General features: G+C 40.8%; 7 protein-coding genes and 4 long non-coding RNA genes across 13 annotated transcripts; 4 read left to right on the top strand and 7 right to left on the bottom strand.

Annotated features, from left to right (window-relative positions):
* Positions 1–4510: 4510 nt before the first annotated feature.
* Positions 4511–5731, bottom strand: LOC145446586 (uncharacterized). Its single transcript, XR_013917317.1, has 2 exons — positions 4604–5731; positions 4511–4563 (listed from the first exon to the last, which is right to left on the bottom strand). It is a non-coding gene; the product is annotated as an uncharacterized LOC145446586 (long non-coding RNA).
* Positions 5732–9766: 4035 nt separating this feature from the next.
* On the top strand, positions 9767–13186 carry LOC145446799 (uncharacterized). The gene is made up of 11 exons (XM_080325165.1): positions 9767–10082; positions 10149–10741; positions 10820–11026; positions 11097–11273; positions 11333–11562; positions 11618–11746; positions 11808–11948; positions 12092–12191; positions 12248–12374; positions 12456–12576; positions 12628–13186. Exons 1-11 carry the CDS (start codon positions 9933–9935, stop codon positions 13104–13106), a joined length of 2454 nt encoding a protein of 817 aa, XP_080181291.1. The 5' UTR covers positions 9767–9932; the 3' UTR covers positions 13107–13186.
* On the bottom strand, positions 13052–14273 carry LOC145446800 (uncharacterized). The gene is made up of 2 exons (XM_080325166.1): positions 14066–14273; positions 13052–14004 (listed from the first exon to the last, which is right to left on the bottom strand). The coding sequence occupies exons 1-2, from the start codon at positions 14105–14107 to the stop codon at positions 13195–13197; spliced, it is 852 nt and encodes a 283-aa protein (XP_080181292.1). The 5' UTR covers positions 14108–14273; the 3' UTR covers positions 13052–13194.
* On the top strand, positions 14274–14896 carry LOC145446801 (uncharacterized). Its single transcript, XM_080325167.1, has 3 exons — positions 14274–14299; positions 14378–14521; positions 14582–14896. Exons 2-3 carry the CDS (start codon positions 14404–14406, stop codon positions 14764–14766), a joined length of 303 nt encoding a protein of 100 aa, XP_080181293.1. The 5' UTR covers positions 14274–14299; positions 14378–14403; the 3' UTR covers positions 14767–14896.
* A 3550-nt stretch (positions 14897–18446) lies between these two features.
* Positions 18447–76458, bottom strand: LOC145447283 (sperm-associated antigen 17-like). Of its 2 annotated transcripts, none has more exons than XM_080325707.1 (45): positions 76339–76458; positions 74169–74309; positions 73776–73998; positions 72889–73023; positions 68563–68757; positions 67175–67362; positions 66300–66489; positions 65546–65721; positions 64937–65074; positions 63998–64194; positions 63285–63379; positions 61916–62041; positions 61221–61274; positions 61041–61144; positions 56454–56608; positions 55697–55893; positions 52945–53190; positions 52026–52173; positions 51177–51280; positions 50598–50771; positions 49613–49762; positions 46968–47188; positions 46663–46801; positions 41707–41888; positions 41007–41172; positions 35502–35791; positions 34818–34968; positions 34208–34359; positions 33413–33527; positions 32483–32610; positions 32256–32380; positions 30856–30995; positions 30169–30289; positions 28962–29116; positions 28178–28341; positions 27277–27488; positions 25951–26204; positions 25345–25467; positions 24042–24173; positions 23341–23522; positions 21763–21870; positions 21104–21244; positions 19007–19148; positions 18611–18755; positions 18447–18555 (listed from the first exon to the last, which is right to left on the bottom strand). In XM_080325707.1, the coding sequence occupies exons 1-44, from the start codon at positions 76426–76428 to the stop codon at positions 18616–18618; spliced, it is 6909 nt and encodes a 2302-aa protein (XP_080181833.1). In that variant the 5' UTR covers positions 76429–76458; the 3' UTR covers positions 18447–18555; positions 18611–18615. The 2 variants fall into 2 exon arrangements, with proteins under 2 accessions (XP_080181833.1, XP_080181834.1); XM_080325708.1 differs by having other exon boundaries at positions 23341–23519.
* LOC145447285 (oligodendrocyte-myelin glycoprotein-like) lies at positions 42767–46546 on the top strand. The gene is made up of 4 exons (XM_080325709.1): positions 42767–42949; positions 43459–43586; positions 43651–43831; positions 44342–46546. Exons 1-4 carry the CDS (start codon positions 42818–42820, stop codon positions 44933–44935), a joined length of 1035 nt encoding a protein of 344 aa, XP_080181835.1. The 5' UTR covers positions 42767–42817; the 3' UTR covers positions 44936–46546.
* A 3315-nt stretch (positions 76459–79773) lies between the features above and the next one.
* LOC145446987 (uncharacterized) lies at positions 79774–83933 on the bottom strand. 2 transcript variants are annotated; one of them, XR_013917412.1, is made up of 5 exons: positions 83168–83933; positions 82831–83105; positions 82609–82771; positions 81525–82547; positions 79774–80684 (listed from the first exon to the last, which is right to left on the bottom strand). XR_013917412.1 is itself a non-coding variant. In XM_080325396.1 (4 exons), the coding sequence occupies exons 1-4, from the start codon at positions 83712–83714 to the stop codon at positions 82351–82353; spliced, it is 1182 nt and encodes a 393-aa protein (XP_080181522.1). In that variant the 5' UTR covers positions 83715–83933; the 3' UTR covers positions 79774–82350. The 2 variants fall into 2 exon arrangements, 1 of the variants encoding a protein (XP_080181522.1); XM_080325396.1 differs by having other exon boundaries at positions 79774–82547.
* Positions 83934–85555: 1622 nt separating this feature from the next.
* LOC145446587 (uncharacterized) lies at positions 85556–86790 on the top strand. Its single transcript, XR_013917318.1, has 2 exons — positions 85556–86326; positions 86360–86790. It is a non-coding gene; the product is annotated as an uncharacterized LOC145446587 (long non-coding RNA).
* On the bottom strand, positions 86722–88474 carry LOC145446585 (uncharacterized). The gene is made up of 2 exons (XR_013917316.1): positions 87847–88474; positions 86722–86984 (listed from the first exon to the last, which is right to left on the bottom strand). It is a non-coding gene; the product is annotated as an uncharacterized LOC145446585 (long non-coding RNA).
* A 2510-nt stretch (positions 88475–90984) lies between these two features.
* On the bottom strand, positions 90985–92011 carry LOC145446645 (uncharacterized). The gene is made up of 2 exons (XR_013917323.1): positions 91876–92011; positions 90985–91819 (listed from the first exon to the last, which is right to left on the bottom strand). It is a non-coding gene; the product is annotated as an uncharacterized LOC145446645 (long non-coding RNA).
* A 1031-nt stretch (positions 92012–93042) lies between these two features.
* Positions 93043–96186, bottom strand: LOC145446647 (uncharacterized). Its single transcript, XM_080324998.1, has one exon. It carries the CDS (start codon positions 96184–96186, stop codon positions 93043–93045), a length of 3144 nt encoding a protein of 1047 aa, XP_080181124.1.
* Positions 96187–111279: the final 15093 nt, after the last annotated feature.

Below are 111279 nucleotides of genomic sequence, written 5' to 3'. Positions count from 1 at the left end.
TGAATTTAACAGATTGATAATAGAGACTGATCTGATATCAAAACATTTTTAAGTTGAGCATTGTAATTCCAATCCAATATCCAGGTATACCTCTGATAAGTAGGCTATTACTCTCATGGCCAAATATCTTCACAAATATAGGAGCAGAAAAAAATATAAATATAATATAAAAATATTAATGAATGTGTCCTAGTGATTGAAATGTCGGAACGCCAAACGGCCCATTGTTGTTACATCCAGGGCTTCGGAGCCGGAGCCGGAGCCCGGAGCCGGAGCCGTGCATTTTTACCGGAGCTGGAGCCGGAGCTCTACATAAAATTCAGCCGGAGCCGGAGCTGGAGCCAGTTATTTGAGGGGTAGCTCCGGCTCCGACGTATTTCATAAGATGCTATTATATATGCAACAACCATATCTGATGAGGTCACATAATTCAACAGCAGGCCTTCGCGAAATTAAGAATCTTTTCCTCTTTGGCGCTTATTTTTCCGACTATCCATGTTCCTGGGGATTTAACAGCAGAGCAGTCATATGTTCAATTTTCTTACATGAGTGCCGAACCTCGGTATGCGAAATATGCCTATGAATATTGTGGGTGTTCGGCATACCCGCAATTTCATCATCAGCATAACCTTGTTGGTATACGGTTCGAGAATAATAATCAGTATGTATTACGGGAAATGAGAGAGGGGATAAAACGTGATTTCGTTGCACATGTCGATATGACGAGCACGAGCCGAGAAATTCTATCTCATCGTTGCTACGAATCGGATGAGCAAATACTCGTTCTTTCGTGATAGTTCTTCAATCGCGACGCGAAATTGGTCAGTGTTATTTAGTATGCAATTATGCATGCTAATTGGAATTCATTACTGCGCATGATCGTCATTCACTCCAGTAAGGATTTTCGAGCGTAAATAGGGGATGGCAGAAGAGTAGCCCAAAACCCCATGGTATTTTATGTTGGAGACAAATTACTGATTTCATACGCGATTTCCATTTGTAATCATCTGTTTCGTAAATTCATTCTTGATGTCTGCTTGATACTCTAGTATTCCCGGATTATCGCGCACTGTGACTTGTAAATGTGCAATGTGCGCAGAGCATAGTTTAATTCGTTATGGGCATGGCGCAATGTGCATGCCACAGTGTTTAATTCGATTATTCGATTCGTTTCAACGGGAAAATATTATATTCCGACAAACTTGATCGACACCGGATGGACTGGTAACGAGTGCACCAATATCGAACGCCAAACCATTGGACATTTGGTACAAATCGAATTTCTATTGATGACGTCGTTATATCCGCCCATATATTGCTCTTACTACAGTTACAGTTGAATAATAATCGCACATTTGAAGATTGAATTGAGCTGTATGGCTTAATGTTAACGAGTACAGTGCCAGTGCCAGAACGCCGCATCAGAATTTGAATGCTGTACACAGCAATGGCATGGAGTTAAGTGCGTTCTAGTGCAACTACGATGTTATCGACAATTGACAAGTATTCATTATGTCGTCACAGGCCGGCACGGCGGCACTTATGTCTTTATGCATCCAATGTTACTGACGGCTGACAGACTATAGATTACTATAGATAACTAACCTACGTGATAATTAGTAGTCTATATGGACCAGGTCTGGCCAGCCTTTTCGGCTAATGGGCCACATGAAATTGACGAACGAGTGCGCTGCCCACTAGCCGCGCCAGACGCGTAAAATTTTTAAAGTCAATATTATCATTGCGGGTCGACTGTATACCGCCCGCTGGGCTCAGTTTGCAAGAACAGGACTATTCGGCATCTGGAAATATCGATATCGAAGATTTCCGCTAATAAACGACAATCATTCTGTGCCTACATTTCATCGTCGACGATCTTTCTGCGAGCGCAAACGCGAAAAGACTTTCTCTCGTAATTGCGAATATAGTTAGATTCAATCGGCTAAATCAGGCGTTTTTTCATTTTCAGGTGGGGGTAGGCTACAAAGAAAAAAATCGTGTGACTAGACAATTAAACACGCGATGCGTGAAGAAAAATTTTACTACTTTAGTTTATTGTAATGTACGACGATTTACTAAAAATGGGACTGGACCCTGGATCTGCCTATGCGTCGGGACTTATATTTTAGTCATCAACATCCCAAATGTCGCGGCCAGACTAATCATATTTTTGGTTGACCTTGCAAATTCACAATCTAAGCAATTCAATTTCGATAATACAACAGTGAATTTCGATTATATAATGGGAAATTAGCTCGCGGGCTACTCAAAACCTTCTCGCGGGCCCATATGGCCCGTAAGCCGCGGGTTGCCTGCCTCTGATATAGACAGACGCCTTCGATAGTTTTCAGAACCGGAGCCGGAGCTGGAGCCGGAGCAGTGATAATAATGCGGCTCCGGAGCTGGAGCTGGAGCTACTGTATGATAGAAGAAAGCTCCGGAGCCGGAGCTGGAGCAATGCAAATTTACGGCTGCTCCAAAGCCCTGGTTACATCGGTGGAGCGTACCACTGCGGTACTCGGTACCTTTGAGTGGCCTTAATAACATGGTTTAGTGACCAAAGATGTAACTATCAGATTGCCAATGGTTGCCATAACTACTTGCATAGTTAGCGAAATACCAAACTGTGATCTTCTGATCTATTACTATTGCCCTGATACGCGATTAGTTTGTTGCGTCCATGGCTTTAACAAATTCACAGCATTCCGAGTCACTCCGAGAGTCCGAGTCCACTCGAGTCCTTTTCATTTTGCCATCGAGTTAGCCCGAGTCTGAGTAATTCTAAGAAAGGTCGCGTCCAAGTCCGACTCACAAATGCCAGTCACGAATCGTCTAAGGGTCAGGTTTTGTCATCATGAACTGGAAATGCGGCGAAATAGTGAATCTTCCACTGCATGGTAGCGTTTGCAATTGATGCGATAGTGAAGTTTGATGAATGGTTTCAGGTTTTCGGGGAAATTTAAGAGGGAATTTTTACTTTATAACCAGAAAAGATGTATGCGACTCTTACATATTGCCAAATTAGTAAAAAATCTAAAATGTCGTCGCGGGCCGCACAAAATGCTCTGGCGGGCCGCGTTTGAGACCTCTGTTCTATAGGTTCACGTTCGCGCGTTCTGCGTGCGAACCTTAGAAATTTAGAGGTTCACGTTCACAAACGAACCTTGGTAGGCTCTGCACACTGCAGTCTCCACTGTGAACCTTTTTTATATAGGAAGTGTCTACTCGTCCGGACCCGGACGAATAAAGTTCCTCAGGCTATTCGTCCGGTGTAAGCATGCCGCAACTGCAGAATGGGTGCCGGCGATTTCCGGAACTGTGGGCCGTAACTGCGGCATGGATTCCGAGAGTAGGTTCGCCTCTTATGAAGACTTAAAAAGTGCTTTGGAGAAATACCAGAAAGAAAATTACGTCCAGCTCTACAAGAGAGATTCACGTACGCTCGATGCAGTAAGAAAGCGAACCACTCGGCGAAATTTCAATGATGCGCTCAAGTATGGCCAGATATCTTTTCACTGCATCCACGGCGGCCGTAGATTTCAGAGCTTATCTAAGGGTCTACGACCTAACCAACGGTAAGTAAGCGTTACGTATGATACGGAATTTCCACCGGGTCCACAACCACATGAACATGAAGAAGCAATGTTCCCCATGATCATTTTGTAGTCTTGGTATCGTGAAATTAGGGTTAAATTAGCCTCAGCCTAAACCCCAACCCATTCCTATGACACCCCACCACCTCATCTTACGACACCCTAATCCTAACCCACACGTGCTGACACCCCAATCCCTAACCCCACACATGCAACCGCAACCCCTATCCTAACCCCGCACACGCAACTGCAACCACACCCCCACCCTAATCCTAACCCCACACATGCAACCTCATCTTACGACACCCTTCTAACCCCACACATGCAACCGCAACCCTGCCACCCCTATCCTAACCCCGCATACGCAACCCAACACATGCAAACCCCACACATGCAACTGTAACCCCACCACCTCATTTTACGCATACGCAACCCCGCACACCCCACCACCTCATCTTACGACACCCTAATCCTAACCCACACGTGCTGACACCCCAATCCCTAACCCCACACATGCAACCGCTATCCTAACCCCGCACACGCAACTGCAACCACACCCCCACCCTAATCCTAACCCCATCTACGACACCCTTCTAACCCCACACATGCAACCGCAACCCTGCCACCCCTATCCTAACCCCGCATACGCAACCCCACACATGCAACTGTAACCCCACCACCTCATTTTACGCATACGCAACCCCGCACACGCAACTGCAACCACAGTTTGTCGTATGTGTTCGATGACTTTTTCATACCTGCTTAAGTTGTTCACTCCCTTAATACAGGACCCTCACCGAAGGGAAATATCTACTTGGGCCCATTTAATAGTTACCTAACCAAGAGATCTATCGACTGACCGATCATTTTGAATGGATTACCATCTGTGAACTGCTGTATGGCAGATTATAAAAAAAATTACCTCATTACCTCTTGTCACCGTAATAACACTCTTGCCATACCTAATTACCTCTGATAGTCCTATTAACACTCTTGACCTACCTGATTACCTCTGATAGTCGTATTAACACTGTTGCCCTACTTTGCCCAGACATTGCTTCATTCATTCATTCATTTGCTATCATTTAATTTTTCTTCATCTTTTCAGCTACAATTCGTTACAGACGGATGATGCAGAGACAATGTAGGCATATACTCGTTTCATGGGGTTTTTATCAGACCACTTGACTTCCAAGGCTGTATCGATCTCTCCTATCCGACACAAAATACTGGTATTTTTCTCCTATTAACACTGTTGCCCTACTTCGCCCAGACATTGCTTCATTCATTCATTTGCTATCATTTAATTTTTCTTCATCTTTTCAACTACGATTTGTTACAGTCAGATCATGCAGAGACAATGTAGGCATACTTGTTTCATGCGGGTTTTATCAGACCACTTGACTTCCATGGCTGTATCGATCTCTTCTATCCGACATCAAATACTGTGCATGCACATGTTTTCTGTATGATCATTGCTGCTGTCCATTTGTTCTGTATTTCTGTTGTATGAAAATAAAGACGCACAGTCTCTCTCAGTTGGTATTCCAATCATTACTGCACAGCAACATCAAGTATGAGTACTCGTAGTACAGCAGAGGTGACAATTCCGTCTTAGCTGTGCAAGTTCACGTACAATTGGTTAGGTCAATGGCGCTTGCATGAGTTCAGAAATAGGTGGAGACAGCAAGAATTTCAGCGAATCGTTCGTGTTCTGACTGCATCCGGTTATTTAACGATAGCACTTTGGAGCTCTTCGTATGGCGCAAACATTCCCTCGGAGCTCCAATTATGAGCTTACAAATCACTATCCTACTTGTTCTCACTACATTAAGCGTAGGTAAACATCTCTTGTAAAGGTAAAGGTGGGCGTCAAGTTCTGGTACTTTCAACACAGCTATTTGCAATTATTAGTATGGCGTAAACTTTCCCTCGGAGCTATAATTATGAGCATACAAATCAGTAACAGTAACCATTGAAATCAGTAACCAGAAGGGCGAATAAATAATGTACAAAACCGAAGCCTGTCAAAAACGCATACAGTCTCCATAGTAACGGGCCTACGTCACACGGTGCCGGACGAATAGCCTGAGAAAATTATTCGTCCGGGTCCGGACGAGTAGCCACTGCCTTTTATATATTACAATTTTGACTTCAGTATAACATCTAGGCATTTTCCCAGATGCACTGAAAACTGCCAGAGTAATGCCAGTGTTTAAGAAAGGCTGTAAAAAGCTAATTTCTAACTACCGACCAATATCTGTTTTGCCAAATCTTGCCACGGTTTTTGAGAAACTGATTGACTGCCGACTTAAAAACTTTTTTGAATTGAATGCAGTACTGTCTCCGACTCAGCATGGATTCAGATCCAACCACAACACCAACCATGCAACACTATCAAATGTAACGGACTATTACAAAACCATCAAGCAAAAAGAAAGTGGCTGCAGCATTTTTATCGATCTCCGCAAAGCTTTCGACACAGTTAACCACAGAATCTTAAGATACAAGCTAGAACACTATGGAATCAGGGGTGTTGCAGCAACTCTACTTGAAAGCTACCTGGCAAACCGCAAACAATTTGTTAAACTGGGGATATTAAGAACGACTACCAGAGATATAACTTGTGGAGTGCCACAAGGCTCAGTCCTTGGACCGACTTTTTTCCTCATTTATATTAACGACATTGTCAATGCATCTTTATTCCGCACAACGCTATTTGCTGATGATACTCACCTCTTCATAACCTCCAACACTGTCGATGATTTGCATGCATCTGTGAATAGGGAACTCCCGAAAGTATCGAGATGGCTGCAAGCAAACAAACTAAGTTTGAATGCAGATAAGACCGAGATGCTCCTTTTAAATAATGCCAGTCATAATTTCACTGTGAACATCAATCATAAACAAATCTCAATATGTGACTCAGCAAAATATCTCGGCGTCACCATTGATTCCAAATTGTCTTGGAAGCAGCATATTGAATGCACAATATCAAAACTAGCTCGGTGTGTGGGAATAATGACCCGTCTCCAATCTTTGGTTTCCAGATCAGTACACGAACCATCTACTTCTCTCTTTTCCACTCGCATCTGCAATATGGAATCGTAGTATGGGGAAATGCATGTACAACATTTTTGTGCAGAATTCGAACCCTGCAAAACCATGCGATACGGCTGATCTCATCTGTACCTTTACGTACCAATTTATCGCCTTACTACCGTAAGCATCGAATTTTGCGAGTTGATGAACTGTATCGCTTCGAAGTATCAAAAGTTGTTCACAAATATTTTTCCAATAGTCTGCCTCCTGTGTTTGATGACTTTTTCATACCTGCTAAACATGTCCATTCCCATTACACGAGATCTTCGTCTAAAGCAGTGGTTCCCAACGTGGGCGATATCGCCCCCCAGGGGGCGATTTGGCGATCTAGGGGGGCGAAAATGACGAAGGGGGCGACAGGGGGGCGAAAATGGACAAAGGGGGCGACGGGGGGCGAAAATAGCGAAGGGGGCGATAGGGGGGCGATGACGCGTAAAAACGGCTGACCTTTTTTTTTTTTTTTTTTTTTTTTTTTTAGTCATCCACCTAGCAATGCGGAGCGAAAAAACGTTATTTTCAGCTCTGAGCGGAGAAAGATGACCTTTTTTTTTTTTTTTTCAGTCAACCCGCCGGTGATTACAGTCTGTATGCCCAATTATCGGTGCACAAAATTTGGGGGGCGATGATCGGTGTTGACCTTGAAAAGGGGGCGATGGGTCGAAAAAGGTTGGGAACCACTGGTCTAAAGGAAACGTCTACTTACCCCAACCCAATAGCAACCTAACTAAGAGATCTATCGACTACTCGGGACCTATCATCTGGAATGCATTACCATCACATATCCGTGAATTGCCTTATAATAGATTCAAAAAAGCCCTACTTGATCACCTCTTGTCGTTACACTAACACTGTTGCCCTACCTCGCCCAGACATTGCTTCATTGATCATTTGCTACCATTGTTTAATTTTTTTTTCTATTTTCCTTTCCTAACTAAACATTTGTTGCTAAACCTGTTTGATGCTGGTGTGATCAGACTAGATGACCTTCACGGTCTTATCGATCATTCCTATCTAATACCGAACAGAGTTGGATCAATTGTAATTTGTAATTGTAATTGAATGTAATTAATTACATTTTTCAATGTAATTGTAATGTAATTGTAATTGAAGCATTTTTATTTTGTGTAATTGTAATTGTAATTTGACAAAAATTTTGCTCAATTACAATTTCAATTACATTAAATTGCTATTGAGACCTGACAAGCACAACATAAAACAATTGACTTATAATGCATTCTCTTTAAATGTCGACAAGGAATTTGGTGGATCCATTCGCGGGAGCCGTTGACTGCGCCCTTGCGGGCGAAGTTTTTTTTATTTTTACCACTATGCTGGCCTCGGCTGCCATTGTATACAATTTTTAGATTACTAACCAACGGATGGATTCGCAACACGTGACTCACGATTGAATACGCCGAGAAGCGAACTGCTGAGCCGGCTAAAAGCAGCAGAATTGATATTCCCATAGCTGGCGATCCAAGCGTCGAAATTTGATATGTGTGGTCCTAATCGAAAGCTAGTGTCGCACTGATTCCGCAATAAAAGTATATTTCCAGGCAATGGTACCATCCCAAAATAGTCGTGAAAGTCTGGCAATCGGCATTGTTCTGAACAATCGCTTGGCGTAATTGGTAATTGTTGTGGTCATGCTGCTGCAGCGCTCTCGCTTTTCAGAACAGTCGGCCTTAAACGGCTATTTTGGGGCAGCTACATTGCCCTGACGAGATTTTATTTTGTATTTTCGGAATAAGTACATCAAGAGCTTACGATGAAGACCAGATGCATCAAATTTGGACGCATGGATCGCCAGCTCAAGGACTACAAAGTTTGCTGCTTTTAGCCGGCTCTGCAGTATATTTGTCGGTGCATTCATCCGTGACTCACGCTTATAATACGCAACAATGACATCTCACATAACATTAGCATACTATGTACGGCGTACGCACATAAACGCATTTATTACTACACAATCTGAACTAGACTTGAATTGTTGTTAAATACGACGCTACGGTTGTTAAAGGTCAACTGCATCTAAAAAATGACTTCGTCTTATTTCGTACGTTATGTGGTTAGGAATATGAATATAATAATAAAAATTCAAATTACATGATAGTTTTCAAATAATTTAAATTATAAATCGAAAAGCTGAAAAACGGATATGAAATCATTCAGCTATGAAATGACGTCATGTGAGTGACACGACAAAAGTCCTGGTATAGCGCAGTGTGGTAAACAGATAGTTATTCGTGTTGGGATTGATTTTGATACTGGATTAGATTGTGAATATGGAAGGTATGAAGAAGATGAGGCACGGAGGTACATCTTGTGTCGCGTATGGTCGCTCGAATACGCGATATTCGGTACCCAAAGCGTCTTTTCATCGCTGTCCAAACCCTATTGCTGGAGAGGATTATGAAGACTGTGAAAGTGATATCCAATCCCTGTCAAAGATAGCTTTCACCCAACAGAGTTAGATGGCGAGTCAGAGTGAGTACTTGAACAGTGTAATCATATTTCTACCAAGTCTTCACCAAGATATTGATTTGCAGGCATTCAGATTCAGAGGAATGTCTGGAGAATATCAAGATCCAGTTTGTGATTGTGGACAGAAATAAAGCTGATGAGCATTTTCAACATTGTCCAATGTGTCAATCAGAGTCGGACGTGCAAAAGTCTGGTTTAGGTAGCACATTGAGAATCAAGCAAGACTGCAAAAACTGCTCATACTCCAGATTTTGATTTACGGGTAGTGTAGATGCCGTTACATCCTTTAAAGATGAAATAGCCTACTTCACTGTATCAAAAAGAAACAAACTGCTCCATTCAGCATATATACATGATACATATAGGCCTAAATTTAAGTTACACTGAATAGCATCTTTGATTCTGTTGTTTACCGTTATGATAATCAATTTTCAGATTCATTGGCATATGACAGGATTTGCGATGTTCTCTACTCAACGCGAATGAAAAATGACATATGCCATCTATCGCCGAATGGAAACACTGCTGGAAGTGAATCATTCAATGCCCTCCTCAATCATTTCTGCCCAAAGTTATATCACTACAACCATAGTCGTTTACAGCACTAGTCTGGACACTGCGTACGTTTTCCCGTTCACTGGTCTTTACTGCAGCGACACCAAGCGGTACGTGGGTTGTTGTTGTTGTCGTCGTTCGAGAACTGGGCTCTTGTTGTTAAATTGCACATATTATCGAGTTGCTGGTTATTAAGCAATGGCTGCTGTGAAAAGAAATGGTGCTTACTGTTGCATACCTGGTTGCACGAACTGCTTTGGAACAGGTCATAAGTTATATTTAGTTCCATCCGGCCACAAAAAGCGATTCGGCGTAAAAACTGAAGAATGGGCTTCACAATTCCATCAGGTGGGTCAGCACTTTACAGTTCCTCGCAAACGACATAATTTATAGTTGTATGTTTCTTGTATCAAGGTGCTCTTTCGATATCGCTATTCATCTGAATTTAAAAGTAAAGTACAATCTGGCAAAGTCCACATATGTGAGAGTCATTTCACCAAGGAAAATATTGCATCAACTAACAAGAAGACCTGGTTGAAGTATGGAGTAATGCCAACGCTAAATCTGCCTGCAAAATCTCATGAACGTTCATCCCTGCCTCGGAAAAGTCCCTATAACAGAATTGTGCCAGATCATACTAAAGTCAATGATGGCCCAAAATATGAGTCAATATCACATGTGGAACAAGCTTTATCAAATTCTGCTATGCTCGTCTGGCGCAAACATAAAATCAATGATTCGAAGATCCAGTTCATGCTTTACCATGATGAAGATAACCACGCAATTCCTTCGGTCAGTTTTTTACTCAATCATGTTGACGGTGAATTCATTGCCAGTGTAGCAATTGATGGCATTTATGCGCCTGATATTTCTCAAAATATCAGCATTATGGAACATTCAATCAACCATCATTTGAATGTTTTGTCTAATGTCATACCTTGTCCTGGCTATGATCAAGTGTTGGATGATGGACCTTGGTGCAAAAGATGGCAGAAAACGAAGTTCTGGTAAGAAAAATTCTTTGAAGCTTAACAAAAGTGTCTGCAACTATCCATTAATTAATGAGCATTGTCACTGAATTTCAGGTTTTACAGCAAAGACTGTGCTGCAGCATCTTCAACTGGGTCTCCTTGTCATCAATGTATGAAGGTCAAAGTGAAGCAAGAAGACTCACAAATTCGTAAATTACGTAGATTGGAAAAATTGGAAGGCAGCAAGTTGAGTTCTCAGGCAGTAGTCACAACTGTTTCAAAAGAGAGGCTTCAAGCTGCAGTTATTGGATATAGAAAAAAGTAAGAATATAGCAGTGTGGCTGGAAACCACTTATGTATATATTACTCAATCTTGATTTAATGAATATAGGATGCCTGATTTGGTCAATGAATTGAAAGAATCAGGGCTTCAAGTGTCACACGAAATGGAGCGACTGATTCAGAATTGCTCCAATGATGATGAATACTTAAAACAATGGTTGACAACTCAACAAGCCCTCCCTGAGTGCTCAAAATTTGGAAGAAGATATCCACCTTCAGTCATTAGGTGCCTTTTTGAAATGCACATTTTAATCTTGTCGTTTGAGTATTGTTTGTGCTTTACAGATACTGTCTTGTGCTGTATGCCAAGTCAGCCTCTGCGTACAGGCACCTCCAGCGCATAATGGTATTGCCTTCATCTCGAACACTGAGAAGACATAAAATGGAAGGATATGGAAGAGCTAACTGTGGCTTTCAAGCAAGTGTTGCTGAACGACTTCGGATGGCGATATCTAAATCTGAGAAGGAATGTGATAAAATGGTGGTGGTAGCTGTGGATGAAATGTCCATCCGAAGTAAGAGCTGTCAATCTTACAAATTTATTTCACACAATTTATATATTATTTGCAGAGGATATTGCATTTCGTTCGTCTACTGGAGATATTGCGGGATATGTCGATTTTGATGATGAATGCTACAACACCATGTCAAAGTCGTCATCACAGATTGCAACTCAGATGCTTACGTTTTTTGTAAGAGGTATGAATGTTTCCTATTTCTTGACCATGAAAATCTCCGGAGTCTGGATGACTCTATACAGGTATCACAAATAGAGATTTGGATGGAGTTATCGCTTTCTACCCAACTGCAGGAATTGACAGCAATGAGCTATTCTTCCTGCTTATGGACTTGCTGGTCGAGATACAGGCAGAAAGTAAATGTGTTGTTGCAGGAGTCGTGTGTGAGTTGAATTTAAATGTGCCAAAGGTTTTTCAGCTTAGTAGTGGTATATGAAAAGTCGCTTAGACTGTTTTACAAGAATATAGAATTATATAGTAATGTTACTTAGTAGGCCTGATATAACCATATGTTTACTTTTTGAAGTTGATGGATTAGCAGCAAACAGAGCAGCAGTAAACCATTTTTTGTCAGCTGATGAAGATGAGATACCTCATAGAATGGTCAATCCGTTGATTCCATCCAGGTATTCAGTATCGATAATTAGAGCTTCAGATGAATTGGTTTCACTTCTATTTACAGATTTATCTTTTTCCTGCCCGATCCACCGCATTTGTTGAAGACGTGCAGGAATAATTTACTGAGTTCAACTCGCAGCATGTGGAATGACGGAGACATTTACATGGAACCCATTAAATATTTGATTCGGGTATGAGAAACTATAGCCAAAACTCTAGTAAATAATGTGGCAATATTTTTCTTTGGTGCACTTGGATTGAATTGACAACAGGATGACATGAAACTTGGGGATTTGAGATATTTCTCCCATCTCAATGAGTGTCATGCCTCTCCAAGTCCATGGGAAAAAATGAGTGTTCCCATCGCTGCAAGGACTCTTTCCTTCAGAGTTGGTAAGTGTGATCTGAATTGAAAATATTCTAGTGGATGATTTTGTGTTTCAGGAAAAGCTCTACAAGAAAAAGGTTTTATCGCACTTTCAAATTTCATCTTAAATATTGATGAGTGGTTTGATTGTGTGAATGCCGGCTACCAGCATGGGAACCCGAAGCCATCCCGTCAGCCTTATTACACCGCAGATGACAGTAGATTAGGTTGGTTGGAGAATGACTTTTTAGGATATTTAGACAAGTGGGAGGAAAATGCGCAGAAAAGGCCTCTAATGGGATCCGTGAACCGCGAAAAAATGCTGCTTTCAAAGCCTACCAGAAGTGGACTACGGATGGCGACCAAGTCTATGGTAGCAATAATCCGTGAGACACTTGCTGCAGGCGCAAGGTTCGTACTGCCGAGAAGGATAAATCAAGATCCCTTGGAATCCTACTTTGGAGATCAACGTCAGAGGGGTCATAGAGCAGGCAACCCTACCATTTCTATGTTCTCTGCTAATGCGCGGTCTTTGGATCTGTTCCACCGTAAATAAAACACAGCAGTAGTTCTAAAATAATTCAACTGTTTTTTTATATGCAGCAATAAAGTGAAATGAAAACAATACGGTAACAATGCTTGCATCATTTACTAAGAATTTTTAGGGATTTCCGCAAACTGCAGGACTGTGGCTGTTTGTTTTTAGGGGTGGAGATCAACTTTTCACGGCAATGAATATGCAACCGAAGGTTAATGTATCTTTTTAGTAACATTTGTAGTAGGATGGGATCTGCCTCAGGAAAGAATTTAGAAGGATTTACTGACGAGATTATCTGTGCGTAGCAAATATGCCTGTGACCCAGATATTTTGAAACTACTACTTCGGTGCGCAAAATCATAGCAGTGTAGCCGTTATGTGGTTTAACAAGGCTACCTCTGTTGCGACCTTCGAATAGAGGATGTAGGTCGACAGAGCGATCTATCTGACTTCGGCACCAAGCATTACGCTCCCCTTTTAGTTTCCTGATACCCCATTTCAATAAGCTGCCCGCCAAGTACTGAACTACTCCAGTCTGAATTTCATGCTGTTGGCATGAACTATCTGAAGATTCTGACGAATTAGGGAAGCTAGCATCAATGATCTGTGGTATGACACTCTTCATAATTCGCTTGGCAGTAACTTCTGGTAGTTCAGGCGTTCCAAACTTCCTGGTCATAATACTGACATACTGTCTCATCATGGCAGTCTTGCTAGAAAGAGCAGTCAAATCCGTTAGTTCTCGCAGAATTTCTTTCTGATGGCCGTGTTGCAGTGTAACACCCAAGTGATTGAGAGTACTTTGCAGAATATTCAAACAGTCGACTTCATAATCGACAGTAACAACCATTATTTCATTTCTTGGCTCAGTAGCTTCCTTCAGTGCGTCGTCGCTGGCATCGTCCACATCATCAACCTTTAATTAAATGCATAACATGACATATAAAGTCCTGAAGTGAGATGTATTGCATACTTACATCGTCAAATATTCTCATCAATTCTTCTTCAGTCAAGTCCATTTTGAAATAAGCCCACGATCACAACAATAACAACGTAAGTTACCTAAACGGCAGTTGACCGAACGATAGTGTAGCTGCAAAAGACCCATGTACCACCAGGTGTCGCACCAAACAACAGCTTGCCATACGACTGTCCAGACTAGTGCTGTAAACGACTATGCTACAACCATATTTCAGTCAAAAAAAAGCCAGGTAGGTACCTTGCAGTTTCTCGCCTATTAAAAACAACCTATATAAGATTTTGGCATAATTACTATGCATTTTTTGTAGGATGCAGTTGGCAATCCTTCATTTCAATGAAAATTGCTCCAAAACTCAGAAAATGTCGAAAGAAGGAGCACCGCGGTCAAATACCCGAAACGTACAAAAATTGGGAATGTTCGGTCCACAAGATACTTGAAAATTCAACATTTGGTAACTGCCGTTGATCTGACTGCATCATAAGATTTCGTCATATTGTTATGCATGTTCTAGATTACTGCAATGAGCTTGTCGAAGAAGTTCAAGCACTCATCAGAACTGGACCAGAAACTGTTGAGTTGAGCAACTGTGCTGAGACCGTTTCACCTCCTCTGACTAGCAGCATAATCAAAATTAGAGAGGAAGCGAAGCTATTGCCCGACATAAAACCCGATATGCTTTTCTGCCTGACACAGTAGCTATTTTGGTCGATTAGTTGTATGCGTTTATTGTTTGGAATACAACTGTACAGTGTACATTCACAATGTGGCGTTACTGAACTGGAATCCTTTGTAAGAATTTGACGTAAATTTTGTTCGGACAGCAGTAACAATTTTCCGCTGGTTTTTGCCACAGAATGTCCATACCCAGCGAACACAATTTCTGTAGGCAGTATGTTTCAACTTCCTGAAAAGTAAAAACAGGTGTATTAGTGCGAGAAAAGTATTTGGTAACCGAATCAGAGACTCATCCCATATTCATGCATCGAACTCGATGTTATTATTCTGCGGCCATATTCCAGTCGATAGGCCTATCCATAGTAGGACATCTCCAATACGTCAACGTCCAGACACACTGAATTGAATCCTGGCAATTCTGTGATACACTTTAATTCTGTCAGTAACTCTCAGAACCTCCTTACAGCACAAACTTATCAAGATGTCAGATATTAAGATTAGAGCCCGACCGATATTGGATTTCTGAGCCGATACCGATAAGACCGATATCCAGTACCTCCACCGATAACCCCGATATATTCAGCCGATATTCAAAAGATATGGAATCTAGCTCAAGGCCCATATTTAACACCTCAGAGCATTTCTTTAAACAACTTTACAGCCATTGATATGCTTGAACATGAAATAAATGGTCAAGGAACTATAAAAATGTATCAAAAGCACAAATCCAGCAGTTGCAGATTACAGTTCACGAAGCACAATTTCTCGGCCCTTTCTCCAAGGAGTGAGCTTCTGCGGTCTTCCATAGATGATGAATATAGTACTAAACACAGTGAGCAGTCTTTCACTTGGTAGCATAGTTAGTGGCACAGCAGGAAATCTTTCTTCATTCCGGTTCCACCGCTCCCTTGCAGGGGATCTTTCCTTCAATGGTTTAACCAAATATTGATATTGATATTCTTCTGACAATGCACCTGGAGCCTTCGGCACATCATTAACAAATAGCTGATGAGAATGTGCAAAACAACTCAAATTGTCCACGTCTGCAACTGCTCCACCCATCCCCCATGGGCCTTTGACCAGCATTTCAACAATCAATTGATCAATATTTTACACTCTTTTGTCAGAATTGGCTAATGTCATCATGGAATCAAAAATTTTCGTATCAATTACTGGCTTTATTCCACGTTTGCTTGATTTTCTTGCCCTCTCTGCTCGCATATTTCCTATCATGGTGGCCCTGCAGCCGCAGGCCTCAGTCAGACGACTTCATACATTACTGGTATAATTAGCTCTGTTGGTACCGAACCGGGAAATGTTTCGACGCGACGCTTTTCTCTATCATTACGAGGGCCAGTCCAGCATGATTGAAGTTCTCATTTCTCTTACTGATTGAAATCTTCTGCAGACAACTATCCATCCAGCTGCTCTCTGTCTTTGGTGATCGATTACTGCAGGGGGATTCCCACGAAGTCAGTGGGGCATAACGGTGGTTAGTTATCTATAATATTCAGGTAGACACGCCTACTGCCCTGTATGCAGTATGCACTATATGCAGCTTGGCCATTTATTTTTATAATTGACCGTCCTCACGTCTTTCACCGACTTCTCTTGACTCCCTGCCACCACGTTCTGACGTCACGAAAATGGCCGATATTTTTTTACCTTCAATGGCCGATACCGATATTTCTCTCCAAGCGTGATATCGACTCGATATTATCGGCGAGCCGATAATCGGTCGGGCTCTAATTCAAGATACATGACTGAAACGAGCTATTACACTACAGACTATATATAAAACTGTATTTCATGTAGTCTCGACGAGCGGCTTGCGCTGAGCAAGCTTATAGGCTGATCATGACCCATCATCATGAGGCTGCAAGGGGTTCCACTGACGTGGGATCGAGCGCATCAACACCTGAACCAATCCGACATTTAAACGGTAATTTTGAAAGTATGTGAAAAAATGATACTTACATTCACCATCCGAGTACTCGGACTCAGTCTCAATATCACTTGGCAAATCCGTTACAATGGAAACCTCGGCCATAACTGACTAGAATAAAAACTGCGAGAACACAAACAGCTGCTGTGACCGGTGTTGATAATATGTGTCACTCACTTGACGTCACAATGCACATTCTGCTTTTTCTGTAAACATGCCAATATTGGAACTTTCAGTCAAAATTACGGATATTTCCGATTGAGTTGAAACACGGAAAGTCGGTAATTTCGTTATGAAAAAAAATTCTGAACATGATTCCGAAAAGTTGTTATGAAGATGCAGTTGACCTTTAAGGAGCACGGTTGAATCTATGATTATTAAATTACATGTTCAACAGCAGCAATTGTAATTGTAATTGTAATGTAATTGAAGCATGCAAGGAGTAATTGTAATTGTAATTTGATATTTTTAGCATGGAGTAATTGTAATTGTAATGTAATTGAAACATTCATGAAAGGAATTGTAATTGTAATTGAACTGAAATAATGTAATTGATCCAACTCTGATACCGAATACTGTGCACGCATATTTTCTGTACCACCATCACTGCCGTTTGTTATGTATTTTGGTTCGATGAAAATAAAGACTCTCTCTCTCTCTCTCTTTGGTTGAAATTTATTGCATTTCAACTGCAGGCCACTACATGCATGGTGCTGGCAACATAAAAAATCAACACTAAACGAGCATGCATCTTGACAATCCAAAAATTTTTACTTGCTTTGTCACAAAAGTTTGTTCGAATATTGAGTGACTCTCTGCTCTGACCTTGACCCGCAATCACACAACATCAAGAGCGAAATACACGACATGTAGGCCAGCGAATGATGCTTATTCAACCAATCAATGACATTGATATAGGCTAAAGAATTCATCGTTGTCTGTTAAATATCAACGTAGCAATTCTCAGACATGGAATATATTGTAATCTCTGGTCTGGACCGATAAGGCGAAAGCTTATATTCCCTTGCAAGTCGTCGTCGAAATTGTTGGCAAAGCGACCGAAGATACTGATTTTATGTAGGGTTACGATACGTTTTTTCAAAAAACTTTTCTGAAAGTGTCCTCGGAGGACGCCCAAATGTCCTCTTTTTTGACTATTTTGGTCAAGAATAGGACAAAATTCGACTGAGATACAGTAAATCAGCAATAAACTAACGCTCCCGCGGCTATTTCGGGAGCTCGACCATTTTTCTAGTGAACCAACGTGAAATGTTAATGAAAAACTGTATTTCTGGATCTGAGCCATAAAGATTGCAACAACCAGATATGCAGCTGCACATGCATTACTCCCTGTGGAGTATGTAAAAGACTTATCCATGCAAAATTGCAGTCACGATGATGTTGAGTCTGAAGAAGGCATAGGCAATGCTGGGGTTTCCCACAAGTGTTGCACTTCAATATTTTACCACATGTTACTACATACCTCAACAAACATATTGGTGAAGAAATTTATTGTTAACAATATAGTTCACAGATTTTCATAAGTTTCCCTTACTATAAGGGGCCCCGGACCAACGTTTTTTGGGGGAAGCAGTTGACAAGTTCTGCTTCAACCCTGCTCGGCAGATTCGCTTTTACACAAAGGCACTTTGCATACATGTTAGAGGCGGCACCGTGCCTAACCTGACTAACAGTCATGTCAACTATCGAGAAAAACCATCCACGGCCATCCTTAAATACGCGTACCACACATATATAATACTGTGATGTCTTCTTCGAGAAAACAACGATATTTAGATATCATCTATTCACAAAATATATAAAAACACAAAAACATGCTTCGCCGCACGGTTCTTGAACTGAATCTGGAAAATATTGGAATTCACAAGGTAATTTCAATAACACTATCGTATTTAATACCCTATCTATGAGGCGATTTTCATCGGTCTTGTTATGCGGTCTCTTGAAGGAGGCCTGGTCGAGAGTAGTTTGACACCGGGCGCTTTCCCTCCAGGCGGCATCATCTCGGTGCGGTTATCGTAGTCATGGCTAGTCAGGACCAGTGATTATATTTGGTTAAGGACAACATGACAGCATCTGGTGTTTCTTACACAGCAGTAAACAATTGCCTATCAATCAAATTGAACCGCTGATTGTGATTAATATTGTGATATTAAATTAGATTTTTAAGATGAGAAATTAATCCAAATCGATTCTGTAAGTCGCGTTTTGGATATGGCTTTTCAATCACAATAATCGGCTTATTTGTGGAACGAAATTGATGGATTTCAGGTCATTGTTTCAAAAGGATATGTGCTGATATCGGTAGACACAGGGTTTCCGTTTCTGTAACGATTTCGAGCTGGTGGTTGATTGTTCCCACTCCAGAGTCGCCTTCCACTCCAACAGCTATCGCGTAGCATTCGATATGAAGGAGTGTGTCCATACCCGCAGCAACCTGATGAGAGAAATTCATTGATAATATCACGGCACTGGATCTGTGTGTGGGTCAGTATCAGTGTTGCCACTCCAGGTTTCCGGAAAAACACAAGATTATGTCCTGAAAAAACACTAGATTGGCGAAAATAACACTAGATTAGTAAATTGCTGGAAAAATTCGCCCTTGCCAAGTAATCATGATGACCAAGGTAGGTACAAATCCACAGAAAAGAAGTGTTCCACACATGAATTTGATATATATGCATGATATACTGCATGATTATTCAATGAAAATTAATGAAACAAATTCAACAGCGCAAAAAAATCAAATTTGTCGCTCTCGAATTGTGCGGCATCATAAAAATTATCTTTCGATTTGTACACCATCCATCAAACATAAGTATCTTTTGTGGGGCATCTGGCTCACTACCGTACATCTTCAACCAAACAATGGGGTGGTTTCCATATGCAGCGTAGCTAGGCTTACCATATTTTGGAAATCAAAAAAGAGGACACTTTTTCAGAAATTTGCAACTTGCAAAACCGGAGTGAAATTCTAAATTCTCAAAAACCGGTTAATGTTTCCCGCTTTGTGATTGGTTGACTAAAAAAAAGGTCACCACTTCTACTCGGAGCTCAAAATAACGTTTTTTTCTCCACATTGCCAGGTGGATGACTAAAAAAATGGTAAGCCTAAGCATAGCCTACTTCAATTCCACGAATGCAGTGGAATGTGGCAATGCCGAGAGATTCGTCATGAGCTTCCCCAGTAAATGGAATTTTGATTCAACGAATCCATTGTGCACAGATTTCAATTTTCGCAAAACTTCTGTTGGAGGGCACTGACTGATAAACTGCAGCTCATTTTGCAATCTTGCCAAAGTTCAAGTTCATCAAATAATATCACAGAGGAAAATTGCACAGCTAGAGGAATGATTGATTTTACTATTCTTCGGCCTGCTTACATTTTTCAATATTTATTGATGACGCGAGACTCGAATTGAGCAATGCTTGATTAGCACTCCATCAATGCAGCTGGCGGGATGATCCGCAGGAATCCCGAAGGATCGTATCGCTGCAGCATGAATTATATTTTTATTGCAATTTTGTTCAATAAAACTGTCTGTCTGTCTGTCTGTCTGGGCAAATGAAAATCTTGCCCGAATCTGCAGACTGAGTTCAACAAGAAACGACAGAGCATCAGAGCGAAATCGCTCTTCATTTTTTCAGAGACTTTCGCTCATGAGTACGGATTCACAGCGCACCCTGTTACGTGATAATTGCGTGTTACTGCACCACCACATAGAATTGTTGAAAACAAACACAGCCAGAGACACCAAATCGCCTCATTAGCAATAAATTTAGCGTATAATTAAGTCGTCTAACGTTAGAATATTCATTATTCGCATAATTGCAGAAAAACACTAGATTAGCAAAATTTAGCAAAAGAAAACACTAGAACACTAGGACGACCGAAAAAACACTAGATCTAGTGTTAAAACACTAGGAGTGGCACCACTGGTCAGTATAAACCCAAATATTTTAGCCTGACACTCATCATGGTTATTCGTCAGCAACTAGCAGAGAATTGAATTGAAAAGAATTTTACTGGCGACCCAATGAAATTGTTGGGTTGTCTAGAAGAACGCTGTACTTAAAATTGAGCTCAATTCCAACCAGTAGAAGAAAAGTTATTGCAGTAGAAAATTTGGGATTAACAGTTGCTAATTCTATAATAAATAAAAAAGAGATTAGGATGTATTTTATTTTTATTAATCCAAAACTTTCTTCTTATAGCATCGCTTCTACAGGTTAGAATTCAGCCAGATTTGGTGCGCAGCATTTTTTTAGGCAATGAAACAATTTTATCATGTAGCCAGTAAAATTTGAAAAGACGTCATTTTTGAACAGGCCTATTGAGACAGATATGTGAAACATTTCGGAACTAAGGTCTGTTGAAAAAGGCGATGTTACCGGTCCGGGGGCATAGTGTACTCGCAGTCCTGTCCCAGGTGGTGGTTGTTTGATCTTAAACCGGCATGTGTCTATTCCGGTGTTCTTCAGACGGGCGACATAGCTGTAAGTGTCGCCTTCCTTGAGAACGCCAAATACGATCTGAAGATAAAGAACATCATGGCGGTCACTGGGTTAACTCAATTACTATGGGGGGCAGAGCCAAGGGACAAACGGGACACCCAAATCTCATTCTAACCAGGCCCATGCTTCCTAAAGTCCACAATTGCTTCGAATAAGAAGAAAAGATTTTAACACAACTGGCCAGAATTCTCTAATATTGCTGTTGTAGGCCCTGACAACACCAAGAAAGTTGAATAATGTATTTCTATTGAAATAAACCTAAATATTTTCAGCTGACATTCATGAGGCGTAATCGTCTGCAAGTAGTAGAGAATTTAGAAGAACATTGTACATCAGCAATCGTATCATGTCACGGGAAAGGAGATTTGAGTAATCCCGACGAACAGATGTTCTTTCCAATTCTCTACTAGTAGTTGACGATTAGCCCTGTTGAGTGCCAGCCAAAAATATTCGGGATTGCATCAATATGAATACATTATTCGATTGTGTACTGAAGCCTGATCAAGAAAGTGTATCGACAGGATTCAAAATTTTACCTCGGGAGGTAGAAGCTCAAACCCACGCTTGGCGATTCCCTTGTTGACTGCATTAGCCACCGATGAGGTTTTCACTTTCCTGCGAACTGGCTCTTCCACTTCGGCAAACTGTAGAGCAAAGAGTCACATAGTCATTAGTAAGCATGGCCAAAATCTAGTAGCTCAGTGATTTGATTCCAAAATGGGTACTAGACTCCCAGACGACGATGACGTCGTAACCGTACGCTTGATTTTGAAGGTTCAAATTTGCAACTTTTAGCAACAATAAAGAAAGTAATCTCAGTCATACACCCCGTTAACAATAATTTGATATTTTTTCGAAAGGGTCAGACTGCGTGTTTATGGTGAGAAACTCTGCAATGTTGTGATAGTATCGATCGAATTAGTTGAGCCAAAGTGGTCACTCATGGCTTGTTTGAAAGAAGAGACCTCTGTTGCAGTGAATAGCACGTACTTATTCACACTAGGTTTACGTTGCGGTCTCAATATGGAAATAACACAAACTACTCTACTTTTACTAGGTTATCTCGTTTTTTTGATTAAATACTCTGCTTAAATTGCCCTGCTCTCGTCTAGCGTCGTGGCGTAGTTGCTTAGGCATTGTAATTCGGATTCCAATGGTATATTACTTGTCGGTTACGCATCCCATTAAGGTTGTGTTTTACAGTTTTGAAAAGTGAAGCAAACTTTTTCAGAAAAACCAGCCGGTGGTAGCCGGTTAAGTATGCTTTGTGAGAATGTCACGATTGATCACAAATTCAATCAGATTCACCAATGTACGTTACTTTGTGAAATATCTTACATTATGCTGTGTCGGTTTAGGTTTCAAGGCTTCCACGGACGGAAAAATAGTGTCGCCATTAAAATTCTCATGGATGATATACTTAGGTCTGGGCGAAAGCGAGTACCTGAGTGATTTGATTAAAGTCGAGTCACAACAATATGAAAAATATTAAATAACATGTACTTTTTATGCAGCCACAAAGAATATTGCCAATTCTTTATCGCGTTCCAGGTTATTTGGTATTTCTTCACCATACCTATTTCATTGCGCTTTGTGATGATACGGTATATTGATCCCGACTTCACAGATCAGTTAATTCCACTAACGTGCATACCTATGTAGTACATGTTTCGTATGTTGCGATATGACAATTCGAGCATTATAGCGTGCTACAGAGGAAAATAGCATTGAAATTATGATTCTTGTTGATGTATTAACTGTTATTGGCAAGGAGCGTATAATTTTAGTACAAAAACTATTTTCTCAGTAGTCGACTGGAATCTTTACGTAATTTTTAGTCGATTAGGATTCGAGTACTCGAGTCATCGAGTCCAGTTCTAGTCACTGGAAGCTTCAAATTATACAAAAATCACTGAATCAGGTTTGATCTGTAAGCGCTTGAAGGCGCTCACATTAGATCAAAACAAGGTGAAATTACCATCTCTGTTACATTCACATATTGCTTTCAGTAATAAAGTATGTTATTTTAAGGATTATGATGCTTACTTGCATATGCATCAGTGTGTCTGGACCATATCTAACGATATTTACCAAGACTTAAATAAAAAAAGTACCTGCTTGTTCGGTATGGCGGCTGGTTTATCACTCAATATCGAAGCGGGCAATCGGACTTTTTCCCTGCGTGGCTCGCCGTTGACGTCATACAGTAAACTGCGCGTGAGAACCAAGTCTGCGGGACCGCTGGTGTCTAAGGTGACCATCGTGCCAGAACTGGGTACATCTTCGATAGTGCCTGCTGAAAGGACAAAGTGAAATTATACAATTGAACAATTGATATTCATAATGGAATGAGCGCGAATATGTTTGGCTGACACTTGTCAGTGGGAATCGTCAGCAACTAGTAGAGATTTCCACAGAGCTTTGTATATCAACAATCGTATCATCTTATATAACCTCATTAGCATAAAAAATTAAAATGATAGAGGCGAACAGATGGCTAAGGTTGAATGCATTATTTTTGGATTATCCACAAACTCTTTTCGTTGGCCAGCGACGTCATATTTGGTGATACGACTGTGACTGTTGATACACAGATTTCTTTCAAATTCTCTATTAGTTGCTGACGATTACCCCTGACGAGTGTAAGTCGAAAATATTCAGGTATATACTGTCAACATGAATATGCTATTCCATTTTATATTGAAGTTCTGTACGTCCAAGATGCTCTTCACGCTGGAATTACTAACATTACGTCTATGACTTTCGCGTTTAAGACCCCTGATCTCTACCGTACTCAATAAACGATGAATCAGACCTTCTCTACGTTGTGCAGAAGTTGGATTTTCCGGAATGGGAGTGGGCGGCATTTGACCCAGCCCTTGATCTGGTAGACTTTGTCTTGTCGCATTGCTGCCCTCTGTGGATGCGTGGCTAGGTGTTGGATTGCCTGGAAAACAACGGAAAATTGAAGAACTGTCCCATTTTTAGATTACAAGTTGGGCTGAACACAATGATTTGAATAGGTTCCTTGTGGTACAGAATTTAAATATTACAACGAACAACACATTCATATTCGCAATTTATTCACTATAAGCTTTTCAACTGACCCTCGTCGGTAGTGGCCGTCAATTTAATACGAAGATTGCAATTCGAAATATAAAGATGAAATAGGTAGTGTGACGTAAGAATGGTATAATAACAACAACGAGAGAATTCACAAAACCGAGAGCGTTAAGCAAAAATGCAATAAGTGCAATACAAATTGGCTATAACGCAACACTAATGAAATACACGGAGAGAATAGAGTCGGTCCTTTTGCCGACAAAGAATCGGTTGCTCGAGTTTTATTATAGTTGATTCGAGAACCTTTAAATGGAACAGACTACGTCCACGAGCAAGAATTGAAAATCTGTTATCGTTATACGATTTTGCACACTCTGGATGCGTAAGAAGGCGCCGACCTATTGCAGAGTTGCATGCCATGGTCTGGTCATAGTCGCGCAAGAAAGGGTTACTGGTCTGCGATTGACTGTCTGAAATAGCATCGACGTCAGGTTTCCTAATCTGCTTGGGCACATGTTGGTTGATTCTTTGCTGCAAACGAAGTGAAGTACGACCCACATACCGACTGTACTCAAATCTGAATCGAGCATTACTTCTAATGATTCAAATCGAGTAGTGGGAAAAGAATTTTGGAATACTGAAAGTAGACGCTCCTTGACACTGATACTCAATCTATCAAGTAAAATTATAGTTTCAAAACTTTTTTTCTGCTGCCAGGGCTGTAAATCTCTATTGGCCGTATTGCAGCATAGGAAACACGTAGTACGAAGCTACGCAGTTTATTGCAAATGATCTTTCTGTGAAGGCGTGATCAACCCACAGTATTGCCGCAAATTGTAATGGAAAAGGTATGGTGCAAAGAACACAAAAACATTTTTAATGTGTTACAGAACTAGCATTATATTCTTTCTAGTTGCATAATAATAGATAGTTATTTGAACTTTCCAACCCATTCATACTGTTCTGACGTCATGAGTGATAAATAATAATCGGATACTTCACTTGAAGTACATCATATTCGGTACAGCCCCAATTACGAGCAAATCTAGTCTTACTTGGTCGGATAGTCTTGGACTGAGCAGCAGCCAACGGCGTCGGGTTATCTGGTCGTACTTTTGTCGGAGTTAATTTACCGGTCGCGTGTGCAGGCGTTGGGTTCGTGGGTCGTGTTTTCGACACTGTAAGATAATACGATATTTAAAGAGCACCATACTGTTTACAGTGTGGTAAGTGGAGAAATGTATCGTCTAAAGACTACGCCCAGTGGTGTAACAGGAACGGGTTAGTACTAGGGATGGGCACAATGATTTAAGTATTCGAATCTGACTCGGATGTTAATTTTAATGATTTAAGTCGTGTGTAGTGAGAGAGGATTTTTTTGAGTACAGAAATTATATTGACGATGACAATTATAGTTTGGATGCTCTTTTCCAACAAATCAATCCACATTTTTGAAGCGCCAAGTCAAGACAAGTCATTTTTGCAAAGTGACTCGACTCAAGTCGAGTCATCTGAAAAAGTTGACCCTAGTCATCCCAACACTGTTAGTTACTGACACTTACCCCTGATCAGTGTCAGCCTAAGAGATTTGGGTTTACTTCAACATCAATAGTCTACATCATTCAACTGTAATAATATATTAATTAACCATGCACACTCACCGTTATCCGAAGGCCTTGATTGTTCCGGCGAGCTTCCAGCAGCTTGAGACGTTTCTCTCTCTTTCTCATTATATTTCACCATCCTTGCCTCGGTACCGTCACGACGCGGGTCTGGAACCATTTGCCGGGACAAAGCTTCCAGGTCCGGCGCTTGCGTCATGAGCCAAGCTCGACCTTCAGTGCTCGCAAAGTACGGCGGGACATCGCGACGCTTCAACGATACGCGGCCACTCTTTTCTTCTTCGAGGGAGCGGCTGAAATCATTTTCCATTTTCACAAGGGTAAAATATGAAAAGCTGACAAGAAGTTATTTTCCATCGTGGGTGATTCAGAGTAGTCTGCACGTTTATGAGGCAGGACTGTGATATTGGCCTATATTAATGTACAAACAAATATTGTGTGTGCGCAGAATTTGGCATTTGATTTCAAAATTGTAAATGTTTGTTGGACACTAGCGTCATGATTGGTGTGGTCTCGACTGAAAGGAAAATTGAAGACACACGGAAATTAATCTGGTCGGTGTTACTGTTATTGGAATCTGGTATGTATATACAGTTTAAAGTGGAAGAAATATTAGGGTTGGGAAAACTGGAGTACCGGAACACGATTGATTTGATTCGGAACCAAGTGGTATTAGTTTTCGATTCAAGTTGAGTTGACTATCAATCACTATGACGTCATAAAAGTACTCATGATGGAGAGGGTTCAAATATTTTATTGAGTCACGAAGAAAATATTGCCGGTTCAACACCTCATTAAGGTAAGGTAGGCTACCCCTCGAAGACGAAAACCTGAAAAAATCATCTTTTTGTTCATATTTGTTCTATTAGAATTCATGAATCATTCATCTAGATCTTCTAATAATTGGATAAGTGTGAGAAATTTGACATAATTTCGAACCGGTAGTTATTGGTCTTTACAATTTTGGATTTAAAATAATAGTTCTTCAATTATTCATTATCAATTATAGAACTACCCACCATAAATACTGTTATTTCAAAGCCAAAATTTTGAACACCAATAACTTCGATTTTAACAGTTGAAGTGAGTCAAATTTACTATGCATCATTTTTGTAGACAACACATGAATTTCATAAGGTAATCTGTTATATATTTTTTTGAACTTTGAATTATGGTAATTCTAATAGCTTCGCTTCTACAGGTTGAAATTGCGTGAAGTTTGGTGTTCAGAGTTTTTTTTTAGCCAACCTTACACTTTATCGAACAGCCGGTAAAATTTGAAAAAAAAAATCATTTTTGAACAACCCTTATCTACAATGAATTTTGAAATCAGAATGAGTCCACAAAATTGCACTCATTACTAACTGTAATCGGTCCCAATCGTCTTTCGTCAGCTTGTTCCTGGGCGGTTCCGGTTTGGGAATCGGCGGCGGGGTGACGGCCTGCTCGTAGATCTGCCTGATGATGTTCGGGGTTTGGTGCTCTTGCACTGCGGCCGCCTTGGTCACCTTTTGAAATTGACCACCGCTCCCAGTGAGGCCCTGCTGCGCCGGCGTAACTGGCGACTTTGGAGACGGCTGGATGAATAAAAAAGTGATAGATGTTAAAGTGTGATGATGATCTTTTAATTAATGTGTAATATTCATGCTAGAGGGCTGTGATGACTCGAGTCATGGCTTAACTCGACTCGAGTCTGACTCGAATCACATTACCTTGATGACTGGAGTCAGTTTTTAAAATATGAGAAACGACTCAATTTGAGCCAATTTTTGTATTGACTCAAACTCATACTCGAGTCATTGTGCATGACTCAAGATTCGGACGACCAAGACAGGCAATCAAATGAATTGGAAACACAAGGACTAAAGATAAAATATTTTATGGATATTTGACAAATCAGGGTGCCAGTGCTCTTGTTCCAAAAAAATTGGCTTATACCCTTACAATAACTTAACAACCACTTGTCTATGTCATAATACCGGCAAAGGTATTTGAGAGAGTAGAAAATAGGTATCAGCACATGCAAGTACCATGTACGTTTTAACTGAATAATATAATCATATTGGAATAAATCCGATTATTTTCGGCTGACACTCATCAGTGGTAAAAAATCTTTTGAATGCTAGTTGCTGACGATGACCCCTGACGAGTATCAGCCGTAAATACTCGGCTTTACTTCAATATGAACAGGTTATTCAATGGTATATTGCAGCTCTGTACCATAAGTTTCAATTGTCGGAATATATGCTAGACATTATTATTTTACCTGACTCTCATCAAACTCCAGCACAAGAGACAAGATGTCGTTTGCTCGAACTTTTTCGTCGTACGATCGTGGATCACGGACGCTGTCCGCCTCCCTCTGTTTCTGACGTTCTCGGATTTGCTTTCCCACTTCTAGGAGATTCTTCTTCAGTTTCTTACGGACATCTTTCAGAAACAAAATAGGAAACGACAATTGGTCACTCTTTTCTCCGCTAAAAGGTACCATCAAAAGAGTTACGTTGGGGTAGTGATCATATTTTTCAATGGCCTCACCATGAGATACTACTGGGTCTGTGTTATAGCATTCAGTAAATCAATATCTTGCCTTTGCCTACAAATATGGTAACAAAAATGCAAAAGCGTATTAAAAGAGGCGTGCACAGTTTGTACACTCAACAAGAAATATCCTTCAGAATCACCGAAATATGGAGACAATGAAGAGAGACGTTTCAGCGTCATGTTTTTTCAAGATACGCATTGAGTTATATTGAACATACATTCTGATCAGTTGTGCTTGCTCTGTTAAGATCCGTCCATGACGGAACACAATAAACAATCGTATGGAATCTATGGTTGGTATTTTCATTTAATGAAGTAACATATGTAGGCCTAATATTGATCACAAATGTCCATAAGATATAGCAGACGGAGCTCTATAAGACCAGGTTTTTAATATCTTGTACGGGACATTCAATCTGTGTATCAACACTATGGTAATATAAAACAAAAATATTTACCAGACAAGAAGTAACATTTTACAGTTGCGATTTTACAATCCGACTTACCACTCATCACGGGTTGGTGTTGTACCAGTTGCCGGAGTTCCAGTACAGCCGGGCACGGTGGCACAGGAAGCGGTTGTGGCATGCTGCTCGTATTCCCGACGATCAGTCCCTTCCCGGTATTTGTACCAAAGGGCGGTCCGGTTGTCTTTTCAACCCTTACAAATTCAGAAAAATTACCTCAGATGAAAGCAGAAAACAATCAAAAATGACAGTTTTTTCTTGTCCAAAACACGTCAAGTAGTTTAATTTGCATAACTGATACCAAAGTAATTGACTAGCTATGAAGTCATCTAAATGCAGGCAACAGTACAGTCATATTTTAAATTAGCAGTATGTATCAGCTGCTAAACAAAGATTAGCAGAATTAGGGTGAGAGATGGCCGTTTGCTTAGCAAAGTCAGAAAATTGATGGAAATTTATAAGTGTTACTTTCCAAAGGAAACCAAATAAACTGAAAAATATTTGAATTTATGGAGACTTTACAAATATATGATTAAATAAATCAAAAGTTCAATATAATTACATCGTCTGCTGCTGTAAGCTGTGCTGATCTTGCTTATCATTCATGTACCCTAAGGCAATTTAGGGTTGTGACCAAGTCACAAGTTTCCGAGTCACAATTCAACCTCACTTTTATAGTTTTGACTCGAGTCAAGTCGAGTCATTTTCAATTCATCAACGTGTCATAGTGTTGTTACTGGAGTCCGAGTCCAAGACATTGTGTTCACTGATCAGTTTTGAGTTCAATCTGGTTCAACCTTTTTTTCAACTCTGCTCGTGTGGAATGGCTCGCATTCATAATATAGTAATTTTCTTTAACGTTCCAACAGTTTCTGGCCCTATTTTCCAAGTATCAGGACTGATAGACGAACTACTAATGATGTGGTCACTTTACTATTCTTCGAAGTTACAATAAAATGTCTCTCTTGAGTCTCAAGTCATATGACTTGGTTTGAGTCATGTACAATGACTCAAGTACAAGTCGAATCAATACACAAATTGACTCGAGTTGAGTCAAGTCAAGTCATTTTACGCATTTAAAAAAATGTCTCGAGTCATCACAACCCTGACAATTTCTACTCGACTATTGAAGTTGTAATGTGAGCAAGCCAGATACTGGAATACAAGTGCTTCAATATGCCAACCTCTTCTAGTTGCAAGTTATGCTAATACAATTTCTGTTCAATATATAGCATCACAAGCTTACCTGTGTTGAATTAGCTTCAAATCCTTTGTTCGGATGTTCTCCGGTACGATATTGTCGACCATTTTTTGAGCAATCCATGCTTCGCTACTGTTTCCGAACGAAGGTCTCATTATTGTGACGCCTGATGAAAAAGTTGCATCATGTAACTACCTATAGATACTGATTTTGATACAACAACGCATGCACAGTGGCAATGCCTCAAACGCAATACCAAACTGGCATGTTATCCTTTGTAAAAATGTTGGCTGCTAATTCAGCACAGCCACCAGTTAATTTAGCATCAGAATTAATAGTTGGATAGGTGCAATAAGTTCATATTAGCTCCCTACAATGTAAAAGTGGCAAATGCAATTCTGATATTATCAGTGATTTGTAACATCATTTTTCAAATCCCATCACAGTGACGTTATGCATATGGATGGGCATTTAGTTCACTGACAAGAAATTGCATCATATTTTTATTAGACCTGCTTGTCAAAAGAGCTGCCCAAATTCACAATATTGCAGATCAACAGTTGGCGCACAATTGTACTCATGTTCCAAGCGTGAAGTTTAACATGAGTGAAAATTTCGCAACCAGAAAATACGCTATTTTAACGAAATATGTTAGCTCTGTGAGGAAAACTTTCCAACTCTGACAAAACGACTATTCGTCAAACCACAAATTTAAAAAAGTTTAAAAGTTACCAATAACTCCGGGAGTATCAAGAAGAGGTTCTTTTATCACAGCAGACGTCGGGTCCATTTCGGCGTCTGAAACATATTCTTGAACGTCTTTTATTCGAAGCAGTTCCGTGCCGCTTCCATTTTCGTGAATGATGAAGAATCTGGATTGCGAGGGCACGTTTACAGTCGGATGCATCATACTTAATATTACTACTGACGTCATATTTGGTGATACGATTGTTGTTAGACAGAGTTCTCTCTAATTCTCTTCTAGTTGCTGACAATTACCCCTGACGAGAACCAGCCGAAAATATCCGGGTTTATGTTAATATGAATATATTAATCAAGTACTATTCAGTGTTATTGATTTCGTGGTCTCTCTCTCTCTCTCTCTTTCTCTTATCTGCACAAAAATATTCAAATTTTAGCATCAGGTCAAAATTGTGGGGAAACTTATTTAGTGGAGTACAGTCTGATGTTCCAATAAAACTGTACCGGTATACAATTATTATATTATGACTGTTGAATTGCATTCGAATGAAGAATGCAAAGGATCAACCTAGTTTGAATCTTAAGTTTCATAAGTTCTGCAAAATTTCTTTCTACTTGTAACATGGTATTGCGACATCATTGGATTCAGTCGGAACAATCCGATCACGCCGATTAATGATATCGATTGATAAAAACCCATTCCGCAATTGATATTTCATGTTAAAAATTTGAAATCTTTCAAGAATAGATTGAGAAATATCCTATTGACCGACACAATCCACCTTACATGATGCTACTGCAAGGATTTCCAATCTTTTTTACGCCGTGGCCTCCTTTGAAAGTTTGAAAAATCATTGATCATGATCATCTATTATTTTCACGTTTTTGAAAACATTAGGACCTGCTATTTCAATTAGAAACTGGTGTACAGTATATAGTTACCTGTAGCTAGAATGATAAAATAAGACATACACAACATATGACAGTAGTATAAATAATAGTACTTGTGCATTTATTAGTTACATTATTACACATTTAGTTAATGTGCTTGATGAGCTTGTTTTTGCTTTGACATTGTCCTAATTGCAGGTGGAAAGAGCAGCTGCATGTCATATTGCATATCCAAGACACTGTGCTACTTTGTTTTCAGAAGTAATGGCATGGCAACTTCATTAAGCGTGGGCTAAGCCTTCTTTAGTGTTGCCCAAAATATGGTCAAACTCTCTCTTCCGAAGCTCAATCAGGTTGCAGTCTCTTGTTCAGCTTATTTATTTCAATTCAACAGTTTGGTAATTCGAGATATATATCCTAATTCAGTAGGATATATATCTCGAGTTAGTAAAAAGAGCACATGTTTTAGTGCTTTGAAAAGTAACTTTGCTCGCGCTAGGTCGATATACTCTGCAGTAGATGATCAGTACAATATTTACCGCGGGGGATGGTGATCCAATGGGTCCGAAGACACAGAAGGTTGCGCTACGTTGGAGCCTGTTTCTGCAGCCGAGCCAATATCGTTGCCAGAGTTCATCACATTGATCGATCCAAATTTCCTAACCTGGAACATAATATTTGAAAATATAAACTCATAGAAATAATGGACTGAATAGCAACATGGGAAAATTATCTGATGCAATATGCAAATAGTGAAAACTGTTACCTGGAACACGTTACCCTCGTAATCGAATGCTTCACAACAGAGATCCGCATTGTGCCTCATCACATAGGAGCCGAGTGTAGTGAGCTGTGGTTCGAAGGCAACCTCCTCACGGTTTGCGGGGTTGGTGCCTTCAAAAAATACCACAAATATATTCCGTCATCAAACGTATCAGTTAAGGCAGATCTCTAAACGCGATGTTATATCAGAATACTAGAAGGACGGCGACTGGAATACAATCAAATGATCACTTTTTGTGAATCGCAAATACTCAAACCAACTGCAAGTGATTTCACATTAAATGCGTATGTGTTAAAAATAGTGATTTTTGGCATGAAAATTTTACCGAGCTTCGAATCGCTTTTGAACGACAAAATGTTCTCCAAATCCATAACTTGAGCAGGTCATTGTTTGCACCATTTGTGTAACATATAAAGAGCAATGAAAGAAATGCAGCATCACCGAAAATTGGTCTAATTCCACATAAAAATCAGCCCGAGAAACATGTATTTACTAACTTCTCCCCACACATGATATACAACAGTTTCTTATGCAGCTGTAGTTAGTTATGTCGGCAATCAGTAGAGACAGCTATAGACAGAAGGCCTGTCATCAAATGCCATTTGCAACATTCTGGTACAAGACTTCATGTTATTTTTCAGGTAGAGAACTTCAATATACAATCGAATGTTATATTGATATTTAAATAAACACTATTATTGGCTGACACTCGTCAGGGGTAATCGTCAACAACTAGTTGAGAATTGGAAAGAACATATGTATCAATTCTCTCAATTCTCTACTAGTTGCTGAAGATTACCGACGATGAGTGTCAGCCGAAGATATTCGAATTTAATTCAATGCGAGTATATTATTCAATTATGTCAAACTGCATGTAGAAAGATTCATAAGATAACACTTTGTTATATTTACCTTCCTCTGTTTCTCCTTCTGCAGGAACAGTCGCGAGTAAATCATTGTCAGGCCTAGGAGTGTACGTCACAACACCTTCTTCAATATCAATCTTTCCACCGTGCCAATGACTCATCTGCCAAGAATAGACATGAATTCATTGACATAACAGAAGCAGTTAATTCTTCGCCAATCGTGATAAAACATCAGTATGCTGTTCTCGCATAGTACACAACTGCCCTGCTGGACCATAAAAGCCTTAGAGCTGGGCTTCTTGAGCTTTATTCGAAGAATAGTAAAGTCACCACATTATTGGATTTTGTCTATCAGTCCTGATACTTGGAAAATAAGGCCAGAAACTGTTAAGAGTGACGAAAATTACGATATTACGAATGTGAGCCATTCTATGGCACTCGAGCAGAGTGGAAAAAGTGGGTTGAACCAGAATGAACTGAAAACTGAACAGTGAACATATAATGACTTGGACTCGCACTCGAGTCAGAACACTATGACTTGGACTCGGCCCTGTACTCACTGACTTGGACTTGACTCGGGGGTGAATTGAAAATGACTCGATTTGACTTGAGTCAAAACTATAAAAGTGAGATTGACTTGTGACTCGGAACGTTGTGACTTGATTAGAACCCTGCACTCAAGCACTGGATCCCCCGTCCCCAATTCCAGAGACATGTGGCACGCAGTGCAGTGAAAACAAATTAGCGGTACGCAAATCGTTAGGTTTTAAAAACACTGCCAGAGATCGACAACTATCGTTTTTGAGTAGGCAATGTCTTAAATTGAACTTTTTCCACAAACCTGATAAGTGGATTCGGGGGTGGTCAGTAAATTGGTCCCGCTGCCAAATACGGTCAGACAAGATCCCTCGTCGCAGTTGAAAGAAACAGTCGCGAAACCCGGACATTCGACCCTGACGTGGCGGACGGTGTTGACGGCAGGGGGTGCCAATTCTGAAAGAAAAATACGCTGCAGTCTCAAATTTCGCTGTAAATAAAAGTACAAAAATAACTAAACAATGACAACTATTTGTGATCATTAGCACTGGGAAAAATGATTCAAGTAGATTCAAGAGATCGTTTGAAGTCAATGTACTATTTTCGAATGGTATACAATCTGCCTCTATTACTCGAATTTCTATGCCAGTTCCTCTCCCTCACACTTCCATATGTGTGCCTTGTAGTTGACTTTTATCAAAATAAGCCAACCTTGTTTTTGCCGACAATGGTCACTGCAATTTGTATTTTACAGGAAACGTTTTTCTGTATGCAATCTGCATTTTGAACAGGATATGTATGGATATTGACAACAGTTATCCATACAAAATAAATTTCACAGCCTATGACCACCTAGAACGCAAGATAATTTGGATTACGGAATGTGCGTATGTGAATAAGTAGAATCAATATACCCCATGCACCATCTTCGCCTTCTGCTTCGTAAACATGCTTTTCGATGTCTCTCGTATATTGAGTGATCCTGGTTCCGTCGGAATGGTCGCAAATGACGGTTCCGTCGGGATGTTGGACGCGGACAACGTGATCTTCTCGCGACATCAATATCTAAGTAATACGTAAGTTTACAAATGTTACCAGAATACCCAGTCTACGTGGCACTAATATTACACCATAGTGTCCAATATGGTGTGGATACAAGCATATCTCACGGCTCAGTGAAAATGGTCTACGTCACACTTCCCATTTGGTCAATAGCAATTTGCCGGTACCATTTAACCGGCTTAACGAGCATTAAATTTGACAAAACGGATATCAATCGAAAGCTACCGCTGTACTGATTGCGGAAATATAAATTTCATTGTGCTCATGGTCCTGGAACCCCCCAAAATCAGCCTCGAATGTTTGATTGTAACGGAGTTACTGCGAATTCTGTTATTCTAATTCTATTCTAATATGGAAAAACTATATATCTATGGCTCTGAATCTAATCGTTTTTGGAAAAGCTGAATATTTTCCATTTGTCCAATTCTAATTTATAGCTAGGAATTAACAGAACTAAATCAAAATGCGCTGACAGGTAAAAATATGACCAAATCAATAGCACAATTGAGGAAATATTTAACCACAATCCTACTAACCTCGCCAGTCACAGGATCAGTCGCAGTATAGCACAACAGATGATCTTTCTGAAATCTCTGTCCGCTCGGCGTCTCCACATAACTCTCGCCCTCCATAGTGGTGGTATGCCAAGAAGATGCCCGTTCGAAATCGGCCTCTGCCGAAGCCCCGGCGTCGGCTTCCAGTCCGGCAGCTGCCGTTAAACTTCCACCGGCGCCGCCACCCGCTTCTGTGCCTGCCACGGACGGATCGGTGGCTGTTGTGTTGGTGTTGGGATTGGTTTTTCCGCTGGATTTTCTTCCCTTCGATCCTGTTTGAGGTAAAATATGCATGAGTTCATTGCATCTGCTACATATTGCAGTAGGTTAAAGAATCTTGTATCTGAAATGAAGCCTACAATATCACGTGCTACATATCGTACCATATTGTGGTAATTGTACGCAATGGATTGGCTCACACCATTCTCTTGTATGACTGACTATAAAACTGACGAGTCAGTATCGATTGGAGTACGGAATCATTTGAAGCCACTATGTGAACGTATGTAGGCTATCCAAATATCTCTGAGTTGAGAGTTGAGTTCCAGGACAATGCAAGTTAGTTATCAACAGACATGGGGTGATTACTTCATGAATGTAATTGATTGCGATTACGATTACTTATGAATCACGCGATTACGATTACGATTACAGCAAAATCCGCGAGTAGTCGATTGCGATTATGATTACTTATGAATCACGCGATTACGATTACGATTACGATTACAGCAAAATCCGCGAGTAGTCGATTACGATTACGATTACTTTGGAAAAGTAATCACGATTACTCACGATTACATTCATTTTGCTTCTGAGAAGTTATCTTTGGAAGACAACAATGCGATGAAAAGGCCTCATGAGAGAAGGTCTTTATTTTTAAATGAGATATAATGACGTCATTTCCTGTGTATGACATAATATACCATTGCATGATTCACACAGAAATAGGCATTTCGGTGCCAGCCAATACCGCGCCGCAACACAACGAGACATGCTACATTAGGCTTACCATACGTCCTCTTTTAAGAGGATTTGTCCTCTTTTTTGACTTTTTTGAAAGTGTCCTCGGAGGACGCCCTTTTGTCCTCTTTTATGAGATTTTGTCCTCTTTTTTGAAAATTGAGGTCAGATTTAGAGCAAAATGCGAGTGATATGCCGCAAATTAGCACAGTAGTGACGCTCCGGCGGGTATTTCGGAGTGAAAAACGGTGAATTTAGCTCTGAGCGAAAAGATGACTTTTTTTTTTAGTCATCCACCTGGCAATGTGGAGAGAAAAACGGTATTTTGAGATCTGAGCGGAAATATGACCATTTTTTTTTTTAGTCAACCGATCACAAAGTGGGAAAAATTCACCGGTGTTTGAGAATTCTTCTCCGGTTTTGCAAGTCTGAAATTTCTGAAAAAGTGTCCTCTTTTTATATTTCCAAAATATGGTAAGCCTATGCTACATTGGGCGAAACATTGTGTATTTGTCCATTGTCCATAGCCGCGCTGGCTGCTCGCGAAGAATAGTCTTCTCAATCTCAGCCCCACAATACAAATGCTACCGGGGGCACTCACTGAGGAAAATGATGAACCACGTGCATAAATGACAATTTATGATGCGTCTCACAAAAGTTTTTCGTTTAGTTTTCTTTTCGTCCGCTACGTTTGGGCAACTCCAATATCTGCTGACTATATAGCAGACAGGAGGTCACGAGTTAACAACATACAATAAAGTTGTAGTCGTAAATTATGTGCCTAAATATTCGCGCCTGGCGCGACTTGACAGCAAATTCACAGCGGATCCATCGCATCAAATCGTGTTTTCCAGTTCTTGTGAAAAGCCCGGCCTTCAAGGGGGTTCTGGGGGACTTCGCCCGCCACAAGCTTTATTGATCGCCTTTTGGGGATCACAAGATCACCATTTGTGAGAATGGCGGTGGCGAAGTGCTGTTTCGGTACTGATTCTAGCTGAAATCCACACTAACATGATGTGTAAGCGGATGGCTAGTGGCATATCCGAATGATGAGTATAAAATTGCGAAAGAACAATTGTTGCCCGTTTTAAGTAGGGCCATATGAGAATATGATAAGGTAAACATCAACTTCTGACTGCGATCCACTTAATACATATATTTCGATCTGCCGTTATACGAGTAACGGAAAATAACGGCTCGGTTATGATTTTTTTCTCAGCAGCCTGGTTTTTAATGCTTCGATGTAGAAATTGTCATGTTTAATTTGACGGGTACAAAATTTCAAATCGTTGTCCATTGCATACGCAAATAGGCCTACTGCTCGCCAATCAGCTACGGTCAGATTGCGTTTACCTAAGCATAACAAAACATCTATACATTGTACAATGTACAATTTGTACATATACGTTCCTATTCGAAACTAGGCCGTGTGGTGATTATTATCCTGCTGCGAGGTAGTGGCGTGTGCAGTGTAATGATCAGTGCAGTGACATAATCCACAGCGGGTTTTCTTACAATCGCAGTACTACATTATTTACATCGAATATATATTTAGTACGTGCGGATAATTCGTTACCCAATCAAGAACCAAGCTAATACTTGTGATGCAATAATGAGTATAGAGGCGTTTGAAAATCCGACATTTCTGCTATCCAAATCATGCTTTAAATCACACTCTTCGTTGCTCATGAATGTTCATAGTTCAGTTTATGTCATGGGCATTGCACAAATGAAAAGTAATCGTTCTTTCACAAAGAAATCGATTAAATATGTGAAGTAGTCGATTACGATTACGATTACTTCGGATTTTTTTCGAATGTAATCGATTGCGATTACGATTACTTGGAAATGCTGTAATCGTCGTAATCGATTACGATTACTAATCACGATTACCCCATGTCTGGTTATCAATGTAGCATAACCTAATGAATTGTTTAGCTACTTCAACTACAGGAACAGAAGTCCCTAATCAACATCAATACATTGAAAGGCATCGGTTGCGAAGCTGTGGCAGGGATCGCAATTTTATTTCATGGAAACAGGTCCCTGCCGACCCTTGAGAACAGTTTAGACTAGCAAGTTGTCACCGGTTCGCAATCCCGTGCTGTTCATAACAGTCAGCAAAATATATGCCAATTCCATACATCTCAATTGCAAAAAGCAAATAGTTGAACACATTAGTGAAATGAAACATCAAATTTTAAACGAATTTAGGAATTTGAAAAGAAGTTTTCTGCATCGTATCGTAAGATGGAGTTGATGGTGTGCTTTCAACTTAGCATACGTCAGAATGCTGCAATTATTCTACAAAATGCTTTGTGCAGCCAACAACTCGTTTAAAACCAGTCATACGTGATTGCTAAGAGAACTTTTCAAACAAAATTCATCAAATTTTGATGTACAGTTTAGCAACATTTTAAGTGTCATAGAGGGTAAAAAGGCCCAAAGTTCACTTCCTTTAAAAATAAACCGACACACAAAATCAGATTAGTCGTTTTCAAAAGTACTTTGCCTTGCAGAAACTTCAATAGAACCACATACAACACGTCAAATAGCGAAAAGGCAGCGGTAAATTTCTCACTGGTTAACTTTGGACACTACAAAGCGATGTAGGATACTGTGAGTACAAGAGTATTCTGATGTATTCCTAAATGATCACACATAATGACTGATATGTGAATGCCGTAACTGCCGAATGTACCGCAATAATTCAGTCTGTGTTAGTTATCAAACAAAGATGCATCGGACATGTTGGAAAGTGGTCCGTACAAAGTTGGTACTAAGTACAAGCTGTTTTGGAACATATCTTATTAACCCTTTGTAACCGGCCGGCCTACTGACCAAAATTTTACTGCATCCACATAAAAAACAATAAAATGTCATCCATATGGCTTAAATCGACGCCCAATATATTGCCGTAAACCTGAAGTAGCCGCCTAGCGGTCTGAGACACTCTCACGGCTCAGACGCCAGAGGGAATAGTGTTATGCGAGAAAATGTTCTCGATTTCTTGAAAATAAAATACAATTTTGTTCTTCTATATCTCCTGACGTCATACCTTGGCCCTCTCTTAGTATATGACCACCTAATTGCATTCCGCATGAATCTCTACTTTTCAACGAGACATTACATGCTACTATAGCGCTTCATAGCCCAGCGCTACGATCTTGGAAAGGTACAGATGATAAGCACAATCACGCGGCCGCCGCCGATGAGTAATCGATTACGTAATCTCGTATTCTCGCTGAAGGCAACGCGCGTCCAGTTCTACATAACATAGTAACTGCCTTGGCAATTTTGCCGTTAGTATACATCTCCATGCTATTGAAGTGTTATCAACCCCAGTTGCTTGTTATATGTAACTTGCAACTGCAAGGGATCCGTAAGTATACACATATTGCCTTATTCGACACTGCCCAGTGCCCATATACGCTCGGGAAGTCATTTCACGTGATACATTGCTTTATTTCACATCAATTTGAACTGTATTCTACACGGCTAATGTTCTATGTATGGTCAACAGTAGTCATAGATATAGAAGCCAACAGTAACTTCGTGTGCCATCTAAAACAGATATATAACTGCCTCTATATGATGTTGTTATCACAGGCTCGGGTACAAAAATAGGCTAACTCGCACGCTTATTTGTGCGTTGTTAGGGCTGGTGTCGGCTTTCTTATACAAAACTAAGCTCCATGATAGGGATATTGATGGATATGCTAGGATAATGGCTAACCATATGTATAATTTGCTATTGCCTGAAGCAATTGTACATCTGTTTGAAACCGCAACGAGTCAGGTCATCTTACGCAGTCATGATTTTCATGTAATAAGGTATGCTTCTTTCACGTCAATTTGAAACATCTTCTACGTGCTGATCTTCGATATAAGGACATTCATAGAATAGTATGACCAACAACAAGTCATGGAAGATAACTGTAATCGGTTATATGACGTCTAGAATGGAAGATACAATGGTTTATATTTCAGGCGGTCACTCACGCAAACATCATTACAAATTCAATTTTGCGGGAAACATTTTTGCGTGTTCAATCTGCATTTCAAGCAAGATATACATTGCAACATTAGGTTATACATGGTCTGATGCATTCGTATTTATAAGAGCTATACATACAAACCGATTGCAATCGTTTATGACCAATACAGGTCTAGCTATCTTGGATTAAATATCGACTCCTCTGCGTTAAGCAGTCGCGGTCTAGTATACTAGACCGCCGGTCGCAAAGGGTTAATCACTGCAGCATTCTACTTTCTACTCTAATTTCCTTGAATAGAACTTCAGAAAGCACTTTTATCTAAAGTAATATCAATTTCAATGTTGAAAGTTGTTGTCGATGTCACAATGAAAATGTGACTTCATGCCCGTTATATTAAATTGGATTCAACAGTAGGCCTAGGCCTAAATGTTTGATCGGCATCTGTGGTCTTTTCTACGCCTTCAGAATAGTAACCTTACTGTTGCGAATAGCAAATCATGTCTTACGCAATACACTCCTATAGATTCACCTTTTTTGCTTCCCGGTGACGCAGTGTTCCTTGCCTCTTCGGCCGAAGATTGCATTTGTTCCGTCACTGCAGACGGCATGCTGTGCGGCGTTACTGGTATCTTTCTTTCTTGAACCAATGGTCCCGAGCCTTGGTTGAAGCACGTGGTACCATCAGCAAACAGTATCTATGACCAAGCAAAGAGTAACGATACAATGTAAAAGCATAAAATTGACAGTTTTGTAACGTGTGGTAAGCTACATGATACAGAAGCTTTTAATATGTATAGGAAATCACACAATATTCCAATTTCAAGTTGTATCAACAACCGGTACTGGTAAATAAGACTTCTAGTGGTAATAAATATGAGTGTTGCAAATGGCCAGTGCATGGCTGCATGCAACGTGTTAATAATGTCATAGATTCCAATTTTATGAAAAACATTCACTTCAATCTCTAGTGCAGTCAACATATTCACGTTAGCAAAAGGTTATTTCTTATCAACGTGAACTTGTTTTGTCTAGTATCAACCTACATTTGGGATTATGTCATCTCATAACCTCGATCTAAAAACAAAGTGTCGATTCCTACAGGATATTTTCGGCATAAATACCAGCTCATCTGCTAATTAGAACACGTTAATATCAGGATTTTCTCAATCGATATCCAGTCAATCTTAAACAGGCACGCATGTTACAGAAGAGTTAAGTGCTAATCAAACCTTGGTCGATCCATCGTTCATAATTTTCACGACTGTTCCGTCGGATCTGATGCATCGTGACATTTCTTCCATCGCTGGTTTTGCTCGCAGGCTTTCCGTTTTCTGTTTCCCCAGAGTTTTGCACGGATACGACTGACGCACCATGAGCTTATACTGCATCTCACCGGTCGTGTAGTTTTCACCTGAAATTCAATATATGTATTTGAAGATTTTTCGGTCCGTTCAAACCCAGACACCGTAGCTCGGTGCTCTTAAACTGCTATTTTGCAGGAGTTTGATTCAAACTGGCTATTATTCAATTTACCCAATCTCAGTTTATGAGACTATTTTATCATTGTGGATGGAATCAAAGTAACGTAGCTTATGTCCATTTTACATATTTTGAGAAAATAAACTTAATGTAAAGTCTTGGCAATATGTTGGCCATGGTTAGACTTTGAAACAATGTGATAAACATAAGCCTGGCCCAGATATGGCACAAAAAAATGAAAATTTTAGAAAAACTAGATTTTCTACCAATTTCACAAATAGATCTAAAAATTTTAAAAGATTGACATAAGTTACTTTGATTCCAGCACGATGATTGATATTATGAAAGCTATATGGCCTGAAATTATATAAAATCAATCTAGAATAGGAACAATTCAAAGCAATATCATCACTTGTACAAATCACCAGTAAAATATGTACATTTGTCACAGTTTAAGCTGATAAGATGAGTGCAAGTCTTTTTAAGGAAAACTTTCCAGCATCTGCCTGAAAGTGTAATTTTTGGCAGCTTGAGCAAATACCAGGCCAACCACGAGTGTTTGCTTTGCCAATGAATATCAATTAGAATACCCTTTCCAGTGGTGTTAGTTTGTGAAATCACATTCAAACCCTCAATCGCAGATGACTAGTCGAGAACTATCCACAGTAACGGAGAAGGCATTGTCTCAACATCTCAAGTGGGATTTCAAGACACTCTGCCAAATAAAATTACATCAAGTGAATGTGTCGGCCGCTGTTTAAACAACACTTTTTTCTATACGAGGATAAACCTATTCACTGTACATATATACAAGTCTTCCAATCACACTGAGAATTTATCTTTAGGAAGAACTAGTTAAGGATGGTTGGATCATGTCAACGTCTGGTAGCGCTTAGGTCAATTATACTATTTATTTCATTATCATTTGTCTTTGGAGACTGTACAGATAGTTGTGTAAATCATGACTGTCCTTGTGAGTGCTATCATAAAGAGGTAAGCATGTTCATGATATTTTAGTAGTATCAAAAACGATATCGTTTAAAATAATGGTTATAATTTCAACAAAATATACAAGGTAAATTCTAATTTTGGCTGGACTACGAGAATTGACTGAATAGTCAGAACGCAGTCAGTCTCAATTATCATTTTAATAGAACCAGTAAATTTAAGTTAAGTCATACTAATTTATCTTACTTGAAAAGTTTATGGGCTCTGCGTGAATTAATCTTGAGTTTATGACAATTATAATGGGATTTCAAAAGTACAAATAAAAATTGAATGAAATTGCCTAAAACTTTTCTGGTGATCGCAACATGAAAGACCATTTTATCAAATTTTACCTAATCAAAAATCCTTTAATAATAATATTAAGTTACGATAAAAACTACTAGTAAAAAGAATTTAGAGTTCGAGCTCTCACATAGAATCTATTTCAGAGAATGTAACACAAAGGATGTAGGATTCATATGCCAATCTGATAAAAATGATAATTCATGTTTCAGGTTCAATGTTCCAATAGAAGCGTGACATCCGTTCCCAACTACCCACAACATTTGAATATCCAAAGATTGGATCTACATAACAACTACATAGCAAATATCAAAGGCCAACCCTTTAGCCAAAGATGCCTGTAAGTCACGAGCTTTTCAGGAAAAAATAAACTTCCATGACACCAAAGGGATATTTCTTTGCAGAAAGAGCCTTATTACGCTGAGGTTATCATCCAACAACATCAAGACGATACCAGCTAATGCTTTCAAAGGCCTTCTCAAAGTCGAAAGGCTGTTCCTAAACCATAATTACATTTCAAAAATCAAGAAAGATGGCTTTGCCGGCTTAAAAGGATTGAGAAGACTGTACCTTAACAACAACCGGGTGAGATTGTGGAATAGATGTTATTCAAAGTGAAAATGGAGCAATGCAAAATACACTTGGGCAATGGAAACTTTGAAATGTTATGTGTGCATGCACGTCCTAAAATAGGAGCATTTTCAGTCTGTTTGCATCATTCATGTGTAATTATGTAGGAAATTTGAAGAGGCTGTTAGAGACACAGGACTTTGACACACAATTGAAGAGTATATAATTATTATTGAAATAAACCTGAAATTTTCGACTGAGAATCGTCAGCAGCTATTAGAGAATTGAAAGTAACATTGTCGTTGATATAGAATTTTCTATATCAAATTCTCCACTAGTTGCTGACAATTACCTCTGACGAGTTTCAGCCGAAAATATTTAGGCATATTTTATCATGAATATACAATACAATAGTAGCCTATATTTAATATATTGTAACAAACTAAGTTTTATTGGGTATGGATGAAAATATCTTCAGAACATCAATATTGCAATCAACACTAATTCTTGCATAAAATTTTGCAGCTCAACAAACTACATTCGAACACATTTACACCTCTGAAAATATCTCTACGGCTACTCTATCTACACGGCAACAAAATCGAGCACATTCCCGCAAAGCTACTAGAAAATTTCGGAAATCTGAAGACGCTGGACTTGAGCGGAAACCGAATCACAAAAATGGACGGAAGATATTTTTCAACATTGCCGATGCTGGAATACGTCATGTTAAGCAATAACCCTTGGAGCTGCGACGAAGCTACGATATGTTCAACTTTTGGCACGTTTTCAAAGATGCAAGAACAAAGACATCTCGACAGAGTCACCACGCTTCACCAGGCCGCTTTTGCGAAATCTCCGAGAACGTTGTCAGTGTATGGCGGTATGGCGTGCTCAAGTCCGCAAAAACGTTTGGGGTTGTCGGGCGTAACGCTGTTTCAAAGTATGAGGTGTCAAGACGTGAATTTAACCTCATATTTTGGTGACATTGTTACGTTCGGGAAGCATGACGCACACACTACCAAGGTCAACGGCACAGACAATAATGCGGAAATTGCTATTCAGTCCGCTACTGTATTTTTATTTTGCCTTCTATCATTCATAATTATATGTTATTGATTTATTGCTAGTTTTCATCAAGCTTACTAAACATCTTTCATAAAAGAACGCTGCATATGCCTTTTGCAGACTGCGAAGATTTCAAATTGTTCCTGTTAAAATCTGTTTACTACTATGCTTGCCATCAGTCGCATTATGGGTGGAAATACCGAGTGATTGACAATCCAGATCTAAATTACGAGAGCTTGTAGGACGTGCTGAACTTCAATATCGAATGGAATAATATATTGATATTGACATAAGTCAGAGTCTTTTCAGCTGACACTCATCAGGGGTAATCATCAGCAACTAGTAGAGAATTCAAAAAAACTTCGAACTTTGATACTATTTTTAATTTAGAAAGCTCTCATGAATTCTCGTCAAGTTGCTGACGATTACCCCTGCCGAGTGCCAGCAGAAAATATTCGGGTTTGTTTCAATATGAATATAGGCCTATTATTAGGATATGGATAATATGTTCTAAATTGTGCTTCACAGCTAAGGGTCATAGCTGTGTGCAAGATGTCTTCATCAAGGGAATTCCACCATTAATGCGCAGTGTGCCCACTGCCGCCTGATAATTATCATCATGGAAGCTCCGTTCCAGTAATCAGGCCGAAAAAATACAAGAGTGGCGATTTTCATGGGTTTACACTACCTCCGTATAAATGTTCAAGGAAAAATGACTAGGAAAAAATTACTTTCTGTTGTAACACAGTATGTCAAATGTGTATTTATTAATAATAGTAATTTCCTGGACTAGTTTTGTATAATTGTAAATAATACCTACTACTATTCTTATGATTTTCACAATGTTTGCCGCCAGTTAAGTATGGTTGGCCTTTACAGCAGATTATAGAGATTATAGAAAGGTAGAGTGGTTTTAGCATTACGAAAAGACGAATGCGATTTGGTTATGAATAATATAGTGGTATGTTATTTCACAAACACACACATCATTTAGTAAGTTACATGTAGTCTTCCACCTATCAACTACCGGAACAATAAAATAGTTATAATTAAATGTATGATTTGGGCACTATTCAAAATAAATCGACATTGCAGTTTGACACCTATAAGTTTTGTCTGTTCATTGGCTTGAGCACAGCATTTGAGTCCAAATTACCATGTCAGATGGGATAAAATTGTTTGTTTTCATTTGTTCAATAGTATATTTCTTCACACATATATTCTGATGTAATCTGCGATGGTTCACTTCACACATATTGTGACATTATCTTAGACTTCGCCAGCAAATTGGTTCTCAACAAGTAACATTATTAGCCAACTAACAGCATGATGGTGATTTTTTAGTTTTTTTGTCTCGGACAGCAGATTATGTGGTCATCCTACGTTGCCACAGGCCACAATAAGGCCAAATACCGGGCAAGCTAGCAGTTGCTTTGGGATTTTTCAAAAGCGGAAAATTTCAATCCACAAGGCGAGTGTCGCACTATCACAAGCGCTTCATTTTCATAACTATTGCGATTGTACATATGAAATTCATTGTCATCCATTTTTCGCGACAATTTTGTTACTCTTACGAATAAGGCAGACAAGGCTCTACACTGTCAACGTATGTAGTGTAAATACATTGATTTGTAATAAATTGTAAATATTTGCAAATGACAATGCTCTTTCTGTACTGTTGGATCTTGTCAATTTAGTTTGCAATGCTGGAATTTGAAATGCCAATGTTTCTCAGCTAAGTAGCTAACAGTTCAGTAAAGGTAATCAATTCTCCTTACCGGCTAATCTAGGATCCAATTGGTATCGCACTGTGAGTCCGTCAGGAGTGGAGACATAAAGGGGTTGAAACGGAGGGAGATTTAATCTTCTCCTTTCCTCTTCCTCCTTGGCTTCTTGCAGCTTCCTTTCTAACTCAGCCTGTTTGTGTAACTCACGATCAATTTTACGAAGTACAGTACCATAATTTCATGTTGTCCTCACTGGATAGACAACATTGAGCATTTTACAATAAATGCATGTCTCTTTATCAACAGGGCTATTAAAAGTAATGGCCGCCTCATTAACGCAGTCCAACATGGCGTACCTGAGCTCTCTCTTCCTCTGCCTTGGCGGCTTCCGCCTCTTTGTCCGCTTCACCTTTTCTTTTACCTTTCGGGCTTTTACCCCTCGGGGACCGACCCCTCGGAGACTTTCCCCGGCTCTTGCCCTTTTTACCCGGGGTTTCCATTCCAGGTGGTACCGGAGACGGGCTGGTCGCCGGCGGTATTTCGCCGAGAAGTCTATTCAGTTGCGCGTCGGCTCTGCCTAAACAAGATGGAGAAACTTGAATACAAGTCATGATTTTAGATGAGTTAAAAAGCAGTACATTGTGAACCGCAACCATATCTTCAATATCAATATCTTACCAGTGGTCAATCACAAAATTAAACAAGTGGGTTACCAGGTGTGATACTTCCATAATAGGTATTAATATGGTTTCAGTTATTAACATCAGACCTACAAGTAGCATTGTCACAAAACACTACGAAATAGGTGTAATCAAGAAACGCAAAATTATGATGAGTCATAACTAGCGTTGGGACCCTGGGAAATCCCGATCCCGGGATCCCGGGATTTGAAGAAATCCCGATCTCGGGATTAATCCCAATGAAATCCCGGGAGTTGTTAACAGCATTTACCCAGGCTTACGTAGCGCCATAACTCTTATTTTTGTACTAAAGCAGTGTCAAAACTCGGCTAATTGTATAAAAAATTCACAATTATGTGATAATAAAACCAACTATGGCACAACAATGAGCTAGATAATCACTTCCGTCTAGTCTACGGATGGTAACAGTGTGACTGTTAGAAATACGGTGCTGTGAAGGTGAAATACAGGTCGGGATGATTGCGAATTTCGAAGATGTCAGTGCAAAGAGAAAATCAGATGTGTGGCAAAACTTTTAGTTTTGTAAATCTACTAAAAAAAGCCAAATGCAACTTGTGTCAAGACGTTTTGAAAGCTTCAGAGTATAGCACCAGGGCGGGCAACATACGACCCGCGGGCCGGATCCGGTCGCGACGGGATTTTGAGCGCCCCGCAGGGAGTTTCTAATCCGAAAGTAAAATTCTAATCTGAAAGTATTGACAAATTTTATGCGTCACAGCATGATTCCAAGTTTGCCAAGCTGAGAAATATGGTCATGAAACTACTTGAGTTCGGTTTTGTTGAGTTGAGTTCGGGTCCATACATGTACATTTGCGAGCAAACATTTTCGACTATGAACAATAACAAGACAAGGCTGCGTTACCAATCTAACTGATGTTCGCGTGCATTCTTTACTACGGGTTTCTACATACGACATGCAACTAGAGGTAAAAAGAACTTGTTGACAAATTTGGTTGACCGCAGATATTTGATTGACTTCAACAACTATTGAAGTACACGAGGTTAATAAATTAAATACTGGTTTTGGTCTCCTATGCTTTAAAGCTAAAATTTGCATTTAATACGATTTATTCCTTGTATATAGCTGGATAAATACGCAATTAATGTATCCATTCTGCAATCCGGCCTGCCAATTACTTGATTTTCACATAGCAGGCCCGCCGACCGAATAAGTTGCACGCCCCTGGTCTAGCAAAAAGGGACTGATAACGAATTTAAGGTCCGTACACAGCATGACTCCATCGGACACTTTGAAGAAAAATTCCCCAAAATGAAGATGAGGAAGATCGAATCCCTATATAAATCGCATAAGTCTCGCCTCGATGAAATTCATAGCCAGTTAACTGCTGTGGACGCGCAAACATTTATTAAAATTGCCCAAAGTGAGTGAATTCGTCGGCCCTTCAAGGCTGACGGCTATGACTTGCAAATGTATCACAAAGTAGTTCGGGACTTGGTCATCGAGCAGAGCAAAAAACCGCAAATGTGTTGAAGAAGAGCTTATTACAATGAAACGGAATTATGTATGTTTTTCGATCGCGTTTGAGGTTGGTCGAATCAACTTCTACAGGAAACAGGCGGTACAGGAATTTAAACGCTCATTATCCGGGTGGCTTTCGATCGCTGGGTTTCATTCGTAATACCGGTATAGCATGTTTTTGTGTCAATATTACGAGGATTATATGTTGTTTGTGTATCTCGTATGTGTATTTTACTACTTTGCTAATCCCGGGAAATCCCGGGATTGAGAAGTGAAAATCCCGGGAAATCCCGATCCCGGGATTTCAAATTTGATCCCGAAGTCCCAACCCTAGTCATAACTAGGGCGATTTTTTTTGACATGTCAAACCAAGTCAGAATTTTGTCAAAATTGTAGCGTTAGGTCAAAAAATTGTCAAAATTGTTTACAAAGTCGAAATTTTCTTACTACCTGCATTTCGTTTGTATCATAGATGTTCGCACTGTCGGTGGCCTTGGACATTTTACAGCTTGTTGCCCACTTTATAGGCCTATTATCGTAGACGTTCATTGCCTGCTCATTGTAAATCATAAATGGTCAAATAAAACAAATAGGTTGACATGACTTGATGCAAAGTCATTCAACCGTTTGTGCCATAATGGATAATGTAATTACGGGACTTCTTCATAGGTCAACATTTTTCAGGAAAAAATTTGTCAGTTTTCAAGTCAAAAAAGTTTTAAAAATCGCCCTAGTCATAAATATTAGTTATCCTCATTATAGTCTCATAAAAGGTACCTATAGTAATAACTTCATTACCAAACACTGAATGATTGCTTACTTGCTCCGGTGCATTCTCCGTTTTCTCCGTGGCTACTCAACGACAAAGTCATCCCGTCGCACAAAGTGCTGGTCCATGATCCGAATTTGCTATGACACAGCTTTTCCTCGCGAGTGTTGCTGTTTCTAGAAGTGCTGCGGCTGGCGAGCTCTAAACCGGACAAAAAATGGTTAAGAATTACCGAAGGCTAGCAATAATGTACCATGTACCGTAGGGCTGTTCAAAAATATATTTTTTCCTCAAATTTTAATGGCCATTCGATAGAATTGTTATTATGGATGCACCAAAAATATTGCTCAATTCCAACGTGCAGAAGTGAAACTTTGCACTTTACAGATTCTAAAACCAAGTAGGCTTAAAAAGTGAATACTGGAGCACTCAAGACAGTTTTAATTACATTTAATACTTCTGTACCGTAGGTGATTATATTACATTACAGTAAATTATTTCGACATACATTTCAGTGGATTGCGAAGTAACATTATTGTTTGCAAACTTTGTGACACTCACAGCAGTTTGTCGAATGATTTATATCATTTGGAAGAGTGATATCGACACGTGACGTTATTTGTTTTCCTCTGTGTCGGCGATTTTGCGTGAAAATGACGAATCTTTTAGAGTCATGCTAACCTGCTTAAAATTACATCGCTACCTTTCGATCATGTTTCGGTGTGAATATCTTGTTTGTTGTGCTTAAAATTAGTACAAAGTGCAGTTGGAGCAGTCATTAGTCGACCTGAAGCCTATTTAAGATGCAGAATTGCGATATTAAAATCTATTGGTGATATTGTTCTGAAAAAGTGGGTGGGACATATTGGGGGAATTTGACAGGGGCACAATGCATCCATTGATAACTGAATGAATATTTTTTTTTAATCTGAAAATCAACAGAATAAAGCACAGAAGGGCAAAAAATGTGTTTTTGCCCCATTGTGCCCACCCTCCCCAAAAGCTCTTGACAAAAAAGTCGCTCAAAGAGACTCACCGGCATCTTTTTCAGGGGATTCAATTTCCGCTTTTTCGGTGACTTCCTCTGGTTTCTTAGCGCTCTGCGTCAGTTCCTGCAGTTCTGTGGTTTCGTCCGGGTTTTTAGGATCAATGAGATGGACCAGGAAGACGTGGCCGTCCTTGCGAATCGTGGTTGTTACTGTAGTACTGCCTGTAAAATCGCTATATTGAAATTCCGAAATATTTTACGAGATTTGAAATGAAATTATATAATGGTGAAGTCATATTTTGCGATCCGATTGTTGATATACAATGTTCTTTCCAATTCTCTACTAGTTGCTGATGATTATCCTGACGAGTGTCAACCGAAAATATTCAGGTTTGTTTCAATATTCAGTTATATAACAATTACACAACAATTCAATGACAATGCCACTGAATTCTTGCAAAAGGGGTGTTTTTGAACAGCCTCAACCCTCAACCATATGAATATTCCAATACAAAGTAAATTATGACATTATTCAGGAACGATGACGTCTATTTAGTACGCCCTTTGGTTTCAAATATCAATTTTCAATTAACCAGGCAGTAACACGATTTCATGAGTATTGCAAACCTTGCTCGGTCACTATCTTTTCAGACTTTATGATTCCTCCATCACAAGGATACATGTAGCTGGTGGTGCCGTGAAGATGAATCAGGTTGTTGCCAACATCATATCTAAAATGCGGAAAGATTAAATTTATAATTGCTTGAGAAAGTTCCAAAGTCAAAACTAAAGCAATATGGTGAGGTCAAAAGGGAAAAACGTCTTCTGTAAAATGAAAGCAGATAGTCAAAATAAAATCTCTTTTCATAGTAAAACTTTTTCGTGGCATTGAGAGCGCATTGGTTAAGTAGGCCGACGATTAAAATAGCGATAAAAAAACAATAAAAATGTAGCACGACATCTGTTAGATTCAATTGTATAATGTGTATTGTAGCATTTGACGGATGCGATTCCACCTTACCGATGTCAGCCTAACTTAGTGCTACTTTTACCAGTACACCTTCACACAAAATATATTAAAGTACAGTGCATGGAAAAAGACTTTAAGCGAAAATAGAAATTGAAAGGTCTGACGTAGCTTCTGATGTAGTTTCAAAAATTACACATGGTCATAGGGATGGTATATTTTTCGCCGTTAATTAGCACGACTACGTTCAAAATTACATGACGCAACTTCGCGACACAAAAAGACCAATGGTACTACGGAAAGATACAATCTTTGAAAATATATTCAGTTACGATGATTCAGGGGTTATTTCATCCATTTTAATGATAATTTTAGGCAACCTAACAATTCAATCAGTGAATCCCAGGAATCCGGAAAAAAAGTTACTTTTGAGCAACCCTAATGACCACCTCTGGTTATAACAGTGTGAGACTAATGCCGGTGATGGCAGGAAGGTTTGGAAATTTCACCCTGTGAACGGCAACTTTGGCTCCTCCGGTTTTTCTGGTTCAGTAACTACTGCCGTCGGTCTCTCGCGACTTGAAGAACGAGACCTGGACCTGGAGCGCGACTTTGATTTTGGAGATTTCCGCCCAGATTTCGAGCCTTTCCCGGAACCTGAACAGGAAAATAATCTGACACCATCCTAACAAATACATTTCGATGCCACGCAGAATATGCGTTGAATATGCCGGCCCAACATTCTCAGATTTTTTTGAAAGGTAGATTAGCTGCATGGTGTGACAACCTTCCTTATAACAGAAAAATTGGTAAATAATATACATGAAAAACCATGATGTTTCAAATAATATCATCAATAAAACAACAACTAAATTAAGATTGGATGAAAATAACGCTGACATGACCCAAGTATCATCCTGCTAACTCAGAATTCAATATAGAATTCGCCAAGAATGTTCACAAGGAATACCGCAAAAAAATGTTAAGCATAATAACACAGTGACTCTACAAGTAACACTATATGACGGTGATATTTGCAATGTATCACAAGCAGTGAGATCGACAGTCAAAAAATCAGTCACTATTCCAAAATTGTGCCTAATAACATATTCTCATATTCGAAAGAAACGTAATGGTGGTGAATTAAAATGACCTTCGGCATAAATTTACAGCTTTGAGTCACATTGTCATTCTAATTATCAACAATGTTTCCGATACATGAGGTGCCGAATTTGATTAGTGCCAAATGACGTTATTGCCGAAGCTGAAAATATGACACTGTAACACAAAACTGAGGCTTTTACACCACTAATAAAATGAGGAATTTAAAGCGCAACGATGGATAGAGAAGTACTGTTTATTCAACTTTCAACTCTTTTTTATACGTAAGAGGTAAATGGCTATACAAGAAGGTATTTCTAAACTCACCAGGTCTTTTTCCGTCTTGCGACATTTTGCTGGACGCAGACCTCGCCTTTTTGTCACCAGACTTGACCCGAGACTGTTGCTTGGAAGATTTTTCCGCTTTTCTCTTCTCTTCCTCCTCGCGAAGTTTGGCCTGCTCTTCCGAGTGCGCCTTCAAAGATCCCGGGCGTATGTACGGCGTGCTGTACGTTTGGTCTTCTGAAGATTGTCCCACCTTGCTTGAGGATCTCGAAGCGCTGCCGCGTCTGCCTTGGATAAAACGAAATAAATTGTTTACGAAAAGCAATGTTTTCCGGTCAAGGCTGGCCAGGGTTGTAACCAAATCACAAGGTTCCGAGTCATAAATCAGTCTCATTTTTATAGTTTTGACTCGAGTCAAGTCAGGTCATTTTCAATTCACCACCGAGTCAAGTCCGAGTCCAAGTCAGCGAGTAGAGGGTCGAGTCCGAGTCAAAGTCATCATGTTCACTGTTCGGTTTTCAGATCAATCCACTTTTTTCAACTCCGCTTGGGTGATATAGAATGTCTCGCACCATGATATGGTAATTTTGCTCAATCTTAACAGTTTTTGGCTCTATTGTCAAATATCAGGAATGATAAGACAAAATACCAATAATGTGGTGACATTAGTATTCTTCGAAGATACAATGAAATATCTTTCTTGCCGTCCTAGTCTCGGGTCATATGACTTGGTTCGAGTCATGCATTAGTGAAAATGACTCGAGTCGAGTCACCAAAAAGTTGTGACTCGAGTCGGACTCAAGTCAAGTCATGACTCAAGCCATAACAACCCTAGGGCTGGCAACGTTGATTTGGGTCGAGTAGTGTGAAATGATGTTTTCGAGTACTCAAATTATATGCTTCTTGCCAATAACAGTTAATTTATCAACAAGAACGAAACGTTTGATACAATATTTTTCACTGAATAAGGTTGTAAACCTCGGTTGGCCGTATCCTAACATACAAAACATGAAGTAGAAAGCTAGTGGAGATGACATATTTGTGAAGTCGTGATTAAATCACAGCATTGTCGCAAAGTGCAATGAAACAGGTATGGTCGGAAAAATGTGATGCAGAACTGGCATTACACTGTTTGTGGTCGCATAAGGGTTATATATTCGAAATTTCCACATCATCCATACTGTTGTGACTGCCCTAATCGCATTGTGCTAATGCAGTGTTTCTTTTTTTCTAGCAGGGACCCATAATATTTTTCGGGTGGATGCAAGGACCCCCTAACCTTGAAATATAGGAAGCCAATTCCTAAAGAAAGGGTCCCCACTTCCGTTCACTCCTAATTATTGCCTCCTATAGGCATCTGGGGTAGATGCTGCATAAAAAGCTACTTGATGATTGAAAGAAAGAGTCATTATTTTGACTTTTGACTACAGTGAGCGCTGAAAATCTGACAGCTTTATAGTTGTAGTTTCAACATTGGCCGTTCATGAGCCACTTGGAACTGGTCCGCGGAACCCTGCGGAGTTCATGGACCCCAGATTAAGAGCCCGGGGGCTAATGAATGCATGTCCGCAAGACGATTTATCCAAAAGGCTCCATGCCATCTCAAATTTAAATCTTATCATTTGAAATTTTTATAATTCAATTCACTTTGAGTGGAATGCCTCATTTACAATGTTCAAGAATAGTATCCTTGAATCAGTAAAGCCCGGACTGTGGATGTCTTATATACTGCATCTAATAATTGAACCTACTCGAAATCAGGAATGAAGTCACATTCATTCTCCTAGTCATACTCGGTCACAGTGTATAGATCAGCTGGGCAAACTTTCAACGCGAAGGGCGCAATCGCATATATATATCGCAAACATCAAATATATCTAAGACTTTTGTTGTGGACCAGTGCTTCTTAACCAGGATTCACACAAACTCCAGGGGTTGGGTGAGACAGTCTCAGGGGTTTGATGGAGGTCAAGACACACACTCAACTCATACAGCCGATGTCACAATGATTAGAAGGAAATATTCATTATCATCTTTATGTTTTGTGTGAAAGTCCCGTTTTCGCGGCATTGTTCTTTCAACACTGGTTGATGCACAGTTCATATAACGTTCCGGTAATCTGTAGCAAATGCATGAAATGTGTAATGTGGTCGATCTTTGTTTTTGTCCCTCAGTGAAAATTTGGGGTTCACCAAAGACTTACGGATTAAGTGTTTGCCAGGCTAGTAAAGGCTAAGAAGCCCTGTTCTACAAGAAAGCCGCCGTTTAACAAACGCTGTTGAAAAGTAGCTGAAAAGCAAGCGTTTCAACAGTAAAATCTAGCAGTGAGTAGCAGGGTTGTGACCGAGTCACAAGTCAATGCACTTTTACAGTTTTGACTTGAGTCAAGTCGAGTCATTTTCAATTTACAACTGAGTAATGTTCGAGTAGAAGTCAGCGAGCAGAGGCTCGAGTCCGAGTCATAGTATTATGACTCGAGTCCTAGTCCAAGTCCTTGTGTCGGCAGTTCAATTTTCATTTAAACTCTTGTTAAAACCACTTTTTATAACTCGAATGATATCGAATGGTACGCATTATCATATACTAATTTTCCTTACTTTTAGCAGTTTCTGATCGCAATTTCAAGTACTAGTAAAAATAGAAGGAATCCCAACAGTGTGGTTACTTTACTATTCTCCGAAATTACAATGAAATGTCGGTCTTGGCCTTCTGATTCTCGATTCATATGACTCGAGTCATCACGACCCCGGCGAGCAGAAGCGTCGAATATTGACAAATTTTGTGGGCGACATACTTCCTTTCTTCGGGCTTTTCGAACGCGGACGCTTCCCTGGCACCGTACTAGCGGGAGGCGTGGCGGAAGGCGCATCTCCAGATTGCTGCGATGCTTGCACCCGTTGAAGTTCCAGCTTGAGAAGCTCAGCGCGATGTTTTTCCTCTTCCACTTTCGTCCAATCGGTGATGGCGGGCGACACGTATTCGAGGTAATTCCTGGCGCAAAAATGTCACAGTGAACAGAGTGGTGATAAAGAGAGTAGTTTATACTATAAAGTACACAGAAGCTTCTGGGAAATATTTTCTGAAATTCTAACAATACTAACGAGATAACCAATCCAGATTATCAGATTTCGTTTATTTACAGTGACACTGTGCATGGCACATTTCGACAACTAGATAATTCTAATGTCTAATTAGACTAATTACAGCGAAATCCTGGCAATCTAGTTCCAATATAATTTTTGAAAGGCTTGTAAGATCTAATTTTAAATCTAATCAGACTTCAGATTTTTCTGAAAATGCTACAGGAGAACTGTATAGTGCAAAACTAGCCTAGCTTGCTGTGCAGACATTTGCTATTCTCATGCTTATGAGGATGAACTCTGATTTTACACAAGCTTAACTTTATTCAATGTCTACATTTTTGGAAATTCAGTTATTCTAACTCTAATCTAACTGTGTATGATTCTGAATATTGGAATAATTAAACCACAGTGGTCACAAAATCATAGTATATTTCGCTACAATCAAAGTGTAACAAGGAAACACCTTACCTGAAGCCAACATTGGAATGTAAACTGGTCGACCATTCTTCGGTGGCGTGTAATTTCTTGTTCATCGGACAGTGAAACACGGCCAGAAGTGAATTGTCACGCTTGTGATAGTATGTGTCTAGTGTTGGATACGATTCAAAAGCTTCCGCTAACACCTAAAATTCGTAGGGAATTAATGAGCGTAACGTCTAAATATCCAAACTTGAATATTCACTGAAAACCAAGTCATTTAGCAAATTCCACGTGCTTGGATATAAGAACCTCTTTTCTAACAAATTCTGCAGACATGCCAAGTAGTCTTACAATATTCTGGATTCAATATATACTGTAATTTTCCAAGTATAGTACGCCCCCATGTATAATACGCTCCCCTAAAATAGCATGTAAATTCTGGGAAAAAGCCTGTACCCATGTTTAGTACGCACCCTGCATTTCAGTACATGAATAGTTCCGATTTCGTATACGATGTCATTCTGTTTTGCGATGTCACTCTTGAACAATCATTACACAACGATCGCTAATCATTATACAATTAGCGAGATTGTCTCTAAACGATAGTAGATAGCAGCCAAAGCCTGCGAGGCGGGTGGCGCGATAGTTCAGGCTAGCGACACGACATCTTCAACACGAGGAGACTTTTTACAGATGCGATTGCTAATCATTATACAATTAACGGTATTGTCTCTAAACCAGGGGTCACCAACCTGGTGCCCGCGGGCACCAGGTAGCCCGCGAGGACCAGATGAGTGGCCCGCGAGCCTGTTCTAAAAATAGATCGAATAGCAGCATTTGCCAATATTCGTCAGATTATCACCAGTGAGCTTTTAAATATATAAATTGATTGATTTAGCTATTGTTGTTTAAATCACACTATAATATGTGACTTAGAAATGACAATACATATATACAAACACTTAAAATGATGATATCAAATATCCCCAATTACAATTAGTAATATACCAACATGTAGTAGAATAACAAGATATCGAAGACGTAGAATAGGCATACGGCGTACTGCCCATACAGGCGATATGACGGCATGCCATCCACGGTCTTCTTGAAATGGTGAGGGGTTCCGTTATGGTAGCTCGACGTCCCGGACAATGCCAAAGTAGTAAACAATATTACTATCCGGTAGCAAATGGCGGTGACGTACTAGCAGATGCAGTATGCCCAATGTGTATTGCATCTTTTGACACAGCTTGTCTCTCTTACACTCAACGCAATTTATAGTACCATGCTTCTAACTTTCTGTAATCGATGCTGCTGTCAGGTATAATGAAATCTGTCATGTCTGGATGCTGAACAGTTAGAGATTGAAATTGTACCACTGCAAAATCACCTCCACCTCAAAGCCCACAAGGCTGCAGCAAACTTTGGGTGCCTTGTTGACACGGAAAAGTACAGTGGTGAATGCGCATTGCGCAGCAGCTATGAAGGTTGCAAGCGTGTTTGGTTCAACTTATCGTTGTGAATCAGCCTTTGCAGACACGACATTCATCAAATAACAAACACAGAACCCGCCTCACTAATGCACATCTGGAACACTCACTCAGAGTTGCAGTGTAAGCTACATACCAGAGTACAGCGCAGTAGTTGATAGCATGCAATGCCAGACCTCCCACTGACTGGTTTAGAAACAGATAACACAATGTCCAGTCTAACGTGTGACGAGATTTATGTTAAAATCTGAGCTTACAGTTGTGATATAATTTACATGAACACGGTGCGAAGTAATTCGTGATTTCTTAAAAAGTCTTAGTGGCTAGCTGGTTGAAATGAGATGGTTTGATTTAAAAGAATCGCTTAGAAGTCTTACCGCTATGCGATACCTGCCCAATGCTATGAATATCAAAGCGGAAATTGCGTCTGACACGGGTAAACGGCGGGAGTAAATGGTAGCCCGTCGCTTCATTCAGTACCCAAAAGTAGCCCTTGGTTGCAAAAAGGTTGGTGACCCCTGCTCTAAACGATAGTAGATGCGGCCAAAGCCTGCGAGGCCGGCGGCAAGTTAGTTTAGGCCAGTGGTTCTTAACCTCTTTTCCTCCAGCGCCCCCTTTCAAAAATTATCGTGCTCCAGCGCCCCTCAACCTCATATTGTAAGGAATGTAATAAAGACAATGAGTAAGAGGGGCAGCACTTCGTCAATCCCACTAAAAACGATTGCCTTGCGCACCCATAGCGTGATGAACCAAATTTCTGAGGGCTTCGCCCCCAAGAACCCCGTACCTTAATTTCGATGGTCAGCAAAGTTTGTGTGGCCTGGTTGCCCTAGGTACCAAAATTTTCTATAATGCATGAATGAATAAGTGGTAATTACATATATAAGTCGCTATAAACTTTTTATCCTCTCAGCCTACGTAATCAGATTTACCAGTAGCGCTGAGTGAGCTGTTGTATGGGAAAATATAGGGCACATAATTAATAATGAAACATATTCGGACGTGCCCGTAGGTACAATTAATTCGTTACCAGGGCCGTAACAGCACTTCGTCAGCCCCCCCCCCAAAAAAAACGTTGGTCTTCGGTCCCCCATCAGGTGATAAACCAACCTTGATGGGGGCTTCGCCCCCATACCCCCGTTCGGCTATCCGCTATTTGCTGATACTATTCATCTACGTTGGGTGTCTATTTACTAAGTTAGCTATTCTCTCGCAGATGCGCGAAGCGCAAAAAATTTCAATTATTAATGATTGAATTGGTCAATATGATCGGGAATTGAATGTATATTGATTTCAAATTTTATCCTCTCTCTGCTCACGTAAACAGATTTACCGGTAGAGCTGAGTGATGTGTGATTGAAAAGGTAGGACCACTCAATATTAATTACACATCTTCGGGCGTATACCTGTTGGCAGGAACGAAGCGGCACTTCGTCAAGCCCCCCGAAAAAACTTGGGTCTTGGGCACCCATAGGGTGATAAACCGACCACCCCTCATCACGTTGTTCGCTTTTGCCACGAAATCAGCTGTATTGTTTATCGAGCCAGTGCGAAGCACGAAAACCTTCGATAATTCATGATAAAATCGGTCATAAGATCGGGAATTGCATATTTATTGCTATCAATTTATTGTCCTCTCTGATCACGTTACCAGATTTACCGATAGAGCTGAGCGAGGTGCAATGTTCCCTCGAAGCTGCGCACGTGCGCAGTGCTGACACGGTCTCTGCGCACAGAAAATCTACGTTGCGCACAACAAATCCGAAGTTATGACGTTCTTTTAGTCGTTACGCACTGTTGTCTAAGGGTCTGCGCAGTGAGTTGTTGAGTGTGCGCAGACTCATCAAAACGTGTATAGAGCAAACATTGTGAGGTGTCTCGGAAACTGCAGGGCCCGTCAGTAAACATATTCGGGCGGGGAACCCGTTGGTATGACTTCGTTGCATGATGTTATTTCGTGACCTCCTGTCTTCTATATCAAAAAATATAGAATCGCCCAACTGGGATATCGCCCAACTGGGATATCGCCCAACTAAGATATCGCCCAACAGGAATATCTAGCTTTAGATATCCCTGCCGCCCATCGTTCTAAACTAAAAGACGCACACGATTTCAGATTGGTATTTCTTCACTGGCTTGTATTTTTCTCTCCCAGGTGGAATTCGTCTTCTGGGTTTCAGATTGCCAAGACAGGAACATTCCGTACCAGTCATATACGCGCTCATCGACAATTAAACCTATATGTCTTTTGTAGGCTATATATAACGTAGTTTCGGTGTTAATTTGCTCTGAATACTCATTAAGGATATGTCCTACCACCACACCATCTACTGCGAAGCCATTTTTCTCCAGCGCCCCCCTACCGCCCCCCTGAGCCCAGCGCCCCCCATATTGCCCCCTAAGCGTTTCCGCCCCCTTCAAAATCGCCAGCGCCCCTTGGGGGGCGCTGGCGGCAAGGTTAAGAACCACTGGTTTAGGCCAACAAACCGACGTCTTGCGCACGATGCCTATTACAGATGCGATTGCGCCTAGGCTAACGGTTATGTCATGCGCAACAGGTCTGTTGGAGATGCGACTGATTACGCAAGTTATTATATCTTGCGCATATAGCCTCTTGTATTGTATTGTATAAATTGCATATGCGATTGTTCGGGCATGTCGTTGACGCGAGGAATTGGCGAGAATTGCCGTGCGCGAGTGTCTATTAGTGACCTAATTTCGCTCGCGTACAAACGGCAAACCAACTCAGCAGGAGATCGCGTGCCTTTTGCACACGACTCTCGTTAATTGGCATACTAATTGGCTCGCGTTACACTCTGGAATACGAATTACGAAATTTATGCGCGATTGGAAACAAACTTGAAGAAAGGTGTGATTTCAAGTTTTTTATCGAGGGAGATTTTTTTCAAGGCTTGTTGTACCCATGTATAATACGCACCCCCCTATTTTATGGCAAAAAATCTTGAAAATTTTGCATATTATACATGAAAAATTACGGTAATCATTGCGACGATGTAACACATTTTAAAATGCGTTGCTATTAACATCAAAATGAAAGCAATAACGGTCAAGTATGAGTCGCATTAAATGCACAAAAAACTACAAGTTACCGGACCAAAACATCTCAGTAATTTTTCCCACATACTTGCATAAAGACTTCAGGATGGAAATGTTCAGCCAAGCACCAGCCGTCGAGATTTCTCTTCGAAGTCAAAACTCCGCCTTCGTTTTCGGCCATCGCATCTAAATCTGTTAAATTTGGATAACGTTGAAATATTTGTTTAGCTTGCTGAAAAATCCCTTTTGTCGGTACAATATGTATCACCTTCGCCGATATAGTTCTGCGCAGCAAGGGTGTACGGATCATCCCACGGATTTTCTGTAATTCGAGAGAATATGGGAAGAATTAGACATGCAAGCTCAACAAAACTATTTATGGAAACTTTTTATGTACTTTATATCATAGCTATAGTTGAACGAGAAAGTTTTGTGGATATTACTTCTTGCATTTGGAATTTTTCAACTTTCAGGATGTATTCCTATGAATCATGGCGTCTACATATATTGGTTTGTGTCTCCGAATCGGAGATGGGAGCATGGCGATTTAGCAAAACCCACGCCAGACCAGAGTCATAAATTTGAGCCTGAACCGTCAGTTAAAATTCCGCCCTGATATGGATCCCCAAAATACCGTATCAGAGACAAGTTCTGCAACACACAATAAGATTTTCATTTGAGCTATTACATAAATTTAAGAAATGCAGGCCTGATGTGAGCATAGCAATTATTTCATAATTTAAGCCTAAACCCCACACAGCCCTAGCCGATAAATAGCTGCCAGACTTTCTTCCTACATAAGTGGTACACGTAAGTGGTGAGTAGCTCAGTACTTTGACTTTTTCAGGCTAGTCATGTAGGTTTTGCCTACTGGCAATATATACTCTGCGGTTATACTTTTAGACGACTTCCACATCTACATGAACAGTTTTTAGGCATACATAATGGATATGTAGTAATTACCTTGGCCAGTGCTCTTCGGCCGTACAATCATTCCATTTTCATCAACTGTAGAAATTTCCATTGTTTCAAAGGTAAACTGCTTGAAAGTCCTGTCGATTTCCGAATATGGAATCATGTCCTCGGAATCTGAAAATTTGAATGCAATGTATTCCCGCAAAGTAAAACTATCATATTCAATACTTAAATGATAGTAATGAATTATGTGGTGCTACGGAATTGAATAGTATATTCATATTGAAATGAACCGGAATACTTTCGGCTGACAATCGTCAGGGGTGATCGTTAGCAACTAGTAGAGAATTGGAAAGAACATTGTATAGCAACAATCGTATCACAAAATATGACGTCACCAGCATGGAATGAAATCTCAAATAAGAGAACGTTCAATGTACTATTGTAAGATGGTACACGAACTCCTTCTGTAGACAAAGCTTGGGCTGATGTATTCTGATAAAGGTCGACTCCAGGGCACACAGATGGGAGTGTGAGCGGCCCCTTCCGATGACGTGAAATCTTTTGTCTCGATAGTTTTTCGCACAAGCGGGATTATCCAACAGATGTTTGACCATGGCAGAGTTTATGGCCTTTGATCGCTCAGCATCTGCTTGAGCGGATGACTCAAGGGTGAGCTTTTCACCGAGCGTGATGCGTACGGAATTATGTAATGAGGTCGAGCACCACTAATAATCTAGTGATCGGCGAGTTAAATCTCAAAGTAGGAAATTTTCAACAAATCTTAATCAAAAATATGGAAAACTGGGATCAATTTCAATTCGAAATATGAGACATAATTCATGATCGTAACAAACAAGGCAAAAAATGTATGTCTGTGTATGTCTGCGTGTTCATAAGGGTTGTTCAAAAGCAACCCTTTTCTTCAAATTTTACTGGCTTTTCGATATAATTGTTAGGTTGGGTAAAAAAAAAACTTTACACCAAATTTTGTTCCATTCCAACCTGTAGAAGAGAAGCTATCAGACATAGGCCTCCACATTTTAAATTTATGAAAAATAATTTCACATTTTGCATCGTTTTGTTTGACAACTTGATGATTTTATGGGGTTGCCAATGAAATTTTTAAAAAGTTCATTTTTTTTAAATAAATCAACAGGTTGGAATTGAACCAGATTTGGTGTACGGTACTAAGATTTGTTTAGCAATCTTACAATTTTATCGAATACACAGTCATATTATAATAAAAAGGTTATTTTTGAACGACCCTCTTGTTTATGAATGAATTTTTGAGCGGCATATGTGTGACCGTGATCTTATGCATACTGACGTAGCTATATAATCAGCAAGAAGAAAACATGTTGCCACATTTTTTCCATTAGGACAAGCCAAAGATGCTTGTACGCAGAAATGGTACCTCTAGATAGAGTTGTGAATGTCCTAAGCAATTCTTGAAGTCGCCCGGCCCTGTCCTTCGAAATTTTCGTGTTTTTTTCTTTGTAGTTCCTGAGCCTGAATGACAATATTCAAGGTAGTGAGTTACGGGCGTATCTACATTTCAGATTCATTCGAACCAGCGGCATATCGTGTGATAACTCTTCATTATGTTAACCAAATTGTATTACTGGAGCGCTTGAAGGTATTAATGTTTCAGCTATTTGACAAATATTTTCAGTGTGAATAACAAATTCATCTCGATTTCACCCAAATTTCATTACTGTTACCCCAGCCTGCGTCTCATTGGAATAGTATGTATATCTTGGATAGAATATGGCTTGGTTTGCACACACTACATACACATTTATTGACTATATCATGTATGTGTGTCCAGTCAAAGGACTCAGTTGAAATGCTATTAGGCTGAGATTTCAGTGTGGCGTTTGCATCAAAATGTTATCAAACTTCTAGCATTTAACATAATAACGAAGAATATAGACGTACAGAGCGGAATTAGGGAATATTCCACACAGCAAAACAAACCCAGTTAACGGAAGCTTTTGTAATGCACATGTTATCATCCTTGAACATATCTTTCATCATACTATGTACGATAAAGATTATTCAAATGTATTTAGAATGCCAGATCTTCTTTAGAATGACAGCTATTGGATATGATGATATCATACCAACCTTGTGCAAGGTAGCTTGTGCAGTAGAGATTCCTCAGAGTTTTTAGGATCGAAACCAAAGAATTTCTCGAGATGGTGCGTTCGCACTGACACGCTGTCGCCATATTGTATCAGATTTGGTTCCAACGACTTCTTGTTTTTGTCTTGAATTTCTTCGGTGTAGCTTTGATTGAGAGACGGAAAGTCTTCGGAAAGTACCTGAAACATTACAAGGACTGGGCTGTAATGATTTTCAAGTGGCCAGGTTGATATCATTTAAAGTTGTAGGTTTATCATCAGTGAGACCAATAGAGGAACATGGCAGAACATTTGACACCAGTTGTGACATGAACAATTACATCTGCAGATAACAAACTGTCCCACGAAAAAGACCATGAAAGTGCGATTTTAGTTCAGAAACATGAAAATACTGTCAGTTACGATATATGAAGTGGATTGAAAATGACCCGTTTGCTTCAATTCAATTCAATTTACAGCCAAGAATTTCATTATTCCAATACACCGCAAGACTGCAGTACAATGAAAGATAGGAAGGTGTCGAAACAACTTGGAGTAGTCTTCAAAATCAGACACGCACCTGACCCAAGCAATTTACAAAAGGAAGCATGCACGCTGAATGAAAAGTTAAAGAAGATAATATAAAAAGAAAGTGACCAAAAAAAGGTGCGGAAGGCAAGATCGATATGTCAGGTCGTAGTCTGGTAAACTGGAGGGCTAACTAGTATTGATTCAGTAATCATACCTCGTAAACCTCAAAACCACAGCTATATAACTACACTCATGACCAAAGTTTCTTAATCAAAACAACCGCACCCTTATAGGCACGAGTGATCGGTCTGTTATAGCTCATCACAAAGCAGATAGCTGTGTAGTGTACTATGCCTTTTTCTATCAGTATAAAATAGCAAGGTACTGTTAAAAAACATAACACTCAGCCTACATTCCTGTCTTCCTCGCTAAGAGCCAAGCCTTCAAGTGCGTCAGAAATGCAGTCGGCCAGCGCGAGATGGATTCCGTCGTTTCGTTGCTCGCGAGGTACTTCGCTAGGCGGCATCAGCGCTTCTTCAGATGCTTTGAGCTGTAAAAAGTAACATTGCAGTTAGCAACGTCATACGGAAAAATAGCGCCAAAATGCGATGCGATTATTCGTATTTCCTCTATCAGTAGCCGACTGGTGTCTGTGAAATAGTGTGGCATTCAATATTACCCAAACAGAGTTGTAAAAAAGTAAGTGGAAGCTGACTTAAACTTGAAAATTACCAGTGAAAACAATGACTTGGACTTGGCTCGGTGGTGAATTGAAAATGATTCGACTTGACTCGAGTCAAAACTACAAAAGCAGAAGTGACTTGTGACTCGGGGCCTTGTTTTGCGACTTGATTTCAACCTTGCTAATTCCTTTATGCAAAAGCTAAGATAATTGGTATGTAGGTTGCACATCTCAGCATTTTCAGCACACTGAGTGATTATGATCAAGTTACTGCTTGCAATTCTGCTATAGGAAACATCTTTAATTATAAATTTCAATGAAATTCATATTATTCCTCACTTGTTCCAGCATGCAATGCATGACCAGCGTCACAGACACCGATTCCTGCGGTACCAAGTCCATGAGATCGTTGTAATATCGCATGTCCACATCCTTGAAACCGGCATCCGATAGTATCGGAGGAACTAAATCGTCAGGAGATGGCTCAGCAGCAGGTTTGCCTTTGTCACGTTTACCTGATGAACAAAAAATTCGATATTGAAACATAACTAATGCCTATGCCTCATGAATACAAACTGTGGTGAACAAAGTTGATAGGTAGGAGACAGCCTTAAATTTCTACTCAATTCCAAGTAAAAGTAGCGATTTCTATAACTTGACAAAACTATGTCAAGTGAAAGTATATACTTAAGGTCTTAATAGTAGGCATACTCTATTAAGCAGTTTAAAAAGTACATTTGGTAGAAGGGGTCCCTATATTATGGCAGCAAATTTAGGGTGGGGACTTTCAGATTCATTTCAAGTTAGAATAGTATCAAAAGGGAGCTAACCACATTGGTATAAAGGAAATAATATAAATATAGGCAACTGGTTTATGGCGCGGCAATAGCAAAACTTCTGTGGTTCATCATGATTGAAGACAGCCGGATAACAAAAAGCAGAGCCTACGTAAGTCTTGTAGTTAAAGTATGAAAACAATCAATGAAGTCACCGCATATTTTCACAATACCAACTCACATCTGTGCCACCACAAAGTGAATCTTATACCTAATTACACCATTGGACGGATCAAAACGCGTTCGCCAATTCTTACCTGCGACAGACTGCACTGAATGAGGCTCGGTCGAACTGCTTTGCGTTCGTTCGAACGGATCGAACTCGCTAAACTTCGGCACGTGAATGAGATGCATGTTGTGTATGTAGTTCAAATATTGCCGCCTCCAATCCAGAGAGTCGTAAATGAGACAAGCCAGATCCTCGAACATAGCCGTTCCGAATCCAACCTGAGCAGGAAAACGGATAAAATAAATCATAACATCAATTATGAGCTGAGATAGGAAGCAGTGTGCCAAGTCTCGAGCATGATAATGTTCCGGTATCATTTACTCGTCAAAATGTGGATCGGAATCCATTAACCAAGTTCCAAAAGCAAGAAATTCTGGATGTCAGAATTTAGTCCAAGTCTCACAAATATGGTAGTGTTTTTGCCAATTCTCTACTAATTGTTCATGATTACACCATATGAATGCCGAAAATATTCTGGTTTATTTAAATATGAATATATTATTCAAACATGGAAAGTAATAATAAGTTCACGTTTCTTAGATAATGGTAACTTTCTTCGAACGAAATTGTTGACTTAATACTTGGAATCATATATCATTTATTTTTTGTAGCTTTTTTTGTCCTCATAAAACAGGTTTCAGGGTATGAGCCAATATCAGAGATCTGTCTTTATTTCATTTGATTTATTCAATATACTGAATTGCACACCTACAGCTAGAACTAGAACTACTCGCTTTTTGACATCTGCAACTAGAGCTAGGACTAGAACTACTGAAAAAACGTAGTTAGTTGACCGTCAACAACCTAGATAAGTAGTTTGTACAAATTCTAATCTGAGGTCTGAATTATCAGTGTCCATCTGCCAGTGACATCGTCACAGACAACGATCTACATTTGACTTACCAAATTGTCTGCATCCGTCCAATCAGTTGGGTGGATTGTCTCCGCCACCTTATACTCCAACCTCGCGACGTCTTGCAGAGTTGACGTTGGCGCAGCCCTCTGCAGCACCACAGGCAGCAGCCTCCAAAACATGGCAATTTCCTTTTCTTGCGCCTCGCGCTTTGCCTTTTCCACAGCTGCGGCTTCTTCTGTAACAAAAGGACAACTGAATGAGATCTCTCAAAAACGAGAAGCTTCAAAAGCCGCTGGCATATATGACAGGAGATATGTTCAAATCCACAAAAATTGTATATTGTGTTGATGTATCAGAGGATAAGCGTTCAGTAGGGCTGTTCAAAATTAACTTTTACATTTTTGTCCCGGATTTCAGCTCTTCACTGATTAAATTGTCAGGTTACCTTAAAAAACGTTGCACACGAAATTAGGTTCAATTCTAGCATGAATAAGACTCCACATATCCAATTAAAAATTTTAATTTATAGGGGAAAATAATTTAAAAAATTTGAGTTCTTCGGTAATAATTCTCAGATTATCCACCAATCAAGGATAATCCGGGGATTATCATCGAAAAACTCATATAACCCCGCTTCTACTGGTCAGAATTGAGTCAAATTTGTTTTGCATCGTCATTGAACACAGCTCAATAATTTCATGCCGTTGGCAGAAAAATTTTAATTTTTTAATTTTTCCCAACAAATTAAAATGTTTCAATGGATCTGCGGAGTCTTATACTTGCTGGAATTGAACCAAATTTGGTGTGCAGAGTTTTTTAGGGTAACCTGATAATTCAATCAGCGAATGGCTGGAATTCGGAAAAAAAGTTACTTTTGAACAGCCCTGGCGCTCAGTTACGATAACTGCGAGCCGGCATGTGGTGGGCAGTAACGAAATATTTCTACTTTTTCGGAGTGTTTAAGCACATTTTGGACTAATTCCTCCAGTGGTTATGTTTTGTGCCTAGTTGTAGGCCTACTTATTCTTGAACATATACAAATGCTTTCTGGTGTGAGCGTTTATCAAGATAAGGCAAAATCAGCAATTTTCGGCTCGTTCGGTGAAATTGCACGGGCACTAGAGGGTGAATGAACCAAAAATTATTATTTATTTATTTTATATTTATTTTATATTCGGCAGTTTGGCACCACATATCAAGACCACTTTTTGAAATTAGAAAAAAAAACTTCACTCCGCTCTAATCAGAATGAACTCTGCTTTGATATGAACTCAACTTTATCTTGCTGTAGTATTTTCAAATCAGGAATTTAATTTGATTTCATGGCGAATTCAGTAATTCGATTTCTGATCTAATTCGGAAAAAAACTGCAGCTATCATTCTAATTTTAATTTGAAAAGCTGCAAATTCTCTAGTTGTCCTACTGTTGCCTTACCGTCTTTAGCGGCGTCACCAGTGTTAATTGGATTGAGTCGAGCTCTCACGGATTCAACGGTAGCGTACGATTCCGAATGAACTTTGATGACGGAAGAAACATTTACTCCTAGTTCGGTCAAGATGGGCAGTATCGGGGCCTGCCGAAATCCACTAATGAAGACGTAATGCTGCGGTCCGTCGTCTGGCTCGTCATCTGAATTTGAAAACAATGAATTAAGTTACATATAATTAGGGCTGTAATGACTCGAACCATTTTTTGTTGACTTGACCTGACTTCCAGTCATTTTTTTAAATGGAACATGACTCGACTTGTACTCGAGTCAATACGCATGACTCGACAAAATCATATGAATGGAGACATCCTATATTATTTGATTCAAAGTCTCTTGCAAAATAGGCACAGAAACCCTATTTATCTGTCTGAATAAACATGTTAAGAGTGAGAAAAATCAGTATATTAGGAATCCGAGGTACGTTGAAACCAGGGTTATAATGACTCGAGTCACGATTTTTTGATGACTCGACTTGACTCGAGTCATTTTATCAAAATACGGAAATGACTCGACTCGACTCGAGTCAATTTGTGTATTGACTTAACTTGGACTCGAGTCATTGCGAATGACTCGAACCGAGCCATATGACTCGAGACTTATACGGCAAAGACTGGTATTTCATTGTAATTTCAAAGAATAGTCACCTAACCACCCTATTGGTATTGTGTCTATTGATACTAGTATACTTGAAAATGCGAGCAGAAACTGCTGATAGTGAAGGAAATTAGTATCTTATAATGTGAACCATTTGATATCACAAAACAGAGTTATAAAAGTGGATGTAACAGGACGTCAACTGGAAACTGAGCAGTCAAAACAATGACTTGGACTCGGACTCGAGTCATAATGCCATGACTCGGACTCGAACTTCTGCTAGATGACTTGGACTCGGACTTGACTCGGTGGTGAATTGAAAATGACTCGACTTGACTCGAGTCAAAACGATAGAACTGAGATTGACTTGTGACTCGGAGCCTTGTGACTTGGTTACAACTAGAGCCCGACCGATTATCGGCTCGCCGATAATATCGAGTCGATATCACACTTGGAAAGAAATATCGGTATCGGCCACTGGAGGTAAAAAAATATCGGCCATTTTCGTGACGTCACAACATGGTCGTAAGGAGTCAGAGAAGACGCAAAGTCTTCACTGAATGTCAGTAAATTATAAAGAGAAATGGCCAAGCTGCAATGCACACAGGCCCGTAGCCCTACGTGAAAAATATAATTTCACCGTTATGCCCCAGTGACTTCAGTGGGAATCCCCCTGCGGTGATCGAACACCAGAGACAGAGAGCAGACATCGAGTGAATAGAAAGTTGTATGCAGAAGATTTGAGAAATGAAAACTTCATTCAAGCTGGACTGACCGTCGTGATGACAGAGAAAAAGGTAGCGTGTAAACATTTACCTGTAGGTAGTGCTGTTGGTGTCTGTGTAGGAAGCTCACAAGCCAAGGCTCGGTACCAACAAAGCGAAAAATACCAGTAATGTATGGAGTCATCTGACTGAGGGGCCTCCGTGATAAGGAATATGCGGGTATAGAGTGCAAGAAAATCATGCAAAAAGAGCCAATAATTCATACGAATATTTTTGATTCCATAATGACATGGGCCAATTCTGACAGTGTGTAAAAGATTGATCAGCTGATTGTTGAAATGCTGGTCATAGTCAAGGGGATGGGTGGAGCTGACGTGAACAATTTGAGTTGTTTTGCGCATTCTTTTCAGCTGTTAATGATGTTCTGAAGGCTCCAGGTGCACTGCTAGAAGAATATCAATATTTGGTGGAACCAATGAAGAAAAGATCCCCTGCAGTCGTGGAACCAAAATGAACAAAGATTCCCAGTTCTTGCTGTGCTACCAACTACGGTACCAAGGGAAAGACTGTTCACTGTGTTTAGTACCGTATAGCCTTCATCATTTATGAATACCACACAAGTTCACTCCCTGGAGAAAACGCAGAGAAATTATGCTTCGTGAATTGTAATCTGCAACTGCTAGACTGGTGCTACTGATATATTTTTATTGCCCCCCAGATCATTCATTTCATGTTAAGTATAGCAATGGCTGTAAACATGTTCAATTAAATACTCTTGAGGTGTTGAATATGCACCTTGAGCTAGATTCCATATCTTTTGAATATCGGCTGAATATATCGGGGTTATCGGTGAAGGTACTGGATATCGGTTTTATCGGTATCGGCTCAAAAATCCAATATCGGTCGGGCTCTAGTTACAACCCTGGTTCAAACCGCCTTGAATTCAATAATGAACAGTGAACTTTATGACTTGGACTCAGACTCGAGTCTCAATAATATGGCTTGGACACGATCCGTTGTTACCTGACTCGGTGGTGAAGTGAAAATGACTCGACTTGACTCGAGTCAAAACTATAAAAGTGAATTTGACTTGTGACTCGGAACCTTGTGAGTTGGTTACAACCGTAGTTATAATGCTTTGCGAAATGTCATTTCAAGATTATTACATGAAAACATTGCATGGAGTGATATCTATATAGGCTAGTCTACTCGTTGCAATTTTTACGACTTTAGTACAATTTTTGTTACTGATGGAGCATTTAAGCTCTCGTAATATGCATATTAGGGTTGTCCATAATTTGGAAAATCTTACTAATCCTCGGTTGTAATGTCTTATTCGATAGATTATTGATAAAAAACGACACTGAGCCTGAAAGGAGCTCACAGAAAGGCCGTTAAGATTTCGTGCAAAGCGTTTGAAAGTAGCTGCCGAAGAATGGGCGTGCCACCGACCATAGAACGGCGAGAAGACTAGTAATCAAGAAACCACGGCTATTGATTGGATAATCGGCTATGCTTCAATGACCACGTCAGCAGCAGCTTGCTGATTAGGTGAACAAGGAGTCTGCTACTGGTGGCGATTCTGAAAGCGCATTGTATGTAGGTTGACAGATAATGATTTAGGATAGATTGAGGGTATGTTGAGGAACGAAATACATGATGTACAAACAACAGCTGCTTCACAAAAACGTCTAAAGCATGACTGCTTCATTGTGAAAGAAACCGCTGTAGCCTATATGCCTTGTTTTCAACGAGGGACAGCATAGGCGCTTATGCAAGTGGCGACGGATTCCTAGTTTCAGAAATAATATATCATTATTGAATACAAAGATAAAGCTTAACAATGACACTATATAGTTTGTGTGATCTCATTGGGCTCAGGTTGTAGTACATAGTTGAAGTTTTGAAAGCTCCAAGGGTCGGCTGAATCAGCGGGTTATACTTGGCACTTGTCAGATGCTTACATCAAACTGTATTCACTTGCAAGTGTTGTCAGAGTCCTTGATGATGACGCAGAAAAGAGGCGTAAAAGTAAGCACATAATATGCTGGATATGATATGTCAAATTCCTTAATAATCGCGCAGCAAAGGGGTGTTAAGGTGAACACAGACAATGCTGCATAGTGCATAGTATCCAGCATAGTTTGCATATCATATCAAGCCGGGCCTGTGCTTGCATTTAAACCTCGTTTCTGCGACATCATTGGGGACTTTGAAAACATTTACAAGTGAATTCAATTTGCTGCAAACATCTGATGAGTGCTAAGCCTAACCGTCTGATTCAGCCGATCGCTAGAGCATTCAAAACTTCAACTATGTACTGCAACCTGAGCCCAATAAGATCACCTAACTTATAGTGTCATTGTTGAGCTTCATCTTTGTATTCAATAATGATATATTATTTCTGAAACTAGGAATCCGTCGCCACTTGCATAAGCGCCTATGCTTTCTCTCGTTGAAAACAAGGCATATAGGCTACAGCGGTTTCCTTCACAATGAAGCGGTCATGCTTTAGACGTTTTTGTGAAGCAGCTGTTGTTTGTACATCATGTATTTCGTACCTCAAGATACCTTGAATCAATCCTAAATCATTATCTGTCAACCTACATACAATGCGCTTTCAGAATCACCGCCAGTAGCAGACTCCTTGTTCACCTGATCAGCAAGCTGCTGCTGACGTGGTCATTGAAGCATAGCCGATTATCCAATCAAGAGCCGTGGTTTCTTGATTACTAGTCTTCTCGCCGTTCTATGGTCGGTGGCACGCCCATTCTTCGGCAGCTACTTTCAAACGCTTTGCACGAAATCTTAACGGCCTTTATGTGAGCTTCTTTCAGGCTCAGTGTCGTTTTTTATCAATAATCTATCGAATAAGACATTACAACCGAGGATTTGTAAGATTTTCCAAATTATGGACAACCCTAATGCATATATATATATATGATAGCATACCAATATATTTGTTATCCATGTCTTCTTCTCCACGTTTTTTCAACGTGCTCCAATCTTTCTTCGGTAGTTGTGGGTCTGGAGTTTTCTTTCCCTTGCCGCCCTTTCCGGGAGATTTGCTCCTGGGACGTTTTTTACCTGACGTAAAAAGTAGGGGTCAGCGAAAGATGGTCTCACAATTTATTGACTCGCCGATAAAATTGAGTCGATACCACTATTGATTTTGCCATTGGAGGTAAAAAATACAGCCAACTTTGTTGAAGTCACAGCACGGTAATTGGGAGTTAGAGAACTAGAATCTGCGGCTGCTAGACTGTAATCATTGATATTTTTGTTATAACTTACAGGGGTCCAGATTCAGCCGTTCTAGCAGTGACTGTAAAGCTGCTCAAATGAATGCGTTGCAGCAGGTGTTCTCAAACTTTTTTAGACAGCCCCCTATGATAGTGAAAAACGTCGCTTCCCTTATCGTCACATCACAAAATGCAAAAAGAATGCTAGCAATCCCATAAGATAGTTCGATGGCATAGCAGGTTATGACTGTTAAGACAATTCTCTAATATGAAATTCGGACTATGGCCTACACAGAACAAAAACTACGAATTTGAGTTAATTCGAGCTGATCGGAAAAAAAATTCTCAGTTGATCGCTATTTCACTCAGAAAAGTGATGCAGTCTTGTCCCAAACTTCTTTCAAAATTCAAATTGCAAAGATAAGCAGTTTCTCCGAAAAAAATCTGTTCAAGTAGAAATGGAAGTAGTCTAAAAACGTAATCACTTGAGCAAGTAATGCTAGTAGGGCAAAACCGACTTGAGTAATGAGTAGTACGAAAAAGTAGAACTATTTTGTTACTGACCATCTTAAGTAAGAGATAGTTATTTCAGCGTACCAGATCCTTTGGCTCCTTTTTCGTCCTTGGATTTGCCTTCAGTTTCTCTACGTTTCAAGTCATTCGTTTTGACGTTGATCAAAGAGAACTTGATCAACTTGGCCCATAAATGCAAGGGTATCTCTTCCCCGGCGTCGAGCAAGCCCCTGATCACTTCCGTGACTTCAAAGTATTGCGGCAGGTCCTTTACCTTGCGGGTTTTCGGATTACCGATTTCATCGATCTGGAATGTTACAGAATTAGGAATGGGTGTTGTGAAAATTCAGGAATACACATTAGATTTGTTGAAAAAAAAAAAAAATTTTAAAGTCTATTGGTGTTGACAAGGCAGGTCTTCACTTCAAGTCACTCGACTGAAAGTGTAGCCCACTCAAACAAACTTCAAAACATTACCAGTGTCAATAGATCCTCTTTTCTGACGTGACTGAACAATCTTCTCTGCGGAATCTTGACGACGTTGGCGAGATGTTTAATATGGAGCTCATCGTCGGGTTGGTTTTCAACGACAAAATTGACGCATAGCTTCCAGGTATCCTGAAGTAGAAAACAAATCAAAATCCATTCTCAGTATACAGAAAGTAGATTTAACAATTATGTTGCCAGTGAAGCAATGGTAATTGAAGTATCATGCATGGAGCTTCATTTTATCCGTATATATTTAGTATTTATATATTTCTACCAGGGTGACTCAACTTGACCCGGGTCATTTTCTTGAATGCACAAAATGACTTGGTCGTTTGTATCTTGACTGGTAGTCAACTTGCGCATCAACCAATTGATATCACTTGAGAGTCAGACGGCCAAGACAGGCATTTCATTGTAGCAGAGAATAGTAAAGCTACCAGATTATTTGTATTTCATCTCTCAGTATTGGTAGGCCTACATGAAAATAGGTCTGAAACTATTACAAGTGGTTTGTGAATAACATGAACACGAAACTGAACAATTACCACAATGACTTGGACTCGGACTCAAGTCTCAACACTGTGACTCTGACTTGACCCTCTGCTCCCAAAATTGGACTCAGATTCGGTGGTGAATTGAAAATGCCCCGACTTGACGCGAGTCAAAACTATAAAAGTACGATTGACTTGTGACTCGGAACCTTGTGACTTGGTTACAACTTTACTTTCTATGAAAGAAATATTTTCGAAAGCGAATCTTGATATAATTTATGAATCATTGGTAACGCACCAGTATATGGGATTATGCATGGACTAGTAACTACATTGTTACATATGTCGATTTTTGTGTGTCCCGCTCGACTGGCGATTCTGCACTTTTATAGTTAAATAGTATATTCATATTGAAATGAACCCGAATATTTTCGGCTGACACTCGTCAGGGGTAATCGTCAGCAATATATATAGTTAGGGATTATCCTTCCTGGATACTGCGGGCTGAGTTTCAGTATCAGTGAGGTTATGGTATCATCATCATTGGTTTATTAGCAATTTTTATCAGTTCAATACACCACAAAATGCGATACAATGAAAAGACAGGAAGCTGTCGAAGCGACTTGGAGTAGTCTATGGAACCAGACATCCACCTCGGCCTAGGCGATGTAAAGAGGACGCATGCACAGTGCACACTAAATGAAAGTAAAGAAGATAGTACAGAAAAAGAAAGCGAAAAGAAATAGAGCGGCATGTCATGGAAAGCGAGATCGATAGGTAAGTCGTGGTCCGGTAATCCTGAGGATGGACTGTATATATTTAGTAGCAATGGCTTGTATTTCGACTTGAATGTGGACATGCTCGTCGACTGTCGGATGACCGGCGAGATACCGTTACACACATCAGGTACGGGATATTTGATAGAGCGATGATCTTTTCGGTCGAACGTCATATTTGGACGACGTGGACACGCGTGTGTTGTACTTGTGCGCTTTTGATTCCGAGGTAAAGAAGTCATTGAAATATTTGGGGCAACGACCGAAGTGGAACTGATACATAAACTTGGCGATTTCTAGTTTCCGCATATCTTCTATGTTTAGGACAACAAATCTCTTCAGCAGCGACCAATTGAATAGGCAGACAGGCCCCTTTAGGACCCTAGCTATGATTCGGAGTACTTTATGCTGTACTTTTTGCTGTGGCTTGAGGTCAGTGTTACAGGCAGCCCCCAACAGAGGAAGCCATAATGTAACTTCGATTGGATTAAGGATTTAAAGAGTATCAGAAGAACCCATGCTGGCATGAAGCGTCTAAGGCTGTAGAACAGGCCACACTTCGGTGATAATTTAGTGTCTCTAAGGACTGAATATGACTCTTCCGGGACATGTTCGAGTCCAGTAAAACCCCAAGGTATTGATCTGAGAAAGTTCTATATCGTTTTAGCAGCTGTTCCTTACATTAGCAATCGCTATGGAAGAGATGTGATTTAAATTTTAATGATGTAGCATAAATCCATAAGCCTTAAGTTGCTGATACCGAAACGGTCGCGGGTTACGGAGATTCTTAGAAGTGAGAACCAATGACAAAGACTTGTTATGGCGAACATAGTTTTTTTCTGAGTGCTGCATCATGAGTTATGCATGTATAACTTATAGGTTCTCACTTACATCGTCCAATGAAGCGGAAATTAGCTCTGTTTCCCATTTTACTCCGAATCCTGTTGGAGCCGAACCACTCTTTCCTCTTTTCTTGGACATCTGCGCCTTTCTCTAATTTAAAATCTAAATATGAAGAAAGTAGTTGTACGATTTATACGATAGAATTGAGACAAGCAACACGGGCAGGTGATGCGTAACTGCGTAAGTAATATCAATATCGATAATACAAATTCAGTGCTAAAACCGTATACACAGGACGCACTAACAACAAATCATTCAACCATAGCGAGTCGTTTACAGTTTCCATGGTATCTGCCGCCAAGCGGATTAGTCGTTCTAATAAAGACTGGATGTAAATATGTTCGGTTCGGTTCGGTTTATTAGCAATTTTATCAGTTCAATACACCACAAAAATTGCGATACAATGAAAAGATAGGAACGTGTCGAAAAGACTTGGAGAAGTCTTTGAAATCCGACACCAACCTTGTAGTGCGGAGCATGGACCGGAGCCGAATTGGATATCCGGCCGGATTTTTACAATTTTGACCAGATCGGATCGGAGCCGGATCAGTACTTTTTCTGTTACGGCCGGAGCCGGATCACTACTTTTTTGATCCGGCCAGAATCTTTACGGATAAGCATAACTTTTATAACTATATAACTACCAACCAACCACACGTAACTAACCACCAAGCCAGTGTGAACATAAACGAGGCATATTTATCAATTCACGGAACCTCCGTACCGAATAGGGCCGGATTTCTGACCGGACTTTTTCATTTTTGGCCGGATCTGGATTGGATCCGGATCAGTACTTTTGCTGATGCGGCCGGAGCCGGATCGGAGCCAGACCAGAGAATTGAATAACCGGATCGGAGCCGGACCAGAGAATTTGTCGATCCGCTCCGCACTACTACCTTGGTCCAGGTCAGCTTTCATATAGCTCAGTGCTCCCAAGTTGGGAGTCCAAACCCAACGTTGGCGATATGGCCCCCCAGTGGGCGAATTTGAGAAACAAGGGGGCGAAAATACCAAAGTGGCGATAGCAGGTGAAAATTTTATATCGTCCATAGTGATATATATTTAGTTAACACGCCCAAAAATGCACGTGGAGAGTGCTTATTCTGCGTATGACTCGAAAAGAAGGTCAACTCAACGGAAAACTGACGAAGAATCCGGTTTCCCGGGCACCACCTCGGAAAAATGACCATTTTTTTCATTCAATTCACCAGCTATCAGAGTTAGGTGAAACAAATTCCCGTTTTTAAACTATGCGCAAAAATAGTGTGTTTTTAAACCCTTCACCACCACCGATATATGGGTGTGAATATACACCCGTGGTACACGAAACCTGAACCTACCTCAGCCTTATACCCCGAGATAAATCGAGTACAACATTTTAATCCAAATTATGCAGACAAATAGGAACATATGAAATGTATGCACGTAGGCACGTAGGATTTATAACGGCGATATAATTCTGAGTTAGGTTCTGTTTTCGTGTACCACCCTTTTCGGCTTTTTGTTTCGACACCTTCCCATCTTTTCATTGTATCGCAGTCTTGTGATGTTTTGAAACGATGAAAATATTAGTAAACCTAATTGACTGATTGAAACACACTATTTTCGCTTGGAGTGCAGGTTCTCTTTTTCGGATGCGTAAATATGAGGGCGAAAATTTGTGCCAAAGCTTGATAAGGGGCGATGATTCGAAAAACATTGGAAGTCACTGGCCTAGGCGATGTAAAGAGGAAGCATGCACATTACACACTGAATCAAAAGTAAATGAAGATATAATGTATAGAAAAGCAAGCGACAAAAATGGGATGGCATGTCAAGGAAGGCGAGATCGATAGGTCAAGTCGTGGTCCGATAATCTTGAGGACGGACTAGTATTCATTTAGTAGAAATTGCTTGTATTTCGACTTGAATGTAGACAATAATGCTCGTCGGCTGTTGGATAGCCGGCGGGATACTGTTTCACGCGTCAGGTCATCATCATCATCATTGGTTTATTAGCAATTTTATCAGTTCAATACACCACAAAAAATGCGATACAATGAAAAGACAGGAAGATGTCGAAGCGACAAGGAGTAGTCTATGGAATCTGACACCCACCTTGGCCTAGGCGATGTAAAGAGGAGGCATGCACGCACGGCATATTTGATAGAGCGGTGATCTTTTCGGTCGATCATATGATATTCGGACGACGTGGACGGACTGGACGCGCGCGTGTTGTACTTGTGCGCTTTTGATTCCGAGGTAAAAAGCTCATTGAAATATTCGGGGCATTGGCCGCAGTGGAACTGATACAGAAACTTGTGATTTGTAGTTTCCGCATGTCTTTTATGTTTAGGACACCGAATCTCTTCAGCAGCGACTTGTTGGATGGACGACCACGACCAATCAAAATGAAACACAATGTACAATGCGATGGACAATACGCAATGCGATGTGATGAGCAGATAAAAGGCTTGCGAAACGACCATGCGTTCTCTAAGCCAGGTATCAACATCGGCTTTGCGCCCGATGCCACTGTTTTTCGGTGGTCGCGATCATTCGGTGGTCTTTTAAGACCATCTTTATCGCTCTTTCCATTCCTTTCTTCTTGAGTACAATCTTCATCTGGTCCTTTTTTGGGCCTTTTTCTCGCTGTAAGAACGGCGGCACGAGGGTGGAGGACCCCAGATAAACCACCGACACGGGATTGAACCCGGGCCGTCTGCGCTGGATATTACGATACCACAAGTTAGTATGGTAAACCTCCAACATTCAGGTATCTGAATTATGAAGTCTTATAGTGGTAGAGTTGTATATACGTCCTCTTTTTTGACTTTTTTGAAAGTGTCGTCGGAGGACGCCCTTTTGTCCTCTCTTTTGAGATTTGCTCTTCTTTTTTGAGAATCTTGGTCGAATTTACGGCCAAATTCGACTGATATGCCGTAAACCAGCACCGAAGTACGCTCCGGCGGGTATTTCGGGAGCTGAGCAGGAAAGTTGATTTTTTTTTTAGTCAACCACCTGATAATTTGAAAGAAAAACTGTATTTCGGTCGCTGAGCGAGCAAGTTGGCCTTGTTTAGTCAGCCGATCACGAGGTGGGGAAAATTTACGATTTTTCAAGGATTTTCCTCCGGTTTTCCAAGTCTGAAAAAGTGTCCTCTTTTCAGATTTACAAAATACCCTAGCACCACGGCCACTTGGGGACAAGGGACCAACGCGGGTTGAAAGCAGGTGACAACGAAGGAAACCAACTGGTGACCACAACTTTTGGCGGCTATATCTGTCGGTATTTGGTAGGGTACCACTTGGGTGCCCCACGACGCCGGATAGGTGCCACAGCCCGCCGCCACAATCGACCGCTAGCCCTGTGTCCTACTTCTGTACCATCTCATCCACCAATATCATACCCCGAAACCTAATACAATAACCTCTATTCACACAGTCATCGGGCAAAACAGTATATTGCAAAATTTATACATGCAGTGAAACTATATACAGTTGGCAATAGTGAGTAGTAACAAAGATGTATGGGACACGGCAGAACATTAAACCCTTGTCATTTTAGCAGTGTACCTTGTGGTGTCGCACGTTGGCTTGAAAATTTTCAGTGATCCACCAGTAATTCGAGGCAGTAATTTGAGGAAGCAAGAGGTGATGAAAAAACCTCAAGCTAGCAAAAGAATACTAAAAGACATGGCAAGAATATGTACAAATAGGCAGTGTCATAGGAAGCAAGGTAATGCATGATAGAGGAATTGGAAAACCATGTGCAAAAAGGCATCACATAAAGGAAGGAAAAGAATGAGAAAAAACATGTCAAGGATATGTACAAAAAGCATTATTATATGAAGCAGTGATCAATTGAAATCGGTTACCGTAGTCATTCGATATGCAATTCAAACATGATTACGTCAAGACATGACATTAATTTCAAAATCTGAAGAGGCAGCAGGCACGAGATCAGTTTTGGAATGTGAAGAGTTTGCAAGGGGTAGTGGGCAATTCCTCTTTACCCTCAACAGTCCAAAGATTTGTTTTCTACAGAATTTCTGAGTGTGAATAATTTTGAATGCAACACACACATTCCCCAATTTTTCAACTTAACAAGGACCATTCTAACGGAAGGATAATGTCATTCTATGCCAGGGATATATTAAAACTAACAAAACGAGACAACTTTAAATTCCACGATTAAACATAACAATAGACGTATGTTTTTAGTTTCACAGCAGATACGCGGAATTTCTCCCGTGCAAATAAATAAGCATTAACATCGGCTACAGAAAACCATCCAATATATTCAGTTTAACATTCGTACAGCGTACATTTGGGGTGTCTACCATAAAAATATGACTCGGCAAAGAAATTGCACGACTGCACTTCAGTGTTGGGATGACTCGAGTCACCTTTTTCGTATGACTTGACTCGAGTCACTTTGCTAAAATGACTTGACCTGACGTATCAGAAATGTGGATTGACTCGTGACTCGGAGTAAAATTCACGAGTCAATTTCAAGTCATCAAGTAATCGGTGTCGATAAAAATCACTGTATCTTGCATATGTTTGGATTGTTCGCAAAACGCTGGTGTAACCCATGAGAGCGATCAATCATTCAATGATCGTTCGTTCTACTGAGCCTTCATTGTTCTCTCACAAACAAATTGACCGCAAACGAAGTGATCAAAGCTTACAGCTTACGGCAGAATGGCTGTTTCTGTTCTTACATTAACCAAACCTCTTGTTTTATTGAAATCGAATATAGTTTATATAGTCCTCAACCATTGGTGCAGGCTGGAATTATATCGTATCATTTTGTAAATTGGTAATATAATCATAATGTATTGCATCTTATCAATTCGTTTCTTAATTCTCTATTTTGGCTGGTAACTTTAAACTGAGGCTATGCATACTTACGTAGTTTAGCAGTTCTACGTATATATGACCAATACAGCACCTTCTTGCGTGTATATATTCAACTGTATGTTCGTTGATCAGTTAAAAATCAATGACCAGTGAATCTGTATTTCAGACAGCTAAGAAAATGCAATGATGTAATCATACCTCATACTTCGAACAGGCAACTTGACTTGAATTGTGACTTGACTCGACTCGAGTCACTTATAAAAATCGAGTGACTTGACTTGACTCAAGTCAACATGTGCAACGACTCGAAAGTAGTGACTTGATCCGAACACTGCTGCACTTATCAAGTATTTCTACTCTGTCAGAATTCTTCAATATGTTTACACTACTCCAACTTCTACTTGGACAGTTTAGAAAAAAACTGACTACTTACTCTTTATAATTTACATTTTGAAAGGCGGTTAGTAGTTTCAGGATGAGTTTGTTTAAACAACAGCATGAAATAGCCTCTAAAACTACAGCAGTGGTTCCCAACGTGGGCGAAAATAGCGAAGGGGGCGATGATGCGACAAAACAGCTGGCCCTTTTTTTAGTCAACCCACGGAAATTTAGTTACAAAAGTGTCAAATTAGGCTGTGAGCCGTAAAGTTGACTTTTTTTTTTTAGTTAACCCGGCGGTGATAACAGTTTGTATGCCCAATTTTCGGTACACAAAATTTGGGGGGCGAAGATCGGTGTTGAGCTTGAAAAGGGGGCGATGGGTCGAAAAAGGTTGGGAACCACTGATCTACAGTGAAGGCATAAATTAGTCATCTTGCATTAGCCTAAAGATACATATTTCGATTTCGAAATTAGCCTCCCCGATCAACTGCTAAAAGTATGTAATCCATTGAAAAAAGTCTACTTTCTGATACTACTCAATTCATTTTGTACTTCTACCGGAAATAGTTTTTGACATGTCTTCGAAATTGCTCATCCCACTCCAAATTTGGTAAAGCATAACTCCTACTTGAGCACCTCTGGCAATATTTCAATGTCTTGGTATGTCCTGGCACAGAAACGTCCAGAGTGCAATAGTCACACAGCCGAGGTAGCTTAGATTAGCATACAATCGTAACACTCTTTGCGTGCTCACAGTTAAATGAAACGATTGATATTATTGATACGCCGCGCTTTTCTGGTTGACGGTAACTCCAATGCTACAGATTGAGGCATTGTGGCAATCTTGCCTCTTCTTTCGTCCATACCTTGAACCACCGGCACGATCTCTGGAGTTGGCAAGCCATTTCCGCATGGAACCTTCAACGACCTTTTCGGTGCATTCTTTTGTGGCCAAGTTCATCTTGACTGCAGCTGTTAAGGTGAATCAGTCCATAACTGAATAAAATACTCGAAATTCTATTGATCAACATACCAAAAACACTATCAAAAATTACTGTATCTTTCAGACCGATTTTGTCAATCTGTCTTCCGAAGACACTGCAGCATTTTGCAAATTCATTTTTCATTAGTCTTGGCATTGTCCGCCTCATGAAGTCGTCAGTATCATTTCCACCAACACTGGTAAGAGCCTTCACCTACAAAAAAGTGCAGATTAGTACGCGCCTGCACCCTAATTGGCAGTGGTGTTTTTTACAATCTGTTCAAATACTCCAGAATCACTTTTTACAATCTGATCCATCTTTTTGAGTTCCTCGCCATCTTTAATTGGAAACGCAGCAGGGAGTCCTGTAGGCAGAGACACTTTGAAGTGTGGCAGAATCAAGTCCACGTTTCTTTCTGTTTTGTAAACACTCTTTGACATTTGCTTGATGTCTTGTTGAACGTTGAGGACTTTATGACCCATGGTTCGCATTCTTCGCAATATAGTTTGCAATCTAGCATCCATGGCTTGCAATTGAGCTGATAGGCCTGTAAGATAAATATGATATTTTGAATTCTTTATATACAGCGGATATCAAAGTCATACACACCGCGACTGTGATTTGGAGTGGATTTGACGGAGGTTGCTATATCCTCGCCAATGTCAATTTCACCGTCATCGAGAGATTGATCTGCTTGGCCATCCAAGCAGTCGGGCACTTCCTCGCCAGCGTCTATTTCATTGTCAGAGGTATTGTGAATGCGGAGTATTATCAGCAATTCGCGCAATGCACGATGTGATACGTTATGCTTAGATGCCCAGTTCCGAAGTCGGCTGCTAAAATTACGAACTGTTTCACAGGTCGATATCTCCTCTTCCGAAGTTGTCAAGTCAGCAATGTCATGCTTCTCGTGCTCTATATCAGCGTCAAAACTGGCACCATCATTCGAAGTAGTGGTAGCTGGAAACTCAGCTTCGTCGGAACTTTCGCTACGACTGATAGGGAGTGATTGAGAAATGTATTCATCAAGGTTTCCACAATTCTTTGAGCTATCACAGTGTCTTTGTATTTTAGTTAACTCGGCTTGAATTTCATCTAAATAATCATCATAGGCTTGTTTTCTTCTCCGGCTACGTGTTCTTTCAGATGTATACATGTCTAACCAATCACCTTTTTCATCAAATATACTGAAAATAGACAATGTATTCAGTTATTTTCATGTTAATCTTGAAACGGATCTTCATAAAGTCGACGATGAGGAAGGTCATTGTGATATTTGAGTGGTGACATTCTTATGCAATAATCTAAATAGTTGATAAGCCGATCTCTACTTATTTCATCAATTCCGTAATTAATAATAATAATTCAGTAATTACTCACTGAGCTCATGGAGTTAGTTAAAATGATAACAGTAAGACATTTCGCCCATCACTACAGCTGCTGGTGGCCAGTTGCACGCGGTCACGCCGTCACGGGTCGTTGATTTCAATTAAAAAAAATAAAAAAAATTGAAAAAAAGTCAATGTTCTCAGCCACCCCAAATGCTATATTCCAGTTAGTATGTGGTGTGGTACGGTATATAATGTGTTGACCTAATCCTTAAGCCAGGATCTGTTGGTTACTGTCTGTTGGTAAAGTACTTGCACCTTGCCAGTTGCTAACCAATAACCATTATAGCATCTGATCTCTTGTCATTGGCTTAGCACAGTCATTTGAAATCGGTAACCTTGCTTGTCACGCCGCAAAGTTGGCTCTGTCACACGAAAAAAGCTCCTATCACGCAGGATTTATTTCAAAAAAAGGATGGAGATTCCATAGCGGGCCGGTGGCATACAATGAATGTGCACTGTGCTACAAATAAGCGGCGAAAAGCATTGCTGCTAAAAAAGTAAAACAAAACTGTGGCGCTTAGGCTGGTTTACATTTCACACTTCACAGATGGACGCGCCTAGCGTATTAATTCAACTGTGACATTTAAAAAATAACCTTCACTGTACCGCTTACGGATGCAGATATTAAAAAAATAGATAATACACCCTCCCTAATCGTGCATCTAAATTCAGAATTATCTGGTTGGGCGTGATGCAAAGTTCCGATCGAACTACTTCGCAAATCGTCCTATTACGTGAATAGCAAACCGCATATACTGTATATTCATCATCCAAACGAACGATGGAATCATTCATACGCACCATCTGGGCTGAGATATCTCGCCGCACTGCATAAGCTACTCGACTCGTCAAGAATCGCGACGGTCTCTCACATGAGTAACTCGCGGGCTTGGATATGATTGGCTCACTTGTCACGATTAACTACTACTACTAGCAGTTTCGCTTCACTGGGACTTCACAACACGCTCGACACTGTAAAACCATAGTGTCCTATATGGTGTCGACATAAGCAAATCTCACGGCTCAGTGAAATTGTAACACGTCACAATTTCCTTTTGGCTACAGGCAATTTGACGGTCATTTTTGACCGGCTTGCCGAGCATGAAATTGGTCAAACGGGTATCAATCGAAAGGTGACTCTGCACCGATGACGAAAATATAAATTTTATTCCGCTCGCGGCCCTGGAACCCCCACACTCAGCCTGGAATTTTTCATTGTTATGGAGGTTGGCATTGGGACGCAACAATGCTTTCTGACTGTTTTTCTCTTGAGCTGCTCTCTCGTTTCGCCAGACAGCATTGTTGCGTCATGAGCTACTCTCTCGTTTCGCTAGACAGAATTGTTGCGTCGCAATGTCAATCTCCATAACGATGGGAAAATTGAGGCTGATTGTGGGAGTTCCAGGGCCACGAGCGGAATAAAATTTATATTTTCGTAATCAGTGCAGAGTCACCTTTCGATTGATACCCGTTTTACCAAATTTAATGCTCAGCAAGCCGGTCAAAAATGACCGTCAAATTGCCTGTAGCCAAATGGAAATTGTGACGTGATACAATTTCACTGAGCCGTGAGATTTGCTTGTGTCGACATCATATAGGACACTATGGTAAAACTATAGATAACTAAGGTAAACTATATATAACTACCATACGGATAAATACGCAACACCCGTCGTCACGCTTGCTTGCCCGGAGGAAATTACTGCTCAGCAATCTGAACGCTACATAATTGCTAATCCCATAGCTGACGACTCGCGTGCTTAAAGGTCAACTGCATCTTATAGACAACTTCGCCTAATCATGTTCAGAATTTTTTTTCATACCAAAATTGCCGACTTTCCGTATTTCAAACTAATCGGAAATTGCCGTAATTTGGACTGAAAGTCCCAATATTGGTATGTTTACAGAAAAAGCGAAATGTTCATTGTGACGTCATGTAGTTGACATCTCTTCTGGCCGCTGCGGATGTATGCTATAGGGCTGGTGCTTTTGCAGTAGCAGGGCGATTACATCAGTTAGTTATCGCGGAGGTTTCGCTTGTAATGGATTCACCAAGTGAGTCCGAGTACTCAGATTACGAATGTAAGTATGCTTTTTGCCCTTGCTTACGAAAGTAATGTTTAAACTGGACACGTATCAAGTGTTGATGAGCTCAATCCCGTATCAGTGGAACTCCTTGCTGCTCCGAAAACGAGGGGTCGTTTGAGTATGATTATTGATGAATAACCCAAGGAGGTTAGTAATATATAGTATGATCAGCCTAGCTTGTTCAGCTTAAGCCGCTTGTCTATACCAAATGAAATACACCGGTATGTGTAATTTGGTGGAGTACCTCGTTTCAGTTATTAATCTTGGTATTATCAATTACAGGATAGAGGTTATTGCCAACTTTACAGGATAAAGGATGGAGGTTATTGCCAACTTATGCAAACTATTAGCGGGAGAGCAACTAACGAATTATTAGTGCATCACAGCATTACCAGGATTTCAGTCAGTATTGGAGATGTCTCACTATAGATATCAACAGGAATATTGTCATATAATTATACCATCTAGTTCGATGCATGAACGAATGAGTCTCATTCACATGAAACGTTGAGTTGGGTGCCAAGTAATTATCCGTCAGTAATACAACAATTATGCTTTTCAGGAAGCTGAGAAAAACCGTGTACGGAAATTTTGTTTGCTGGCCATTGGGATTCTGCAACACTAACCAACGAGAAATCCTGTCTGTGCATCCGATCAAAATTCACATCTAGTATTTTCAAAGGATTTCAATTTTGCAATGCTTCGCGAAGGAATAATTGTATTGAAAATAATAAATGCAACATAACCAATCCATCAACAGTACTACTGTGTCAGGGAGAGAAATATAGAGTTTTGTGTCCAACAATAGCTTCTTTTGTCCAGCAATGGCTTCAACTAATTTTCACGATGCCGCTAGTTGAATGAGGAAGCCATCGCAATAGACTTGGTCGACTCCGCCGTATCTGGTCTTGCTTGAATGCATGCGTCAACTTTTTCATTGCAGGAATCTAGAGCAGGTGTAAAAACATTGCAGAGTTTTATAACAAAGTCGAATCAAAGGCAGTATACCAAATCCTGTTCCGAAGTATCATAAAAATGAAGGATTGCCAACTGCATCCTATCTAACTTTTAGACTATTATGGTGATAGTGATACGTTTTCATCTTTTACTGAGGTTTAGTCGCTGATATCTGACAGTCCTCATTCAGTAACTTAAGTAACTAATATGATTATATGACTACACATGTACACAAACAGAAGTTTATTTGCAAAAGTAATAGCAACTCTTCCATTAAAATGAGGTCGGCGACATAACCATTATAGATCATGAAGTCAGCAGGTTACAGACTCCTATTAACTAATGCCTTTATACATCTTTTTTCTCGATTGATTTTTAAGTGGCTTTATTTCAGACTACGTACACTTCTACTCAAAGTTTTTCAAGGCATACTTATTTCAGTTATTTGCCTATATACAGTCCATCCTCAAGATTACAGGACGACGACTGACCTATCGATCTCGCTTCCCATGGCATGCCGCCCTAGTTCTTGTCGCTTTCTTTTTCTATACTATCTTCTTTACTTTCATTCAGTGTGCATGCCTCCTCTTTACATCGCCTAGGCCAAGGTGGGTGTCAGATTCCATAGACTACTTGTCGCTTCGACATCTTCCTTTCTTTTCATTGTATCGCATTTTTGTGGTGTATTGAACTGGTAAAATTGCTAATAAACCAATGATGATGATGATGATTGCACATGCACATGAGTGTAAACAATAACTACTTTGATGACTACCGTACCACAGTCAATACTACTATAAACGGTTAGTTACACTCTTACAATATTAGTTAACACAGTACATTTTCACTTACCGATTTTGGACACTTTGTATAGCTTTAGAAGTGCGTTCCTTTGCCATTACCACAATTTCACTGGTGCGTGAAAAGAAAGTATGAACGTGCTTCTTATTATATACTGAAGTACGTCGGCACTACGTGTGAGAGTTTCCGTGGTCAGCAGTCAACTTTATTACGCGTTGCGTATCTCGGATACGTCATTGAAAATGTCTCTGCCTTTGGTTGTCTATAAGTCCGCACTTTTGGTCTTAGCGGCGTTCGGTCGCCTGACGGTATATGGATGGATTTTGGCAGCGATGTAAAGACATTGTAGGCACGGCATATTGCGTATTGGAGCAACCATACGCGACATAACATCTGAATCTATGAATCATCTCCTTCACAGCCTTCATGATCTCACTCAACGACCCAAATCCACAGTAAATCTAAGCAATGAATCCAACCTAACAGCCAACAGGAATAACAAGGATTTTTGTGTGTCAACTACTTGACGTCATTTCACGGCTGGATGATTTCGGGTCCGTTTTTCGGAATTTCGATTTGTTATTCAAATTACTTGAAAACTATCATGTAATTTTCATTTTCATTATTTTTTTCTTATTCCTAACCACATAATCTACGAAATAAGCAAAAGTTTTTTCGAACATGCAGTTGACCTTTAAATTCAATAAAGTTGATTTTATTTGAAAGCTACTGTCGCACTGATTCCGAAAATATAATATTATTCTGAAAATCGGCATTGTTCTAAACAATCGCAGCGACGCAGCACAATGACCATAAAAATGGCCCTTGCGTGGTTGCGATATTGTTCAGAACAATGCCGATTTTCAGACTTTGAGGTGTATTTCAAGGGGGTTCCATTGCCCTGATTAGATTTCAATGTATATTTTCGGAATCAGTGCCATTGCGCCGCCATGTCACTCTCAATAACAATGAAAAATTTGAGGCTGATTGTGGGGGTTCCAGGGCCACGAGCGAAATAAAATTTATAGCTTCGTAATCAGTACAGCGGCAGCTTTCGATTGATACCCGTTTTATCAAATTTGATGCTCGGCAAGCTGGTCAAAAATTACTGTCAAATTTCAGCCAAATGTGTGACGTGAATCAATTTCACTGAGCCGTGAGATTTGCTTGTGTCGCCAACATATAGGACATTATGCTGTCTGGCGAAACGAGAGAGTAGCTCAAGAGAAAAAGAGCCAGACAGCATTGTTGCGTCACAATGCCAACCTCCATAACAATGAAAAATTCGAGGCTGATTGTGGGATTTCCAGGGCCACAAGTGGAATAAAATTTATATTTTCGTAATCAGTGCAGAGTCAGCTTTCGATTGATACCCGTTTTATCAAATTTAATGCTCGGCAAGCCGGTCAAAAATGACGGTCAAATTGCCTGTAGCCAAATGGAAATTGTGACGTGATACAATTTCACTGAGGCGTGAGATTTGCTTGGTATGGTAATAGTGTCCTATATGGTGTCGACACAAGCAAATCGCACGGTTCAATGAAATTGTATCACGTCACAGTTTCCATTTGGCTACAGGCAATTTGACGGTGAGTTTTGACCGGCTTGCCGAGCATTAAATTTGATGAATCGGGTATCAATCGAAAGCTGACTCTGCACTGATTACGAAAATATAAATTTTATTCCGCTCGCGGCCCTGGAACCCACACAATCAGCCCCCAATTATTCATTGTCGAGTAGATTGGCAGTGTGACGCAACAATGCTGTCTGGCGAAACGAGAGACTAGCTCAAGAGCAAGGATGTGGCCGAGCGGCGAGAGTGGGATTATAGAGTATGACTGGAGTGACGACTCGATTGTTCTCCTATTGTTAGCCGGCAGAATGGTCACGGTCAGATGGCTACACCCAAAACAGGATTGCTCAGTGCTTGTTTCTATGGCGTTCAAGGCGATTCGTTGTGTATTTCTTGAAGTTGCGGCGGATTTAGTTAGACATTTCAACATTTAGGTAGTGGTGGCGAGTCGTTATGACTAGTGAATATTACCGTGTAGCCTATGTTACATTTCTCACGAGATTGATGTGATATTGTGGCTTTGATCCTTTATAGACTTTGCTACGTATATAAATATAATGACAGAAGGTATAATATAGAATATCTGGTTCGTGTGCAGCGGCTATTGTGAGATGAATTCATGGAAAGGACGACTGAAGAATACTACAAAGTGAACAAGTGGAAAGATCTTGAACTATATCTATATGCAGTTCACAATATCTTTGATTGAAAATATGTCCTAGATATTAACTGCAGAAATTCGAGTATGAATATAACAAATAATATCGCAACAGTCTTGTGGTCTTGTATGCCTGTCCGATTGTCTAATAACCGCAGAAACTTGAGTATGACTAGAACCAGGGCTTTGTGTAATGTTAATGTTCTGCTTGATCTCGATTCACAATAGTCAGCTCAGAGCTTACTCCGAGGAAGTATGCAAAATCGCACTTGAATGGAACTCGTTGTCTACTAGAATACCCCGGAATTCGCTTGGAAGATCTCTGCCGGTCGACATTAGTAGAAAGCCAATGCACCACGTCAAGGTTTCGACCAACGCATTGGTTTCCTTTTTTAGGTAGGGAATCCCAATGTGGATAGGCAGCATTTGCCACAGAGAGAAAAAACTACAATACTAACACTACCAGAAACTACATTCGCTGCATCTTTTCTTGGTCACGGGTTCCTGGCAGACTTTTGTCGAAGGATTTTGATCACCATAGGCATATGTTGTATTGGCACCTATCCCTCTCTTTATAGCCTTACGCTGGCATAAGGCATTTACTGAGTAACTGACTTGGCTAATATCTGGATTCCTGCTGTATCTCATCAAGACCACTGTTAAAAGGCAATCATTAATTCAGGTCAACATTCTTGAATAATATTAATGAATGTCAACTGAAGTTACCAAAGATACAAATGCTGCTTCCAAAACATCTTGTGTTAGGACTCTGAAAGATACTGATTCCATAACACCATTCAAAAGCCAAATTGCTAGCTTGACCATGTTCTTGGTCCACATTTGTATAGAACTCTGAACTTGGTGTTCACTTTTGGCCTTCTTGAAATTGGATGTACATTTCACCTACTTGTTACTAGTGGTAACTAAAGTGGAACCATATAGTCGGGTGGTTATAATGGGACGTATGAACATGGATGTATTTTCTGCCAAAAATCTCAACATTTGTAACAGATATGCTGGAAAATATAAGAATATTTCAATCTACTCAGAATTGCTTCGTGGGCCGGATGAAATCGTGTGGCGGGCTGGAGGCGGCCGCGGGTCGTATCTTTGACACCCCTGCTTTACATTACAGTAAACCCCACAGTGATAGCAGTAGCAATTGTCAAATTGGTAAAGAAATACCATGGCTTATACAATTACAACAATAACAGGTAAAGAAATACCATGGCTTATACAATTCCAACAATAACAAAAAAGCAAAGACTTTCAACAGCATCATGATTGAAACAAGAGATTTGAAAGTATAGAAAATGGTGCTAAAAGAGCATATTGTTCATTTTTTTAAGCTATCTCGCTAAAATTTTAAAGACTTATTTTGCTTCTCGTGTAATGCAAACTTCGCAAAATTGTGAGAACAGATGTTATTCAAGTGTTTCATTGCCATTGTCCATGACATCCTCAACCTCATTTAGGTCTGAACCAAATTGAAGTGATACAGTGTAAATCAAATCGTTATAGCATGGATCGCATTGAATTGCCTCAAGTACCCTGAAAAAATTCATCTTTTTCAGGGGTTTTGTCATTTCTTTACTGTGGATAACATAAAAGCGGAGAACTATGCCATGAAACTGTTCAGATGGGCTCTTCAATCCACTGTCTTTCTTCTACATCACTTTAATGAGGTTTCCGGATGGCGCTGCAGTTGTTACTTGTTAGGCATGTGGCAATTGCTTCGTTGGCTTGCTTAGAAATGGCTCCCAAAAGCACTCCACCAATATATTGAAGTATGTCTAAAAACACATCAAAGTTTTTCCATGGAAAGGCAAAGTATAGGCTATTTACTTACCAGATTCCTTGCTGTTGACTCCTCCCATGTCTGTGATTTGATGCTGCTCTTTACCCTGCCAGTCATCCCCAAATGCCAAAGTGATACGGCCGAATCAGCCATGACACCGACTTCTATGCGTGACGAATTATAATCTAATTCTGGCGAAAAATATAACAGAGGCTACACGGTATTATTCACTAGTCATAACGACTCGCCACCGCTACCTAAATGTTGAACTGCCCAAGTAAATCCGCCGCAACTTCAAGAAATACACGACGAATCCCCTTGAACGCCATAGAAACAAGCACTGAGCGATCCTGTTTTGGGTGCAGCCATCTGACCGTGACCATTCTGCCGGCTAACAATGGGAGAACAATCGAGTCGTCACTCCAGTCATACTCTATAGTGGGATCAGCTGACGTCGCGGCAATAGCGATGTGCAAACGCGCCACAGAGAAACGCTGCGCTGTTGATACTTTTTCTATGCGTTTCGGTACAAGCGAGCACACACCAGCCTTTCCTTGACTTGTAAGGGTAGAACTGGGTTCACAGAATGTCGTTGTTATTGACGCAATCAGTCCTTCGCAGAAACTGATACAACTCGACGGCGAGTTGGACTGGAGCAATCGTTGCGAGTAATGACTGACTCAGTATGATTAACTGACTGCATATAGTCCAGACACAATAAGTTCCCCTTTGTGTGTATTGTAGAATGACGATCAACAACCCAGACTATAGCATATCGTTAAAAATTACGTTGGCAAATACTCTAAATATGAGATCACAATAATGACAGTTAGAATCAAGAACGACAAAGGACCCTGTTTACAATGCGGCGACTAAGGAAAGGCTGAGCATGTGCTACTACACTTGCTCTCATGCGGCGAGGCGGTCATGTGTGACGTTATCATAGATACAGTCTGAAAACCAACTTGACATAGCCGCCCCCGTGGCGAAACATAATTGCAAAAGGCAGTTATCGTTGAGACACAGGAATAAATGAAGGAATGGAGGTTTTCAGATTATGAAGGCAATCGGGGAGTGAAGAAATATACAAACCAGAAACAATGTACAGAAAGCTAATATAGCATCAGCAAGCGAAGGCAATGTACAGAAATGTGCGTCATGAGTAACCGTGATGCAAAATTGGCAAGAAGAAGAAAGCATGCAATATAAAAATGAAAGTTATTCCAGTTCAAGACGACACAATTTGCGGATGTCGCGGCTATAAGTACCAATGGGCGTACGTACGGTAACTTTACGCACCAATCCGTGCTGATCAGGGAAAACCTCCTCAACAATAGCCTTGGGCCACTTGCCGCGGGGCGCATTTGAGTCGGACATGAGAACTACATCCCCTACTTTGAAGTTAGGTGTTTGGTCAAGCCACTTGGAGCGAGATTGCAACAACGGTAGGTACTCTTTTAACCACCTTTCCCAAAAGAGATCGAGTTTGCGCTGGACACAACGCCAATTTTTGGAATAATCATCTGCTTTACAGAATTTGTGAGTTGGGACAGAGGGGTCAAGCCTTCCGAGAATTATTGAATTGGGGGTCAGACACGGTAAGTCGCCTGTGTCATCGGAAAGTGGCGTCAATGGCCTATCGTTTAAAATACGAGCGACTCCATAAAACAGTGCAGATAATGTGTTATCGTGAAATATTGCATTGTGATTCAGAGCATAAAGAACACGTTTGCACAAGGCTACCACTCGCTCGACGCAGCCATTGAAGTGCGGGGCGAGACTGGGTGAAAAGTGCCATTGGATGCCTCTGTCGGCTAGGGACGAGGCCACTTGCTTTGAGTTTAGATTACCGACAGCCTTCGCAAGTTCTTTTTGCGCACCAACAAAGGTTGTAGCGTTGTCGCTGAAAATATGGGCTGGCCTGCCCCGGATGTCACAGAATTTGAAAAATGCCATCAGAAAGGCTGATGTTTCTAGGGATTCGACCACTTCTAAGTGGACAGCACGGGTACATAGGCAGGTGAATACGCAGCCGTAGCGCTTGAGCTCGGTGCGATTGCGTCGGCAGGACAACGGACCAAAATAATCAACCATTGTGTAATTGAAAACATTTTTGTGTGGCGTGAGGCGGTAATGCGGGAGGTCGGCCATGTATTGGGAGCCTAGAGTCGCTTGGCGACATTGACAGAATATACATTTGTTGAGCACTTTGCGAATGGAAGTCTGGCCTCTCATGATCCAGAATTTTTCTCGAATTAGGGACAGAACTTGTAGCGTGCCACAATGGCCATTCGTGACATGGTAGTGGCGAATGATCAAGCGAGTGACATGGTGCCCGGAAGGCAATATCATAGGATTTTTTGCATCCTCCGGGAGCTGAGAGCGATTTAGTCGGCCTTTCACACGCATAACCCCATTTGAAACGTACGGTATCAATTTAGCCAAAGAATTGGGAACAAGCTTTCTGTAAACGAGAAACTGATCGGTGGCGCGTGCGTTGTCATGAAACGGTTTGGTAGCACCAGGGAACGACTCGCTTTGCACGAGTCTAACAATTTCTCTTGTCGCTTCCTCCAGCTCATCGACGGTGAGGAAACCGGTGCGCGGTGCAAACAGCGGGTCGCCAGACGGGCCTTTTGCCTTCGTGCGCAGCACAGAACGTAGTCGTAAGATCCAGGCGGTCGAGCGGACTAGTTTCGTGAAAGAGGAAAAACTGTTCAGGTAGTCGTTCAGCGATCTCGTTGTAGGTGTTACGTCTATCGAAAACACTGGTTCGATTTTTGTTGCGGAACGGTGAGCTTTGTTGTGTCCAGGCCATGAGTCTGCAGGCTGGAGCAAGAAGTCGGGCCCCTCGAACCACATTCTTGCGAGCTGCCAACGATGGGGCATTACGCCACGTGAGCCAGTATCTGCTGGATTGTTGGCGGAGGCAACATGCTGCCATTGCTGGACTCGCGACAGAGCACGAATCTTGAGTAGTCGTTGATGTACAAAAGTGTCGAATCGGGCCGAAGTGCTCCTGATGCTTTGGAGCACTGAGGTACTGTCGGTCCAGTAGTGAACAGAGTCGATATTGTAGTCAACGTCTTTTATAACGTCTCGGGCGAGCTTGATGCAGGTTACGGCAGCCGTGAGTTCCAGTTTGGGAATGCTGGGAGCATTCTGCGGCACGACCCTGGAGATGCCTCTGACAAATGATATGTGGACGTTGCCGTCAGAGTCCTCGAAGCGAAAATAGCAACAGGCTGCATAGCCGGATTTACTAGCATCGGCAAAAGCGTGTAGTTGAATGTTCACGGGCGAGAATCCTGGCGGTTTATAACACCTGGGAAATGAAAGCTTTTCGAGTTCCGGAAGCGAATTGACCCATTTGGTCCACTTCGCACTGAAACTCTCGTCGATCGGTGTGTCCCAATCTAGGTCGAGACGAGAAATTTCCTGTAGAAGTGCCCTTGCTGGTAACAGAAACGGGCTCAGGTATCCGAAAGGAGTATAGATCTGAGCGATTTGACTTGCGATGCCTCTGCGAGTGAAAGGCTTAGGTACAATGTTAGTGCGTGCACGGAGTGTGTCTTCATTCATGTTCCAGATAACACCCAACGTTCGCTCGTTATCTGAATTTGCGAAGTCGAGATCAACCAGATTGGAAGCGCGGGCTTCTCCGGGAATCCGGGACATAATCGCAGAACTACCGCTGGCAAATTTCGTCAGATTGAATCCGTAATGTGCGAAAAGCGTTCGCAGTTCTTCGACGATCTTGATAGAGGTCTCGAGATCATCTGATGAATGGAGTATGTCATCGACATACGTGTTCCGGAGGATACAGTCGAGAGTAGGCTTGGCGGCGTTCGTGCCGTTTTGCAAGACTATCTGTCGTAGGCAGAATTGAGCAACACATGGAGAGGACGTGCTTCCGAATACGTGAGATGTCATCTGGTAATCGGTTGCTCTACCCTCTAGTTTGCTGTCGGCGAACCAGAGGAATCGCAAGCTATCCGCATCTTCTGGATAGGTTTGTATTCTTGAGAACATCTGAGCGAGGTCTGCAACCCAAGGGTGCCTGCCCATACGGAAACGGCATAGGACCCCGATGAGAGAAGAATTCACGTCAGGGCCACTGAGCAGTTGGCTATTCAGACTGGTACCGGAGAATTTGCGGCTTGCGTCGAAGACTATTCGCATCTTTTGTTGCCGGGTGTGAAAATGGACGAGGTAGAACGTTCGTTCAGAGGAAGGCAGCAAGTCTGGCGGAACAACTTGAGCGTACCCTCGAGATAGATACTCGTCGATTTTTTCTTTGTACTTTCGAAAGAATTCGGGATCTTTCGCGAATTTCAAGCGCTGGGATTCGGGCCATTCCATATACAGACAAACGATGTTCACATCACTACCTCTTAAAATCTACCGAAATTTGGTACACGCTGAGATGAGCTTATTCCAAACAGGATGAACTTTATTTTATGAAAATTGGACTCTGGGGTCCAAAGTTACGTCATTTTGAAAATTGAAAATTTTCTGCTCATTCGGGTCTGCACATCTCAGGTTTTATTAATGAAATATTCAAGAAGGTGTAGATAGATGTTGGACGACAGTTGAGATACGGCACTTGGATTTATCTGAAGCTTGTCTGATCGTCTATATTTCCAAGTGAAATTTAATACCCTGAATGTTAGAGTCAAAGGTTAAATTGATGGGGAAATCTAAAATCAGTCAGGCGTTACACTATTTAGACAGCGGATTGCTCAAAAACATATTAAAATATTTTGGAAAAAACGATCTTAAATGAAAGTCTGCTTCAAGGAGAATTCGTTCATAGCTGTTTGATTTGGGTTTTGAAACTGTAAAGTGATGAAGTTGCAGTTTTAAGAGCACACTTCATTTGTACATGGAAATGCAGTACTAGTAGGGCGTGTCCGGACATCGAGTCTGGGGTGTGTGCGGGCAACATGTCTGGGGTGTGTTCGGACTGTGTTGCCAATCGGACATCGTATCTGGGGTGAGTTCGGACTGTTTTGCCCTTCGACCATCGTGTATGGGGTGTGTTCGGGACATCATGTCTTGGGTACGAATGGACAGTTTTGCAACTCGGATATCGTGCCTAGGCTGTGTTCGTAATGTGTTTTCATCCGAACATCGAGTCTAGGGCGTGTTCGGACATCTTCCTGGGGTGTGTTCGGATTGTATTGTGACTTGGACTTCGTGTCTGGGGGGTGCTAGGACATCATACCTGGGATGTGTTCGGACTGTGTCGCCATTCGGACATCGTGTCTAGGGCGTGTTCGGACATCATGTCTGTGGTGTTAGGACTGTGCTGCCACTCGGACATCGTGTCTGGGGGTGTTCGGACATCATGCCTGGGGTGTGTTCGGATTGTATTGGGACTCGGACATCGTGTCTTGGGTGCGTTCGGACATCATGCCTGAGATGTGTTCGGACTGTGTTGCCATTCGGACATCGCGTCTAAGATATGTTCGTGCTGCGCCAGACATGCCTCAGACCTGATATCTGCGCACTATTGTTATCCGAATATATGCTTCGGTGCTGATATCTGCGCACTAAATACCTCCAGGCATGGTCCGGACCGGATATCTGCGCGCTGAATGGATACGGACATGCTTCAGACGTGATACCCGCGTCCTAAATGATGCGTGACCTATATATGACCTCTATGTTTGCGGTTTTTGGTAATATCTGCGATAGCTGAGTATATCCACTGTAGCGATAGCTGAGTATATCCACAATTCCACATCCACAGTAGTGGTAGATGAGTATATATGTTTGTGATGCGCACTATTTTAATCTGGACATGCTTCGGAGCTGATACCTGCGCACCAAATACTTGCAGGCATGGTCCGGACCTGATATCTGCGCGCTTAACGGACGACAGACATGAGTCAGACGTGATACCTGCGTCCTAAACGACGCATGACCTCTATTTCTGCGGTTTTTGCTGATATCTGCGATAGCTGGGAATATCCACAGTAGTATTAGCTGAGTATATCCACAGCTATCACTACTGTGGATATGCTCAGCTATCACTGATACCACTACTGTGGATGTGGAATTGTGGAGCTATCGATACAGTGGATATACTCAGCTATCGCAGATATCACCAAAAACCGCAAACATAGAGGTCATATATAGGTCACGGCGTCACGCATCATTTAGGACGCGGGAATCACGTCTGAAGCATTCTGTGTCCATTCATCGCGCAGATATCAGGTCCGGACCATACCTGGGAGTATTTGGTGCGCAGGTATCAGCACCGAAACATGTCCAGATTAAAATAGTGCGCATCACAAACAGATACTCATCTATCACTACTGTGGATGTACCCGGCTATCGCAGATATCAGCAAAAACTGCAGACATATGTCATATATAAGTCATGCGTCGTTTAGGAGGACGCAGGTATCACGTCTGACGCATGTCTGTGTCCATTAATCGCGCATATATCCGGTTCGGACCATGCCTGGGGGTATTTAGAGCACAGGTATCAGCACCGGAGCATGTCCGGATAAAAATAGTGCGCAGATATCAGGTCGGAGGCATGTCTGGCGCAGCACAAACCTATTCCAGACACGATGTCCGAGTGAAAACACAGTCCGAACACACCCCAGGCATGATGTCCGAACAACTCCCTCCAGACGCGATGTCCCAGTGACAACACAGTCCTAACACATCAGGCATGCTGTACGAACACGCCCTAGACACGATGTCCAAATGGCAACAAATTCCAAACACACCCTAGCCACGATGTCCGAGTTGCAAAACTGTCCGAACGCACCCAAGACATGATGTCCGAACACACCCTAGACACGATGTCCGAGGGAGAAACAGTCCGAACTCACCCCAGACACGATATCTGAATGGCAACACATTCCAAACACACCCCAGGCATGATATCCGAACACCCCCTGACACGATGTCCAAGTGACAATACAATCCGAACACACCCCAGGCATGATATCCGAACACCCCCAGACACGATGTCCAAGTGGCAGCACAGTCGTAACACCCCATACATGATGTCCGAACACGACATGGACACGATGTCCGAGGGGCAAAACAGTCCGAACTCACCCCAGATCAGACATGGGGTAATCGCGATTAGTAATCGTAATCGATTACGACGATTACAGCATTCTGAAGTAATCGTAATCGCAATCGATTACATTCGAAAAAAATCCGAAGTAATCGTAATCGTAATCGACTACTTCCCATATCTAATCGATTTCTTTGTGAAAGAACAATTACTTTTTATTTGTACAAGGACTATGACATTAACTGAATATTCGTGAACAAGAATGAGACCACGTTAGCGATAGCACAAACGTCTAATTTTCAAACGCCACTACTCATCTTTACGTAAGAAGTATTAGCTCCGCTCGTCATTGCGTAAGAAGTATCTACACATAGCAAACAGACATGTGATGGAGACATTGTAGTATGATTGTAAGAACACCCCCGTGGTGTATATCAGGTTATCAATACACTACAGAAGCCCCCACCTCGCAGCAGGATATTGATCACCACTCTGCCTATAGTTTCAAATAGTAACTTATGTATTGATGTCTGGTTGTGCTCAGTTAAACACAGTTTCACCGTTTCTGCTTGGCGAGCAGTAGGCCTACGTACGCACGTACCGCTGACAAAAATTCGGAATTTTGTACTCGTCAAATAAAACATTGCAATTTCCAAAACGAAGCATTACAAATAAACAGCTTCTGATATATATCATAACCGAGCCGTGCTTAACCGTTTCTCGAAACAGCAGCTCGCAGTATCTGTATTAAGTTGAATGCAGAATTTTTATGTTCACTGTATCTTAGTCTCCTATGACTACTTGAAACGGGCGCCAATTGTTATTTCACACTTCGTTACTCAGCATTTGGACCTGCCGCCGTAACCATCCGCTTATATAGCCTGACATGTTAGCGTGGGATATAGCTAGAATCAGAACCAACAGCAATTCGTCCCCCACTCCAACCGTTGGTCAACTTTCAAAACTGAATTTCGTCAATAATATTGGTCATTGCATTAGATTACTATTCATTTTTAACCTCTCTCAGCCCCGAGTGTCAGATTTATTTGTAGAGCTGGGGCACGTAATTCATAATTATAGCATCTGGTATGTTGTTATAATTACTTTTTTGTAGGTTGTTAATTCGTGACCTCCAGTCTGTTGATTAATCAAAAGATATTGTACTCGCCCAAACGTAGCAAACCAAAATAATATCTTTCGTGAGACGCACACGCAAATTGTCATGGCTTTATTCCTATGTGGATGCGCAGGGTGGCATTTGCATTGCGGGCTCAGATTGGAAGGACAGGACTATTATTAGTCACGCCCACCCAGCGCGGCTATTGACAATGGACGAATACCCTAAGTTTCGGCCAAGGTATTTCTTTGGTATCACATCCCGTGGAGTTGCGTGTTGGCTGAAACTGCATATGTCTTTTGGTGTGTTGTGGGATCGTGGCGCGGTGATGACCGGCTCCAAAATGCCTGTTCCCATAAAATAGCATATGCATGTTTTTTCTCTAGGGGAAGAGGTATGCATTTCAAACCCAGCTATCTACTGGAGCAGGGGTCGCCAACCGTTTTGAAACAAAAAACTACATCTTGTGTAGTGTGCACTGATTATTGCGACGACCGACGGGTTACCTCTTACTCCCGCTATTGATCCGTGCTCAGTTGGATTTATTCACTTATAGTAAGACAATCAGAGCACTGGGCCGGGTTTCCGCCCCTTACCAAGTACAAAAAACGCTCACTCGCCGGGACTCACACCAGCTCCTCCAGCCTCAGTTGCGTTGCTGCAGTGTGCGCCAAAGCACTCATCCCCGCTTCGAGACTCGGGAATATTAACTATAGATTCCCGTTGAGCCGCCGCGTGGGCGAAGACCAGCAATGCCCCGAGCGACTGCGTTCGTATATTCCTTGGGGTCGGCCGAGCCATGTTCAACTGCTGCTCATATGAAACCAGCTTCAACTTTCAAATCTTTCATTTGAATATTTGCTACAGCGACCGCGGACGACTCATTTGATCCGCGTTGGCGACCCCTGTACAGGAGAAATTTGAATCACGAAGCTCGAAGAACCTTTTCAAGAATTAATTAAATTCTCGAAAATACTCTATAATTTATGTATAATTTATGTTATGTTTGAGTCCCCTTCGAGCACGCTCCCCACCCAATTAAGGAATTTGGGGTGCGCCAGGTAAAGACCTGGCCATAATGCAAATCGCTGGGTGCGATAAATCATCCCAATAAAGTTGGGCAATTGGTATATTATGACATAATAAGCAAATGACGCATGGTGTATGAAGAGACTTGATATTTCATTAAGCCCTGTCATCGCAATCCTTGTATTGTCTTCCAATATATCCTTTAATATTACAGTCCTAAGAAGCAAAACAAATGTAGTCGTGAGTAATCGTGATTACTTTTCCAATGTAATCGTAATCGACTACTTCCTTATTTTGCTGTAATCGTAACCGCGTGATTCTGAAGTAATCGTAATCGCAATCGATTACATTCATGAAGTAATCACCCCATGTCTGCCCCAGATACGATGTCCGAATGGCAACACAGTCCGAACACACCCCAGACATGTTGCCCACATATACCCCAGCCCAGAATCTCGATGTCCGAACACGCCCTACTAGTACTGCATTTCCATGTACAAATGAAGTGTGCTCTTAAAACTGCAATTTCATCACTTGACAGTTTCAAAACCCAAATCAAACAGCTATGAACGAATTCTCCTTGAAGCAAACTTTCATTTAAGATCGTTTTTTCCAAAATATTTTAATATGTTTTTGAGCAATCCGCTGTCTAAATCGTGTTACGCCTGACTGATTTTAGATTTCACCTCAACTTAACCTTTGACCCTAACCTCCAGGGTATTAAATTTCACTTGGAAATTTACAATCAGATAAGCTCAGATAAATCCAAGTGCCGTATCTCAACTGTCGTCCAACATCTAGCTACACCTTCTTGAATATTTCATTAATAAAACCTGAGATGTGCAAACCCGGAATGAGCAGAAAATTGTCAATTTTCAAAGTGACGTAACTTTTGACCCCAAAGTCCAATTTTCATAAAATAAAGTTCATCCTGTTTGGAATAAGCTCATCTCTGCGTGTACCAAATTTAAGGAGATTTGAAGAGGTAGTGATGTGAACATCGTTTGTCTGTGAATGGAATGGCCCGGCCATGGTTTACGGCTTGTTCGAAACCTGGCAACGGTGACTACGCACTGAAGCATCATTTTCGACTCTCTTACTTCGTTTCCATGCTCGGCCGACGGTTGGCCGAAAGGCCATGACGCATGCGTTGTACATGTCGGCCGTGTTTCCATGACCAGGCGTAATCCGACCGTGACTTGGCCGAACTAGGTGGGCGAAGCGATCGCGATGACGTTTTTGACTTACTTTATGTAATAATTTCATAATAATCACAAGATTGCGATAAAATGACTCGGTAGGAATGAGCCGAGATGACTTGTAGCGGCCATTCAGTCAAATAACACGCTTTGGCCTTGAACACGTAGGCCTAAATCCATCCATCATGTAAATTGGTCATGATGAACCAATTGCTTAAAACTAACAGAAGATAAAATAAAATGGAAAAAGATGAAAATTGGTGGCATATCTTAGTATGCGGGGGATATAGATATGGGATATCGTGGTCCAATAATTTCGAGCACAGAATAGTAACTTGTCCAGTAGTCTACCGGTACTACTGTTTCGTCGTCATGATTCAGACATGAACTTCCAGTGTCCTGTTGATGATTTGCTTACAAGGGGAATGTGAATAAGTTCACCTAGTTTGTGGTCAAACGGTATAGTTTGTATTGTACATAGCACCAGAACACAAACCCTCGAATTGTGGCAGCAGCGTATGTCATCATATCGCGGAGATTTCGGTAGCCTACGGGAAATTCGTAGCAGTACCGGTAGGCTACTACTAAATTCCATAGCAATCATAATTAAATTTCGGGTTTTTCAAGACGTCCAAGATCCGTCCGGAGTGCAGCCATAGTTAATTTGATGCGAAAAGTGTATTGTAAGTAGCGAATACCAATTCGCTAATCCAAGACACAGCGCAAGCATGGCCGAAGGGCTAAGCCGAAGGATTCACTCGATGGCCGACGAGTCGGCCGACGTGGGTGTGCAATCTGAGCATGTGCAACAAAATTCTCTCTTTCGTCGGCCGAATCTCTCGAAAATGGGCCCATCGGCCGCGCATGGAAACGCAGTATCTGACGCCATCCTGGAGGTCAGCCTTGGAAAATGAGAAAAAGAGAGAGATTTTTTAGAGAACATTTTTGTGTATTCAGTCTTATAAAAATACCTACACATGTCACGGGGTGTCGATAGGGGGCGGACACGGTAGAGGGCTATAGTCCGCCCACTTTTAAACTGCAATCACAGTATGAATTTGAAAAGTGATGCTCAATTCTGCAAAATATGCCCCCCTTCAAAAGAAAACTGGAATGCGCATGTGTCGAAAATGTGGCAAATAGAAGCCTCCTTACGGTATCAAATCATCCAGTTTAATTATGTCAAATGTGAAAAATCATTTCACTGACAGCTTAAAACGATGAAACTGACATTGCGCTGAATTTTGTGCTTCTGAGATAAATTCCAGCGGTGATTTGGATATCTTACTGTGGAGTTACGCTAGTCAGTCCATCATGCATGCATTCACAGTGTCTCTTTTGCAAAGCTGTGCAATTATAGAGGGATCATCAATGATGTTACCTAGGTCTTATATCCAGCACCGTAACTGCCGCACCCCAAACCCCCCAATTGGGGGGGCCCGAGCTCGAAGGGGCCCAAAATTATTTCGTGAATTAGCATAAATCATGGAGTATTTTTTGAAAATTTATGCAACTTTTTCAAAATTTTTTCGCGCTGCGCGCGAATTCGAGTAGATATTTATCTTTATTATCGGGCCATTACCGCGCCACGACCCACCAAGACATACAATCAAGTTTTAGGCCATATAACATGCGTCTCCAAGAAGTGTGCCAGAACGATCGGCAGCGAGAAAACCTTGGCCGAAAAGGTGTATGCCCGTATGGTGACCGAAGACTTCGTTATATATACAAAATACATATAGGTTTAGGGGAGATGTGGTACCGATGGATCAAAAATTGGAAAATTATCGCTGGCCCCAAAATGTTCAGCCGAAAACAGCAGGTCTTTTGCTGGCTCGGCACTTTGATACAAGCTCTACCTATCGCGCACATATGCATGAATATCCGTCTTTTCAAAAAATATTTATGGACGTTCAAAATTTGTTGCTCGAACGTGTCATCGGTCCCCACCCGGTGGGTCCAATGGCACACGACCCGGGGACCTATAACACATATTCCCTAAATACCTCAGATGTGACAACTTTTCTTGCTCGGTATTATAATCTAAGCTACAGTAAGCCAAAGAAGAATGTTTGATCGCAACCGTCAAGAAATAGAATAAATATTAACTCAAATGTTGTCATAAAATCACGTTTCGATTTAGGCTCGGACTTATAAATTTGAGGGTACATACATATTGCCCGAAAATCGACAGTGTGACTTCCAAACACCTCGTTATAGCGATAAAACATCATATACAATTATTACATAAAGATTTTCTGTACGTAGGCATGTTTCATTTGTTTTATGATTAGTATGCTTGATTATTTTGCTTGATTTGGCTATTGTATCATCGGTCCCCACCCTACGAATTTTATACATGAATCGAAAAAAATTCCACTCGAGGAAAGTACTGAAAAAAATAATAGGTGCCATTATATAGCCTGATACAAGCCCTGCACTTCACAATAAAAATGATTGCTGGTTTGTTCGTGTTGAAGGTTACAAAGAAAAATGTATATGTCGATATAAATTTACTTTACACCGCCCAAAACAAAAAACATCTGTGAGAGACCCCATAGCTCGCGCACGTCGATTTTTTTGTATGTGAGGAAAGATTTTGCCAGCAAGCAATTATAGACAAGTTCACGGAGTGTAATCATGGAATTATCATAGAGAATTTTCAAAGTATTTTCGGTCCCAGTGATCCATCGGTAACACATCTCCCCTAATTATTGTCCATAGGCGCCTAAATGACTGGCGCCGAATGTTCCTGTCTTTGCAATCTGAACCTCACAAGACAAATACCATCCCACTGGGAAAAATTTTACGCCAGTGAAGAAATACCAATTTGAAATTGTGTGCGTCTCTTAGTTTAGAAACCTGTTTGGGCGATTCTATATTTTTTGATATAGCGGACTGGAAGTCACGAAATAACATCATGTAACGAAGTCATATCAACGGGTCCGCCAGCCGGAAGATGTTTAATTATTATTTACGGGCCCTCCCATTTTCAAGACACTTCACTCAGCTCTACCTGTAACTCTAATTACTTGAGTAGAGAGGACAATAAATTGATAGCATAATATATATGCAATCGCCGATCTGATTGACCGATTTTATCATAAATTATCGAAAATGGGGGGGTCACGTTGTTCGCGTTTGTCACGAAATCATCTGTACTGTATTGTGAGGCAGCGCGAAACGCGAAAATTTTCGATAATTTATGATAAAATCGGTCAATCAGATCGGCGATTGCATATATATTATGCTATCAATTTATTGTTCTCTCTACTCAAGTAATTAGAGTTACAGGTAGAGCTGAGTGAAGTGTCTTGAAAATGGGAGGGCCCGTAAATAATAATTAAACATCTTCCGGCTGGCGGACCCGTTGATATGACTTCGTTACATGATGTTATTTCGTGACTTCCAGTCCGCTATATCAAAAAATATAGAATCGCCCAAACAGGTTTCTAAACTAAGAGACGCACACAATTTCAAATTGGTATTTCTTCACTGGCGTAAAATTTTTCCCAGTGGGATGGTATTTGTCTTGTGAGGTTCAGATTGCAAAGACAGGAACATTCGGCGCCAGTCATTTAGGCGCCTATGGACAATAATTAGGGGAGATGTGTTGCCGATGGATCACTGGGACCGAAAATACTTTGAAAATTCTCTATGATAATTCCATGATTACACTCCGTGAACTTGTCTATAATTGCTTGCTGGCAAAATCTTTCCTCACATACAAAAAAATCGACGTGCGCGAGCTATGGGGTCTCTCACAGATGTTTTTTGTTTTGGGCGGTGTAAAGTAAATTTATATCGACATATACATTTTTCTTTGTAACCTTCAACACGAACAAACCAGCAATCATTTTTATTGTGAAGTGCAGGGCTTGTATCAGGCTATATAATGGCACCTATTATTTTTTTCAGTACTTTCCTCGAGTGGAATTTTTTTCGATTCATGTATAAAATTCGTAGGGTGGGGACCGATGATACAATAGCCAAATCAAGCAAAATAATCAAGCATACTAATCATAAAACAAATGAAACATGCCTACGTACAGAAAATCTTTATGTAATAATTGTATATGATGTTTTATCGCTATAACGAGGTGTTTGGAAGTCACACTGTCGATTTTCGGGCAATATGTATGTACCCTCAAATTTATAAGTCCGAGCCTAAATCGAAACGTGATTTTATGACAACATTTGAGTTAATATTTATTCTATTTCTTGACGGTTGCGATCAAACATTCTTCTTTGGCTTACTGTAGCTTAGATTATAATACCGAGCAAGAAAAGTTGTCACATCTGAGGTATTTAGGGAATATGTGTTATAGGTCCCCGGGTCGTGTGCCATTGGACCCACCGGGTGGGGACCGATGACACGTTCGAGCAACAAATTTTGAACGTCCATAAATATTTTTTGAAAAGACGGATATTCATGCATATGTGCGCGATAGGTAGAGCTTGTATCAAAGTGCCGAGCCAGCAAAAGACCTGCTGTTTTCGGCTGAACATTTTGGGGCCAGCGATAATTTTCCAATTTTTGATCCATCGGTACCACATCTCCCCTAAACCTATATGTATTTTGTATATATAACGAAGTCTTCGGTCACCATACGGGCATACACCTTTTCGGCCAAGGTTTTCTCGCTGCCGATCGTTCTGGCACACTTCTTGGAGACGCATGTTATATGGCCTAAAACTTGATTGTATGTCTTGGTGGGTCGTGGCGCGGTAATGGCCCGATAATAAAGATAAATATCTACTCGAATTCGCGCGCAGCGCGAAAAAATTTTGAAAAAGTTGCATAAATTTTCAAAAAATACTCCATGATTTATGCTAATTCACGAAATAATTTTGGGCCCCTTCGAGCTCGGGCCCCCCCCAATTGGGGGGTTTGGGGTGCGGCAGTTACGGTGCTGGATATAAGACCTAGGTAACATCATTGATGATCCCTCTATAATTGCACAGCTTTGCAAAAGAGACACTGTGAATGCATGCATGATGGACTGACTAGCGTAACTCCACAGTAAGATATCCAAATCACCGCTGGAATTTATCTCAGAAGCACAAAATTCAGCGCAATGTCAGTTTCATCGTTTTAAGCTGTCAGTGAAATGATTTTTCACATTTGACATAATTAAACTGGATGATTTGATACCGTAAGGAGGCTTCTATTTGCCACATTTTCGACACATGCGCATTCCAGTTTTCTTTTGAAGGGGGGCATATTTTGCAGAATTGAGCATCACTTTTCAAATTCATACTGTGATTGCAGTTTAAAAGTGGGCGGACTATAGCCCTCTACCGTGTCCGCCCTCTATCGACACCCCGTGACATGTGTAGGTATTTTTATAAGACTGAATACACAAAAATGTTCTCTAAAAAATCTCTCTCTTTTTCTCATTTTCCAAGGCTGACCTCCAGGATGGCGTCAGATACTGCGTTTCCATGCGCGGCCGATGGGCCCATTTTCGAGAGATTCGGCCGACGAAAGAGAGAATTTTGTTGCACATGCTCAGATTGCACACCCACGTCGGCCGACTCGTCGGCCATCGAGTGAATCCTTCGGCTTAGCCCTTCGGCCATGCTTGCGCTGTGTCTTGGATTAGCGAATTGGTATTCGCTACTTACAATACACTTTTCGCATCAAATTAACTATGGCTGCACTCCGGACGGATCTTGGACGTCTTGAAAAACCCGAAATTTAATTATGATTGCTATGGAATTTAGTAGTAGCCTACCGGTACTGCTACGAATTTCCCGTAGGCTACCGAAATCTCCGCGATATGATGACATACGCTGCTGCCACAATTCGAGGGTTTGTGTTCTGGTGCTATGTACAATACAAACTATACCGTTTGACCACAAACTAGGTGAACTTATTCACATTCCCCTTGTAAGCAAATCATCAACAGGACACTGGAAGTTCATGTCTGAATCATGACGACGAAACAGTAGTACCGGTAGACTACTGGACAAGTTACTATTCTGTGCACGAAATTATTGGACCACGATATCCCATATCTATATCCCCCGCATACTAAGATATGCCACCAATTTTCATCTTTTTCCATTTTATTTTATCTTCTGTTAGTTTTAAGCAATTGGTTCATCATGACCAATTTACATGATGGATGGATTTAGGCCTACGTGTTCAAGGCCAAAGCGTGTTATTTGACTGAATGGCCGCTACAAGTCATCTCGGCTCATTCCTACCGAGTCATTTTATCGCAATCTTGTGATTATTATGAAATTATTACATAAAGTAAGTCAAAAACGTCATCGCGATCGCTTCGCCCACCTAGTTCGGCCAAGTCACGGTCGGATTACGCCTGGTCATGGAAACACGGCCGACATGTACAACGCATGCGTCATGGCCTTTCGGCCAACCGTCGGCCGAGCATGGAAACGAAGTAAGAGAGTCGAAAATGATGCTTCAGTGCGTAGTCACCGTTGCCAGGTTTCGAACAAGCCGTAAACCATGGCCGGGCCATTCCATTCACAGACAAACGATGTTCACATCACTACCTCTTCAAATCTCCTTAAATTTGGTACACGCAGAGATGAGCTTATTCCAAACAGGATGAACTTTATTTTATGAAAATTGGACTTTGGGGTCAAAAGTTACGTCACTTTGAAAATTGACAATTTTCTGCTCATTCCGGGTTTGCACATCTCAGGTTTTATTAATGAAATATTCAAGAAGGTGTAGCTAGATGTTGGACGACAGTTGAGATACGGCACTTGGATTTATCTGAGCTTATCTGATTGTAAATTTCCAAGTGAAATTTAATACCCTGGAGGTTAGGGTCAAAGGTTAAGTTGAGGTGAAATCTAAAATCAGTCAGGCGTAACACGATTTAGACAGCGGATTGCTCAAAAACATATTAAAATATTTTGGAAAAAACGATCTTAAATGAAAGTTTGCTTCAAGGAGAATTCGTTCATAGCTGTTTGATTTGGGTTTTGAAACTGTCAAGTGATGAAATTGCAGTTTTAAGAGCACACTTCATTTGTACATGGAAATGCAGTACTAGTAGGGCGTGTTCGGACATCGAGATTCTGGGCTGGGGTATATGTGGGCAACATGTCTGGGGTGTGTTCGGACTGTGTTGCCATTCGGACATCGTATCTGGGGCAGACATGGGGTGATTACTTCATGAATGTAATCGATTGCGATTACGATTACTTCAGAATCACGCGGTTACGATTACAGCAAAATAAGGAAGTAGTCGATTACGATTACATTGGAAAAGTAATCACGATTACTCACGACTACATTTGTTTTGCTTCTTAGGACTGTAATATTAAAGGATATATTGGAAGACAATACAAGGATTGCGATGACAGGGCTTAATGAAATATCAAGTCTCTTCATACACCATGCGTCATTTGCTTATTATGTCATAATATACCAATTGCCCAACTTTATTGGGATGATTTATCGCACCCAGCGATTTGCATTATGGCCAGGTCTTTACCTGGCGCACCCCAAATTCCTTAATTGGGTGGGGAGCGTGCTCGAAGGGGACTCAAACATAACATAAATTATACATAAATTATAGAGTATTTTCGAGAATTTAATTAATTCTTGAAAAGGTTCTTCGAGCTTCGTGATTCAAATTTCTCCTGTACAGGGGTCGCCAACGCGGATCAAATGAGTCGTCCGCGGTCGCTGTAGCAAATATTCAAATGAAAGATTTGAAAGTTGAAGCTGGTTTCATATGAGCAGCAGTTGAACATGGCTCGGCCGACCCCAAGGAATATACGAACGCAGTCGCTCGGGGCATTGCTGGTCTTCGCCCACGCGGCGGCTCAACGGGAATCTATAGTTAATATTCCCGAGTCTCGAAGCGGGGATGAGTGCTTTGGCGCACACTGCAGCAACGCAACTGAGGCTGGAGGAGCTGGTGTGAGTCCCGGCGAGTGAGCGTTTTTTGTACTTGGTAAGGGGCGGAAACCCGGCCCAGTGCTCTGATTGTCTTACTATAAGTGAATAAATCCAACTGAGCACGGATCAATAGCGGGAGTAAGAGGTAACCCGTCGGTCGTCGCAATAATCAGTGCACACTACACAAGATGTAGTTTTTTGTTTCAAAACGGTTGGCGACCCCTGCTCCAGTAGATAGCTGGGTTTGAAATGCATACCTCTTCCCCTAGAGAAAAAACATGCATATGCTATTTTATGGGAACAGGCATTTTGGAGCCGGTCATCACCGCGCCACGATCCCACAACACACCAAAAGACATATGCAGTTTCAGCCAACACGCAACTCCACGGGATGTGATACCAAAGAAATACCTTGGCCGAAACTTAGGGTATTCGTCCATTGTCAATAGCCGCGCTGGGTGGGCGTGACTAATAATAGTCCTGTCCTTCCAATCTGAGCCCGCAATGCAAATGCCACCCTGCGCATCCACATAGGAATAAAGCCATGACAATTTGCGTGTGCGTCTCACGAAAGATATTATTTTGGTTTGCTACGTTTGGGCGAGTACAATATCTTTTGATTAATCAACAGACTGGAGGTCACGAATTAACAACCTACAAAAAAGTAATTATAACAACATACCAGATGCTATAATTATGAATTACGTGCCCCAGCTCTACAAATAAATCTGACACTCGGGGCTGAGAGAGGTTAAAAATGAATAGTAATCTAATGCAATGACCAATATTATTGACGAAATTCAGTTTTGAAAGTTGACCAACGGTTGGAGTGGGGGACGAATTGCTGTTGGTTCTGATTCTAGCTATATCCCACGCTAACATGTCAGGCTATATAAGCGGATGGTTATGGCGGCAGGTCCAAATGCTGAGTAACGAAGTGTGAAATAACAATTGGCGCCCGTTTCAAGTAGTCATAGGAGACTAAGATACAGTGAACATAAAAATTCTGCATTCAACTTAATACAGATACTGCGAGCTGCTGTTTCGAGAAACGGTTAAGCACGGCTCGGTTATGATATATATCAGAAGCTGTTTATTTGTAATGCTTCGTTTTGGAAATTGCAATGTTTTATTTGACGAGTACAAAATTCCGAATTTTTGTCAGCGGTACGTGCGTA

Source organism: Botryllus schlosseri, chromosome 9 (assembly GCF_051294905.1).
Source record: "Botryllus schlosseri isolate E-star chromosome 9, Bs_hap1, whole genome shotgun sequence".
In the NCBI taxonomy this organism is placed as follows: Eukaryota; Metazoa; Chordata; class Ascidiacea; order Stolidobranchia; family Styelidae; genus Botryllus; species Botryllus schlosseri.
Note: the sequence above shows the minus strand (reverse complement) of the source record. Positions and strands in the feature narration are given on the sequence as shown.

Bases quoted from the DNA above. Each gene is read 5' to 3' on its own strand.
- LOC145446799 (XM_080325165.1), top strand. From the start codon at position 9,933: ATGGCTGCTGTGAAAAGAAATGGTGCTTACTGTTGCATACCTGGTTGC. The intron at 10,742-10,819 runs GTAAGAAAAATT...ACTGAATTTCAG, and splicing joins TGGCAGAAAACGAAGTTCTG to GTTTTACAGCAAAGACTGTG. The intron at 12,577-12,627 runs GTAAGTGTGATC...TTTGTGTTTCAG, and splicing joins GACTCTTTCCTTCAGAGTTG to GAAAAGCTCTACAAGAAAAA.
- LOC145446800 (XM_080325166.1), bottom strand. From the start codon at position 14,107: ATGGACTTGACTGAAGAAGAATTGATGAGAATATTTGACGAT. The intron at 14,005-14,065 runs GTAAGTATGCAA...ATTTAATTAAAG, and splicing joins TGATGAGAATATTTGACGAT to GTTGATGATGTGGACGATGC.
- LOC145446801 (XM_080325167.1), top strand. From the start codon at position 14,404: ATGAAAATTGCTCCAAAACTCAGAAAATGTCGAAAGAAGGAGCACCGC. The intron at 14,522-14,581 runs GTAACTGCCGTT...TGCATGTTCTAG, and splicing joins ACTTGAAAATTCAACATTTG to ATTACTGCAATGAGCTTGTC.
- LOC145447285 (XM_080325709.1), top strand. From the start codon at position 42,818: ATGGTTGGATCATGTCAACGTCTGGTAGCGCTTAGGTCAATTATACTA. The intron at 42,950-43,458 runs GTAAGCATGTTC...TTCATGTTTCAG, and splicing joins GTGAGTGCTATCATAAAGAG to GTTCAATGTTCCAATAGAAG. The intron at 43,587-43,650 runs GTAAGTCACGAG...ATTTCTTTGCAG, and splicing joins CCCTTTAGCCAAAGATGCCT to AAAGAGCCTTATTACGCTGA.
- LOC145447283 (XM_080325707.1), bottom strand. From the start codon at position 76,428: ATGTCCAAGAAAAGAGGAAAGAGTGGTTCGGCTCCAACAGGATTCGGA. The intron at 65,075-65,545 runs GTGAGGAATAAT...TACTTTTTACAG, and splicing joins TGCATTGCATGCTGGAACAA to CTCAAAGCATCTGAAGAAGC. The intron at 30,996-32,255 runs GTAAATATTGTA...CTCGCAATCCAG, and splicing joins TTGGATCACCATCCCCCGCG to ATTCTTCATCATTCACGAAA.
- LOC145446987 (XM_080325396.1), bottom strand. From the start codon at position 83,714: ATGTATACATCTGAAAGAACACGTAGCCGGAGAAGAAAACAAGCCTAT. The intron at 82,772-82,830 runs GTAAAAAACACC...ACTTTTTTGTAG, and splicing joins CTGGAGTATTTGAACAGATT to GTGAAGGCTCTTACCAGTGT. The intron at 82,548-82,608 runs GTATGTTGATCA...TCACCTTAACAG, and splicing joins AATTTTTGATAGTGTTTTTG to CTGCAGTCAAGATGAACTTG.
- LOC145446647 (XM_080324998.1), bottom strand. From the start codon at position 96,186: ATGGAATGGCCCGAATCCCAGCGCTTGAAATTCGCGAAAGATCCCGAA.